The sequence below is a fragment of the Bombina bombina genome, chromosome 7 (genome assembly GCF_027579735.1).
Source record: "Bombina bombina isolate aBomBom1 chromosome 7, aBomBom1.pri, whole genome shotgun sequence".
Taxonomy (NCBI): domain Eukaryota; kingdom Metazoa; phylum Chordata; class Amphibia; order Anura; family Bombinatoridae; genus Bombina; species Bombina bombina.
The window spans coordinates 277,249,502-277,393,680 of NC_069505.1; the positions used below are offsets into that span (position 1 = coordinate 277,249,502).

A 144,179-nucleotide genomic window follows, 5' to 3' on the forward strand; every position below is an offset into this window, starting at 1 on the left:
GGGGCATGCCCCGCAAAGGTTCCTGTTCAGGGCTGGTAAGGTAAAAGAGCTTTGAACTTTATTAATTTAGAATAGGGTAGGGCATTTTTTATTTTGGGGGTCTTTGTTATTTTATTAGGGGGCTTAGAGTAGGTGTAATTAGTTTAAAATTGTTGTAATATTTTTATTATGTTTGTAGATATTTTTTTATTTTTTGTAACTTAGTTCTTTTTTATTTTTTGTACTTTAGTTAGTTTATTTCATTGTAGTTATTTGTAGATATTGTATTTAATTAATGTATTGATAGTGTAGTGTTAGGTTTAATTGTAGGTAATTATAGGTATTTAATTAATTTAATGATAGTATAGTGTTAGGTTTAATTGTAACTTAGGTTAGGATTTATTTTACAGGTAATTTTGTAATTATTTTAACTAGGTAGCTATTAAATAGTTCTTAACTATTTAATAGCTATTCTACATGGTTAAAATAATTACAAAGTTGCCTGTAAAATAAATATTAATCATAAAATAGCTACAATGTAATTATAATTTATATTGTAGCTATATTAGGATTTATTTTACAGGTAAGTATCTTTAAATAGGAATAATTTATTTAATAAGAGTTAATTTATTTAGTTAGATTAAAATTATATTTAGTGTTAGTATTAGGGTTAGATTTAGCTTTAGGGCTTAATAACTTTATTATAGTAGCGGTGCGGTCCGCTCGGCAGATTAGGGGTTAATAAGTGTAGGCAGGTGGAGGAAACGTTGAGGGGGGCAGATTAGGGGTTAATAAATATAATATAGGGGTCGGCGGTGTTAGGGGCAGCAGATTAGGGGTACATAGCTATAATGTAGGTGGCGGCGCTTTGTGGTCGGCAGATTAGGGGGTTAATTATTGTAGCTAGCTGGCGGCGACGTTGTGGGGGGCAGATTAGGGGTTAATAAATATAATACAGGGGTCGGCGGTGTTAGGGGCAGCAGATTAGGGGTACATAAGTATAACGTAGGTGGCGGTCGGCAGATTAGGGGTTAAAAAAATTAATCGAGTGGCGGCGATGTGGGGGGACCTCGGTTTAGGGGTACATAGGTAGTTTATGGGTGTTAGTGTACTTTAGAGTACAGTAGTTAAGAGCTTTATGAACCAGCTTTAGCCCAGAAAGCTCTTAACTACTGACTTTTTTCTGCGGCTGGAGTTTTGTCGTTAGAATTCTAACGCTCACTTCAGACACGACTCTAAATACCGGAGTTAGAAAAATCCCATTGAAAAGATAGGATACGCAATTGACGTAAGGGGATCTGCGGTATGGAAAAGTCGCGGCTGAAAAGTGAGCATTAGACCCTTTTTTGAGTGACTCCAAATACCGGAGTTAGCCTAAAACCAGCGTTAGGAGCCTCTAACGCTGGTTTTCACGGCTACCGCCAAACTCCAAATCTAGGCCACAGATTTTGATGGCAGATAAGAACCATAGGTCCAGCGAATCTGCCCAAAATGTCCTAAAAGTGTAAGCTTATTTAGTTTGTAGGATAGCCATGTGGTAATCCCAAGCATTCCTGAAGTCCACAAAGTGTTTGTTTTTACCACCTCTATCTCTCTTTGATTACTAATTACCTTTTAACTTTATCCTAAAGGTTTTACTTTTTTTATTTTCATTACATTTCTCTGTGAAAAGAAAGGGTCAATGTACTCAGGCAAGCAGATAATAGTTCATTGTAGAGTCAACGCAGCCAATAAAATGGCCTGTCAAATAGTGTGGTCTCTCTCCCACCCCCAATTGCAGGCCCAGACTGAGCCAACATATAGGGCATTTGCCAGGTGGGCCAAGTCTTGTTGTCTTAGCCTCACCCATTTGCCAGCATTATTATTTCTAGATCTCATTGCTTGCTGTATCTGTGAACCAGACCTTTCAAAGCTGGTTCCGCCCCACTAAGGGGTCTGTTTTTTTTTTAGTAGCTGTGACTACACAGGCTAATGAGCAATAAGCAGTTATTCTTGATTTAAATGTGAACTTCAATAGCTTCTGTTTTTTATTATTTGTATCCAATTACAACCGTCTTTGTTTTGAAGGTATTTGTCATGACTGGATATTATAAATAGTTTTCCATGCCTTAAAGGGACAGTAGACATCTTGAGATTTTTAATAGAAAATATGTAGTTATGTACAGTAAATCAACATTGAAATTAACTTTCATTGTTTATTTTTCATGTAATTTAGCTCTGAAAATTGTAGATTTTTGAATTTTAAGAACTTGAAATGCTCCCTTCTGCCTTCTCGAGACTAACCCTGTTACGTATCTGTCGCTAATTGGCTTTAACTTATAACAACTTTTAAACAATTAACTTTATACTAACATTATAACCTTGGCTAGTCTTGTTGTCTGCAAAATCAAGCCCATATTGGCTCCTCCAAATAAGGCAAGTGGTGGGGTGGAGATTGGCTAATGAAAAACAATTGCAGAAAACAAGATGTTAATTTGTTTTAAAAATGTTTAGATTTGGCTATGTTACAAATATATTTACTGTTCCTTTAAAATATGAAGTCATTTAAATGATCAGAAATAACATAAATACAAGCAAAAGTGTTCAAAAGTATAATTTACATCTTAATTGCCACCATCATATATTTTCAGATACACTGTCCTACTTACTAAGAATCAATAATTAATGTGTTTTTTTTTGGGATACAAACATTGAGTCTCCAGAGAAATTTGCAGAACCTAAATAAAGTATGATGCTGTAGGGAACTAGATCAAGGCAGAGAGGAAAACTTCTTAAAACAACCCCCGGCCAATTTTGTTTTTAAAGTTTCGTCCTACAACAAAGGGGCAGGTGAGTTAGAAGGACAGTACACAGCTTGAGATTTTTAAATAAAATGTTTAGTTATACATAATGAAACAACTTTGCATTATATTTTTATTAATTAGTTTGCCTCATTTTCAAATACTTTAACTCTCAGAACATAAAAATCTCCCTGCTGACTTCTCAAGGCTAACCCTACAACATATCTTTCATTAACTGGCTTTAACGGATAACAACAATTTAAAAACAATGTACTTTATACTAACTTTATGACAGGGGCTTGGCTTGTTGTCTGCAGACTAAAGTCTGTAATAAACCTTCATTATTTATTTTGCCCACTTTTCATATAATTTAGCTTTGAAAAATTTCAGAACTTGAAATGCTCCTTTCTGCCTTTGTGAGACTAACCCTATTAATAAATACAAAACAATTAACTTTATACTATCATTAGAACCTTGGCTAGCCCTGTTGCAAACTCAAGCCCGGATTGGCTCCTTTCAATAAGGCAAATAGTGAGTAGAGTTTGACTGTTGAAAATAATTGCAGTTAAAAATATGTTAATCTGTTTTAAAAATCTTAAGATTTGGCTGACATGTAATTCTATAGCAACACAACAGAAATGTCTTGTAATTACAAGATGTTTACTGTCCCTTTAATATTACGACATTGGTGTCAAAAAGCTAACGGCTAGATTTAGAGTTCTGCGGCCAAAGGGGTGCGTTAGCTACGCTGGCTTTTTTTCTCCCGCACCTTTTAAATACCGCTGGTATGTAGAGTTCACAGAAGGGCTGAGTTAGGCTCCAAAAAGGGAGCGTAGAGCATATTTACCGCCACTGTAACTCTAAATTCCAGCGGTGCTTACGGACGCGGCCAGCTTCAAAAACGTGCTCGTGCACGATTCCCCCATAGGAAACAATGGGGCTGTTTGAGCTGAAAAAAAACCTAACACCTGCAAAAAAGCAGCGTTCAGCTCCTAACGCAGCTACATTGTTTCCTATGGGGAAACACTTCCTAAGTCTGCATCTAACACTCTAACATGTACCCCGAGTCTAAACACCCCTAACCTTACACTTATTAACCCCTAATCTGCCGCCCCCGCTATCGCTGACCCCTGCATATTATTATTAACCCCTAATCTGCCGCTCCGTACACCCCCGCCAGCTACATTATCCCTATGTACCCCTAATCTGCTGCCCCTAACACCGCCGACCCCTATATTATATTTATTAACCCCTAATCTGCCGCCCCCAATGTCGCCTCCACCTACCTACACTTATTAACCCCTAATCTGCCGACCGGATCTCGCCGCTACTATAATAAATGTATTAACCCCTAATCCGCCTCACTCCCGCCTCAATAACCCTATAATAAATAGTATTAACCCCTAATCTGCCCTCCCTAACATCGCCGACACCTAACTTCAAGTATTAACCCCTAATCTGCCGACCGGAGCTCACCGCTACTCTAATAAATTTTTTAACCCCTAAAGCTAATTCTAACCCTAACACCCCCCTAAGTTAAATATAATTTTATTCTAACGAAATAAATTAACTCTTATTAAATAAATTATTCCTATTTAAATCTAAATACTTACCTGTAAAATAAACCCTAATATAGCTACAATATAAATTATAATTATATTATAGCTATTTTAGGATTAATATTTATTTTACAGGCAACTTTGTATTTATTTTAACCAGGTACAATAGCTATTAAATAGTTAATAACTATTTAATAGTTACCTAGTTAAAATAATTACAAATTACCTGTAAAATAAATCCTAACCTAAGTTACAATTAAACCTAACACTACACTATCAATAAATAAATTAAACTACCTACAATTATCTACAATTAAACCTAACACTACACTATCAATAAATTAATTAAATACAATACCTACAAATAAATACATTTAAATAAACTAACTAAAGTACAAAAAATATAAAAGAACTAAGTTACAAAAAATAAAAAAATATTTGCAAACATTAGAAAAATATTACAACAATTTTAAACTAATTACACCTACTCTAAGCCCCCTAATAAAATAACAAAAAAAAAAAAAAGCAAAAATGCCCTACCCTATTCTAAATTAAAAAAGTTCAAAGCTCTTTTACCTTACCAGCCCTGAAAAGGGCCATTTGCGGGGCATGCCCCAAATAATTCAGCTCTTTTGCCTGTAAATAAAAACATACAATACCCCCCCCAACATTACAACCCACCACCCACATACCCCTAATCTAACCCAAACCCCCCTTAAATAAACCTTACACTAAGCCCCTGAAGATCTTCCTACCTTATATTCACCATGCCAGGTTCACCGTTCCGTCCACCGAAGTCTTGATCCAAGCATCCGAAATCTTGATCCAACCCCAAGCGGGGGCTGAAGAGTGACGTCCATCCTCCGGCTGAAGTCTTGATCCAAGCGGGCAGAAGAGGACATCCGGGCCGGCAAACATCTTCATCCAAGCCGCATCTTCTATGTTCTTCAATCCGATGACGACCGGCTGATCTTCAAGACCTCCAGCGCGGATCCATCCATCTTCACCGACGACTTCCCGATGAATGACGGTTCCTTTAAGGGACGTCATCCAAGATGGCGTCCCTCGAATTCCGATCCAGGTAAGTTTGGGACAAATCATTTTAAAGGTAAAGTTGGCATCTAGCTAGAATGTTCATCTGTACCTAGGTATGTTCTTCATTAAATGATACTAAGAGAACAATGTACATTTGATAATAGAAGTTAATTGGAAAGTTTTTTTATGTTGCATACTCTATCTGAATTAGGCAATTTTAGTTTTGACTGTTTAGTCCTTTAAAGTAAAAAATATAGAAATCCATCCATAAATGAAGTTATTGAAAAGGGCTGTTCTCTACCAGTTTTGATCAACATTTCAAGCAATAGCATTCATAGGACCCTATTTATGAATCTGTGTAATCAGCTCTCAGGCTGTTTTAGGGCAGACTCACTCTGATCCAGTTTGCAACCAAAAGTTAGAAAGCAACGGTCTTACTACCACTAATTATTAACATGTCCTGGTGTCCACAACCCAGACTCATTTGTTGTGTTTGACTGAGAAGCAGTGGCAGTTCTATGGGGTCCTATATTAGACCTCAAATAAGTTCCTGCTAGTGCTGAAGGGGCAGGGTTTAAAAAGTGATTGCAGCTGATGTTGCTTTGGATAAATTGAAGATGTGAGGACAGGTTATCTATACCCTAACGCTATGTAAATTTTATAGTCTCCAGCTTCCCTCCCTTTATCAACTGGTTTTGTAATGGCTGCTTTGTTTCCCTAATCAGATAGCTAGTGTTTTTCAAGGACAAACATCCTCAACCGCTTGAGCCCAGCACAAAGTAATTAAAGGGGTATGAAAGTGCTCCTTTAGCAGAAAATAATATATTCAATCAAAGTAAACATACACACAGGTTGTAATAAAAAACCTTTTTCTTGCTAAATGAGCACTCACATTCTCAGTGTAACCATTGCCCACAGATAGATAAAAGGGCTACCACTACAGAACTTATGTTCCATTGTCACATGATTAGATGTCTCCTAGTAACACTTCAAAGAAAAAAACTGCTACCTTCCTGCAGAGATCCTAGCCTCCTTCTCTTGTGGGGTTGTGACAGGAAGAAATGGACCTAGCACAAATACATTTACAAAAAAAGAAATAAAAGATAAAAATAATTTTAAAATTATAAATAATACATGAATTCTACGAAGTATAAGCTACGGCTTAAAGGGACAGTCTAGTCGAAAAATAAACTTTAATGATTCAGATGTCATGTAATTTTAAACGGCTTTCTAATCTACTTTTATCATCAAATTTGCTTTGTTCTCTTGGTATTCTTAGTTTAAAGCTAAACCCAGGTAGGCTAATATGCTAATTTCTTAGCCCTTGAAGGCTGCCTCTTATCTGAATGCATTTTGATAGTTTTCACAACAAGAGAGCGTTAGTTCATGTGTTTCATATAGATAACATTGTGCTCAGGCACATAGCGTTACCTAGGAGTCAGCATTGATTGCAAGTCTGTCAAAAGATCTGAAATAAGGGGGCAGTCTGCAGAGGCTTAGATACAAGGTAATAACAGAGGTAATATGGGTAATAAAGGGATTATCTATATTTTTAAACAATTAAAATTCTGGTGTAGATTGTCCCTTTAATGCTTTTATTGCAACAAACAGACTTTTTAAATATCTCTTTAATTTGATTGTCCCCTGCACAAAGTAACTCATACATCTGTCCCTAGCACAATGTCACTTATCTAGCTTTCCCTTGTTTAAGGTGACCTACCTTTCTGCACCAAGTGAAGATGACTTTTCTATTTTGTGACAAAAAAATACCCAGCATGCAGCAATGTTCTTGCTAAACTTGAGACAATACAAGACAAGATATAACCTAAGTCAAACATTTTATTGAAGCATCGTTTCATACAACAATTTGTCACAAAATGTAAATTGTACAGACAAATAAAACCCGTATGTTTAATAATATTTCAATTCACTCTGAAAATATTTATGATATATTAAAATTTGTTTTAATCCCACATTTGGGTGAAGATGTTTTGTTTTTTAATTCAATTTTTAAAAACAGAAAAACATTTAACAATATACGTGTTTAGTGACAGCTATTATTCACTGAGGATTTCCAGCACACAGCTCTTTGTTAATGCTTTTTTTGCTCATGTTGGGGTTGATCACAATCCTATAGAAATGTTTATCAAATGATTTTTCTATAAAATTTTTGTAGATACATGGGGGCCAATTTACGATCGCGTTGATTGACACCCCCTGCTAGCGGCCAATCTGCAGGGGGCAGCATTGCACAAGTAGTTCACTAGAACTGCTTGTGCAATGTTAAATGCCGACAGCAAATCGGCCCCATAGAGTCGATCACAATGCTTTAAATCATTTGATACATTGGTGATCTCTAAATGTTCATTAAAGGGACAGTGTACGCCAACATTTTCTCCTCTTTAATGTTTTCCCAATTATTCATTTTACCTACTGGAGTGTATTAAGGGACAGATTACGAGTGGGGCTCTATTTTGCGCAAGCGATATCAGGTTTATTGCGGCTGTTTGCGTCTGTCAGAAGAAGCATTCATATTACAAAGTTGAAAAAGCGTGTGAGCGCAATGATGATTTACACGAGAATAACTACTGCAACCTCAGAACTTTGGTTAACTGTTACGCGAGACACAAAAAAGTGTTACAAAACACATAAAAAATACATTGAAAATACAGTTACACTCATAATAACACTATATGATAAAAAATATTTAAACAAATATTGCACAAAAAGATATGAGGACTGTTAAGAGCCTTTACATAGAGATATACACATATACATATCTAAATATATATATATATATATATATATATATATATATATATACTGTATATATGTTTATGTGTGTATATATGTATTTCTATGTATATTTATGTATTTACAGACATATATATATACATATAAACACATGTGTATACATATATAGACACACACACATATATATATATGCATTTGAGCCCTTTGGAGTCAAGTAGATGAAAACATTTTAAAGCATATTTATGTAATATTTATTAATAATAAAGTGTTTAACTGTGTATTTACTGTAAATATTTCACATTACAATGTTGTGCACATAGCATAGTATGTTCTATGTATTTTTAAATGATATTCCTATATATATCTGTATATATCTATACCTATTTATATAGTCATCTATATGTATAGGCATAGATATATATTTTTCCAAAAAAATCTGATATATGTAAAAATATGTATTTATGAATAAATAGAACATATTCTGCTATTTGAAGAATATTGGAATGTGAAATATTCATATTTTCTTGTCAGGTTAGCGCACTTGAAAAAATGTGATCAAGTTTGTGCGCGAGTAGTGTTTTTTTTCTCCACTTTTCTTGCTCGATTGGGAAATACGTTAACTCAGTCATGATATTCTAACTTTAGCTTTTAAAAAATACATGTGATACCCGACGCGTGCAAAAAACTTACTTGTATCGCAGTTAACACATGAGCAGGAGCAATATATAGCGATTCACTCATAATTTAGCCCTAAATTGTTTACAAGTAGCTCCTTTATCTTTATTTTCTCATTTGAGATAGCTAATTTAACCTATTGTATCCTCACCTATACTGAACATTTCTGAACTGTCACAGAGAGATGCTACAATGTTAATTTTCCATTTCTCTCTCTAAGTACTGGCATTTGAGTAAACAGTAATAAAGAAGATAAGGAGAACTTTTAGACAGATAAGATAATGAGGTATTCTCTCCCTGCAAGATCAGCCCATACCCATTGTATTGAGTTGTGGTTTCAGTTAACAGAAACAGCTATTTCATATACAACAAAATACATAGAGGAACAATTTCCCATACATTTTAAGATCTGTAGCTAGTCTAACAAGTAATTGTAAACACATTATGGAGAAACCAATTTTATAATACACTGTCCCTTTAATAATGCATAAGCAACGGACGCTAGTGCAAAACAAAGAACTGCAGCGACAGGCTGTGTAATGAACAATTAAAGGAACCTAAATTTTTTCTTTCATGATTTAGAAAAAGCATACCATTTTAAACAACTTTCTAATTTACTTTTATTATCTAATTTGCTTCATTCTATTGATATACTCAGTAGCTGCTGATTGGTTGCTGCACATAGATGCCTCGTGTGATTGGCTCACCCATGTGCATTGCTATTTCTTTAACAAAGGATATTTAAAGAATGAAGCAAATTAGATAATAGAAGTACATTGGAATGTTGTTTAAAATTGTATTCTCTATCTGAATAATGAAAGAAAGTTTTTGGGTTTAGTGTTCCTTTAATTTATTTTGGCATTACCAAGATTTTTGAGATGGCTGCAAGAGAGAAAATGTCTTTTCATCAGAAGAGAATATTATTAGTGTAAAATAACTACGGCCTTCCTTCATGGGAGCCCATCATATTTTATGGGCAATGTGTGTGTGTGTATATATATATATATATATATATATATATATATATATATATATATATACTGTATATATGAATTATTTATGCAGTTGTGCTTATTCACTAAACTTAGTGATTCAGTACTGTGGTATAACATGGGAACTGGACAGGGGTCAAGTCGAGCGGGAATGCAATGGGAACGGAGTTCCTGCACTATTTTTGCAGGAGGAACTAAGTTCCCTCTGGACAGAGAACAAAAAACACTTCAGTAAAAACTGCTGCTGCGAGGAGCTAGAGCACAGTCTGGCTAGAGGGATAGTGAGATCCTCTAGTAATGGGCAGTAACACTTCCTACAATACACCAAATGTAAGACTGTCAGGGGTCATGCTGTGTGATCACCCTGCTCTTTGTAGAACACATGGTGCTTACATTTCTGTGTGGCTTGCTCTAAGGTTATTTAGCTCCCCTCAGCAAAAATAGGACTATTGTACATTAAATGGGTGAGACTTTGTGACAGAGGAGGATTATCAGGCCCAAAGGCAACCATTCAACCCTTCATTGGATTTGATTTGCTTTCATTAACCAAAGTGTATAGATTATATACATATAAATACAGTGTGTGTGTATATATATAAAATAATATTAATTTTGAGGGGGGATGGAAGTCTTGGTGAGTTCCCACACTTTTTTTTGTAGGACTTGACCCCTGGAACTGGAAAGAGTTATTTCTTATTTCAAGCATGCTATACATTTTTAGTAAAATTAGGGCAATGTTATAGTCCTGTTCTGAAAATTTCTATGACGTTAGAATGTCTGTAGAATGTTGAACAGAACACATAAGGAAACATTTATAATATTTAAAACAGCAACCAGATTTCTTGTCTCCTGGGAAGGGTAAGGATAAATACATTGATTTTTCCAGGGATGTAAGATAAGCACAGTGTGACGTAATCTAATCTTATCAAAACTCTCATCACATATATTTTGTAAATTTGATTAAAGGTTTCATGAAAACTTTATTATCAAATCCAGGAACATTTTCTTTTTAATCTAATCTAAGGAGCTAAATATAGACCATTATTTTTAGATTTTTATTGTGTTGCATGTATAGACTTTATCATTTTTCTTTTTAAATCTTTGTTATCTTAGAGATGCCACTTTTAGATATTGAGATGGCTGCACAATCTATAGAAACTCACAAACATAGGGCACTTCAACATTGTATTTAAACAACATATATAAATGTACAAATAGTATACACAACATACTCAAATAAATATCTACATATGCTAGTATTCCAGTAATATGTTAATAAGGAATTCAGCTAACAATATTGACCCCCTGATTGAAGTTCAGAGAAAGATCTTCGGGTCTTTTATTCCAGAATGTCTGTAATAATTAGGTAGGTGTCCTCTGAAACTATTGGAGACATCCCCCAAAGACTCAGGTATTAGCAATAATATAACAATAAAATATTGTGAGTATGGTTACTTCTTCAGACCAAAGCTTTACATTACATTGGAAGCATTTTTTTGTATCTGTTAAATCTTTAAAGATGAAATACAAGGGATGGGACACAAGTCCTATCATCATTGATGGATATATTGATCCTACTGATTGGATTGGATTTTGCTGCAACTGACACATAAGAGTTGACCTTTATCCAGAACATACGACTTTCCGCTGAGCGACTGCTCACAGCCCATACAGGTGAAATGCTTGAAGTGCCAGGACTGGCCATCCACATGCAGGTAGTCTTCTGAGAATATTATCTGTAGAACCAAAACAGACATCTGTTTAATACATAGCACTGTGAGATATGGTAATGCTACCAGTGACTACTACGCAAGATCTCCAACAGAAGCTCACCAACTACAAAGTGGCAAGTGATTTAACATTAAGGGATAAGAAAGTCAAAATTAAACTTGTATGATTTAGATAATGTAATTTTAAGACACTTTTAAATTCTCTTATTTTTCAAATGTGCTTCGTTCTCTTGGTATCTCTTGTTGAAAATGAATACGAACATATATCCTACACTAGTGGGAGCTAGCTGCTGATTGGTGCCTGCACACATTTGTTTTTTGTTTTTGGCTAACTAGATGTGTTCAACTAGCTGCCAGCAGTGCAATGCTGTTCCTTCAGCAAAGGCTTACAAGAGAATGAAGCAAATTTGATAAAAGAAGTGAATTGGAAAGTTGTTTAAAATGGTATGCTCTATCCGAATCATGAAAGAAAAAATTGGGGTTTTCTGTTCCTTTAAAGGGACACGAAACCTATATTTTTTTTGTTCCATGATTCGGATATAGCATGCAATTTTAAGCAACTTTCTAATTTACTCCATTATACATTTTTCTTTGTTCTATTGCTATCTTTATTTGAAAAAGCAGGAATGTAAGCATAGGAGCCGGCCTATTTTTGGTTCAGTACCTTGGATAGCGCTTGCTTATTGGTGGCTAAATGTAGCTACCAATTAGCAAGTGCTACCCAGGTGCTGCACCAAAGATGAGCCGACACCTATGCTTACATTACTGCTTTTTCAAATAAAGATAGCAAGAAAACAAAGAAAAATTTATAATAGGGGTAAATTTGAAAGTTGCTTTTAATTGCATGCTCTATCTGAATCATGAAAGACAATTTTGTGTTTTGTGTCCCTTTAAACTCATATAAGAGCATAGGATCATAATCGGATGAAACGTTATCATATTCTTGGTACAGTAAATAACATGCATTTGGTGACTCGTTTGCTAAACAAATGCCAGATATGGCGGATGGTAGCATTATTTGGATCTTTTAGTGATTTGGGGGTATTATGAGTAGTTAATAGGCAGATGGCAGTTATTCAAAGAGATCCTTTTACTATACATCGTCAATATGGTTGGCGATGTTTGGTGTTGTCTAAGCCAGCATCGAGACCAATGGTGTGTATAGTAAATGCCTGTCGCCGATGTGGCTATGTCGGGAGCTTGGAATATTCCGACAAGCTCGCTCTACATAGCAGCGAATACCTTTGAATATTTTGCAGCCTCATAGCACTTTTGATCATCAAGGCCTTAGTCTGAACTTCAAATGAGAAGTAGATGTTTTTCTAACAAATTTCAAAGTTATGTATATTTCCACTCCTTTGGTATCATGTGACAGCCATCAGCCAATCACAAATGCATATAAGTATATTCTGTGAATTCTTGCACATGCTCGGTAAGAGCCGGTGAATAAAAATGTGTAAATATAAAAAGACTGTGCACATTTTGCTAATGGAAGTAAATTGGAAAGTTGTTTAAATTGCTGCTCTGTCTGAATCATGAAAGTTTATTTCTATTGTAGAAAGGAATCATTATCTTTGTTAATATAAGTATAAGTAAATGCAAACTTGAATTGTCACATATGATTTGACTGTTATGTTTTCCTTTTTAACCTTTTTAACCATATATTTATGTATTAGCATGGAAGAAAGCTTTGAATGCCATAGAATGTTTAAAAAAATTAAAAGACCCACCTCATCACAGCCTGCACATCGTGCCTTCTCACTTTCACAGTAATGTCTTCCACACCAAAGGTGATTGTTTTTCCAGAAGTAGATTAGATTAACCAGTGGTTCCCTACATTGGCAACACACAAAACAGGAAGGATGCCATTGCTGCTCATAACCTGCACGCTCTGCATACACCGCAGGGGCGTCACTTGGCATGCGTTGCTGGCACATGTCACACACCTGGCAGAGAAGAAAGGACAGTTACAGCATGGCAGGACTTTTGCATCCACATGACAGAGAATGATGTATCAAACATAAACTACTATCATCAATCTCTTGATCCCACTTCATACACCAGAACGCCACTTCTCTCACCTAACTGAGCTCTCAAAGTTAATCTTCATGTCATTACATATAATCTGTTAGACACTGAGTTCCTATTAATATACCCCTACACATGTCTACTTTAGAGATTCAGGCTTAGCCTCACTTTTTTAATGCTTCTATTGTTAGACCTATGGTGTTGCTTCTATACTCACATATTCAGTCTTTTCAGCAGCTTCCTCTTCCATCCCATTTGATGATTTAATATTGCTGCCATCTTTTTCCAGCTGTTGTTGTTTCATACTACAAGGCAAAGCCACCTCGGCCACCCCCAGGACTTGTTCTTTGTATTGTTTTACAAATCCTTCCATGACCAAACGTTCCTGCTCTGAAAGGCCTTGGCACTGTTCTGGATCCTGGTCATATGCAGGTAGCTGCTTCACCAACTGCCTTCGTCGATAATGTGCCCCCTCTGTACCAGCAATAGGTTGCATCTTCTTGGGGATTAGCTCCATGTAGCGCTTGGCCTGTGAGAAAATGCACTCCACATTAAAGTATTGTATACGGTTGCATAGACATTTAACATAAACAGGTGCACAAAACAGAGGGTAAGAAAATGCACCTATTATTTATCAAATTATAATATGAAGCCCAAAAAGTTTAACCAGCTTAGTAGACTTGCATAAAAAAGGTCCTAAATCTAAGGGGCCTATTTATCAAGCTCTGTGTTTATAAAGATCGCTGCTCCATAACCTGTTCGCCTGCTCTGAGGTGGCGGACAGACATCGCCGGAAATCAACCAGATCCAATACGATTGTGTTAATTAACACTTACTGCTAGCGGCCGATAGGCCTCGAATCTGCAGGGGGTGGTATTGCACCAGCAGTTCACAAGAACTGCTGGTGCAATGATAAATGCAGAGAGCGTATGCTGTTGGCATTTATCGATGTGCAGCGGACATGATCTGCAATATCGGATCATGTCCGCACGCACGTTCTTAAATAGGCCCCCAAGTACCTTATGCACAGTCACTCACCCTAATTTTAATTTGGCTTGTCTATTTATATTTTACTAAAAGTACTGTTTAACAGAAAGAGTACTAGGGAAACAAAGTAAGCTTTCAGTATAAACTTTAGAGCCACAAATAGCTAGACATACACACTGAAATAACTAATATATTTTGAGAGTAAAACAGGTAAACTAGCTTTCTGTGATGACAAAATACTTATGTCTACCATTGCTATAAAAACCAATGCTTTTCCATCTTGTTTTCTTAATTTATCCCAGAATCTAAAACCTATGTAGAGCTTTGTCTTATGGTTTGTATTTGTAAGGTTGTGGATTTATATCCCCTACCTAAAACTTAATATAGACAATCATTTACTGTTTCCAACATTTTGCACGGAAAAAAAAGTAGAGCGACCATTATATTGACCGCCACATGGATTGGAATATATGGAATAGCTTGCTCATCTATACATGGGGCAGTTTTTGAAGGATCAGCCCAAGGCAAACTGTTAATTGTTTTAGCAAAAGGTATGGAGGTGAGTGAAGTAGGTTAGTTCTTGATATACAAGCTCTTTTGTGTACATGTTAGTGTATGTAAGCTATATTTACCAGTTTCTGGTTGAGTCCAGGAGGGGCCCACTCATAAGTAACAGTGAGAAATGTTGGGTCCTTGCGGGAAGTAATAGGATTAGTAATTATCATACGATTTCTTTTATAGACCCTCAACCCTTCACTGCCTTTAACTCGTGCGGTCAGTGCAGAAAATCTCGGGGCTGAAAGCAGCTGTCCAATACGGGTGTCTTCTTCTGCATCACATGGCAACATGTGATCTTCTCGGGGGCAGCGACAGCAACCACAGGTCTTCCTGTAACCATAGGGTGTGTGATAAGTTTTACAGTTCACTTGGTTAAAATTGGTTTAATATCACATTTCTGAACTAGAAATAGTTTTACAACTGGTGAAGTTTATAAAGAAATATTTTTTCAAAGACATAGAAATAACTAATTAACATATTTAACCCCTTAATGACAACTGACGTACCAGGTATGTCATGCATTAACAACCAGTTAATGCAATCGCTTCCAGCAGCTCTCAGGGTATTGCAGTGATGCCTCCATATGGAGGCATCCTGCAATACCTTTTTAGAAGACTCCGATGCAGAGAGAGCCACTCTGTGGCCCTCTTTGCACCGGTAGCGATGGTGCCAGTTCGTTGGTGGGTGGGAGCATAACAGGGAGGCGGGTGGGCGGCCCATCGCTACCCGGCATCCGGTTCCTGTAAGTGCAATGTGCACGCCGGGTGCCGGGAGCGTGCGGGGGCGCGCATGTGCGGGGGCGCGCATGATTAGCTGGCCACTGACACCAATGAGGAGGGAAGAGGGGGGAAAAAACATTTAAAAAAAATAAATATATAAGGATCTGGGAGGGGGAGGGGGTTGGGTATTGTGGGGGGCTGCTACACTACAGAAAACATTAATAATTGCAAAAAGAAAAAAAACACTTTTGTTTTTGGGGCAAATTGGGTACTGGCAGACAGCTGCCAGTACCCAAGATGGCGGCAATTAGGTAGGGGAGAGGGTTAGAGAGCTGGGGGGGGGGATCATGGAGGTTGGGGCTAAGGCAGGGGTCCATCACAGCTAAAACATTTTATTTTTTTTTATTAAAAAAAAGAAAAACTCCTTTTATTTAGTACTGGCAGACTTTCTACCAGTACTTAAGATGGCGGGGACAATTGTGGGGTGGGGGAGGGAAGAGAACTGTTTGGGAGGGATCAGGGGGTGGGATGTGTCAGGTGGGAGGCTGATCTCTACCCTAAAGCTAAAATTAACCCTGCAAGCTCCCTACAACCTACCTAATTAACCCCTTCACTGCTGGGCATAATTTACGTGTGGTGCGCAGCAGCATTTAGCGGCCTTCTAATTACCAAAAAGCAATGCCAAAGCCATATATGTCTGCTATTTCTGAACAAAGGGGATCCCAAAGAAGCTTTTACAACAATTTGTGTCATAATAGCACAAGCTGTTTGTAAATACTTTCAGTGAGAAACCTAAAATTGTGAAAAATGATTTTTTTTTTAATTGTTTGCTCGCATTTGGCGGTGAAATAGTGGCATAAAATATATCAAAATGGGCCTAGATCAATACTTGGGGTTGTCTACTACACTACCCTAAAGCTAAAATCAACCATGCAAGCTCCCTACAACCTACGTAATTAACCCCTTAACTGCTGGGCATAATTTACGTGTGGTGCACAGCAGCATTTAGCGGCCTTCTACTTACCAAAAAGCAACCCCAAAGCCATATAAGTCTGCTATTTCTGAACAAAGGGGATCCCAAAGAAGCATTTACAACCATTTGTGCCTTAATTGCAGAAGCTGTTTGTAAATAATTTCAGTGGGAAACCTAAAGTTTGTGACAAAATTTGTGAAAAAGTGAACTTTTTTTTTTATTTGATGACATTTGGCGGTGAAATGGTGGCATGAAATGGGCCTAGATCAATACTTTGGGTTGTCTTCTAAAAAAAAATATATACATGTCAAGGGATATTCAGGTATTCCTGACAGATATCAGGGTTCCAATGTAACTAGCGCTAATTTTGAAAAAAAGTTGTTTGGAAATAGCAAAGTGCTACTTGTATTTATGGCCCTATAACTTGCAAAAAAGTAAAGAACATGTAAACATTGGGTATTTCTAAACTCAGGACAAAATTTAGAAACTATTTAGCATAGGTGTTTTTTGGTGATTGTAGATGTGTAACAGATTTTGGGGGTCAAAGTTAGAAAAAGTGTGTTTTTTTCAATTTTTTCCTCATATTTTATATTTTTTTTATAGGAAATTATAAGATATGATGAAAATAATGGTATCCTTAGAAAGTCCATTTAATGGCGAGAAAAACGATATATAATTTGTGTGGGTACAGTAAATGAGTAAGAGGGAAATTACAGCTAAACACAAACACTGCAGAAATGTAAAAATAGCCATTGTCATTAAGGGTAAGAAAATTGAAAAATGGTCCGGTCATTAAGGGGTTAATAAACTTAAAATATAAAAAAAACAAAGTACGTAATCTAGGCTGGAATTAATTTACTTACCTCTACTAGGTCTAATTTAGACTACCCATGTGGTATGCGGCTTACAGAAGCACTGCAGGGCCAGGGGATTGATCAAAAGTCTGGGAACCCGCACCTTGTAATATATATCCCTATAAGCTATTCTGGACCGTAACCTGCCCTTGTATCTACATATTTGTGTAAATTAGGGTGACCAGATCTGAGGGGGGAAATAAAGGACACTTCATCAACAACATGCAAAGTACTCAAAATGAAAATTATTAGACAAGGTTTTGGTTGTAGCATTTCAAACCATTTATTTTAAATTCAATATTGAATAAAAATAATACCTGCCACTATGATCAATGTTATTAGCAACTTTCCATGCAACATTGCTGACAACATACAGATAACAAATATATACCAGGCATAACTGCCAGTCGTCACTGATGATTTTTAAGATTTGTTTAGGCAGAAGACTCCATCTATGTGCCAGATTACGAGTAGCGTGCTAACATTTACACACGAGAGATATCGGGTTTATCGAGCTTGTTTGCGCATGTTTTCTACAAGTTGAAAGTAAATGTGTTCGCTTAAGCACAATGGAATTTAATGTGCGTCGGGATAACACGACTTCAGAGCCCTGGTCAATTCTTACGCCTGAATAAAAAGAGTCATCCTAACACATCTGGTAATATAAATATAATATTTAGAGCAGATATCAGTGCACAATTAAGTACATTAGTAGGTATTAACCAAAACTCAGAGTAATCTATTTTCTGTTCAATTCTCTCTATGGGGGATATTTATCAAAGGTCTGGCGGACCTGATCCGAAAGTGCGGATCAGGTCCGCCAGACCTCACTGAATGTGGAGAGCAATACGCTCTCCGTATTTAGCATTCCACCAGCAGCTCTTGTGAGCTGCTGGTGCAGCGCCACCCCCTGCAGACTCGCGGCCAGAAGGGGGGTGTCAATCAACCCGATCGTACTTGATCGGGTTGAATTGCGGCGATATCTGTCCGCCTGCTCAGAGCAGGCGGACAGGGTTATGAAGCGGCTGTCTCTCATGCTCCATCCGGAGCTTGATAAATGGGCATCTATATCTCTACTGTTTAGTCCTGTTTCTGCCTTTCAACTCTCTCTCTAATGTTCAACTTATCTTTGATGTTCAATTACTCTCTCCCTGCAGATCAACTCTGTCCCTGTTGCTCAACTCTCTTTGCCCACCCTCACTCGCAATCGGACACGATCAAAAAGGGCTCCCGCCTCCTTTTATACACGTTCGCCACTGCAGCATGCAAGGAGCAGATATTGCCTTCCATAGTGCTGCGATGGACATAAAAATAATTAACAGTCATGATAAAAAAAAATGGGGCATTTCACCAAAAGCTTTTAGGGACTAAGGGACAGTGTCCCCTATTTATCAAGGTCTGGTGGACATGATCCGACAGTGCGGATCAGGTCCGCCAGACCTCGCTGAATACGGCGAGCAATACGCTCGCCGTATTCAGCATTGCACCAGCAGCTTACAAGAGCTGCTGGTGCAACGCTGCCCCTACAGACTCACGGCCAATGGGCCACCAGCAGGGGGGTGTCAATCAACCCGATCATACTCGATCGGGTTGATTTCCGGGATGTCTGTCCGCCTGCTCAGAGCAGGCGGACAGGTTATGGAGCAGCGGTCTTTGTGACCACTGCTTCATAACTGCTGTTTCTGACAAGCCTGCAGGCTCTCCAGAAACACGGGGCATCAAGCTCCTTTCGGAGCTTGATAAATATGCCCCAGTGTGTTAAAAAATGGGATGATCCTGTTAAAAATAGGACATCTGGTCCCCCTAGTGTGTGAATATGTAAGAGTGGACTGTATTATAGAGGACATTTTGTTTTTCATACTATACTTCAGTGTGGAACTCATTCTATGCCCTGAGAGGTGAACAGTTATCAGATAGAGACTGCTCCATTGTACATAAAAGAGGTGTGACAAGTTGCGGTTAGTTTTTTCCTTGAGTTAGATTAGCACATTATTTTTCTTGAATCTAGGCTATTGTGTATACCTAATCATTTACCCAATGCTACAGAGGTACAGTGGTGCAGTCAGGATCACTGTAATATACATTTTCCCTAACTATTTTAACATTGAGAATGGATCATTTCAACAGGCCAGAATCATTAGCACAAGTTATCTGGGTTATGATGTTGGTTTTGCAGCTTCCGAGCCCTTGCAGTACAGGCTTGCTTGACCATTGCTTCCTAACCGATGACGGGCCAGAGTTAAAACATCCCAGACTGACCAATCTCGGAGGAACAACATGCCCTGCTCTTGCGCAATTGGTTGCATAAAAGCAGCGGATGGTGCGTGGCTGGATTGTACAAGCAATTTCTTGAACAATCAAAACTTAAAGCAGCAGAAGCACAGGTGGACAGTTTTCCTGCCTGGGAACCTTGTCTGTCTGCATGTTCATAAATATGGGCCACTGAGTGACTATCCAACACATTCCACCCAAAACAGGCAAATATATATTTTTTTTTAACAGGCTGAATATTAAAATGTTTGGAATATTGGGGTCGTCCCCATGCAAGGCATAGATGGGAATAGTATAATTCCCACAAAAGCAATTAAAAACCTTGTGATAAATGGATTGTAGGGTTTTCGAATAGCCTGGAATGGATTTGAATTTGATAACTCAACAAGAAGCCATGCATTGCACTTCATGGCAGAATTCTGATTATCTTTAATGGATGTTTAATTTTTTAAGCTCCCTACCTAGCAATGTGAAAATACAAATCATAACCTTTCCAAACGCTTGCTATTTACACCAGCCTCTTTATCCCCTTGGTATCTGCCAGCAAATGATTCCATGCAAGCACAAAAGGATTGTCTGTTTGTCCAAAGCATTCACTATGTTCCAAATAATCCTGCCCAGGTCACAGAACTTCTGTCAGTGAAGGTCAAACTTAAAACCAAGTCCAGAGAAAGGTGGTGATGTTCTGACTATGAGTTTAAAACTTTATGCTTTTAATTAATGAATTTACACACTCCAGTTAATCGTGTCTCAGTTATTTTTCGCTTGTTGTTCATTAGGATCTGCTTTTGTAAGTTTATAGTTTCCATTGTGGCCGTGCTTTGCAGAGCATATCGTAACCCTTCCATGACAGCTGGCTAAGTACAGATTAAAAGCAGGCTGGGTAACAAGTCAATATGTTTCACTGAATTGAAGAATTACTTATGTGCTGGATATGGGCCATAAATTGCTCCATTAACAGGCTGTACGATTGATACATGAAATGTCTTAGTTGTACAGATTCATTTGAGATGTATTTATATCTGGCCTGGATATGACTTTATGCTAGCATTGCTATACAGCTTATTATCATTAATAATTCACAAAGATCCAGTTTTACAGCAAAGGCTTGTTCAACGAACATCTCATATTTTAATGCATTTTTTTTTATAGTTCCTGTTGCTGTCAATTTCATTTTTGGTCTTTTCTTTACATCTTGGTTTGGGGTTTTATAATTATCTAAAAACTGGATTTTTTTTTTATGTTTGGTCCCTGTGCACAAGGAAATATTTTCTGTTTGTAGGTGATTTTATGTTCTTGTTTGATATTCATTAATATCATATAAAATGTGTCAGTTTGTTCAAATAATTTACCTCCAGGAGTGTGTATGAAAACCTGCACATTCCCCTTTACACCTTATGCAGGAAGAACCTCTTTCTTCTGGCTGCTGTCCAATAGACATCTGGAAAAAGAGAATATACATCAGTCTTTGTCTGTGCTGGTTGCTGTTGCATAAGTGTGAGCAATATCTCTCTGGGTTCCAACCACATAGAAACGGGGCTCCCCTTTGTTTATGCAACATATAAGCTCATAAGCAGACAGGGAGACAGAAAGACAGACAGACAGACAGACGAACGAAGGAACAGGCAGTGAGATAGGCTCCAACCACAAATACAGGGATTCCCTTGTTTATGCAATATACAAAGTCACAGGCAGACAGGTAGATAGAGAAAGAACCAGAGAGATAGGCTTTAACCCCATAGATACAGAGATTCTCTTGTTTATGCAATATACAAAGTCATAGCAAGACAGGTAGAAAGAAAGACAGTCAGAGAAATAGGCTGCAACCGCAAAGATACAGGGATTCCCTTGTTTATGCAATATGCAAGCTCATAGGCAGACAGAGAGAAAGGCACCAACCACATAGAAACAGGGATTCCCTTGTTTATCCAATATACAAGCTCAATAGGGATACAAGAAGACAGCTAGATAGATTAGATGTTCTTTCTACTAGTTAAATAGTGTAACCATGTAAAGATCCCATAGTTTTATTAAACTTCAGCTGTAAAGCTCTACAGAAGAGCTTTATTTATCAATGCCAGTAATGTTACCACAATCATTTCTATTGTAAAGAAGAGATGCTCTCAGCAGTTGACAGCTTCACTCATGTAGACATCCCAGTCACTCAGACAGAGATTCCATATATTAGAAGGCAGTATCACCTAAGAAGATCCCACTCACTGGAACATAGCCTTACTCACCCAGAGACCCAACTTATTGGAAGGCAGCCTCCAGGGCCATCACTAGAAATGTTGGGGCCCCTTTCTAAACCATTGATAGGGATCCTACCCCCCTCACTCAGCCTTCTCCAGACTCGTCTGACACTATGTTTTAGCCCTTCTTTGCCCAGCCCCCTAATGCCAGTGAAGCCAGCCACCCCCCTGATTCCGGCACTGGCAGCCTCACTCAAGCAGAGATCCCACACAGTGGAAGGCAGCCTCACTGCTGCTAATATCCCACTCACTAGAAGGCAGTCTTACTCCTGCTGAGATCCCACTCACTGGAAGGCAGTCTCACTCCTGCTGAAATCCCACTCACTGGAAGGCAGCCTCACTTCTTAACCAGTGAACCCACTGATTTAAATACAACTTCACTCACACAGAGCTAATTTACCTAACCCATAAAGATTTATATGTCTTTATTTTATCATGTTTTATTTTTTATATATTGATTATATAACATATATCTGTCTACAGTGTATACAGGTTTTTTGTTATCTTTATATAACAATTGAGACTGGTTACTTTTAAGAGAAACGAGTCGTCGGGTTACACTTGTATTATGAGTTGAAAGTAAACAGTTTGCACTCTTGCGCTAACCTGATAAGTGCAAAAAGCCAAAGTTAGAATTTTGTGTACGCGTACAAACCCGATCGCATATTCTTATGTGCGCTAACCCGACATGAAAATATGAATATTTAACATTCCAATGTTCTTCACATACAAGAATATGTTCTATTTATTATAAAATACATATTTCTACAGTATTTTGGTATAATATACATCTATATATATATATATATATATATATATATATATACACATATAATATATACAGTATATATATATATATAGGAGTATCTATTTATAAATGCTTATGACATATTCTGCTATGTGCAGAACATTGCAATGTAAAATATTTATAGTAAAAACATAGTTAAAACCTTTATTAAAAATTAATATTGCATAAATATGCTTTAACATGTTTTCATCTACTTAACTGCAAAATACTCCAATACACTTTTATACCGTATGTGTGTATGTATATATATATATATATATTAGATGAGACAAACTAGAAGCACTATATAATCCACTTAATAAAAGTAAAATCAAGGGAATCAGTATAATAGTAGTACTAATAGACACATATAAGTTATACCAATCTTACTCAAAAATGTCCTTTTTGTCCGTATCTAATTCTGTGTCCAGTATGGGGTTAATATAACGATATACCCTTTAGCGTAGTACACTTAAATCCAGCAGCCTTTAAAAGTGCAGCTCACAGGGGGTTGACCGTTTGTTCTACAGCCAGGCAGAAGTATCCAATGTAGCGAGATCTGGAGTGCAAAAGAAAAGGCTTGGGATAGTGTGAGATCCGATAACAATTTTATTTGACACGCATACATAAAACTACTCACAAGAGTTCCAATAAATTGGGCATAGAACAGATAATCGTGACAGGTAAGGATGAAGGGGATTCCAGCGTTCCTGCTGCAGCTCACTCTGTGAACAAGTCAGCGTGTGACGTCACCACCCGATCTCTACCGCCGCGATATCAGGAACACACCTCCTCTTGGATCTGTCAGTCAGGGTTCATGCATTCAGCTCCTCTTGTGAGTAGTTTTATGTATGCGTGTCAAATAAAATTGTTATCGGATCTCACACTATCCCAAGCCTTTTCTTTTGTGCTCCAGATCTCGCTACACTGGATATATATATATATATATATATATATATATATATATATATATATATATATATATATATATATATATATATATATATATTGTGTGTGTGTATATATATATATATATATATATATATATATATACAGTCGTATGCAAAATTTAGGCACCCCTGACAATTTCCATGTTTTTTATTTATAAATAATTGGGTGTTTGGATCAGCAATTTCATTTTAATCTATCAAATAACTTAAGGACACAGTAACATTTCAGTAGTAAAAAATATATATTGTGAGATGGAGCGCTTAGGGAAAGCCTCTGCCGCTCTGATACACGGGTGTACTAGTCCACCCTAAATTTAGGAGATGTATAGATAAAAATGTGTAGAGAGCACCAAAGAGGCTGTATACTATAAAACAGAAATTTAATACAGCAGTATAAAATACCTATAGATCCCTGGTTAGGGGATCAAATACAATATAGATAAAACAATAAAATGCACAATTTAAATAAAAAGTCCAAAATACATAAAAAGTTCTCTAAAAAAGAATGGGCTCAGTCTAAGCTCTGTAAGGTGCACCTTATGAGAAAAAAAGGACCAATTGAGACTCCGCTCAAAAAAGTTTGTAATGAGTCGAGTGCAGTATTCCAAAAAATGATGTGTTCCAGATGGTGATAGTGATGGATTAGAGTCGAATGGGTGCTCAAATGTATATAAAGTGTAAAAAAAATGTAGAAAAAAATATATATGAGTGGTGAAAAACGTAAAAAAAAACCAGTAAACCCCCCCCCCAAAATGTATCAAAGATACTGTAAAAAACTCCAAAAGATAAAAATGTGATAAAAATTTGATAAATAAGTGAAAAAAAGAGTTATTATAAGTGTTATTCGTAGATAGTAATTCCTCTGTGAGGTGGTGAATTCCTAGGTGATGAGTCGTGTTTTCCTGCTACTAACCTGTAAAGCATATAGCAAAATAGTGCAATACAGCTAAAAACAAAGAACAAAATATTATTAATATTTCAGTAGTGAAATGAGGTTTATTGGATTAACAGAAAAGGTGCAATATGCATCAAAACGAAATTAGACAGGTGCATAAATTTGGGCACCCCGACAGAATATTGCATCAATATTTAGTAGAGCCTCCTTTAGCAGAAATAACAGCCTCTAGACAGTTCCTATAGACTGCAATGAGTGTCTGGATTCTGGATAAAGGTATTTTGGACCATTCCTCCTTGCAAAACATATCCAGTTCAGTTAAGTTTGATGGTTGCCGAGCATAGACAGTCCGTTTCAAATCAATTCACAGTATTTTCAATGATATTCAGGTCTGGGGACTGGGATGATCATTCCAGAACATTGTACTTGTTCCTCTGCATAAATGTCAGAATAGATTTTGAGCAGTGTTTTGGGTCGTTGTCTTGTTGAAATATCCAGCTCCGGCGTAACTTCAACTTTCTGACTGATTCCTCAACATTATTCTTAAGTATCTGCTGATATTGAATGGAATCCATGCAACCCTCAACTTTAACAAGATTCCCAGTACCGGCACTGGCCACACAGCCCCACTGCATGATGGAACATCCACCAAATTTTATTGTGGCTAGCAAGTGTTTGTCTTGGAACGCTGTGTTCTTTTGCCGCCATGCATAACGCCCCTTGTTATGACCAAATAACTCAATATTTGTTTCATCAGTCCACAGCACCTTCTTCCAAAATGAAGCTGGCTTGTCCAAATGTGCGTTTGCATACCTCAAGCGACTCTGTTTGAGGTGTGTGTGCATAAAAGGCTTCTTCTGCATCACTCTCCCATACGCTGAATTGTTGAACGATGCACAGTGACACCATCTGCAGCAAGATGATGTTGGTCTGTGGGCTGTTTTTGACCATTCTCACCATTCTTTGCCTCTCCAATATTTTACTTCTGGCCTTAACAAGAACTGTGCCTGTGGTCTTCCATTTCCTCACTATGTTCCTCACAGTGGACACTGACAGCTTAAATCTCTGCTATAGCTTTTTGTAGCCTTCCCCTAAACCATAATGTTGAACAATCTTTGTTTTCAGGTCATTTGAGAGTTGTTTTGTGGCCCCCATATTGCCACTCTTCAGAGGAGAGTCAAAGAGAACAACAACTTGCAATTGGCCACCTTAAATACCTTTTCTCATGATTGGATGCACCTGTCTATGAAGTTCAAGGCTTAATGGGCTCACCAAACCAATTGTGAGTTCCAATTAATCAGTGCTAAGTAGTTACAGGTATTCAAATCAACAAAATGACAAGGGTGCCCAAATTTATGCACCTGTCTAATTTCGTTTTGATGCATATTGCACATTTTCTGTTAATCCAATAAACCTCATTTGTGTGTGTATATAGTATTTATGTGTTTATATGTCTTTAAATAAGTATATTTACATACAAATACATATGTACACATATATAGACACATATATATACATACATAAACATCTTTAGATATGTATCTGTCTGTATCTCCCTTTGCCTGCCTTTTTTTTCTAACACCTGATACCTCATATTTTTGAGCCCTTATAACTTTTGTGTGCAATATTTTTTTCCAAATATTTTTATTAGATGGTGTTATTATGAGTGTAATTGTACTTTGTAATGTATTATTGATGTGTTTTGTGACACTTTATTGTTTTGCAAAGCAGCTAACCAGAGCTCTGAGGTCACGCTAACCTGACGCACGTTAACTTGAATTGCACGCAAGCAATTGCGTTCACTTCTAACTCGTAATATGAGCTCTAACCCTACACGTGCAAATAGGCACAATAAACTCAATATCAATCCCGCAAAAGTTAGCGCTCCACTCGTTATCTGACCCATAATATATTATTCTTTGCAAAGTTCTGTACACTTAAATCACAAAGAACACTATTTATAGGGCTGTATGTGCCCCCCCCCAAGTCTTCAAAATCCTTATGTCGATCCTGCTGCAAATGTGATTAATTCCTCTATGACAGAAAATTAAAGGGACATTAAAATTAATAAAATGAATTTTAAATATCCATAATGTATATCAGCAACTAAGAAGTGGGTTGCTAAAGATCTGCATACAAAATAATACAGATTTCAAACTATCAATGTAATGTTTTTATTTATTTTAATTTTTGCAGTCAAGAGACATACCCCTTGATCAGTCTTTTGAGTGCTTGTTCATCTTATCTCTGTGCTGTGTCCAATTAGCAACAGATATAAATATGCTTCCGCTCTGATCAAGCTGTTATTGTATATCATGTAGTAGGACCAGGATTCTGAAGTCTACAGGACGCACTCCAGAAATACCACATTGCAGGGAAATTACAGGAAAAGCAGGCAAGTTAAAGGGATAGTAAAGTCCAAATTAAAACTTTCATGATTCAGATAGGGCATGTCATTTTAAACAACTTTCTAATTTACTTTTATTATCAAATTTGCTTTGTTCCATTGTTATTCTTAGTTGAAAGCTAAACCTAAATAAGCTCATATGCTAATTTCTAAGCCCTTGAAGGCCGCCTTTGCATTTGACCGTTTTTCACAGCTAGAGGGTGTTAGTTCATGTGTTTCATATAGATAACATTGAGTTCACATGAAGTTATTTAAGAGTCAGCACTAATTGCCTGAAATGCAAGTCTGTCAAAAGATCTGAGAAAAGGAGGCAGTCAGCAGAAGCTTAGATATAAGGTTATTACAGAGGTAAAAAGTATATTTCTATAACAGTGTTGGTTATGCAAAACTAGGCTATGGTAAATAAAGGCATTATCTATCTTTTTAAACAGTAACATTTTTGGTATTTACTATCCCTTTAAATAACAGATATATACTGCAATTTTTATTTGGCAATGTTTAGATTAGGGAACATCAAAGTGCCAAAAGAAAAAGTCATCTCCATAGTAACAAAAAGCACTAATGGAAATTTGCTGAACATATTTGGTGAGCAAGAAAATGAAGGATAGATAGATGTAGTCACCAATCTGCAGCTAGCTCCCAGTAGAGCACTGCTGACCCTGAGCCTACCTATGTTTACTTCTCAACAAAGGATACCAAGAGTACAAAGTAAACTTGATAATGAAGTAAAAAGAAAAGTCTCTTAAATTTGCAATCTTATCAAATCTTAAAAAGTTTTATTTTTAACTTTCATGTCCCTTTAAACATTGCCATTTCGCAATTGCAGGTGTTAGGTTGTTTTTCTAAAAAAATTATCCATTGATCTCTATGGGGGAATATGTGCACGAGCACGCCAAGTCAGAACTTGGTTTGTGTGCGGTATGCGACAAAAGAAGGTTTTATGGTGACTTGTAATGACGGCGCTATGGAAATTGCAGTACAGCCACATTTTTAGCTGTATTAACGCAATGGCTATACCGCACAACTTGTAATCTTGCTCAATGTGCAGTAAAAAGAATATTAAAGGGACTTTCCAGTCAGAATTTAAATGCACATAGATGAATTGTAACTTTGAATAGAGACATAGAGGCCCATTTATCAAGCTCCGTGTGGAACTTGAAGGGCCGTGTTTCTGGCGAGTCTTCAGACTCGCCAAAAACAGCAGTTATGAAGCAGCGGTCACAAAGAATCGCCAAAATTCAACCAGATCGAGTACGATCGGGTTGATTGACACCCCCTCTGCTGGTGGCCCATTGGCTGCGAGTCTGCAGGGGGCGGCGTTGCACCAGCAGCTCTTGTGAGCTGCTGGTGCAATGCTGAATACGGAGAGCGTATTGCTCTCCACATTCAGCGACGTCTTGCGGACCTGATCCGCACTGTCGGATCAGGTCTGCAAGACCTTTGTTAAATTGGCCTCATAGGGGCATATTTATCAAGCTCCGTATAGAGCTTGATGCCCCTTGTCTAAAGACCGCTGCTCCATAACTTGTCCGCCTGCTCTGAGGCTGCAGACAGAGATAAACCCGATCAAATACAATCGGGTTGATTGACACCCCTTGCTAGCGGCCGATTGCAGGGGGCGGCATTGCACCAGCAGTTCACAAGAACTGCTGGTGCAATGAGAAATGCCGCCAGCGTATTCTGTCAGCATTTATCGATGTGCGGCAGACATGATACGCTACTTCGTATCATGTCCGCACGCACATTGATAAATATGCCCCATATTTGCAATATACATGTATTGGCAAAACGCTTCTAGTAAAAGTTATCATTGTTTTAGTATAAACATTTTTCTCCGCACGTGCATGTGAAGCATAGCTAGATATATTCTCAGTGCACCAGCATTTTAAATACTGCAGCTGCTCAGAACGCCAGTGGGACTTGTATCATGTCAGCGGTTAACAAACCGAGTCTTTACCATATGGTATAAGCACCTTAGGCTCTCTGAGCAAGTGCTGTTTTTAAAATGCTGGTGCACGGTGCATACTTAAATACACATTTAAAATAGCTATAGCTTTTATTAGAAGCATGTATGTTGCAAAAATGCTTCTATTCAAAACTAAAATGCATCCATGTGGATTCGAATTTTGGCTGAAATGTCCCTTTAATTTGTTTTAAAATGTTAGGACTTGGATGACATGTTATTCTATGACAACAGAACAGAAATGTCTTAAAATTACACAGTGTTTACAGCCCCTTTAATAAACAGACTGAAAACCATCAACAAGCAGAACCAATTACAAAATCAGGGTATTTTTATGCTCATCACTGTGTATATGAAACTAAGATTCTAGGCATGTACATTTTGTATGCTAATCCACCTCCCCTGTCTATCACAGGGGCCTTAGTGCTATTGTCAGATTGTATTGAGTAGAGCGGAAGGTATTCCAGCCCCAGGGGAGTTAAAAAAAAGTCCAGGTTGCTGGACGGTCACATTGTTTAGGGCTCAGGCTCTCCCAGAGCTTAGATTGCACAGCTGGGACATTTTCTGTCACACTCATTCCTTAAGCCTGTCACCTCTGTCACAGCAGACAGAAATAATCCTGGCAGATTCCCTCAGTCCTCACAAGCTCTCCACCAGCCCAGAGAAATAGGACATGACGTATTTCCCCTCTCTGCCCATTATATTAGCGCATTCCTCTCTTATCATACAGCTCAAACCTTATCTGCCAAACGAGGGGGAGAAAAACAGCTTTGCACAGCCTGAGCCAGAGGAAAAACAAATATATTTGAAGGTATCAGTTACTAGATGCATAGCAGCACATAACAAATGCATAGCATTAGCAATAAAATGTGGGGTCCCTGCAAATTGTAAAGCCCATATTCACTTTTTTTAAAACTCATTTTACAAACTTAAATCAATACAAAAATTGTAAAACACTCAAATTCTATATTTTCTTAAAAGAACACGGAAATAATACAGACTGTTTAGGGGTCGATTTATCAAACACTTCGGCAGGCTTTGCCTGCCTACAGCTGCAGGTGGCAGTCCATATTTAACAATAAACTTTTGCCACCTCTTAAGTGGCGAATTTAAATCTCCCTGGTCTCGTCCGACCTGGGAGATTGACAGCTCCTGCCCGCACATAATTGGCTGTGAGCGGGCAGGGGGGTGGCATTGCACAAGAATGCAAAATTGTGTTCTTGTGCAATGCTGTATTCCGGTAGCAGAATTCTGCCTGCCAGAGGTGAGCTGTGGCAGACAGGGGCGCGTATGTGCGCCCCTGTCTGCTGCAGCTTGATAAATCGACCCCTAAATGTATCACTTTCAGTCTAGCTGCATTAGCAATTTTTTTTGTTTGTTAAATACAAATGCCATTTGCTGCTGCACACAATAATGTGATAGTAAAGTGCTCTTCTGCACTAGAATAATTCTCTGCTCATTCTTCTATGTGTTTAAGCCCCAAAAACGGGTTTAACACAAGTTAAAAGCCTGCTCACATCTGCTCCTGATCTAAATGCAGCTGGGGATTGACGACTTCACATATCAGCCAATTTTGATTGGCTCAACAGTTGTGTCAAAATCACGAGTCCGGAATGAACTTTACCTCTTTGCATTGGTTAAACACATAGGACCAGATTATAAATATAGATTATATTTGTTTTCGCTCACGTGCTAACACTGCTAAAAGTAAACTTTTAACGTGGGCAGGTTAGTGTGCGTATTACAGGTTGCAAGTAAAAAGATAGCGCTCAAGCGAAAACCCAATGCTTGGTAACTTCTGGATTTGGATATTATGACTGTGTTAACGTTTTTTCCCAAAGACTTCAATTGAGGGTTCTCTCTCTCTCTCTCTCTAATTCATGTTCAAATGTTCTTCATATAGAAGAAAATGTTTTTGTTTCTCTCTCTCTCTATTTCATGTTCAAATGTTCTTCATATAGAAGAAAATGTTTTTGTCTCTCTCTCTCTCTCTCTCTCTCTCTCTCTCTCTCTCTCTCTCTCTCTCTCTTTCATGTTCAAATGTTCTTCATATAGAAGAAAATGTTTTTGTTTCTCTCTCTCTCTCTCTCTCTCTCTATTTCATGTTCAAATGTTCTTCATATAGAAGAAAATGTTTTTGTTTCTCTCTCTCTCTATTTCATGTTCAAATGTTCTTCATATAGAAGAAAATGTTTTTGTTTCTCTCTCTCTCTATTTCATGTTCAAATGTTCTTCATATAGAAGAAAATGTTTTTGTTTCTCTCTCTCTCTATTTCATGTTCAAATGTTCTTCATATAGAAGAAAATGTTTTTGTTTCTCTCTCTCTCTCTCTCTCTCTCTCTCTCTCTCTCTCTCTATTTCATGTTCAAATGTTCTTCATATAGAAGAAAATGTTTTTGTTTCTCTCTCTCTCTCTCTCTCTATTTCATGTTCAAATGTTCTTCATATAGAAGAAAATGTTTTTGTTTCTCTCTCTCTCTCTCTCTCTATTTCATGTTCAAATGTTCTTCATATAGAAGAAAATGTTTTTGTTTCTCTCTCTCTCTCTCTCTCTATTTCATGTTCAAATGTTCTTCATATAGAAGAAAATGTTTTTGTTTCTCTCTCTCTCTATTTCATGTTCAAATGTTCTTCATATAGAAGAAAATGTTTTTGTTTCTCTCTCTCTCTATTTCATGTTCAAATGTTCTTCATATAGAAGAAAATGTTTTTGTTTCTCTCTCTCTCTCTATTTCATGTTCAAATGTTCTTCATATAGAAGAAAATGTTTTTGTTTCTCTCTCTCTCTCTCTCTCTCTCTCTCTCTCTATTTCATGTTCAAATGTTCTTCATATAGAAGAAAATGTTTTTGTTTCTCTCTCTCTCTCTCTCTCTCTCTCTCTCTCTCTCTCTCTTTCATGTTCAAATGTTCTTCATATAGAAGAAAATGTTTTTGTTTCTCTCTCTCTCTCTCTCTCTCTCTCTATTTCATGTTCAAATGTTCTTCATATAGAAGAAAATGTTTTTGTTTCTCTCTCTCTCTCTCTCTCTCTCTCTCTATTTCATGTTCAAATGTTCTTCATATAGAAGAAAATGTTTTTGTTTCTCTCTCTATTTCATGTTCAAATGTTCTTCATATAGAAGAAAATGTTTTTTTTTCTCTCTCTCTATTTCATGGTCAAATGTTCTTCATATAGAAGAAAATGTTTTTGTCTCTCTCTCTCTCTCTCTCTCTCTCTATTAACCCCTATCCTGCGGATCCCGGACCTCGCCGCAACTAAATAAATAGTTTAACCCCTAAACCGCCGCTCCCGGACCCTGCCGCAACCTATATTAAACTTATTAACCCCTAATCTGCCCCCCTACACCGTCGCCACCTATAATAAATTTATTAACCCCTAATCTGCCCCCCCACACCGTCGCCACCTATAATAAATTTATTAACCCCTACACCGCCGCCACTGTAATAAAATTAGTAACCCCTAAACCTAAGTCTAACACTAACCCTAACACCCCCTAACTTAAATATTAATTAAATAATTCTAAATAATATTTCTCTTATTAACTAAATTAATCCTATTTAAAACTAAATACTTACCTTTAAAATAAACCCTAATATAGCTACAATATAATTAATAATTACATTGTAGCTATTTTAGGATTTATATTTATTTTACAGGTAACTTTGTATTTATTTTAGCTAGTTAGAATAGTTATTAAATAGTTATTAACTATTTTTTTTTTTTGAAACAATTTTTATTGAGATTATTGGCAAAAGTAACAACTTAAATAATGTTCATTCACAATGACAGATGATTTACATAGTACATGAATCAGAGAATACAAGAGTAAACGATACAGGTAGTGGGAGGTAGGATCTATTTGTGTACTGAAATTGGAAGTCGTAGGAGAGGCTAATTGTGAGTTATGAATTTTCTGGGCACTTCTCTATAGGTCGTCGTATAGCTCCCTCTAAGGATATGTGAATGAACTTCGCTGAAAGAAATCTCCTTTTATAATAAGGGATAATTTTAGTATGAAATAAAATGAAAAATAAAGCATAAAGGGTAAACAGCGGGCAAGAGCCGCTTTAATATTAATGGGAGGGGAGGGGAAAGTGGGGGCGTGTCCAGAGTTATGTTGATGTGACGTGATCTGGTGAATATGTGGAAATAATTTACAGCCCAGGCCTGAAGGTTGATTATGAAAGTCTATAAACAAGCTCCTATCGTAGGTTTCGAGACTCAAAGAGAATCTCGAATAAGAGTTAGAGAGGGGATACAGCTAAAATGGCCTGGGAAGAGATAACACGATGGGACTGCTGGATTAAGGGAGAGCTATGGACTATACTGAGGAGTAGGCAGTTCTACGTTATATGGTAAAGTAAGGGGGTAGTAGTGCATAGAGTTACATCACTGAGAGTTTCATTATGTAGTGGGAAACAAATATCGGCTGATAGAATTAGCTGTAGAGGGGCCAATATATGTGGGATAAAAGTATCTCCTCACACTTTAGAAGGGAAAAGAATGTTAACCTAGACCTGCTAGGTATGTAACCATATATATGAGGGACTGTTACATCAATGATAGCTATTAGTAATCTCTTTCTATACTTAAGTCTGGTATTAGCGTGAGCTATTGATAGATAGGAAGTTAGTTTAGTAAGGATAATGTTATAGGGTCACTAGTACTATTACACTTATAGAAATGATAAGGGAGAAAGAGCAACGCCATGGTGTATAGGGTGGCAGAGCTGGTTACAATAGGTGAGTCTAATGCACTTCCAAAGTATCAAAGTTTGAACACAAACATAACTGGGGCCAATATAACCAACAGTGAGACATTATGAATGTAAAGAGAATAGCAGGAGGGTCAAATGGCGATGTGAAGTTGTCGCGTAGCTTGATCTTTATGTAAACAGTAGACATATGATTATGGAAACAATAACAAACAGTAAAACAGCCTAACAAAAGCTCATGTCCAAGTAGTAATTAATTTAGACAGACAGGCAGTCATATTGGTAACAGGTACTGAGGGATATTGTCTGCTACAGCTGTTAAACTAGGTATATGTGATCTTGATAGAGTTAAGATCAGTAGGATATAGAAAATAACCAATGTTCCTGTGTTTGTGGGTGTAAAGCATTTTCAATAAATGTATGTACTCCCAGACAATTATTATCTTGGCTACAACAAAACATGCAGTCATGACTTAATATTCGTGTATAACAGTAATAGTATCAGAATCAGGTATCAAGCCTTATTAATACATCTTACCCGCTGACTGAGTTGATGGGAGAAATATGTCAATGTTATATTTTACATGAAAGAACTATTTGGTCCTCAACTAGTTAACCCTCGCCTTTCCCCCTACACAATAAGCCTTTGGCACATATAAATATATAGCAAATAATATCAGGCATTAAGCAACTCAGCTAACATAGGCCTAGATTTAGAGTTCGGCGGTAGCCGTGAAAACCAGCGTTAGAGGCCTGATCGGAACAGCCAATAGAATGCGAGCTCAATCTGATTGGCTGATTGGATCAGCCAATCGGATTGAACTTGATTCTGATTGGCTGATTCCATCAGCCAATCAGAATATTCCTACCTTAATTCCGATTGGCTGATAGAATCCTATCAGCCAATCGGAATTCAAGGGACGCCATCTTGGATGACGTCCCTTAAAGGAACCGTCATTCGTCGGGAGACAACGGAAGAAGAGGATGGATCCGCGTCGCCTGCTTCAAGATGGACCCGCTCCGCACCGGATGCAAGAAGATCGAAGATGCCGCTTGGAGAAGATGTTTGCCGGTCCGGATGTCCTCTTCTTGCCGGATAGGAGGAAGACTTTGGAGCCTCTTCTGGACCTCTTCAGCCACCGGATGATGGATCGCCAACCCCCGCTTGGGTTGGATGAAGATGTTGGAGCCAGGACGGATCGGTGATACCTGGATGGTGAAGACAAGGTAAGAAGATCTTCAGGGGCTTAGTGTTAGGTTTATTTAAGGGGGGTTTGGGTTAGATTAGGGGTATGTGGGTGGTGGGTTGTAATGTTGGGGGGGGTATTGTATGTGTTTTTTTTACAGGCAAAAGAGCTGAAATTCTTGGGGCATGCCCCGCAAAGGGCCCTGTTCAGGGCTGGTAAGGTAAAAGAGCTTTTAACTTTTTTAATTTAGAATAGGGTAGGGCATTTTTTTATTTTGGGGGTCTTTGTTATTTTATTAGGGGGCTTAGAGTAGGTGTAATTAGTTTAAAATTGTTGTAATAATTTTCTGATGTTTGTAAATATTTTTTTATTTTTTGTAACTTAGTTCTTTTTTATTTTTTGTACTTTAGCTAGTTTATTTAATTGTATTTATTTGTAGGAATTGTGTTTAATTAATTTATTGATAGTGTAGTGTTAGGTTAATTGTAGGTAATTGTAGGTAGTTTATTTAATTAATTTATTGATAGGGTAGTGTTAGGTTTAATTATATCTTAGGTTAGGATTTATTTTACAGGTAAATTTGTTATTATTTTAACTAGGTAACTATTAAATAGCTATTGTACCTGGTTAAAATAATTACAAAGTTGCCTGTAAAATAAATATTAATCCTAAAATAGCTATAATATAATTATAATTTATATTGTAGCTATATTAGGATTTATTTTACAGGTAAGTATTTAGCTTTAAATAGGAATAAGTTATTTAATAAGAGTTAATTAATTTCGTTAGATGTAAATTATATTTAAGTTAGGGGGGTGTTAGTGTTAGGGTTAGACTTATCTTTAGGGGTTAATCCATTTATTATAGTAGCGATGAGCTCCGGTCGTCAGATTAGGGGTTAATAATTGAAGTTAGGTGTCGGCGATGTTAGGGAGGGCAGATTAGGGGTTAATACTATTTATGATAGGGTTAGTGAGGCGGGTTAGGGGTTAATAACTTTATTATAGTAGCGGTGCGGTCCGCTCGGCAGATTAGGGGTTAATAAGTGTAGGCAGGTGTCGGCGACGTTGTGGGGGGCAGATTAGGGGTTAATAAATATAATATAGGGGTCGGCGATGTTAGGGCAGCAGATTAGGGGTACATAGGGATAACGTAGGTTGCGGCGGTTTACGGAGCGGCAGATTAGGGGTTAAAAAAAATATGCAGGGGTCAGCAATAGCGGGAGCGGCAGATTAGGGGTTAATAAGTGTAAGGTTAGGGGTGTTTAGACTCGGGGTACATGTTAGAGTGTTAGGTGCAGATGTAGGAAGTGTTTCCCCATAGGAAACAATGGGGCTGCGTTAGGAGCTGAACGCTGCTTTTTTGCAGGTGTTAGGTTTTTTTTCAGCTCAAACAGCCCCATTGTTTCCTATGGGGATATCGTGCACGAGCACGTTTTTTAGGCTGGCCGCGTCCGTAAGCAACTCTGGTATCGAGAGTTGCATTTGCGGTAAAAATGCTCTACGCTCCTTTTTTGGAGCCTAACGCAGCATTTGTTTGAACTCTCGATACCAGAGTTAAATTTATGGTGCGGCCAGAAAAAAGCCCGCGGAGCGTTAACAGCCCTTCTACCGCCAAACTCCAAATCTAGGCCATAGATAGCATAAGATATATGAAAGCTCATCACAAAAATTTAGGAAAAGCAAATCCTATGCACACTAGTGGAAACTTAAGCATCACAGTGTCGTCCTCTTCGTAGCAAACCCTAGGAACATTTTAAACTTTAAGTAAAGGTAACCGTGTAACAAAACATAATAAGGGGCAAAGTACTATATGTATGGCTGAAGCATAAGTCGCATCGGGTGGTAATAAGAATAGCGTCTGAACTGACCGCTGATACAAGTGCTTGCCTGGAAGCGCTACTAGCCGACTCCTCTCCTGGAACAGATTGGAGGCTGGTATTGATAAGGATCAGGCGCACGACTAGACACAGTGAGCTGGGCGGTCAAGAGACTTTTTAGCCAGAGTTCAGTGACCAGTACTTGTAGTGAGCTCAGGTGCGATCTAAACAGCGCACGCTGTCGGGCAGAGTTAAAAGAAGGGAGCTTGCCTTGTTCCTTATGAAGCCATCCGCCTCCGGTGTCATCTGGCCAGCTTAAGTAAATGCCAGAGAGTGCTGAAAAGTCTCGGTGGTGGCAGACATGATCATTTCTGGCCAGGGCTTTCTCCTCTGCCACGCCATCAGAAGAGAGCGATCTACTCTCCTCCCCTCCCCCAAGGCCGGCCGCATCCTCCGGGTCAGGTAGAGGAGATCCAAGAGGCGGGTTAGGTAGTTGTGTCAGGTCAAAAGTAGCGGTACTGTTCGTGGGTTGTGCAAAGTTTTCAGTAACCTCCTCTGGCTCCGCCATGTTTGAAGTGGGTATATCCACGTGGCCATAACGTAGGATAGAATGTAGGCTACGAAATTGGCATGCCATCTTTGTCTCAAGGGCTATGAAGAGGGCCCTTACTGTAGTATCAAAGTACTCCATGGTTGTTGTATATGGCATTTCCACAGTTGTGGTAGATAGCATGTCTAATGGTGGCAGTATGATCTCTGTATGTTTGTTTGCCTGGAGAGGAGCTTAAGAGTCGTCAATGGCAATGTAAGACAAGTAGCAAACGGCTGGCTCTGGAACTCCCAGAAATAAGATATAGGTGTCCTTCGATGCAGGAAAATGAGCTTGGTAAACTGCGATAGGTGTCAGTCTTGGATGGCATGAAATAAATAAGATTTTTCCATAAATTGCAGCTCTAAAGTAGAGAGCTCTTATTAAAGCGGCCATCTTAGATGCTGGTCCGGACACGCCCCCCGTTATTAACTATTTAATAACTACTTAGCTAAAAGAAATACAAAATTACCTGTAAAATAAATCCTAAACCAATCAGATTGAGCTCGCATTCTATTGGCTGTTCCGATCAGCCAATAGAATGCGAGCTCAATCTGATTGGCTGATTGGATCAGCCAATCGGATTGAACTTCAATCTGATTGGCTGATTCAATCAGCCAATCAGATTTTTCCTACCTTAATTCCGATTGGCTGATAGAATCCTATCAGCCAATCGGAATTGAAGGGACGCCATCTTGGATGACGTCCCTTAAAGGAACCTTCATTCGTCGTTAGTCCGTTGGGGAAGAAGGAACTTCCGCGTTGGCGGGATGAAGATGGATCCGGAAGAAAGAAGATTGAAGATGCTGCTTGGAAGATGACATCACCCTGTTGGAAGACCTCTTCAGCGCCGCCTGGATGATGACTTCATCGGATGGAAGACTTCTCCAGCGCCCCTTGGATGATGACTTCTGCCGCTCCGGATCTCCTCTTCGGTTCCATCGGTGGTCGGCTGGCTGAAGACGACTCAAGGTAGGATGATCATCAGGGGGGTAGTGTTAGGTTTATTTAAGGGGGGTTTGGGTTAGATTAGGGGTATGTGGGTGGTGGGTTTTAATGTTGGTGGGTGGTTGTATTTTTATTTTACAGGCAAAAGATCTGTTTTCTTTGGGGCATGCCCTGCAAAAGGCCCTTTTAAGGGCTGGTAAGGTAAAAGAGCTGGTAACTTTTTAATTTAGAATAGGGTAGGGCATTTTTTTATTTTGGGGGGCTTTGTTATTTTATTAAGGGGCTTAGATTAGGTGTAAGTAGCTTAAAATTGTTGTAATAATTTTTTAAATGTTTGTAACTTATTTTTTTTATTTTTTGTAACTTAGCTTTTTTATTTTTTGTACTTTAGTTAGTTTATTTAATTGAATTTAATTGTAGTTATTTGTAGGTAATTTATTTAATTAATTTAATGATAGTGTAGTGTTAGGTTTAAATGTAACTTAGGTTAGGATTTATTTTACAGGTAATTTTGTATTTCTTTTAGCTAGGTAGTTATTAAATAATTAATAACTATTTAATAACTATTCTAACTAGCTAAAATAAATACAAAGTTACCTGTAAAATAAATATAAATCCTAAAATAGCTACAATATAATTATTATTTATATTGTAGCTATATTAGGGTTTATTTTAAAGGTAAGTATTTAGTTTAAAATAGGATTAATTTAGTTAATAAGAGAAATATTATTTAGATTTATTTAATTAATATTTAAGTTATGGGGGTGTTAGGGTTAGTGTTAGACTTAGGTTTAGGGGTTAATAATTTTATTACAGTGGCGGCGGTGTAGGGGGGCAGGATAGGGGTTAATAAATTTATTATAGGTGGCGACGGTGTAGGGGGGGCAGATTAGGGGTTAATAATTTTATTACAGTGGCGGTGGTGTAGGGCGCGCAGGATAGGGGTTAATACATTTATTATAGGTGGCGACGGTGTAGGGGGGGCAGATTAGGGGTTAATAAGTTTAATATAGGTTGCGGCGGGGTCCGGGAGCGGCGGTTTAGGGGTTAAACTATTTATTTAGTTGCGGCGAGGTCCGGGATCCGTAGGATAGGGGTTAATAACTTTATTATAGGTGGCGACGGTATGGGGGGGCAGGATAGGGGTTAATAGGTATAATGTAGGTGGCGACGGGGTCCGGGAGCGGCGGTTTAGGGGCTAACATATTTATTAGAGTGGTGGCGGGGTCCGGGAGCGGCGGTTTAGGGGTTAATAAGTTTATTAGAGTGGCGGTGGGCTCCGGGAGCGGCGGTTTAGGGGGCAATACATTTATTTAGTTGCGGCGGTGTAGGGGGGACAGATTAGGGGTGTTTAGACTCGGGGTACATGTTAGGGTGTTAGGTGTAGACATCTCCCATACGAATCAATGGGATGTCGGGCAGCAGCAAATATGAACTTTCGCTATGGTCAGACTCCCATTGATCCCTATGGGATCCGCCGCCTCCAGGGCGGTGGGTTGAAAACCAGGTACGCTGGGCCAGAAAAGTGCCGAGCGTACCTGCTAGTTTTTTGATAACTAGCAAAAGTAGTCAGATAGTGCCGCACATCTGGAGTGTTATAAGAATCGATCTGTGTCGGACTGAGTCCGGCGGATCGAAGCTTACGTCACTAAATTCTACTTTTGTCGGTATCTAGGGCTTGATAACTAAGGCGAATCAGCCTCGCCACAAATACGCTGTGGAATTCCAGCGTATTTGAAGTTGACGGCTCGATAACTAGGGGCCTATGAGTGTAACTATACTTTCTAATGTATTTTTGATGGTTTTGTGGCACTTTTTTGTTTTTATGAAAGAGTTAACCAAAGCTCTGAGGTTGTGCTAACCTGATGCACTTAAACTCCAATTGCACTCAAGTGATTGCGTTTACTTTCAACTTGTAATACGAGTGAGAGATCAGACGCCAGCAAACAGCTGAAATAAACCCCTAATCAGTTGTAGTGTAACTGTTAAAGTGCCATTATGTGGCCCATAATGATTATGGCTAGTCTTGCTTACTCTAGTAAGAACTCCTGATTGGCTCATCCACATAGGGCAAATAGTGGTGAAGTTTGGCTATTGAAAACCAACTGCAGCAAACAAGATGTTATATTGTTTTTAAATTGTCTAAACTTGACATGCTATTCTGTGAAGACAACAGACATATCTTGTAATAATTACAAGGTGTTCAGACTCCCATCTGCTAGCCTTCAGAGTATTGTGCTTTCTCTTTCCTTGACTTTCTTTCCTTCCTTTTTAGGTTATCCTTGATCTATCCATCCATTTGAGTTTTCTCAATTTCCCAATGGAAATTGTGTAAAGAAAGAGCTTTTGTATGCAGCTCTAGATTATATTGTATTTTATATTTATTTACTGATGTCTTTGAATGATTCAGATGTTGTCATGAATTATACAGTACTTATGTAAATAAAATGTAAATAAGAGAAAAGAATATGTTACTAAGGGCTGAATAGCATTAACATGTGTGTGATGTGTGTAGTGAGTAATACCATTTGCTTTTGTTGAGTGACAGAGGTTGTGACTCTCTCACACACATAATAGCAGCAGAAGCCTTCAGCTCAATATAAATACTTTACAAATAAACAATAGCTTAAAAGATAAAAGTAAAGACTATCTCTGCTTCCTCAGTTTCTATAAGCTTTCAGAGTTGCCTTATGCCACACTATTTTTATTTAAAGCTGTCTTATCCAACACTAACCTCATTTAAAGTGGTCTTATCCCACTCTACTTTCATCTAGATCTCCGTTATTTAACACTTCTAGCCTCATTTAAAGAGGTCTTATCCCACTCTACTCTCATCTAGAGCTCCGTTATTTAACACTACTAGCCTCATTTAAAGTGGTCTTATCCACTCTAATCTCGTTTAGAGTTTTCTTAGCAAACAGTAGCCTAATTTAAAGTGGTCTTCTCTTATTCTAGCTGCATTCAGAGCTATCTTATCCAACTGTAGCCTGGATTAAAGTGGTCTTCTCCTACTCTAGCTGCATTCAGAGCTATCTTATCCAACCGTAGCCTGGATTAAAGTGGTCTTCTCCCACTCTAGCTGCATTCAGAGCTGTCTTATCCAACAGTAGCCTGGATTAAAGTGGACTTCTCCTACTCTAGCTGCATTCAGAGCTGTCTTATCCAACACTAGCCTAATTTAAAGTGGTCTTGTCCATCCTTTATAGATACCTTATCCCACACAAGCCTCGTCCAGAGCTGCATTATCCTACTCTAGCATCCTTTAGATATGCCTTATACCACTCCACCTTATTCAGAATTGGCTTATCCAACTCTAGCTTCATTCAGAGGTGCCTTGTCCCATTCTATCTTTATCTATCTTTATTCAGATACACCTTATCCAACTCTAGCCTCATTTAGAGCTGTTTTAACTGAAACTTATTTTGTTAAGACCTGAAGTCTGACAATGGTCTCAAGTCTTCTTCAGATCTCAATACCACATTTAAGCCTCTTGCAGAGTAGGCCCCTCAGACATTTAATTTGTCCTGTGCTGTTTTACCCAATTCAAAGCATAGTAAGATCTTACACTCTCTCTTACTCTAAGCGCTATCCTCCTTTAGAGTGAACTCCACAAATAATAGTGTTGTTTAGATCTCATTTCATACACTATACGGAGTCAGAGCTCCCTCACACTATAACCCATTTCAGAACCCCCCAATTTTTTTTTCTCTCTTACTTCTCAAATAAATTGTCTTTCATTTCATCCCATATTTTTATGGGGTTGTGTAGAATTTGTTTGCTAATGAAAATCCATTTATTTGATACACCCTATGGGAAATATTTTCAGGGCAGCAAATGAGCAGCTGAACAGAAGCTTAAACTTAAATAAAGTTAAATTAGGAGCTAGTGTTACTGCTACAAGTATCAGGATTGGTCAAGAAGAAAAATGAAGCTTACATACTTATAAGCTGATACTGGAATCAATCAATAGTATGAATTTGGATTTTTTAAAAGGCTTTCCTGACGTTAGAGTAATAGTTTTAACTAGGGATGGGCGAATGTGTTTATATTCGAATTTGAATGTTAGAACGAATGTTATTGTAGAAATTCTATTTACATAATAGAATGTTATTTACAGTTTTCAAATGTCACATTCGAATTCGAATGTCACATTCGAATTCGAATATTACATTTATAAAACACAATTGTAGACTAGAAACACTATTTCAAATTTGAATGTCACATTCAAATCGTATATCACATTCGAATCGAATATCACATTCAAATTTGAATATTACATTTATAAAACACAGTATTAGACTAGAAATACTATTTCGAATTCGAATGTCACATTCAAATCAAATATCACATTCCAATTCGAATATTATATTTAAAACACAGTATTAGACTAGAAATACTATTTCAAATTCGAATGTGACATTCGAATGTAGCATTCGAATTCGAATATTACATTGATTAAACACAGTTGTAGACAAGAAATACTATTTCGAATTTGAATGTCACATTCGAATTTGAATATTACATTTCGAAATTGAATGAATAGATAGCTAAACATTCTATTATTCGAACAAATATTTTTTGAATTTTATTGAGAAATTCGAAAAACGAAAATTCGAAAATAGAATGTTATATAAACATTCTAAATTCGATTCGAACAAACTAATGTATCAAAATTCGTTTTAAATTTCGAATTTTTAGAAACATTCGCCCATCCCTAGTTTTAACCTCACAAAATTTTCATTCATTTTTTTGTTTTTGTTAATTGGGCTGTTTGTTTATCATTTTAAGACAAATCAGATCAGACCTGTGTGAGACTGCCATATAATAGTCAATATAGACAAATAGTCAATCAGTAAGACCCCCAGAATGGCAGTACAATATACCCTAGTATAAAGCAGGGACACTGTCTCAAATCAAACTAGTTAAAGAGTATCACTGCGGAGTGTCCCCTGTTTATAACATTATAGCTAGCTATAATTGTACGTGGAACAGATTTCACACACACAAAGGCTATCTGTATGACTAACCACAGCACTTCTATTATCAAATATGGGACACTGTTCCAGAGAATTTATGCTACCATCATGCAATATATCAGGACATAAAGCTCAATCAATAATAAGAGGCTAGTTATAATAGTTTGTGGAACATATTTCACACTCACATACAGGCAGCTCACATCAGGTAACGGTCGCCTGATGTGCATTTCACCATAGCTTTTTCAAAGGCGAACAGGATTCAGGTAAGTCCTACCCTAATAAAAAGTATAGTGACCATTTAGTGTGTGGATGTGAGACACCCCCCCATGACAACCTTTCCGATAGTCAATGGACCAGATTGGCCTGCCCGTTCATGTGACCGGGTCATATGTAAATGACGATGGTAACGTCAGGCTCAAGTAATGCCCATCACTTGTTATTGGATGCAAAGCGTGGGTGTTTTTCAAAGAAATAAACAGATCAAAGACAAGGAATAAGCGTAAATATCATATACCTAAAAGAACACAATAATCACCTTGGTAGTGTACAAATAAGATTAGTAACAATCAGAGATAAATAATGGTCAGGAAACAAGATATTTTCAGAAAACACAATTTAACAAAACCACATTTTTTGGTCAGAAAATGTTAAACAGAATATATAGATGCTGATCGGCAATTTAGTAACATCTAGGTCGACAATATGAAAAAAAATATAATACATTCACAATTCTATGTGGTGTATATAAGACAAGGGTCAAACGCTAGCTGTAGTTTGTAGAGAGTTACTCCGAACTGGAGTAACATTGTTAAATTTGGCAACAAATTTATACAACACTGGTATACCGAAATGCTGTATGATATTACTAGCATCAGTAATTACAGTTGTTACTGAACATTTAAAGTAATCACTGACATTATATAGTGAGTAATAAAGCTGACCAATAATTATGGGTTGATAGCGATGTCCTTTTCCCCTACCCCCACCATTGATCAATTCTCTCTAATAAAGGATCTAAATTTATTTTGTCGAAAACTTACTCTTAAAAAGATGTATTGTAAACATGATGGCACTGAATGTGTTGATCTACAAACACTAGATATTCTTACTGAACTATTGGAAGAGAGTAATAGTGGGGTTACATCATACACTAGTAAGAATCTAGATAAAGAAGTCTAAATTTATGCCACCACCTAAGTATCCCCTAATTGAGGCATTTCTGAAGGTGGTCACGAGTGAACTTTTGACTCTGGAAGAAACAACTATTAACAACCTTACAAAGGAAGAGAGATGTGCACTAACTGAGATGCAAAAATGGGAGGATGTGGTGATTAAGCCAGCTGACAAGGGTGGGAATATTTTAACCTGGGACAAAGATATGTACTGTACATCAAAGAGGCGATGAGGCAACTCGATGATAAAAACTGTTACAAGATGTTATTGTCGAACCCTACCACAGACTTTATGACAAAATATGATATTCTTATCAATAAAGCAAAATTTGAAGGGTGTATCACAGAGAAAGAGTACACCTTCCTTACTGTCACGCATCCCAAAACGTCCACCTTCTATTTACACCCTAAGATCCACAAAAACAAAGATAAACCACCAGGTCGGCCAATTGTTTCACGTATAGATAGCCTTTGCGAACCAGCCAGCCAGTTTTTGGATTTGAGCCTTAGACATATTATACTTACTTTACCTTCTTACGTAAGGGATACTATGGATGTTTTAAGTAAATTAAATGTTATCATAATTGAAGAGGACACTCTTTTAATTACTTGTGATGTTGAGTCACTATATACATCCATTAGACACGATAAAGGCTGTAAAGCAGTTAAATATTTCTTGAACATGGAGGCCAAAGAAAAACAAGACAGAAATATATTCATTGTGAAACTTCTCAAATTTGTCCTTGAGCAGAATTTTTTTGTGTCAATGACAGAATTTTTCTGCAAATGCAGGGGAAGGCTATGGGGTCATCGTGCTCCTCCACCTATGCCAATATCTACTTAGGCTGGTGGGAATGTGAGATTGTGTTTGGGGACCCTTTGATTAAATATACAGAAAATGTGATTCTGTAGCTACAATACATAGATGATCTTTTGATGCTATGGAAAGGGAGTGAACAACTCTTTAAGTAATTGACTTTGAAAACTAACTTACTCTGTTAGTTTGAAAGAGGTTGATTTTTTGGATATTAAAATAAAAAGAGACAGGACTGGGTGCCTTAAGACTGACCTATTTAGAAAACCTACAGCGACAAATTTGATTTTAGAATTTAATAGATACCAGTCGGGAATTCTTACGACTGAGAAGGAACTGCTCTGACCTACATACTTTCTATTTGCGATCCAAAGAGTTAAAACTAAGACTTAAAAGTAGAGGCTATGGGCCCCTAGTTATCAATGTCTGTCAGACCTGATCCGACAGTGAGGATCAGGTCCGACAGACATCGCTGAATACGGCGAGCAATACGCAACACCCCCCCCCCATGCAGACTCGCGGCCAATGGGCCGCCAGCAGGGGAGTGTCAATCAACCCAATCGTACTCGATCGGGTTGATTTCCGGCGATGTGTGTCCGCCTGCTCAGAGCAGGTGGACAGGTTATGGAGCAGCGGTCTTTGTGACCGCTGCTTCATAACTGGTGTTTCTGGCGAGCCTGCAGGCTCACCAGAAACACAGGGCATCAAGCTCCATACGGAGCTTGATACATATGCCCCTATACCTGCAAAGTTTTTAAAAAAGCCTTTCACCTGGCTCTACATAGAAACATAGAAATCTTACTGATACCAAAAAACAGAAGGAAAGTGACAAGAAAGTGAGATTCGTCACAACTTACAATGAGAAACAAAGAAATCACAACTATCCTCAAACATTGTGACATACTTAAGACAGATGAGGATTTGAAAGAGATGGTGGGGGAATGAATAGCAGTTAGGTGGAAAAGGGCACCTACTATCAGTAATAAGCTTGTGAGGAGCCATTTTGTGCGAAAACAGAAAAAGACACTAATATCTGGTACACATAGCTGTGGATCTTGTTCCTTTTGCAAATAAATGTTTAATCGAAAAGAAATACAAATCTGTCCTAGGGGCACTAAAAAAACTGACTGACTTTGCAAATTGTAGATCATGGAATGTTGTTTACTGCCTACAATGTGAGTGTCACAAATTTTATGTGGGGACCACTACTAGAGAGGTACGTACCCGGCTAGGTGAACACATTAATAATATTAGAAACAGCATTGAAGACAACAAAAGAGGCAAAAATCTAACATCAGTGGCTAGGCATTTTTTTATACTTTATAATGTGAAACCAGAACTCAGGCTATCTGTCTTACAAGTAATTAAGACAGGTATAAGAGGGGGTAACATTGAACAAACATTACTGCAATCAGAGAGCTGGTGGATTTTCTGGCTAAACTCTATGACACCCATGGGCATGAATGAAAATGCAGGATATGGGTCCTTCTTATAGAGCTGTTCATTTGTCTTAGCCTATTCGCTATCTACCCATAATTATTGGTCAGCTTTATTACTCACTATATGCTGTCAGTGATTGCTTTAAATGTTCAGTAACAACTGTAATCACCGATGCTATTAATATCATACAGCATTTCGGTTTACCGGTGTTGTATAAATTTGTTGCCAAGTCTAACAATGTTACATGTATCTCTCCAGTTCGGAGTAACTCTCTACAAACTACATCTAGCTTTTGACCTTGTCTTATATAGACCACATAGAATTGCGAATGTATTATATTTTTTTAATATTGTATACCTAGATGTTGCTAAATTGCCGCTCAGTATCTATATACTGTATTCGGTTTAACATTTTCTGACCAAAAAATTGGTGTTTTCTGAATATATGTTGTTTCCTGACTATTATTTATCTCTGATTGTTACTGATCTTAGTTGTACACTACCAAGGTGATCATTGATTGCGCTCTTTGAGGTATATGATATTTACGCTTATTCCTTGTATTTGATCTGCTTATTTCTTTTCTTTACGTTACTATCGTCATGTACATATGACCCGGTCACATGACCGGGCGGACCAATCTGGTCCATTGACTATAGGATAGGTTGTCATTGGGATGTGTCTCACATCCTCACACTGATTGGTGGCTATACTCTTTTTTTAGGGTAGGACTTACCTGAATCCTGTTCGCCTTTGAAACAGCTACGGCGAAATGTGCATCAGTGGACCGTTACCTGATGTGAACTGAATATGTGAAATATGTTCCACATACAATTATAGTTAGCTATAATGTTATGAACAGGGGAACCGCCGCAGTGATACTCTTTAACTAGTTTGATTTGGGACAGTCTCCCTGCTTTTGTTCTGGGGGTCTTACTGATTAACTATTTGTCTATATCGATCTGTGCCGTTTTTAATATTGTATATGCATCTTTGTTAAGTTTATTTCCGTGTGTTACCAATTTTTTTTTATAATTTAATAAAAGTTTAAATTTTATATACTTCTTTACCTACCCCTTCATAATAATTGACTCACAAGTAAGTCCTTCTATTGGTGCTTCCTTTTCTTTCTTTTGAATTAATATTGTTGTCCGGCACTGAGCACCCTCCACAATTCTCTTTTTTGTGGACCCAATATAGGTATCCTGTACTACACACAACTATCTCATATCACAGACTATAGTCTCCATAAGAGATATCTCTATAGACTAAGCCCTCAAAAAGTGTTTTCCCACAGAACTAACAACGTACAAAGCTGCCTCCACTGGAACTGGTCCTTGTTAGTGATACTATCATTAGCACTGCTTTCCTGCTCTGATATCCTTTAGGGGTATCCAAACCTATATATATATGGAGGGCAGTGGCATCACCAGTATTTAATTATTTGGTGGTGTCTTCACAGAGGCAGACCAATGTAATGTGGGAGGGATTGTGACATTATGGGTAGGACTGGGCATTCCATGACTAGGGAAGTCCATGAATAGGGTGTGTGAGAGCTAGGGTTATCCTGTTTAGACAGGTGGTGGGAAAACCGAGTGGCAATCACAGTTGAATGGCATATGGCAGACCAATCATTATACTGGGAGGGGCAGTGTTCCCCATGGCAATGCCACTGAAGAAGGGCGGTCACTAATGATGAGATTGTCCAGAGGCCAAATTAAGATATACTCACATATATATAAAAAAGAATGAATAAAAATACATTTTTAATTAAAAATTACTTAATAGATTAGTTATTATTACTAATTTTAAACTGTATATACTACTTAAATTTGATACAAATGTATGTGTATATTATTTTATATGAGTATTAATGTTGCCACACACAGAAAAAACGAAAACAAAACAAAAAACCCTTGGTGGGCAGGGTTTGCGCAGGCCTGTTTTAGAGAATTGTTTTTTGCAAGTATAATAATACAGAGAAATCTGATTTACTTCCACTGCTCAAGTTCTTGAGATGTGATTCTTAATCCAGTAAACCTATATAGTAGCATTGGAATTATAAACAGTGTGCACTATGCAAGTCTTATTTTTATTTTAGGCGCACTTGGATCATCTTTGTATATTACACTGGGAGATATTGTTTTGGGTATTGCGATCTGAATAAAATTGTTTAGGAGGATTTTGTACACTTGGATTCATAATTTATCACATTGGGATTAGCCTGTCACTAGAATTTACTGAGATTACTTTTTGTTATTTTTTTTTGTTATATGTTTCTGTATTATATACGGACACATCCACTATGATTTGGTTTCAGATTTACATCATGACATGGTGCATATGATTTGTTTAACCTATTTTGAGGTATTAATTTTAATAGATGCTGATATATTTAGATTTGTAATTTATAAATTGTCTCTTGTTCTTATTGAGTATATGTTCCAATAAATGCTTATTTTAACATTTTAATATCCCAAACACACCATAATCATATTTGTGGCTTCTTATACATTTCTTTCAGTTTATGTTTTGTGTCTTATACTCTAAATAAATAGAGTGTAAGCTCTTTGGGGGTAATAATGTGGTATATTTACTGCTTTAGTTATTAACATAAACAAAGTACAGGTGGCCCTCGTTTTACAACGGTTCCATTTACACTGTTTCAGAATAATAACCTTTTTTTCAGTCATGTGACTGCTATTGAAAAGCATTGAGAAGCAGTGCATTTATTAAAATAGCCAGTAAGTTTAGCTGTCCGTTTGTGTTGCAGCAAAGCCAAGCAAGCTGAAATTAATCAGTTTAACTAGACCTGAGCTATCGAGCTGATTTCAAAGGAACAAGATCTTCCTGTCTATATAACAGTCCAGATTGGAATATATAGAAAGAACTGTTTGCAGAAAAATGCAAGTGAAGTCTGTGTTGTGTGATTATTTTATTAGGTTTATAATGCTGTTTAGCAAATGTTTTTGTTCATTTAACTTACTTTAATTATATATTCTGTGTTGTGTGATTATTTTATTAGGTTTATTATGCTGTTTAGCATTTAAAATCTTCATTTCAAAGCTTTAAAAATAATGTATTAGGTGTTACTTATGACAATTTTGAGAGGGGCCTGGAACCTATCTCCCTCACTTCCCATTGACTTACATTATAAACTGGGTTTCAATTTACAACAGTTTCGAATTACAACCATTCCTTCTGGAACCTAACCCCAGCGTAATCTGAGAGCTACCTGTAATGTGATCATTAATATTTACCTAAGATGGAAGAGGAGAAAGATCTGTGAAGCTAAGAGCTTGGTGAAGTACTAATTATTAATAAACTTTATGGCATGTGCATTATTAAGTGTCAGAGTGAAGTGAGCACTTTCCTTACACATCCCACAATTAAGTTTTTATTCCAGCGCCATGTGGGTGTGAGAGACCTCTCTTTGTAGCATTTCAGCAGACTCTTTCTGCATATTTCTGGCATGTGTGAGCTTGCCTGTATATAAGGTGTAGCCAAGTAAAGAGTGGTCTCTACACTAATCAAAATCTCTTTCAGCACGTACATAGATGTGAGGCCCAAACCACAGTCTTATTCCCAGAACAGTTAATAACTTTGCTTAGTGAAATAACATTACTAGATTCACATTTCCCAGCAGCTTAAAGGGACATTAAACCCAAAAAAATGATTTCATGATTCAGATAGAAAATACAATTTTAAACAACATTCCAATTTATTTCTATTATCTAATTTTCTTCATTCTTTAGATATCTTTGGTTAAAGAAATAGCAATGCACATGGGTGAGCCAATCACATGAGGCATATATGTGTAGCCACCAATCAGACGCTACTGAGCCTATCTAGATATGCTTTTCAGGAAAGAATATCAAGAGAATGAAGCAAATTAGATAATAGAAGTAAATTAGAAAGTTGTTTAAAATGGTATTCTCCATCTGAATCATGAAAGAAAAATGTTGGGTTTAATGTCCCTTTAAAGGGACATAAAGCTGCAATACAAAAACTCTACTGATAGGTATAGACAAGCAATTGTACAATAAGAACATTCTCTATGTGTTTAACCCCAGCAAAGACACTAAGGGGCATATTTATCAATATTTATCAATGTGCGAGCGGATAAGAAGTAGCGTATCATGTCCGCCGCACATCGATAAACATCGATAAATGCCGACAGCATACGCTGTCGGCATTTATCACTGAACCAACAGTTCTTGTGAACTGCTAGTGCAATGCCGCCCCCTGCAGATTCATGGCCAATCAGACGCTAGCAGGGGGTGTCAATCAACCCGATCGTATTTGATCAGGTTGATTTCTGTCCGCCGCCTCAGAGCAGGTGGACAAGATATGGAGCAGCGGTCTTTAGACTGAAGGCTCGCCAGAAACAAGGGGCATCAAGCTCCATACAGAGCTTAATAAATATGCCCCTAAAACTACTTGAAAATGTTTATTGTTTAAAATGATAGATAATCCTTTTATTACCCATTCCCTAGTTTTGCACAACCAACACTGTTATATTAAAGGGACATGAAACCCAAATTTTTATTTCATGATTCAGATAGAGAACACAATTTTAAACAACTTTCCAATGTTCTTCTATTATTTGATTTGCTTCCTTCTCTTGTTATCCTTTGCTGAAAGGTTTACCTTGTCAAGCTCAGGATTAGCAAAGAACCTAAGTTCTAGCTGCTGATTGGTGGCTGCATATATATACCTATTGTCATTGGCTCACCCATGTGTTCAGTCCGCAAGCAGTAGTGCATTGCTACTCATTCAACAAAGCATACCAAGAGAACAAAGAAAAATTGATAATAGGAGTAAATTAGAATTTGGCTTAAATTGCATGCTCTATCTGAATCCTGAAAGAAAAGAATTGGTTTTAATATCCCTTTAATATACTTTTGCCTCTGTGATTACCTTGTATCTAAGCCTCTGTAGACTGTCCCTTATCTCAGTGCTTTTTGTAAACTTACATTTCAGCCAATAAGTGCTGACACATTTCATAACTCCAAGGAAGTGAGCACCATGTTATCTATATGGCACACGTGAACTAGCACTATCTAGCTGTTTATAGCTAATAAAATAAAATAAATGAGAGGTGGCATTTTTAGAATTCAGCCTATTAGCCTACTTAGGTTTAGCCTTCAACAAAAATACCAAGAGAACAAAGCAAATTTGATGATAAAAGTAAAAAGGAAGTTACATTTTGACTTACTTTTACTTTAAAGAGGCAGAAAAGACAAAATTAAACTTATTTGTATTGGATACAACATACAATTTTAAACAACTTTCCAATTTACTTATATAGGTACAAATCCCCAGCTGAAATGCCAAAATCCAAACTTATTCTAAAATCCAATCTTTTTCATTCATATTTTTTAAAAAAAAGATAAAAAATTACAAATTTCCCTGCCTGTAATTCACAATCTTCTCTGCCTGTGTTGTTGCTTTTGTGTGATGTAAAATGCAAATACTAGTTTATATTTATTTAATGGAAAAAAAACCTTTGAAATCTCCTGACTTCATCTGTCTTATCTCCTTTGATGTGTCCAGTTAGGGACAGCACTGATTGAGCCATTATTTTATAGAATGTTGCAGGGTCAATATTTAAAATTCTGCAGGATGCACTACAGCATTTCTTGGGGCAGAGGAACCCCATAACCCCCCCCCCCCCCACACACACACACACACACAACTTTCTGTTCTTATTTAAAAGGGAATTCAGTTTTGTGTTTAACGTCCCTTTACATTTTTAGGAAAAATTACTAAAAATCAAATGGAACTTTACATAAAGGGCATTATGCACATACGTTAGATTCTTGACTGATAGTTTAACGATCTGCAAATGCTTCTACAGCTCATTAAGCATAGCATTGTGATGTTTAGTGGAACGAAACTGTATAAATATTATTCAAGTTTTTACTAAAACCAACATTCCAGAAAGCAGACAGCGGACGCAACTCCCTAAATGCCCTTTCTAGTCTATCCGGCTTTACCAGCTTAATGTTATTCTATGTAGCGTGGAGATTTTTGTGAATCAAGTTGTTGGAATAACAAAAGGCTTTACAAACATATTCAAAAGCTAGAAGCCACTGCCAGCCCATAAATTTAGGAGCCATGTATGTGTGTGTATGTAATACATAGATAGATAGATGATAGATAGATAGATAGATAGATAGATAGATAGATAGATAGATAGATATACACACACATATATGTTAGTGTGTATACATACAGTATATGTCTGTAAATATATACATAGTAGTGCCCAAAAGATTTAGGTAGGTGTGAAAAAATGCTGTAAAGTAAGAATGCTTTCAAAAATAGAAATGTTGATACTTTATTTTTATCACTTAACAAAATGCAGTGAGTGAACAGAAGAAAAATCTAAATCAAATCAATATTTGGTGTGACCACCCTTTGCCTTCAAAACAGCATCACTGTTGGACAACATCTGGAAACCCCTGTCTGCCTTGAAATTTCTACCTGAGAGAGGCCTTGTTGATACAGTGCCAGTGCAGTGTAATACATTGCAATATTATAAAATGGTCTGTTATTTGTAATTTGTTATTTGTTCCAAAGAACACAATACATTGGTTTAATAAAAATTTGTGCAACAAACACTAAAAATATTTAAGATTAGCTATTTTGTGCTTAATATTGGCTTACATTTTAGCCATGGGTTGCCCATTAAATAGGTCCTTGGGGGAACACTGTCACTGACATATCTGAGGACATCAGGAAGCAATATCACTTAACAGATACAAATGTTAACTGGTCAATCAATTAAAGTTAAAATAATTGTTTAGTCTCAAAGATTCCTTTCAGATTATTCCAAACCTTTGGTTTGGCTGAATCTCATTCATGTGGGCTTTCATTTCTGCCAAATATTGTATTCAGATTTGTTACCATTATTTTCAATGGGAAAAGCAAATATATGCAACTAATTTTAACAACAATCTTACATAGAATTCGAAAAATTAAAAGAACGTATCTTTCAATGCCAACAGAATAAAAAACTTGCTAACTTAATAACTAGGTCACTTAGGCACAGAAGTCACAAAATTGCATTTACCAATAGCTCTAGCCAAAAAGATTGAAAATGTCTGCACCTCCTCTATTCCCCCACCTTCCTATGCACTTTTTTCAGTGCCAAATGACACAACCAAATGAACAAATCAATCTTAATCTGCTCCGTCCAATAGTTTTTGACTACTCGCCCACTCTGCATAAATTTGGATAGATTTTTATTTTTCCAAAACGGAATGTACATCTCTAATAATAAACACTTTTTCAATTACAAAAATTACCAAACAAACACATGTGCCCACTATACCCATAATGTCCATGTTCAATCAATTAAAAACACATACACACATATATCTACGATCACAACAGGTTAATTGCTCACATTCCCTATTAGCATCACTACACGCTATTAAAGAGGGCCCTTCAACCTGTGATGTAATCATTAAATTCAATTAATCTACATTTAGTTTGTTATTAATGTTGCACATTTGATGTTTGGATTACAAAATCATAAGACTAACACAGTAGATAAAAATACTGTGTTGCATTCAGGAGGTTACAATTCAGAGCTTGAGGGGTATTAATAACAAAATCACTAGATATGGTACCCCCTTATGTCCTGATTGTCTGGGAGCTGCAATGGTTGTGGCTCAAGAGCACAACTTTACCTATGTGTTTTACTCATTTCGGGGTTCAGTAATCAATGTCCATTTAATCAATAGTATAACATTACTGAATTATTTTCCGTACAAAATCTACTGAAATGTCCTACCACTTATACACTATTCTACTGTATGTATGACCACAAGGCACATGCACAGTGACTGTAAGATTATAATAAAGAATACTTTTGTGAAGCAGACTGCCTGATGTTTGGCTGCCAAGCTACATGAGTGAAGATTTGGATTTTGCCCTGAAGCACTATAGGGAGCAGACACAAGGAAATGAACAGGAGTGCAAGAAACATACATAGTACTGCCACAGGTTTAAATTACAAAGTGCTGTAAATGTGACCCACTGTAAGTCATAATGATGTAAGAATGAAGACTGTCTGCATTATTCTCAAGCCATTACTATCACATAAAAATGAGAAACAGGTCTTATTCAATTCTGTCCTTCTGAATAAGAAATTAGTGTAGTCCCCTGTTCTCTAAGATGGCTTATTAAAACCATACACAACATTATTATAGAGTCTGTTTAGTTAAAGGAACATTCCAGACAAAATTTAAATGTATATAGATGAATGACATATTTGAATAGAAAGATATTTGCAATATACAAGTATTGGTAAAAATGCTTCTAGTAAAAGGTATCACTGTTTTAGTGTTAGCATTTTTCTCTGTACGTGCATGTGAAGCATAGCTAGATATTCTCAGTGCGCCAGCATTTTAAATACCGCAGCTGCTCAGAGTGCAAGCGGGGCTTGTATCATGTCAGCAATTAACAAATTGAGTCATTACAAGATGGAACAAGCACCTTAGACTCTCGGAGTAAGTGCTGTGTTTAAAATACTGGTGCACGGTGCATACTTAAATACACTTTTGAAACAACTATAACTTGTATTAGAAACATTTTTGTTACAGAAAATGCTTCTATTCCAAACTGAAATGTATCCATGCGGATTCCAATTTTGGCTGGAATGTCCCTTTAAAAAAGTTAGACAAAGTTTATTAAAGGAACATAAAAGCTCTAATGTGTTAGAGAATTTTATTACTACACTTTGCTTATATGTAACGGTTTAAACTCTGCAAAAGGTTAAACACATAGTTAAATTTGGTTCCAGAGCAGCAATGAACTACTGGGAACTATCTTAACACATCTGTTTGAGCCAAAGACATGATGTGTGTAACTGACAAACATTAGCTAGCTCCCAGAAGCGCATTTCAGCCCTGAACTTACCTAGGTATGTTTTCTACAAAGGATACTAAGAGAATAAAATAAATTTGATAATATAAGTAAAATGAAAAGTTTCTTAAAATTAAAATGCTTTGTCTGAACAAAGAAAGTTTACTTTTCCCACAGATGTCCCTATAACATTTTTGTTTTATCAACTAAACAACCTGATCCTTCTGAAAGATGCTGCATCGTATATAGTGCAATTCAGGACACAGCAACTGCATTGGCTGCACTAGTGTCAAATTAAGGAATAAATATATTTCAGCAGCTTATGTACTGCCAACGTAAGGGTTTTGTTACAATTATTTGCTTGTATATGTGTCACAAAGTTAGTTGTAAATAAATTATTCACTAGTCCTGCAAATTACATTTTCCTCCAGCAATTTAATCTGAACAACAACCCGTTTAGTTCCCTTATTGTGCTTGTCTAAAATATTAATATCAAATAACAGCACAAATGAAATATTTAGACTGTCCAGTATTATCAAGATATTAAAACATGATTGTATAAACAGTGAAACAAATAAAAAAACTATTAAACCCCTTATAAAAAGGGAAAGCACCAATTTCACATTTATTTGCCCTATATTTAGAAATTAAAAATACATTAAGTTCCTCTTGTTTTAGTATGGAGTCCCTAGACTGCCACTTTGTGATTTTTTAACTGTGCATTGATTAAACATAAATATTGCACATGATTAAAGGGACAGTCAAGTCAAAATTAAACTTTCATGATTCAGATAGAGCATGTGATTTTAAACAACTTTTCAATTTACTTTTATCATCAAATTTGCTTTGTTCCTTTGGTATTCTGTGTTGAAAGCTAAACTTAGATAGACTCATGTGAAAATTTCCAAGCACTTGAATGATGTTTCTTATTTCAGTGCATTGTGACAATTTTTTCCAGTTATACTGTACTATTTCATGTGTGTCATATAGATAACATTGTGTTGATGAGCAGTACAATACATGTTCTGCCCTGCACACCCTGCAGCATGTGTAACTCATAAGTGTCCAGGAAAACATGGTGGCAACCCTAGGCCTAGATTTAGAGTTTGGCGTTAGCCGTGAAAACCAGCGTTAGAGGCTCCTAACGCTGGTTTTAGGCTACCTCCGGTATTTGGAGTCATTAAAAAAAGGGTCTAACGCTCACTTTTCAGCCGCGACTTTTCCATACCGCAGATCCCCTTACGTAAATTGCGTATCCTATCTTTTCAATGGGATTTTTCTAACTCCGGTATTTAGAGTTGTGTCTGAAGTGAGCGTTAGACATCTAACGACAAAACTCCAGCCGCAGGAAAAAAGTCAGTAGTTAAGAGCTTTCTGGGCTAACGCCGGTTCATAAAGCTCTTAACTACTGTACTCTAAAGTACACTAACACCCATAAACTACCTATGTACCCCTAAACCGAGGCCCCCCCCACATCGCCGCCACTCGATTAAATTTTTTTAACCCCTAATCTGCCGACCGCCACCTACGTTATCCTTATGTACCCCTAATCTGCTGCCCCTAACACCGCCGACCCCTATATTATATTTATTAACCCCTAATCTGCCCCCCACAACGTCGCCGCCAGCTACCTACACTTATTAACCCCTAATCTGCCGACCGCAAAGCGCCGCCACCTACGTTATCCTTATGTACCCCTAATCTGCTGCCCCTAACACCGCCGACCCCTATATTATATTTATTAACCCCTAATCTGCCCCCCTCAACGTCGCCTCCACCTGCCTACACTTATTAACCCCTAATCTGCCGAGCGGACCGCACCGCTACTATAATAAAGTTATTAACCCCTAATCCGCCTCACTAACCCTATAATAAATAATATTAACCCCTAATCTGCCCTCCCTAACATCGCCGACACCTAACTTCAATTATTAACCCTTAATCTGCCGACCGGAGCTCACCGCTATTCTAATAAATGTATTAACCCCTAAAGCTAAGTCTAACCCTAACACTAACACCCTCCTAAATTAAATATAATTTTAATCTAACGAAATTAATTAACTCTTATTAAATAAATTATTCCTATTTAAAGCTAAATACTAACCTGTAAAATAAATCCTAATATAACTACAATATAAATAATAATTATATTGTAGCTATTTTAGGATTAATATTTATTTTACAGGCAACTTTGTAATTATTTTAACCAGGTACAATAGCTATTAAATAGTTAAGAACTATTTAATAGCTACCTAGTTAAAATAATTACAAAATTACCTGTAAAATAAATCCTAACCTAAGTTACAATTAAACCTAACACTATACTATCATTAAATTAATTAAATAAAATACCTATAATTACCTACAATTAAACCTAACACTACACTATCAATACATTAATTAAATACAATATCTACAAATAACTACAATGAAATAAACTAACTAAAGTACAAAAAATAAAAAAGAACTAAGTTACAAAAAATAAAAAAATATTTACAAACATAAGAAAAATATTACAACAATTTTAAACTAATTACACCTACACTAAGCCCCCTAATAAAATAACAAAGACCCCCAAAATAAAAAATGCCCTACCCTATTCTAAATTACTAAAGTTCAAAGCTCTTTTACCTTACCAGCCCTGAACAGGGCCCTTTGCGGGGCATGCCCCAAGAAGTTCAGCTCTTTTGCCTGTAAAATAAAACATACAATAACCCCCCCCAACATTACAACCCACCACCCACATACCCCTAATCTAACCCAAACCCCCCTTAAATAAACCTAACACTAAGCCCCTGAAGATCATCCTACCTTGTCTTCACCTCACCAGGTATCACCGATCCGTCCTGGCTCCAAAATCTTCATCCAACCCAAGCGGGGGCTGGCGATCCATCATCCGGTGGCTGAAGAGGTCCAGAAGAGGCTCCAAAGTCTTCATCCTATCCGGGAAGAAGAGGCGATCCGGACCGGCAACCATCTTGATCCAAGCGGCATCTTCTATCTTCATCCGATGACGACCGGCTCCATCCTGAAGACCTCCACCGCGGACCCATCTTCTTCCGGCGACGTCCAACTGAAGATTGACGGTTCCTTTAAGGGACGTCATCCAAGATGGCGTCCCTCGAATTCCGATTGGCTGATAGGATTCTATCAGCCAATCGGAATTAAGGTAGGAATATTCTGATTGGCTGATGGAATCAGCCAATCAGAATCAAGATCAATCCGATTGGCTGATCCAATCAGCCAATCAGATTGAGCTCGCATTCTATTGGCTGATCGGAACAGGGGCTTAGTGTTAGGTTTATTTTGGGGGTCTTTGTTATTTTATTAGGGGGCTTAGAGTAGGTGTAATTAGTTTAAAATTGTTGTAATATTTTTCTTATGTTTGTAAATATTTTTTTATTTTTTGTAACTTAGTTCTTTTTTATTTTTTGTACTTTAGTTAGTTTATTTCATTGTAGTTATTTGTAGGAATTGTATTTAATTTATTTATTGATAGTGTAGTGTTAGGTTTAATTGTAACTTAGGTTAGGATTTATTTTACAGGTAATTTTGTAATTATTTTAACTAGGTAACTATTAAATAGTTCATAACTATTTAATAGCTATTGTACCTGGTTAAAATAATTACAAAGTTGCCTGTAAAATAAATATTAATCCTAAAATAGCTATAATATAATTATAATTTATATTGTAGCTATATTAGGATTTATTTTACAGGTAAGTATTTAGCTTTAAATAGGAATAATTTATTTAATAAGAGATAATTAATTTTGTTAGATGTAAATTATATTTAACTTAGGGGGGTGTTAGTGTTAGGGTTAGACTTAGCTTTAGGGGTTAATACATTTATTAGAATAGCGGTGAGCTCCAGTCGGCAGATTAGGGGTTAATAATTGAAGTTAGGTGTCGGCGATGTTAGGAAGGGCAGATTAGGGGTTAATACTATTTATTATAGGGTTAGTGAGGCGGATTAGGGGTTAATAACTTTATTATAGTAGCGCTCAGGTCCGGTCGCAGATTAGGGGTTAATAAGTGTAGGCAGGTGGAGGCGACGTTGTGGGGGGCAGATTAGGGGTTAATAAATATAATATAGGGGTCGGCGGTGTTAGGGGCAGCAGATTAGGGGTACATAAGGATAATGTAAGTAGCGACGGTTTACGGAGCGGCAGATTAGGGGTTAAAAATAATATGCATAGCGGGGGCGGCAGATTAGGGGTTAATAAGTGTAAGGCTAGGGGTGTTTAGACTCGGGGTACATGTTAGGGTGTTAGGTGCAGACGTAGGAAGTGTTTCCCCATAGCAAACAATGGGGCTGCGTTAGGTTTTTTTTCAGCTCAAACAGCCCCATTGTTTTCTATGGGGGAATCGTGCACGAGCACGTTTTTGAGGCTGGCCGCGTCCGTAAGCAACTCTGGTATCGAGAGTTGAAGCTGCGTTAAATATGCTCTACGCTCCTTTTTTGGAGCCTAACGCAGCCTTTATGTGGACTCTCAATACCAGAGTTATTTTTATGGTGCGGCCAGAAAAAAGCCGGCGTTAGCTTTTCGGGTCGTTACCGACAAAACTCCAAATCTAGCCGCTAGTCTCCATAGACCAAAGAAACAGAAACTTCTGTTTTGTTCAAAAGCCTGCAAATTGCCCACACCAGATATAAACTACACAGTAACAGCATAGAGCAATGGACAAACTCCCAGTGAGCCATAATTGGCATGAAAGAAGGGAGATAAGGTAAACATGTTTGTTAGGGTTTTCAAGAAGTTTGCAAATCATTAGTAAAGAGACAGTTTTAATTGCTTTTAAAACATGTATATTGAGGGGTAGATTTATCAAAGGCTAGACAAACTCTGTATGTTCTTCACCTGTAACTCCGGATTATTAACTAAATTATTCCTATTTAAAATGAAATACCTATAAAATAAAAAAGATAGCTACAATATAATTAATAATTACATTGTAGCAATTTAAGGGTTTATATTTATTTTACAGGCAACTTTGTATTTATTTTAACTAGGTACAATAGCTATTAAATAGTTAATAACTATTTAATAGCTACCTAGTTAAAATAATTACAAAATTACCTGTAAAATAAATCCTAACCTAAGTTACAAATACACCTAACACTACACTATCAATAAATTAATTAAATAAATTAACTACAATGATCTAAAATAAAATACAATTAAATAAACTAAACTATAGTACAAAAACAAACAAACACTAAATTACAAAAAATAAAAAAATATTACAAGAAGTTTAAACTAATTACACCTAATCTAAGCCCCCTAATAAAATAAAAAAGCCCCCCAAAATAATAAAATTTTCTACCCTAAACTAAATTACAAATAGCCCTTAAAAGGGCCTTTTGCGGGGCATTGCCCCAAAGTAATCAGCTCCATGATCAGCCAATAGAATTGACCTCACATTCTATTGGCTGATCCAATCAGCCAATCGGATTGGACTTCAATCCGATTGGCTGATTAAATCAACCAATCTGATTTTTCCTACCTTAATTACGATTGGCTGATAGAATCCTATCAGCCAATCGGAATTCGAGGGACGCCATCTTGGATGACGTCATTTAACGGAATATTCATTCGTCGTTAGTCCATTGGCCTAGAAGGATGTTCCGCGCCAGCGTTCTTCAAGATGGAGCCGTTCCTCGTCGGATGGATGAAGATAGACGATGCCGCTTGGATGAAGACGTCTGCCGGTCTGGATGTCCTCTTCTGCCCGTTTAGGATGAAGACTTCTTCCGGTCTGGATGTCCTCTTCTGGCCCATCGGATGAAGACTTTTGCCCGGCTGGGTGAAAACGGCTCAAGGTAGGGTGATCTTCAATTGGGTAGTGTTAGTTTTTTTAAGGGGGGGATCGGGTGGGTTTCAGAGTAGGGGTGTGTGGGTGGTGGGTTGTAAAGTTGGGGGGGGGTATTGTATTTTTTTTTTACAGGTAAAAGAGGGGGCTTAGATTAGGTGTAATTAGTTTAAGCTTCTTGTAATATTTTTTTATTTTTTGTAATTTAGTGTTTTTTTTGTACTATAGTTTAGTTTATTTAATTGTATTTTATTTTAGATCATTGTAGTTATTTAATTAATTTATTGATAGTGTAGTGTTAGGTGTATTTGTAACTTAGGTTAGGATTTATTTTACAGGTAATTTTGTAATTATTTTAACTAGGTAGCTATTAAATAGTTATTAACTATTTAAAGGAACAGTCTAGGCCAAAATACACTTTCATGATTCAGATAGAGCATGTAATTTTAAACAATTTTCCAATTTACTTTTATCACCAATTTTGCTTTGTTTTCTTGGTATTCTTAGTTGAAAGCTTAATCTAGGAGGTTCATATGCTAATTTCTTAGACCTTGAAGCCCACCTCTTTCAGATTGCATTTTAAAAGTTTTTCACCACTAGAGGGTGTTAGTTCACGTATTTCCTATAGATAACACTGTGCTCGTGCACGAGAAGTTATCTGGGAGCAGGCACTGATTGGCTAGACTGCAAGTCTGTCAAAAGAACTGAAAAAAGGGGAAGTTTGCAGAGGCTTAGATACAAGATAATTACAGAGGTTAAAAGTATATTATTATAACTGTGTTGGTTATGCAAAACTGGGAAATGGGTAATAAAGGGATTATCTATCTTTTAAAACAATACAAATTCTGGTGTAGACTGTCCCTAGCTATTGTACCTAGTTAAAATAAATACAAAGTTGCCTGTAAAATAAATATAAACCCTAAAATAGCTACAATAGCTACAGGGTTTATATTTTAGGGTTTACATCTTAGGGTTTATTTTATAGGTACGTATTTAGCTTTAAATAGGAATAATTTAGTTAATAATATTAATATTATTTAGATTTATTTAAATAATAATTAAGTTAGGGGGTGTTAGGGTTAGACTTAGGTTTAGGGGGTAATACATTTAATGTAGGTGGCGGCGGTGTAGGGGGATCAGATTAGAGGTTAATATATTTAATGTAGGTTGCGGCGGTGTAGGGGGGTCAGATTAGGGGTTAACAAATTTAATGTAGGTGGCGGCGGGGTCCAGGAGCGGCGGTTTAGGGGTTAAACACTTTATTTAGGTACGGCGGGGTCCAGGAGCGGCAGTTTAGGGGTTAATACATATAATGTAGGTGGCGGTGGTCTCCGGAAGCGGCGGTTTAGGGGTTAGTACTAGGACAGGTCTATTGCGGTGTGGGCTATGGCGGTTTAGGGGTTAATAATTAGGCTTATTGTGTTGTGGGGGGTTGTCGGTCTAGGGGTTAATACATTTATTGCTAGGACTGAGAGGGGAGATTGCGGATATAGGGGTATACGTGTCAGGCTATTTTTGGGAGGCAGGTTAGACAGTTACGGGGGTTTTAGTTAGTTTTTTTAGGCGCAGGCAGTTTCTAAAGTGCCGTAAGTCACTGGCAACTCCAGAAATTTGTAGTTACGCTCATTTCTGGACATCGCTAGTTTATCCGACTTACGGCACTTTAGCAACTGCCGGCGGGGTATATGTAATACCCCGATGTGCGAGGTGAAACTATGGGCGGCGCGGGTTCCCTTGCTTGCGCCAAAAACTACGCCGTATATCGGATTGCGCCCTTTATGTTTATATTTATGGCTCTGCTCAGAAGGGCTAGACACAAGGAGAGATCTGTGTATGAGAGGTAGAAGTTGTAGCTCTGCATCTGGAATCAATTGTGATACCATAATATTTGGGGGCAGAGCGAGTCTGCTCTGTGTTTTTAAGATTTCCTGAACACCAATTCATAGAGCTGAATAAAGTAGAACCAGATTATTTATTCTCACCTGAGTTCAGTGCCAGGACTGACTCATTTCATATTCACACCCTGAATAGCTCTGCATCTGGAAGAATTGAGTTATTTAATTTATGAAGTGTAAATCTCACAAAACTAACCAGGATGAAAACTAATTATGAGTCGGGTTTCTAATTTCATTACAGAATTTTTTTTTTAAAAACAAAATTATTTTTTCTCTCACTACATTTCACTCACGGCACATTGTTGTGCTATGTTTGAGCAGGTTATTGCTGAATACAGAAGTATGCTACTTCTGGGGACATTAAACACTAAATAAATGCTAGATAGAAAGATGCATTCAAAGAAAAGATTAGTCTGAGAATAACCTGTAGATGTATTTTTAAAGTTTTATTAGCTGTTTAATAGTGACAAAATAGGTGTAAAGTTTTAGGGTTAGATTACAAGTGGAGTGCTAAATTATCGAGCTATTGCAAACAGGCAAATTTGCTTGTTTGCGGGAGCATGCTAATTAACCAGCCATTACAAGTGACTGGTTATTGCTACTGCGAGCTCTGGTTAATTTTCTAAAAGTGTCCCAAATACTCTCAAAATAGAGGGCATTAAAGTTTTTTATTACAAAAGTACCAATTTTTTTATTTAAAAAAAAAAATCGTACTAGGCAGTTTTGGGGCTTTAAATTTGGTGGGAGTGGTGTGTTAGAAAAAAAAATGCCTTTACATTGCTGTCTATGGAAACTGTCACCTAGATTACGAGTTTTGCGTTAGAGGCTGTGCGGTGCTAACGTGCAGTTTTTTCTCACCTTACCTGTAGTGCTAGTATTATGAGTTTTCAGAAACCCGTTGTTAAAAGACAAGAAGTGAGCGTTGAGCAAAATTTAGCTCATTACCGCACTCTAATACCAGCGCTGCTTAAGTCAGCGGTGAGCTGGTCGTACGTGCTCGTGCACGATTTCCCCATAGGAGTCAACGGGGAGAGCCGGCTGAAATAAAGTCTAACACCTGCCAAAAAGCAGCCCCATTGATTCCTATGGGGAAATAAAAGTTATGTCTACACCTAACACCCTAACATGAACCCCGAGTCTAAACACCCCTAATCTTACACTTATTAACCCCTAATATGCCGCCCCCGACATCGCCGACACCTGCATTATATTATCAACCCCTAATCTGCCGCTCCGGACACCGCCGCCACCTACATTATACTTATGAACCCTTAATCTGCTGCCCCCAACATCGCCGCCACTTACATTATATTTAATAATCCCTAATCTGCCACCCCAATGTCGCCGCCACCTATCTAAACTTATTAACCCCTAATCTGCCGCCCCCAACGTCGCCGCCACTATAATAAACACATTAACCCCTAAACCGCCTCACTCTCGCCTCGCAAACATTAGTTAAATATTATTAACCCCTAATCTGCCTAACATTGACGCCACCTACCTACACTTATAAACCCCTAATCTGCCGCCCCCAATGTCGCCACTATATTAAAGTTATTAACCCCTAAACCTAAGTCTAACCCTAAACCTAACACCCACTAACTTAATTAAAATTTAAATAAATCTAAATAAATATTACTATCATTAACTAAATTATTCCTATTTAAAACTACTTACCTGTAAAATAAAACCTAAGCTAGCTACAATATAACTAATAGTTACATTGTAGCTAGCTTAGGGTTTATTTTTATTTTACAGGCAAGTTTGTATTTATTTTAACTAGGTAGAATAATTATTGAATAGTTATTAACTATTTAATAACTACCTAGCTATAATATATACAAAAGTACCTGTAAAATAAAACCTAACCTAAGTTACACTAACACCTAACACTACACTACAATTAAATACATTAACTAAATTAAATACAATTACCTAAATTAAATTAGCTAAAGTACAACCCCCCCCCCCCCCACTAAATTACAGAAAATAATAAACAAATTACAGAAATTTAAACTAATTACACCTAATCTAATAGCCCTATTAAAATAAAAAAGCCCCCCTAAACTACCAATAGCCCTTAAAAGGGTCTAAAAAAACCTAAGCTCCCCATTGCCCTGAAAAGGGCATTTGGATGGGCATTGCCCTTAAAAGGGCAGTTAGCTCTTTTGCCACCCAAATCCTAATCTAAAAAATAAAACCCACCCAATACACCCTTAAAAAACCCTAACCTAACCCTTAAAAAAACATTAACCCCCTGAAGATCGACTTACCGGGAGAAGTCTTCATCCAAGCTGGGCCGAAGTCCTCAATGAAGCCGGGAGAAGTCTTCATCCAAGCCGGGCGAAGTGGCCCTCCAGACGGGCAGAATTCTTCATCCAAGCCAGGCAGAAGTGGTCCTCCAGACGGGTAGAAGTCTTCATCCAGACGGCATCTTCTATCTTCATCCATCCGGCGCGGAGCGGCTCCATCTTCAAGACATCCGACGCGGAGCATCCTCTTCTTCCAACGACTAAAACAGAATGAAGGTACCATCCAAGATGGCGTCCCTTAGATTCCGATTGGCTGATAGAATTCTCTCAGCCAATCAGAATTAAGGTAGAAAAAATCCTATTGGCTGATCCAATCAGCCAATAGTATTGAGCTTGCATTCTACCTAGTTAAAAAAAATACAAACTGTCCTGTAAAATAAAAATAAACCCTAAACTAGCTACAATGTAACTATTAGTTATATTGTAGCAAGCTTAGGGTTTATTTTACAGGTAAGTATTTAGTTTTAAATAGGAATAATTTAGTTAATTATAGTAATATTTATTTAGATTTATTTAAATTATATTTAAGTTAGTGGGTGTTAGGTTTAGGGTTAGACTTAGGTTTAGGGGTTAATAACTTTAATATAGTGGCGGCGACGTTGGGGGTGGCAGATTAGGGGTTAATAAATGTAGGTAGGTGGCGTTGATGTTAGGGACGGCAGATTAGGGGTTAATAATATTTAACTAATGTTTGCGAGGCAGGAATGCGGCGGTTTAGGGGTTAATATGTTTATTATAGTGGCAGCGACTTTGGGGGGGCAGATTAGGTGTTAATAAGTGTAGGTAGGTGGCGGCGACATTGGGTGCGGCAGATTAGGGGTTAATAAATATAATGTCGGTGGCGGCGATGTTGGGGGCAGCAGATTAAGGGTTCATAAGTATAATGTAGGTGGCGGCGGTGTCCAGAGCGGCAGATTAGGGGTTAAAATTTTTATTATAGTGTTTGCGATGTGGGAGGGCCTCGGTTTAGGGGTTAATAGATAGTTTATGGGTGTTAGTGTACTTTTTAGCACTTTAGTTATGAGTTTTATGTTACGGCGTTGTACCATAAAACTCATAACTACTGACTTTTAAATGCGTTAGTACTCTTGACGGGGTAGGGTGTACCGCTCACTTTTTGGCTTGCCAGGACAGACTCATAATACCGGCGCTATGGAAGTCCCATAGAAAAAAGACTTTACGAAGTTTATGTAAATCGTTTTGCAGAAAGGCTTAAACCTTCAAGACTCGTAATACCAGCGGGCGTAAAAAAGCAGCATTAGGACCTCTTAACGCTGCTTTTTCAGCCTAACGCAAACTAATAAACTAGCCATGTGTGTTCTCATAGGGATATATTTATGTAAGTGCGAGCGGACGTGATACGACAGCATATGCTCTTAGCATTTATCATTTCTTGTGAACTGCTGGTGCAATACCGCCTCCTGCAGATTTGCGGCCAATCAGCGGCTAGCAGGAGGTGTCAATCAACCCGATCGTATTTGATCTGGTTGATTTCTGTCCGCCACCTCAGAGCAGGTGGACAAGTTATGGAGCAGTGGTCTTTATACCAAAAACAAGGGGATAAACAAAGGGATTCATCTACATATATATTTTAAAATGCTGCCCATAGCTGTGCTACTTATCCCCTTCACTGCGCGAGGTTCTGATGCTGTCTGTGGAGCATATGGAAGTGCACTCTTGTGAGTGCAATGCTTCCTCGCAATGCGAATGTGATCTTGCGTTTGCATTGTGATTTACTTGTTATAAAGTGGAGCACTAATAATGCTTGCACACAAGCAATTTTTAGCGTTCCACTTGTAATCTAGCCCTTAGTGTCCATAAAATAATGGGAGCAGCCATGTTGTAACTTAGGTTACCTTTTCTGCTGTAGCCATTTAGAGACAGTTATAAATAAGTCACTAGAGTGTGCAGCCAATGGCTGTGTGGAATATAACAGTGTTCTGCACTTCCATTTCTAACAGGAACTGAAAAGCTCCTGAATACAGAATGGAATTACAGGAAAAGGGGGCAAACTAAATAATGAAAGTATAGTGCAGAGTTTTATTTAATTAAATGATTTATCATGTTCTAAATTATCTAAAGCCACTTTTTATCCTGAAAACAGGGTGTCTTGCTAAAGGGGCATATACTGCATTTTCATTTGAAAAGTGCATCATAAAATTAGTTTTTTTAAACATCATACAAAACGCATAATTTAATCATTCATGCAAAAATAAGCAGGGAAAAATTGTATTGTTAAGGTAGACCAAAAATCGTAACGAAATTGTTCACCAAACATCGTATTTTATGAAGAATGTAAAATTTGTATGTAAATTACACAAGAATAAATTGTATTAAATATGCACAGCATAAATCATAATTTAACCCCTTAATGACCACAGCACTTTTCCATTTTCTGTCCGTTTGGGACCAAGGCTATTTTTACATTTTTGAGGTGTTTGTGTTTAGCTGTAATTTTCCTCTTACTCATTTACTGTACCCACACATATTATATACCGTTTTTCTCGCCATTAAATGGACTTTCTAAAGATACCATTATTTTCATCATATCTTATAATTTACTATAAAAAAATTATAAAATATGAGGAAAAAATGAAAAAAACACACACTTTTTCTAACTTTGACCCCCAAAATCTGTTACACATCTACAACCACCAAAAAACACCCATGCTAAATAGTTTCTAAATTTTGTCCTGATTTTAGAAATACCCAATGTTTACATGTTCTTTGCTTTTTTTGTAAACTATAGGGCCATAAATACAAGTAGCACTTTGCTATTTCCAAACCATTTCTTTTCAAAATTAGCGATAGTTACATTAGAACACTGATATCTTTCAGGAATATCTGAATAGCCATTGACATGTGTATATTTTTTTTAGTAGACAACCCAAAGTATTGATCTAGGCCCATTTTGGTATATTTCATGCCACCATTTCACCGCCAAATGCAATCAAATACAAAAAATCGTTCACTTTTCACAAATTTTTTCACAAACTTTTGGTTTCTAACTTAAATTATTTACAAACAGCTTGTGCAATTATGGCATAAATGGTTGTAAATTCTTCTCTGGGATCCCCTTTGTTCAGAAATAGCAGACATATATGACTTTGGCGTTGCTTTTTGGTAATTAGAAGGCCGCTAAATGCCACTGCGCACCACACGTGTATTATGCCCAGCAGTAAAGGGGTTAATTAGGGAGCATGTAGGGAGCTTTTTGGGGTAGTTTTAGCTTTAGTGTAGTGTAGTAGACAACCCCAAGTATTGATCTAGGCCAATTTTGGTATATTTCATGCCACCATTTCACCGCCAAATGCGATCAAATAAAAAAAAACGTAAATTTTTTCTCAATTTTAGGTTTCTCACTGAAATTATTTACAAACAGCTTGTGCAATTATGGCACAAATGGTTGTAAATGCTTCTCTGGGATCCCCTTTGTTCAGAAATAGCAGACATATATGGCTTTGGCATTGCATCACACGTGTATTATGGCTAGCAGTGAAGGGGTTAATTATGTAGCTTGTAGGGAGCTTGCAGGGTTAATTTTAGCTTTAGTGTAGAGCTCAGCCTCCCACCTGAAACATCAGACCCCCTGATCCCTCCCAAACAGCTCTCTTCCCTCCCTCTCTTCCCTCCCCCACCCCACAATTGTCCCCGCCATCTTAAGTACTGGCAGAAACTCTGCCAGTACTAAAATAAAAGGTATTTGGCCCTTTTTAAAAAAAAAAAAAAAAAAGCATATTTACATATGCTGATGTGTAGGATCCCCCCTTAGACCCCAACCTCACTGATCCCCCACCAAACAGCTCTCTAACCCTTCCCCTCTGCCTTAATGGGCGCCATCTTGGGTACTGGCAGCTGTCTGCCAGTACCCAGTTTTGTAAAAAATGTGCCTTTTTTTTTTAAAAATGCCCTTTTCTGTAGTGTAGCTTTCCCCCCCCCACCAAGACCAACCCCCAACGCCTTCCAGGTCCCTTAGATTACATTTTTAATATTTACATTTTATTAGTTTTTTTAACTTTTAACTTTTTTTTTCTGTAGTGTAGCGGTTCCCACCCGCTCCCGCCCCGTGCACGCGCCCGCCCGCCACCCCCCGTGCACGCACGCGCTCCCGTGCGTGCCCCTGTAGGTCCCGCCCCCGATCCCGCCCCTGTACACTCCACACAGAGCATCGATGGCCGCCCACCCGCCTCCCACGTAAGCTCACACCCACCAACGATACCGGCCATCGATGTCCGGTGCAGAGAGGGCCACAGAGTGGCTCTCTCTGCATCGGATGGCCAAGGGGGGTTATTGCAGGATGCCTCCATATCGAGGCATCACTGCAATAACCGGAAAGCAGCTGGAAGCGAGCAGAATCGCTTCCAGCTGCTTTCCAGACCAAGGACGTACGCCACACGTCCTCGGTCATTAACTGTATTTTTTTTGAGGACGTGTGGCGTACGTCCTTGGTCGTTTTAGGGGTTAAGTACACTGGTGGTGCAGCAAAAGCAAGCAATTCATACTTATAAATACAACATACAAAGAGTAATTGTTTTTTTTTGTACAATTAGTTGAATATGGGTGTACATGAAATTGTATCTCTAATCCCAACATAATTCTGTAAAGATATTACATATATTACATAACTACATATGTTATCTTGCCAACTAAAAGGTGTCAAGCTTTTCTCAAAACACTGAAAATACTTATAACCTGTCACGGATACGGGGCTGCAAGGGTTAAACTCCTACCCCTCTTATCACCTACCCCCTCTTGATTCTCAGTGGTTTTAGGCTCCTCAGAGCAACTGCAATCCACCAGGCCCTTTGTTCTCCTTGTTTTGTGTGTGGGATCTCATCTTGTAGGAGCTGATCCATGACCGCCACATTCCCCTTTGGCCGGGACCCCTGGGACTACTGGTCGGCCGAATCATCTCAGATTACCGGTGTCCTTTGACCCAGGTCGCTCCAGTGGCCCTTTGTCCCAGAGTTCCGCTCTTTTGGGGTTTGGTTCCCCTTAGGGTTGGTGAGAGGTGGGGTTATTGCCGGAGGAGGGCTTCATTGGGAACTGGGGGTTCCAGATCCCCCTACAACCTCCCTTGCCTTCCATTTTCCTATGTCTAACTCCGGTCCCCAGGCACAGATCACGTCACTTTTTGCAATGTAGCTTCTGGGGACCAAGGGCTTTCCAACAACACCCTAGAAGTGCCGCCGCTCCCCATGGATCACCCCGAAATCATCAACCACATACCACTGGACACTATGGAACAATGGACTCTAGTGTCTGGAGAGGCGGGAATGGCAGGAAAATTGTGGGACGGCCAGGGCTCTTATCAAGATGAGTTTTAGGTATAAAAGATGTGTGTTTTTTCCAATAAAATGTTTTTCTTTGTTCACCTAAATGCTGGTATGTCTACTTATTTGGGTGGGCTCTTGCTATAATCAATTCTCCGCTACATAGCGGCTGGTTCCAGGGGTTGGAAGGACCCGTTGGCGGAGCTACCCAGTCTGGGTAGCCGGAGATCTGTCACATAACCCAAATAGACAAACACGTGAATACTTGTAAGATGCTATAAGCAGAAAGCAGCGTAATGTGATTTTTATAGGCTGCAGGATTACATTTTTAAAGTGTGCCCCCTGCTAATTGCTAACTTCGCTCCATGGAGTGATAAGTGTCCCTTTCCAGCGAGGTCTATTACTTTCAACAGGAGACATCTCGCCACTCGCAGGGACTGCCCCCTTTTTTATGATAATTCCACCAGGGCAGCCCCTGCAAGAAAGACCAAGTCTAAATTTACAAGGTTTAAATCATTAGGCCCTAAGTCTTAGCCAGCCACTCACAATTTTACAATATGTTGTAATACGTTACCAGCGATCTTACCATCATCTGACTGGCTCACACATTATAACCATTTGCTAAACAAATGTCTGGGATCTGGCTTAGACTAAGTTGTACTACAGGAATGCAATTAATGTATATAACCACATGCCATTATACTGTATTACATCAATCACTGTTAAATACAGATATGTTTGCAGCATTGCATTTTTACTGTTCTCTGAACATGTTGTTACAGCCACTGGCAATCAATAGGTTAAGGTTACCAGATCAAGCAGATAACTAGTATTTTTAGCCCAGAGTGTTGCAATTAGCTTTATAAAGAAGGTTTCCCACATGAATTGTGATGCATTCCCCCCATATTTACCAGTAACTACTGTTCCCTTATGTCTCATAACATTATGCTCTGCACTAATATAATCTCAGTATTTACACTGTGCTATAACATACCCAAGCTCTTGTTAGTACATGCCCACAAACTGATGGCAGACTTCCAGTTACACACAGTGATTGGTCGGCCCTGGGGTGAAATGAGAGCACAGGGTGCGGTTACCTGGCTAAGATCACTTTCCTTCCTAGTCCCAGAAGAGCGAACAGAAATTCAAGTCTGCCCAATTAGAAGAGAGAGGAAAATACAGCTGGAGAATTGTTATAGGAGGATACGTCTCACACATAAAGGAGCACAGTATCCATAACCATGAATAAAACACGCAGGGACATTACTATATCATGCATTGTAGGCTATAGCGTGTGATAATCATATAACATATTACATACAGTGAGGAGCAGGTAGTGAGACATTATATGCAGACAGTATACTATGTGCTATAGTGTGTGATAATCATATAACATATTACATACAGTGAGGAGCAGGTAGTGAGACATTATATGCAGACAGTATACTATGTGCTATAGCGTGTGATAATCATATAACATATTACATACTGTGAGGAGCAGGTAGTGAGACATTATATGCAGACAGTATACTATGTGCTATAGTGTGTGATAATCATATAACATATTACATACGGTGAGTAGCAGGTAGTGAGACATTATATGCAGACAGTATACTATGTGCTATAGCATGTGATAATCATATAACATATTACGTACGGTGAGGAGCAGGTAGTGAGACATTATATGCAGACAGTATACTATGTGCTATAGCGTGTGATAATCATATAACATACTACATACGGTGAGGAGCAGGTAGTGAGACATTATATGCAGACAGTATACTATGTGCTATAGCGTGTGATAATCATATAACATACTACATACAGTGAGGAGCAGGTAGTGAGACATTATATGCAGACAGTATACTATGTTCTATAGCGTGTGATAATCATATAACAAACTACATACAGTGAGGAGCAGGTAGTGAGACATTATATGCAGAGAGTATACTATGTGCTATAGCGTGTGATAATCATATAAAATACTACATACAATGAGGAGCAGGCAGTGAGACATTATATGCAGACAGTATACTATGTGCTATAGTGTGTGATAATCATATAACATATTACATAAGGTGAGGAGTAGGTAGTGAGACATTATATGCAGACAGTATACTATGTGCTATAGCATGTAATAATCATATAACATATTACATACGGTGAGTAGCAGGTAGTGAGACATTATATGCAGACAGTATACTATGTGCTATAGCATGTGATAATCATATAACATATTACATACAGTGAGGAGCAGGTAGTGAGAGATTATATGCAGACAGTATACTGTGTGCTATAGTGTGTGATAATCATATAACATACTACATAGGGTGAGGAGCAGGTAGTGAGACATTATATGCAGACAGTATACTATGTGCTATAGTGTGTGATAATCATATAACATATTACATACGGTGAGGAGCAGGTAGTGAGACATTATATGCAGACAGTATACTATGTGCTATAGTGTGTGATAATCATATAACATATTACATACAGTGAGGAGCAGGTAGTGAGAGATTATATGCAGACAGTATACTATGTGCTATAGCGTGTGATAATCATATAACATATTACATACAATGAGGAGCAGGTAGTGAGACATTATATGCAGACAGCATACTATGTGCTATAGCGTTTGATAATCATATAACATATTACATACAGTGAGGAGCAGGTAGTGAGACAATATATGCAGACAGTATACTATGTGCTATAGCGTGTGATAATCATATAACATACTACATACGGTGAGGAGCAGGTAGTGAGACATTATATGCAGACAGTATACTATGTGCTATATTGTGTGATAATCATATAACATATTACATAAGGTGAGATGCAGGTAGTGAGACATTATATGAAGACAGTATACTATGTGCTATAGCGTGTGATAATCATATAACATATTACATACGGTGAGGACCAGGTAGTGAGACATTATATGCAGACAGTATACTATGTGCTATAGCGTGTGATAATCATATATCATACTACATACAATGAGGAGCAGGTAGTGAGACATTATAAGCATACAGTATACTATGTGCTATAGTGTGTGATAATCATATAACATATTACATAGAGTGAGGAGCAGGTAGTGAGACATTATATGCAGACAGTATACTATGTGCTATAGCATGTAATAATCACATAACATATTACATACGGTGAGGAGCAGGTAGTGAGATATTATATGCAGACAGTATACTATGTGCTATAGGGTGTGATAATCATATAACATACTACATACAATGAGGAGCAGGTAGTGAGACATTATATGCAGACAGTATACTGTGTGCTATAGCGTGTGATATTCATATAACAAACTACATACGGTGAGGAGCAGGTAGTGAGACAATATATGCAGACAGTATACTATGTGCTATAGCATGTAATAATCATATAACATATTACATACTGTGAGTAGCAGGTAGTGAGACATTATATGCAGACAGTATACTATGTGCTATAGTGTGTAATAATCATATAACATATTACATACAGTGAGGAGCCGGTAGTGAGACATTAAATGCAGGCAGTATACTATGTGCTATAGCATGTGATAATCATATTACATATTACATACGGTGAGGAGTAGGTAGTGAGACATTATATGCAGACAGTATACTATGTGCTATAGCGTGTGATAATCATATAACATATTACATAAGGTGAGATGCAGGTAGTGAGACATTATATGCAGACAGTATACTGTGTGCTATAGTGTGTGATAATCATATAACATATTACATACGGTGAGGAGTAGGTAGTGAGACATTATATGCAGACAGTATACTATGTGCTATAGCATGTGATAATTATATAACATATTACATACGGTGGGGAGCAGGTAGTGAGACATTATATGCAGACAGTATACTATGTGCTATAGCATGTGATAATTATATAACATATTACATACGGTGAGGAGCAGGTAGTGAGGCATTATATGCAGACAGTATACTATGTGCTATAGCGTGTGATAATCATATAACATACTACATACAATGAGGAGCAGGTAGTGAGACATAAGCAAACAGTATACTATGTGCTATAGTGTGTGATAATCATATATTACATACGGTGAGGAGCAGGTAGTGAGACATTATATGCAGACAGTATACTATGTGCTATAGCATGTGATAATTATATAACATATTACATACGGTGAGGAGCAGGTAGTGAGGCATTATATGCAGACAGTATACTATGTGCTATAGCGTGTGATAATCATATAACATATTATATACAGTGAGGAGCAGGTAGTGAGACATTATATGCAGACAGTAAACTATGTGCTATAGTGTGTGATAATCATATAACATATTACATACAGTGAGGAGCAGGTAGTGAGACATTGTATGCAGACAGTATACTATGTGCTATAGCGTGTGATAATCATAACATATTACATACGGTGAGGAGCAGATAGTAAGGCATTATATGCAGACAGTATAATATGTGCTATAGCATGTGATAATCATATAACATATTACATATGGTAAGGAGCAGGTAGTGAGACATTATATGCAGACAGTATAATATGTGCTATAGCATGCGATAATCATATAACATATTACATACGGTGAGTAGCAGGTAGTGAGACATTATATGCAGACAGTATACTATGTGCTATAGCGTGTGATAATCATATAACATATTACATACGGTGAGGAGCAGGTAGTGAGGCATTATATGCAGACAGTATACTATGTGCTATAGCGTGTGATAATCATATAACATATTATATACAGTGAGGAGCAGGTAGTGAGACATTATATGCAGACAGTAAACTATGTGCTATAGTGTGTGATAATCATATAACATATTACATACAGTGAGGAGCAGGTAGTGAGACATTGTATGCAGACAGTATACTATGTGCTATAGCGTGTGATAATCATAACATATTACATACGGTGAGGAGCAGATAGTGAGGCATTATATGCAGACAGTATACTATGTGCTATAGCATGTAATAATCATATAACATATTACATACGGTGAGGAGCAGGTAGTGAGACATTATATGCAGACAGTATACTATGTGCTATAGCGTGTGATAATCATATAACATATTACATACGGTGAGGAGCAGGTAGTGAGACATTATATGCAGACAGTATACTATGTGCTATAGCGTGTGATAATCATATAACATATTACATACGGTGAGGAGCAGGTAGTGAGACATTATATGCAGACAGTATACTATGTGCTATAGGGTGTGATAATCATATAACATATTACATACGGTGAGGAGCAGGTAGTGAGATATTATATGCAGACAGTATACTATGTGCTATAGCGTTTGATAATCATATAACATATTACATACAGTGAGGAGCAGGTAGTGAGACATTATATGCAGACAGTATACTATGGGCTATAGCATGTGATAATCATATAACATATTACATACAGTGAGGAGCAGGTAGTGAGACATTATATGCAGACAGTATACTATGTGCTATAGTGTGTAATAATCATACAACATATTACATATAGTGAGGAGCCGGTAGTGAGACATTAAATGCAGACAGTATACTATGTGCTATAGCGTGTGATAATTATATAACATATTACATACAGTGAGGAGCAGGTAGTGATACATTATATGCAGACAGTATACTATGTGCTATAGCATGTGATAATCATATTGTATTACATACAGTGAGGAGCACGTAGTGAGACATTATATGCAGACAGTATACTATGTGCTATAGCGTGTGATAATCATATAACATATTACATAAGGTGAGGAGCAGGTAGTGAGAGATTATATGCAGACAGTATACTATGTGCTATAGCGTGTCATAATCATATAACATACTACATACAATGAGGAGCAGGTAGTGAGACATAAGCAAACAGTATACTATGTGCTATAGCGTGTGATAATCATATAACATATTACATACGGTAAGGAGCAGGTAGTGAGACATTATATGCAGACAGTATAATATGTGCTATAGCATGTGATAATCATATAACATATTACATACGGTGAGTAGCAGGTAGTGAGACATTATATGCAGACAGTATACTATGTGCTATAGCGTGTGATAATCATATAACATATTACATACCGTGAGGAGCAGGTAGTGAGACATTATATGCAGACAGTATACTATGTGCTATAGCGTGTGATAATCATATAACATATTACATACGGTGAGGAGCAGGTAGTGAGGCATTATATGCCGACAGTATACTATGTGTTATAGCGTGTGATAATCATGTAACATATTACATACGGTGAGGAGCAGGTAGTGAGACATTATATGCAGACAGTATACTATGCTATAGCGTGTGATAATCATATAACATATTACATACAGTGAGGAGCAGGTAGTGAGACATTATATGCAGACAGTAAACTATGTGCTATAGTGTGTGATAATCATATAACATATTACATACAGTGAGGAGCAGGTAGTGAGGCATTATATGCAGACAGTATACTATGTGCTATAGCGTGTGATAATCATATAACATATTACATACGGTGAGGAGCAGGTAGTGAGATATTATATGCAGACAGTATACTATGTGCTATAGCGTTTGATAATCATATAACATATTACATACAGTGAGGAGCAGGTAGTGATACATTATATGCAGACAGTATACTATGTGCTATAGCATGTGATAATCATATAACATATTACATACGGTGAGGAGCAGGTAGTGAGACATTATATGCAGACAGTATACTATGTGCTATAGCGTGTGATAATCATATAACATTTACATACAGTGAGGAGCAGGTAGTGAGACATTATATGCAGACAGTATACTATGTGCTATAGCGTGTGATAATCATATAACATATTACATGCAGTGAGGAGCAGGTAGTGATACATTATATGCAGACAGTATACTATGTGCTATAGCGTGTGATAATCATATAACATATTACATGCAGTGAGGAGCAGGGAGTGAGACATTATATGAAGACAGTATACTATGTGCTATAGTGTGTGATAATCATATAACATATTACATACGGTAAGGAGCAGGTAGTGAGACATTATATGCAGACAGTATATTATGTGCTATAGTGTGTGATAATCATATAACATATTACATACGGTGAGGAGCAGGTAGTGAGACATTATATGCAGACAGTATACTATGTGCTATAGCGTGTGATAATCATATAACATAATACATACGGTGAGGAGCAGGTAGTGAGACATTATATGCAGACAGTATACTATGTGCTATAGCGTGTAATATTCATATAACATATTACATACGGTGAGGAGCAGGTAGTGAGACATTATATGCAGACAGTATACTATGTGCTATAGTGTGTGATAATCATATAACATATTACATAAGGTCAGGGGGAGGTAGTGGGACATTATATGCAGACAGTATACTATGTGCTATAGTGTGTGATAATCATATAACATATTACATATGGTGAGTAGCAGGTAGTGAGAGATTATATGCAGACAGTATACTATGTGCTATAGCGTGTGATAATCATATAACATACTACATACGGTGAGCAGCAGGTAGTGAGACATTATATGCAGACAGTATACTATGTGCTATAGCGTGTGATAATCATATAACATATTACATAAGGTGAGGAGCAGGTAGTGAGAGATTATATACAGACAGTATACTATGTGCTATAGTGTGTGATAATCATATAACATATTACATAAGGTGAGGAGCAGGTAGTAAGAGATTATATGCAGACAGTATGCTATGTGCTATAGCGTGTGATAATCATATAACATATTACATACAGTGAGGAGCAGGTAGTGAGACATTATATGCAGACAGTATACTATGTGCTATAGCTTGTGATAATCATATAACATATTACATAAGGTGAGGAGCAGGTAGTAAGAGATTATATGCAGACAGTATGCTATGTGCTATAGCGTGTGATAATCATATAACATATTACATAAGGTGAGATGCAGGTAGTGAGACATTATATGCAGACAGTATACTGTGTGCTATAGTGTGTGATAATCATATAACATACTACATACGGTGAGGAGCAGGTAGTGAGACATTATATGCAGACAGTATACTATGTGCTATAGGGTGTGATAATCATATAACATATTACATACAGTGAGGAGCAGGTAGTGAGACATTATATGCAGACAGTATACTATGTGCTATAGCGTTTGATAATCATATAACATATTACATACAGTGAGGAGCAGGTAGTGAGACATTATATGCAGACAGTATACTATGTGCTATAGCGTGTGATAATCATATAACATATTACATACAGTGAGGAGCAGGTAGTGAGACATTATATGCAGACAGTATACTATTTGCTATAGTGTGTGATAATCACATAACATATTACATACGGTGAGGAGCAGGTAGTGAGAGATTATATGCAGACAGTATACTATTTGCTATAGTTTGTGATAATCATATAACATATTACATAAGATGCGGAGCAGGTATTATAAACAGATGGTTAGTGTAGAGTAGCAATCCGATACTGAAATGCTACAAACAGAAAATACAGTAAAAAGATGACACCAAAAGTGACATTAAATTGATGGCAACTTAAGATAATGAGGAATTATGATGATTAGGTGCAATCATACACAGCTAGATATGAGATTACAGTGGTATAATATAAAAACCTACAGTTATTTGTTATCTGTGTAGTAGCCTCACACTACAGGTAAATGACAATTTTTTGTGCATTGACCTTTAAAAAACAACATAGACACATCTGACAGCACAGGACCCCTGCTTAGTTCAGAGTCATCCCAAATAAAACCAACACAATGACTCCCCCCTAGAACAGTGACTATTCTCCAGAGTAATTTCCATCAGGGCACTGACCTGCAATAATCTTCCCTCTAACCTTCTGACCATCTGACCACATCAGAGACAGATCACCTGAATACTTTGACAGTTAAAGGGACAGTCAAGTCCAAGAAAAACTTTCATGTTTCAGATAGGGCATGTAATTTTAAACAACTTTCCAGTTTACTTTTATCACCAATTTTGCTTTGTTCTCTTGGTATTCTTAGTAAAAAGCTAAACCTAGGAAGGCTCATATGATAATTTCTAAGTTCTTGAAGGCCGCCTCTTATCACATGCTTTTGTATTTGCTTTTCACAACAGGGGAGTGCTAATTCATGTAAGCCATATAGATAACATTGTGATCACACCTGTGGCTTGTGGCAGACACTGCACTAATAGGCTAAAATGCAAGTCAATAGATAATAAATAAAAAGTCATGTGATCAGGGGGCTGTCAGAAGATACTTAGATACAAGATAATCACAGAGGTAAAAAGTATGTTAATATAATCTGTGTTGGTTATGCAAAACTGGGGAATGGGTAATAAAGGGATTATCTATCTTTTTAAACAATAAAAAAATCTGGTGTTGACTGTCCCTTTAAAGCTTTCTGTACATCTGCAACAAGGTAAGAGTCACCTCATAGGGCACTGACCTGCAATAAATCTAAGATGCTGACCATCTGACCAGATTACAGACAGATCACCGGAACATGTTGACAGTTAAAGCTTTCTGTACATTTGCAACAAGGTTAGAGTCACTACATAGGACACTGACCTGCAATAAATCTAAGCTGCTGACCATCTGACCAGATCAGAGACAGATCACCTGAATACTATGACAGTTAAAGCTTTCTGTACATTTGCTACAAGGTAAGAGTCACCTCATAGGGCACTGATCTGCAATAATTCTAAGCTGCTGACCATCTGACCAGATCAGAGACAGATCACCTGAACATGTTGACAGTTAAAGCTTTCTGTACATTTGCTACAAGGTAAGAGTCACCTCATAGGGCACTGACCTGCAATAATTCTAAGCTGCTGACCATCTGACCAGATCAGAGACAGATCACCTGAACATGTTGACAGTTAAAGCTTTCTTTACATTTGCAATAAGGTAAGAGTCACCTCATAGGGTACTGACTACCTGCCCAGCTCAGAGACATAACCTCCAGGGCACTGACTATTTGCAAAGCATAGACCCAAATCATCTGCACAGTGTAGAGAATGTCCCACCAGGGATCTCACCTTGAGAACTCCAGCGCTGAGCTCCATCCCTGTGACTGTGAGCACAATCCTACCCTGAGTTCCTACTGCACAACAGGCTGATTCATAGGACTTTAACTGAGAGCTCAAACTGTCTGAGAGCCCCAGCCAACCAATCCCAGTCTGGAGGGGATCTATATAGCCTATTGAATTCTGGGCTGTGTGTATTAATCTGGGAACACCCAGACCGTGTGAGCTCAAACAGCCCAGGAATGCCTGATTCATTCTGTCTGATCCACAAACCGGACCCTGTGGCTGCAGCTTTCTGGACCACTCACAAATTTTCCTTTAAAGGAATTAATAGTAAAACTATCCGACTGTCCCTCTGGAATTATTGCCCTGGATTACCTGTGTGGTGAAGACAGACAACTGGAACAGAACTTAAAGCCATGTTGTGGCATTACTGGCATACCAATGATGACAAAGCATTGCAATGTGTAATAATATAATGTCTCAGCATGTGATACTGTGGAGAGAGTGTGCCTGTAGCTGATATACCTGACATACACCTCTGTATAGTGCATATGTGTATTATAAAGGTGAGATGTGATCTGTATAACATGCTTCTGCTATTGGGGAAAGAGCCTGCAAGAGTTAACAAACCTAATTAATATTTCTAAATATGGTACAGGTGACTAATACATTGTATGTGTGTATTTGATACATTTGCTTTTTTGTGTGTTTTTGGCAATTTGCTACACCTAGGATGCAGCTCTCTATTTTGTATCTTTTTTTGTGGTTTATGTGAGAGATGGTTTATACAGTGTGTCTGTATAAAGTGCCTGTGGTAGTGGCGCATATGGTACTGGCTATAGATGGTTCTGTATAATGTGCAATGTAAGTGGTACAGGTGATACAATGTGTATTTGGTGCAGGTAACTGTATAGTAGGGTATTTATAATGAATGTGTCTGTAAGTAGTACAGGGGAATATATGCACAGATAGTACTGATATTAGAGTGTTTTGTATAATGTGTCTGTAAGTGGTACAGGGGACAATATGCACAGATAGTACTGATATTAGAGTGTTCTGTATAATGTGTCTGTAAGTGGTACAGGGGAATATATGCACAGATAGTACTGATATTAGAGTGTTCTGTATAATGTGTCTGTAAGAGGTACAGGGGACAATATGCACAGATAGTACTGATATTAGAGTGTTCTGTATAATGTGTCTGTAAGAGGTACAGGGGACAATATGCACAGATAGTACTGATATTAGAGTGTTCTGTATAATGTGTCTGTAAGAGGTACAGGGGACAATATGCACAGATAGTACTGATATTAGAGTGTTCTGTATAATGTGTCTGTAAGTGGTACAGGGGACAATATGCACAGATAGTACTGATACTAGAGTGTTCTGTATAATGTGTCTGTAAGTGGTACAGGGGACAATATGCACAGATAGTACTGATATTAGAGTGTTCTGTATAATGTGTCTGTAAGTAGTACAGGGGACAATATGCACAGATAGTACTGATATTAGAGTGTTCTGTATAATGTGTCTGTAAGAGGTACAGGGGACAATATGCACAGATAGTACTGATATTAGAGTGTTCTGTATAATGTGTCTGTAAGTGGTACAGGGGACAATATGCACAGATAGTACTGATATTAGAGTGTTCTGTATAATGTGTCTGTGAGTGGTACAGGGGACAATATGCACAGATAGTACTGATATTAGAGTGTTCTGTATAATGTGTCTGTAAGTGGTACAGGGGACAATATGCACAGATAGTACTGATATTAGAGTGTTCTGTATAATGTGTCTGTAAGTGGTACAGAGGACAATATGCACAGATAGTACTGATATTAGAGTGTTCTGTATAATGTGTCTGTAAGTGGTAAAGGTGACAATGGTCTGTGCATTACAATATTTCTGTAGCTGGTATATTGGCTAATATTTGTAATTTGTCTATATCTTCATCTAAATAAAGCTCTATCTAAGGTATCTGGGGGTCTGTGTAATGTATTTGTATTAAGTACAGGTGGCAAAGGGGTCAGTATAATGTATGTGTATTTGGTACAGGTGGCAGAGGGATCTGTGTAATGTATGTGTATCTGGTACAGGTAGCAGAGGGATCTGTGTAATGTATGTGTATCTGGTACAGGTGGCAGAGGAGTCTGTATAATGTATGTGTATCTGGCACAGGTGGCAAAGGGGTCTGTATAATGTATGTGTATCTGGTACAGGTGGCAGAGGGGTCTGTATAATGTATGTGTATCTGGTACAGGTGGCAGAGGGGTCTGTATAATGTATCTGTATCTGGTATAGGTGGCAGAGGGGTCCGTATAATGTATTTGTATCTGGTACAGGTGACAGAGGGGTATATACAATAAATCTGTATCTGGTACAGGTGGCAAAGGGGTCTGTTTAATGTATCTGTATCTGGTACAGGTGGCAGAGGGATCTGTATAATGTATCTGTATCTGGTATAGGGGGCAGAGGGGTCTGTAAAATGTATGTGTATCTGGTACAAGTGGGGCAGAGGAGTCTGTATAATGTTTCTGTATCTGTTACAGGTGGCAGAGGGGTATGTACAATAAATCTGTACTTGGTACAGGTGGCAGAGGGATCTGTATAATGTATCTGTATCTGGTACAGGTAGCAAATGGGTCTGTATGATGTATGTGTATCTGGTACAGGTGGTAGAGGGGTCTGTATAATGTATGCGTATCTGGTACAGGTGGGGCAGAGGGGTCTGTATAATGTATGTGTATCTGGTACAGGTGGGGCAGAGGGGTCTGTATAATGTATGTGTATCTGTTACAGGTGGAAAAGGGGTCTGTATAATGAATCTGTATCTGGTACAGGTGGCAGATGGGTCTGTATAATGTATGTGTATCTGGTACAGGTGGCAGAGGGGTCTGTATAATGTATGTGTATCTTGTACAGGTGGCAGAGGGGTCTGTATAATGTATCTGTATCTGGTACAGGGGGCAAAGGGGTCTGTATAAAGTATCTGTACATGGTACAGGTGGCAGAGGGGTCTGTATAATGTATCTGTATCTGGTACAGGTAGCAAATGGGTCTGTATGATGTATGTGTATCTGGTACAGGTGGCAGAGGGGTCTGTATAATGTATGCGTATCTGGTACAGGTGGGGCAGAGGGGTCTGTATAATGTATGTGTATCTGGTACAGGTGGGGCAGAGGGGTCTGTATAATGTATGTGTATCTGGTACAGGTGGCAGAGGGGTCTGTATAGTGTATGTGTATCTGGTACAGGTGGCAGAGGGGTCTGTATAATGAATCTGTATCTGGTACAGGTGGCAGATGGGTCTGTATAATGTATGTGTATCTGGTACAGGTGGCAGAGGGGTCTGTATAGTGTATGTGTATCTGGTACAGGTGGCAGAGGGGTCTGTATAATGTATGTTTATCTGGTACAGGTGGCAGATGGGTCTGTATAATGTATCTGTATCTGGTACAGGTGGCAGAGGGGCCTGTATAATGTATGTGTATCTGGTACAGGTAGCAGAGGGATCTGTATAATGTATGTGTATCTGGTACAGGTAGCAGAGGGGTCTGTACAATATATGTGTATCTGGTACAGGTGGCAGAGGAGTCTGTATAATGTATGTGTATCTGGTACAGGAGGCACAGGGATCTGTATAATGTATCTGTATCTGGTACAGGTGGCAGAAGGGTCTGTGTAATGTATCTGTATCTGGTACAGGTGGCAGAGGGGTCTGTGTAATGTATCTGTATCTGGTACAGGTGGCAGAGGGGTCTGTATAATGTATGTGTATCTGGTACAGGTGGCAGAGGGGTCTGTATAATGTATGTGTATCTGGTACAGGTGGGGCAGAGGAGTCTGTATAATGTATGTGTATCTGGTACAGGTGGCAGATGGGTCTGTATAATGTATGTGTATCTGGTACAGGTGGCAGAGGATTCTGTATAATGTATGTGTATCTGGTACAGGTGGCAGAGGGATCTGTGTAATGTATCTGTATCTGGTACAGGTGGCAGAGGAGTCTGTATAATGTATGTGTATCTGGTACAGGTGGCAGAGGGATCTGTGTAATGTATCTGTATCTGGTACAGGTGGCAGAGGAGTCTGTATAATGTATGTGTATCTGGTACAGGTGGCAGAGGGGTCAGTATAATGTATCTGTATCTGGTACAGGTGGCAGAAGGGTCTGTGTAATTTATCTGTATCTGGTACAGGTGGCAGAGGGGTCTGTGTAATGTATCTGTATCTGGTACAGGTGGCAGAGGGGTCTGTATAATGTATGTGTATCTGGTACAGGTGGCAGAAGGGTCTGTATAATGTATGTGTATCTGGTACAGGTGGGGCAGAGGAGTCTGTATAATGTATGTGTATCTGGTACAGGTCGCAGATGGGTCTGTATAATGTATGTGTATCTGGTACAGGTGGCAGAGGAGTCTGTATAATGTATGTGTATCTGGTACAGGTGGCAGATGGGTCTGTATAATGTATGTGTATCTGGTACAGGTGGCAGAGGAGTCTGTATAATGTATGTGTATCTGGTACAGGTGGCAGAGGGATCTGTGTAATGTATCTGTATCTGGTACAGGTGGCAGAGGGGTCTGTATAATGTATGTGTATCTGGTACAGGTGGCAGAGGGATCTGTGTAATGTATCTGTATCTGGTACAGGTGGCAGAGGGATCTGTGTAATGTATCTGTATCTGGTACAGGTGGCAGAGGAGTCTGTATAATGTATGTGTATCTGGTACAGGTGGGGCAGAGGGGTCTGTGTAATGTATGTGTATCTGGTACAGGTGGCAGATGGGTCTGTATAATGTATCTGTATCTGGTACAGGTGGCAGAGGAGTCTGTATAATGTATCTGTATCTTGCACAGGTGGCTGAGGAGTCTGTATAATGTATCTTTATCTGGTACAGGTGGCAGAGGGGTCTGTATAATGTATGTGTATCTGATAAAGGGGGCAGAGGGGTCTGCATAATGTATGTGTATCTGGTACAGGTGGCAGAGGGGTCTGTATAATGTATCTGTATCTGGTACAGGTGGCAGAGGGGTCTGTATAATGTATGTTTATCTGGTACAGGTGGCAGAGGGGTCTGTATAATGTATGTGTATCTGGTACAGGTGGCAGAGGAGTCTGTATAATGTATCTGTATCTGGCACAGGTGGCAGAGCGGTCTGTATAATGTATGTGTATCTGGTACAGGTGGCAGAGGGGTCTGTATAATGTACAGTATGTGTATCTGTTACAGGTGGCAGTGCGGTCTGTATAATGTATGTGTATCTGGCACAGGTGGCAGAGGGGTCTGTTTAATGTATCTGTACTGGTACAGGTGGTAGAGTGGTCTGTATAATGTATCTGTATCTGGTACAGGTGGCAGAGGGATCTGTATAATGTATCTGTATCTGGTACAGGTGGCAGAGGGGTCTGTACAATATATGTGTATCTGGTACAGGTGGCAGAGGGATCTGTATAATGTATCTGTATCTGGTACAGGTGGCAGAGGGGTCTGTACAATATATGTGTATCTGGTACAGGTGGCAGAGGAGTCTGTATAATGTATCTGCATCTGGTACAGGTGGCAGAGGGGTCTGTATAATGTATGTGTATCTGGCACAGGTGGCAGAGGAGTCTGTTTAATGTATCTGTATCTGGTACAGGTGGTAGAGTGGTCTGTATAATGTATCTGTATCTGGTAGAGGTGGCAGAGGGGTCTGTACAATATATGTGTATCTGGTACAGGTGGCAGAGGAGTCTGTATAATGTATCTGCATCTGGTACAGGTGGCAGAGGGATCTGTATAATGTATGTGAATCTGGTACAGGTGGCAGATGTGTCTGTATAATGTATGTGTATCTGGTACAGGTGGCAGAGGGGTCTGTATAATGTATGTGTATCTGGCACAGGTGGCAGAGGAGTCTGTTTAATGTATCTGTATCTGGTACAGGTGGTAGAGTGGTCTGTATAATGTATCTGTATCTGGTAGAGGTGGCAGAGGGGTCTGTACAATATATGTGTATCTGGTACAGGTGGCAGAGGAGTCTGTATAATGTATCTGCATCTGGTACAGGTGGCAGAGGGATCTGTATAATGTATGTGAATCTGGTACAGGTGGCAGATGTGTCTGTATAATGTATGTGTATCTGGTACAGGTGGCAGAGGGGTCTGTATAATGTATCTGTATCTGGTACAGGTGGCAGAGGAGTCTGTATAAGGCATCTGTTTCTGGTACAGGTGGCAGAGGAGTCTGTATAATGTATCTGTATCTGGTACAGGTGGCAGAGGGGACTGTATAATTTATTTGTATCTGGTACAGGTGGCAGAGGGGTCTGTATAATGTATGTGTATCTGGTACAGGGGGCAGAGGAGTCTGTATAATATATGTCTATCTGGTACAGGTGGCAGAGGGGTCTGTATAATGTATGTGTATCTGGTACAGGTGGCAGAGGGATCTGTATAATGTATGTGTATCTGGTACAGGTGGCAGAGTTGTCTGTATAATGTATCTGTATCTGGTACAGGTGGCAGAGGGGTCTTTATAATGTATCTGTATCTGGTACAGGTGGCAGAGTGGTCTGTATAATGTATCTGTATCTGGTACAGGTGGCAGAGGGATCTGTATAATGTATGTGCATCTGGTACAGGTGGCAGAGGGGTCTGTATAATGTATGTGTATCTGGTACAGGTGGCAGAGGGGTCTGTATAATGTATGTGTATCTGGTACAGGTGGCAGAGGGGTCTGTATAATGTATCTGTATCTGGTACAGGTGGCAGAGGGGTCTGTATAATGTATGTGTATCTGGTACAGGTGGGGCAGAGGGGTCTGTATAATGTATGTGTATCTGGTACAGGTGGCAGAGGAGTCTGTATAATGTATCTGCATCTGGTACAGGTGGCAGAGGGATCTGTATAATGTATGTGAATCTGGTACAGGTGGCAGATGTGTCTGTATAATGTATGTGTATCTGGTACAGGTGGCAGAGGGGTCTGTATAATGTATGTGTATCTGGTAAAGGTGGCAGAGGGGTCTGTATATTGTATGTGTATTCTTGTAAAGGTGGCAGAGGGGTCTGTATAATGTATCTGTATCTGGTACAGGTGGCAGAGGAGTCTGTATAAGGCATCTGTATCTGGTACAGGTGGCAGAGGAGTCTGTATAATGTATCTGTATCTGGTACAGGTGGCAGAGGGGACTGTATAATTTATTTGTATCTGGTACAGGTGACAGAGGGGTCTGTATAATGTATGTGTATCTGGTACAGGGGGCAGAGGAGTCTGTATAATATATGTCTATCTGGTACAGGTGGCAGAGGGGTCTGTATAATGTATGTGTATCTGATACAGGGGGCAGAGGGGTCTGTATAATGTATGTGTATCTGGTACAGGTGGTAGAGGAGTCTGTATAATGTATCTGTATCTGGTACAGGGGGCAGAGGGGTCTGTATAATGTATCTGTATCTGGTACAGGTGGCAGAGGGGTCTGTATAATGTATCTGTATCTGGTACAGGTGGCAGAGGGATCTGTATAATGTATGTGTATCTGGTACAGGTGGCAGAGTGGTCTGTATAATGTATCTGTATCTGGTACAGGTGGCAGAGGGGTCTTTATAATGTATCTGTATCTGGTACAGGTGGCAGAGTGGTCTGTATAATGTATCTGTATCTGGTACAGGTGGCAGAGGGGTCTGTTTAATGTATCTGTACTGGTACAGGTGGTAGAGTGGTCTGTATAATGTATCTGTATCTGGTACAGGTGGCAGAGGGATCTGTATAATGTATCTGTATCTGGTACAGGTGGCAGAGGGGTCTGTACAATATATGTGTATCTGGTACAGGTGGCAGAGGGATCTGTATAATGTATCTGTATCTGGTACAGGTGGCAGAGGGGTCTGTACAATATATGTGTATCTGGTACAGGTGGCAGAGGAGTCTGTATAATGTATCTGCATCTGGTACAGGTGGCAGAGGGATCTGTATAATGTATGTGAATCTGGTACAGGTGGCAGATGTGTCTGTATAATGTATGTGTATCTGGTACAGGTGGCAGAGGGGTCTGTATAATGTATGTGTATCTGGCACAGGTGGCAGAGGAGTTTGTTTAATGTATCTGTATCTGGTACAGGTGGTAGAGTGGTCTGTATAATGTATCTGTATCTGGTAGAGGTGGCAGAGGGGTCTGTACAATATATGTGTATCTGGTACAGGTGGCAGAGGAGTCTGTATAATGTATCTGCATCTGGTACAGGTGGCAGAGGGATCTGTATAATGTATGTGAATCTGGTACAGGTGGCAGATGTGTCTGTATAATGTATGTGTATCTGGTACAGGTGGCAGAGGGGTCTGTATAATGTATGTGTATCTGGTAAAGGTGGCAGAGGGGTCTGTATATTGTATGTGTATTCTTGTAAAGGTGGCAGAGGGGTCTGTATAATGTATCTGTATCTGGTACAGGTGGCAGAGGAGTCTGTATAAGGCATCTGTTTCTGGTACAGGTGGCAGAGGAGTCTGTATAATGTATCTGTATCTGGTACAGGTGGCAGAGGGGACTGTATAATTTATTTGTATCTGGTACAGGTGGCAGAGGGGTCTGTATAATGTATGTGTATCTGGTACAGGGGGCAGAGGAGTCTGTATAATATATGTCTATCTGGTACAGGTGGCAGAGGGGTCTGTATAATGTATGTGTATCTGGTACAGGTGGCAGAGGGATCTGTATAATGTATGTGTATCTGGTACAGGTGGCAGAGTTGTCTGTATAATGTATCTGTATCTGGTACAGGTGGCAGAGGGGTCTTTATAATGTATCTGTATCTGGTACAGGTGGCAGAGTGGTCTGTATAATGTATCTGTATCTGGTACAGGTGGCAGAGGGATCTGTATAATGTATGTGCATCTGGTACAGGTGGCAGAGGGGTCTGTATAATGTATGTGTATCTGGTACAGGTGGCAGAGGGGTCTGTATAATGTATGTGTATCTGGTACAGGTGGCAGAGGGGTCTGTATAATGTATCTGTATCTGGTACAGGTGGCAGAGGGGTCTGTATAATGTATGTGTATCTGGTACAGGTGGGGCAGAGGGGTCTGTATAATGTATGTGTATCTGGTACAGGTGGCAGAGGAGTCTGTATAATGTATCTGCATCTGGTACAGGTGGCAGAGGGATCTGTATAATGTATGTGAATCTGGTACAGGTGGCAGATGTGTCTGTATAATGTATGTGTATCTGGTACAGGTGGCAGAGGGGTCTGTATAATGTATGTGTATCTGGTAAAGGTGGCAGAGGGGTCTGTATATTGTATGTGTATTCTTGTAAAGGTGGCAGAGGGGTCTGTATAATGTATCTGTATCTGGTACAGGTGGCAGAGGAGTCTGTATAAGGCATCTGTATCTGGTACAGGTGGCAGAGGAGTCTGTATAATGTATCTGTATCTGGTACAGGTGGCAGAGGGGACTGTATAATTTATTTGTATCTGGTACAGGTGACAGAGGGGTCTGTATAATGTATGTGTATCTGGTACAGGGGGCAGAGGAGTCTGTATAATATATGTCTATCTGGTACAGGTGGCAGAGGGGTCTGTATAATGTATGTGTATCTGATACAGGGGGCAGAGGGGTCTGTATAATGTATGTGTATCTGGTACAGGTGGTAGAGGAGTCTGTATAATGTATCTGTATCTGGTACAGGGGGCAGAGGGGTCTGTATAATGTATCTGTATCTGGTACAGGTGGCAGAGGGGTCTGTATAATGTATCTGTATCTGGTACAGGTGGCAGAGGGATCTGTATAATGTATGTGTATCTGGTACAGGTGGCAGAGTGGTCTGTATAATGTATCTGTATCTGGTACAGGTGGCAGAGGGGTCTTTATAATGTATCTGTATCTGGTACAGGTGGCAGAGTGGTCTGTATAATGTATCTGTATCTGGTACAGGTGGCAGAGGGATCTGTATAATGTATGTGTATCTGGTACTTGTGGCAGAGGGGTCTGTATAATGTATGTGTATCTGGTACAGGTGGCAGAGGGGTCTGTATAATGTATGTGTATCTGGTACAGGTGGCAGAGGGGTCTGTATAATGTATCTGTATCTGGTACAGGTGGCAGAGGGGTCTGTATAATGTATGTGTATCTGGTACAGGTGGCAGAGGGGTCTGTATAATGTATCTGCATCTGGTACAGGTGGCAGAGGGATCTGTATAATGTATCTGTATCTGGTACAAGTGGGGCAGAGGATTCTGTATAATGTTTCTGTATCTGTTACAGGTGGCAGAGGGATCTGTATAATGTATGTGTATCTGGTACAGGTGGCAGAGGGGTCTGTATAATGTATGTGTATCTGGTAAAGGTGGCAGAGGGGTATGTATATTGTATGTGTATTCTTGTAAAGGTGGCAGAGGGATCTGTATAATGTATCTGTATCTGGTACAAGTGGGGCAGAGGAGTCTGTATAATGTTTCTGTATCTGTTACAGGTGGCAGAGGGATCTGTATAATGTATGTGTATCTGGTACAGGTGGCAGAGGGGTCTGTATAATGTATGTGTATCTGGTAAAGGTGGCAGAGGGGTATGTATATTGTATGTGTATTCTTGTAAAGGTGGCAGAGGGATCTGTATAATGTATCTGTATCTGGTACAGGTGGCAGAGGAGTCTGTATAATGTTTCTGTATCTGGTACAGGTGGCAGATGTGTCTGTATAATGTATGTGTATCTGGTACAGGTGGCAGAGGGGTCTGTATAATGTATGTGTATCTGGTAAAGGTGGCAGAGGGGTCTGTATAATGTATGTGTATCTGGTACAGGTGGCAGAGTGGTCTGTATATTGTATCTGTATCTGGTACAGGTGGCAGAGGGGTCTGTATAATGTATGTGTATCTGGTACAGGTGGGGCAGAGGGGTCTGTATAATGTATGTGTATCTGGTACAGGTGGCAGAGGAGTCTGTATAATGTATCTGCATCTGGTACAGGTGGCAGAGGGATCTGTATAATGTATGTGAATCTGGTACAGGTGGCAGATGTGTCTGTATAATGTATGTGTATCTGGTACAGGTGGCAGAGGGGTCTGTATAATGTATGTGTATCTGGTAAAGGTGGCAGAGGGGTCTGTATATTGTATGTGTATTCTTGTAAAGGTGGCAGAGGGGTCTGTATAATGTATCTGTATCTGGTACAGGTGGCAGAGGAGTCTGTATAAGGCATCTGTATCTGGTACAGGTGGCAGAGGAGTCTGTATAATGTATCTGTATCTGGTACAGGTGGCAGAGGGGACTGTATAATTTATTTGTATCTGGTACAGGTGACAGAGGGGTCTGTATAATGTATGTGTATCTGGTACAGGGGGCAGAGGAGTCTGTATAATATATGTCTATCTGGTACAGGTGGCAGAGGGGTCTGTATAATGTATGTGTATCTGATACAGGGGTCAGAGGGGTCTGTATAATGTATGTGTATCTGGTACAGGTGGTAGAGGAGTCTGTATAATGTATCTGTATCTGGTACAGGGGGCAGAGGGGTCTGTATAATGTATCTGTATCTGGTACAGGTGGCAGAGGGGTCTGTATAATGTATCTGTATCTGGTACAGGTGGCAGAGGGATCTGTATAATGTATGTGTATCTGGTACAGGTAGCAGAGTGGTCTGTATAATGTATCTGTATCTGGTACAGGTGGCAGAGGGGTCTTTATAATGTATCTGTATCTGGTACAGGTGGCAGAGTGGTCTGTATAATGTATCTGTATCTGGTACAGGTGGCAGAGGGATCTGTATAATGTATGTGTATCTGGTACAGGTGGCAGAGGGGTCTGTATAATGTCTGTGTATCTGGTACAGGTGGCAGAGGGGTCTGTATAATGTATGTGTATCTGGTACAGGTGGCAGAGGGGTCTGTATAATGTATCTGTATCTGGTACAGGTGGCAGAGGGGTCTGTATAATGTATGTGTATCTGGTACAGGTGGCAGAGGGGTCTGTATAATGTATCTGCATCTGGTACAGGTGGCAGAGGGATCTGTATAATGTATCTGTATCTGGTACAAGTGGGGCAGAGGAGTCTGTATAATGTTTCTGTATCTGTTACAGGTGGCAGAGGGATCTGTATAATGTATGTGTATCTGGTACAGGTGGCAGAGGGGTCGGTATAATGTATGTGTATCTGGTAAAGGTGGCAGAGGGGTATGTATATTGTATGTGTATTCTTGTAAAGGTGGCAGAGGGATCTGTATAATGTATCTGTATCTGGTACAGGTGGCAGAGGAGTCTGTATAATGTTTCTGTATCTGGTACAGGTGGCAGATGTGTCTGTATAATGTATGTGTATCTGGTACAGGTGGCAGAGGGGTCTGTATAATGTATGTGTATCTGGTAAAGGTGGCAGAGGGGTCTGTATAATGTATGTGTATCTGGTACAGGTGGCAGAGTGGTCTGTATGTTGTATGTGTATTCTTGTAAAGGTGGCAGAGGGGTCTGTATAATGTATTTGTGTCTGGTACAGGTAGCAGAGGGGTCTGTATAATGTATCTGTATCTGGTACAGGTGGCAGACGGGTCTGTATAATGTATCTGTATCTGGCACAGGTGGCAGATGGGTCTGCATAATGTATGTGTATCTGGTACATGTGGCAGAGGAGTCTTTATAATGTATGTGTATCTGGTACAGGTGGCAGAGGATTCTGTATAATGTATCTGTATCTGGTACAGGTGGCAGAGGGATCTGTATAATGTATGTGTATCTGGTAAAGGTGGGGCAGAGGAGTCTGTATAATGTATGTGTATCTGGTACAGGTGGCAGAGAAGTCTGTATAATGTATCTGTATCTGGTAGAGGTGGCAGAGGGGTCTGTATAATGTATGTGTATCTGGTAAAGGTGGGGCAGAGGAGTCTGTATAATGTATGTGTATCTGGTACAGGTGGCAGAGAAGTCTGTATAATGTATCTGTATCTGGTACAGGTGGCAGAGAAGTCTGTATAATGTATGTGTATCTGGTAAAGGGGGCATAGGGGTCAGTATAATGTATGTGTATCTGGATAAGGTGGCAAAGGAGTCTGTTTAATGTATGTGTATCTGGTACAGGTGGCAGAGAAGTCTGTATAATGTATCTGTATCTGGTACAGGTGGCAGAGAAGTCTGTATAATGTATCTGTATCTGGTACAGGTGGCAGAGAAGTCTGTATAATGTATGTGTATCTGGTAAAGGGGGCATAGGGGTCAGTATAATGTATGTGTATCTGGATAAGGTGGCAAAGGAGTCTGTTTAATGTATGTGTATCTGGTACAGGTGGCAGAGAAGTCTGTATAATGTATCTGTATCTGGTACAGGTGGCAGATGAGTCTGTATAATGTATGTGTATATGGTACAGGTGGCAGAGAAGTCTGTATAATGTATCTGTATCTGGTACAGGTGGCAGAGGGGTCTGTTTAATGTATGTGTATCTGGTACAGTTGGCAGAGGGATCTGTAAAATGTATGTGTATCTGGTACAGGGGCAGAGGGATCTGTAAAATGTATGTGTATCTGGTACAGGTGGCAGAAGATTCTGTATAATATATGTGTATGTGGTACAGGTGGCAAAGGGGTCTGTATAATGTATCTGTATCTGATACAAGTGACAGAGGGGACTGTATCATGCATCTGGAACAGGTGTAATGGGGCAGATGGCTTCCTGTATAATGGTGTCTTCAATTGACACAGGTGAAATAATTTCATGTGAGTGGTCTGTATGTGGTACAGGTGAGATAGTGTCCTGTGTAATGTGTCTGTATGTGGCACATGTGGGATAGTGTCCTGTGTAATGTGTCTGTATGTGGCACAGGTGAGATAATATCCTGTGTAATGTGTCTGTATGTGGCACAGGAGAGATAATATCCTGTGCAATGTGTCTGTATGTGGCACAGGTGATATAATACCCTGTATAATGTTTCTGTATGTGGCACAGGTGAGATAATATCCTGTGTAATGCATCTGTATGTGGCACACATGAGAGAGTGTCCTGTGTAATATGTCTGTATGTGGCACAGGTGAGATAATGTCCTGTGTAATGTGTCTATGTGGCACATGTGAGATAATAACCTGTGTAATATGTCTGTATGTGGCACAGGTTAGATAGTGTCCTATGTACTGTGTCTGTATGTGGCAGAGGCGAGATTGTGTCCTGTTTAATGTGTCTGTATGTGGCAGAGGTGAGATTGTGTCCTGTGTAATGTGTCTGCATGTGGCACATGTGAGATAATATCCTGTGTAATATGTCTGTATGTAGCATAGGTGAGATAGTGTCCTGTGTAATGTGTCTGTATGTGGCACAGGGAAGATAAAATCCTGTGTAATGTGGCACAGGTGAGATAATATCCTGTGTATCGTGTCTTTATGTGGCACAGGTGAGATAATATACTATGTAATGTGTCAGTATGTGGCACATGTGAGATAATATCCTGTGTAATGTGTCTTTATGTGGCACAAGTGAGATAGTGTCCTGTGTAATGTGTCTGTATGTGGCACAGGGAATATAATGTCCTGTGTACTGTGTCTGTATTTGGCCCAGGGGATATAATGTTCAGTGTAATGTGTCTGTATGTGGCAGAGGTGAGATCATTTCTTGTATAATGTTTCTGCATGTGGCACATGTCAGATAATATCCTGCTTAATGTGTCTTTATGTGGTACATGTGATATAATGTCCTGTGTAATGTGTCTGTATGTGTGTGTATAAGGCACAGGTATGATAGATTCCATAGCAATGTATCTGTATGTAGCACAGGAGATAGTGTATATGTAATATTTCTGCATGTGCCACATCTGAGACAGTGACCTGTGCAATGGAACTGTATTTAACAAAAGTGACTTTGACTTGTGTATCGTGTCTACATATGGTATAGTTGTCTTACTATTTGAGATAGTGGATAAGTAAAGAACATTTCATCTGATGAGTCTGTAGTTTCCATTTGTCAGATGCAATCTCCCACTGTGCTATGGAGCTACAAGAAGAGTTTGAAATCAACTGCTGCATTACTGGTTTATATAGATGTATAAATAACCCAGTCCCCAGCACTGCAGTGGTAATGCTTGGGTATTTTATATCACACAGCAGGAATATGCCAACGAAGAGTTAAACCTCACAGTGAGCACTTTGTTCAGACCGATGTCGGCTTTTTCTCACCACATTACCTCCACCTGTTCTCCTGTTACAACCACGGAACTAGAAATTATTCAATAAAACTTCCTAGTCCAATTTGGAGTCCACAGATAGAAGAAAAAGTGGAAGACAACATACAGTATTTGTCTGAGAATGAGTAGAGGAAACAACCAGTAGCCTAAATTTACTAATAAGTCATATAATTTTCCAGTGACCATATGTATCCTACTACCGGATATCACCCTCCCACATTATTCAGATATGAAAGTTTCCTTTTTTAAGAGTTTAAAGAACTGCCATTAGATAATAAACAGGACAACACAATGGGTTAGATTCACTAAGAGCTCTCTTTTGTGTCTCTACTTCCTAGTTTATTCTATAGAATCCATTTACTAAAGAATGGAGAGTTCTGTGAGCTTAAAGGAACATTATACACTATATTTTACTTTGCATAAATGTTTTGTAGATGATCCATTTACATAGCCTCTCTGGGAGAGTCTTTGTAACAAAGTATACTTTTGCTTATTTTTAATAACATTCTGCTGATTTTCAGACTGCTAACCAAGCCCCAAAGTATCAGATGTAGACTGAAGACTACAGATTCCTGCTTGCTCTTGTTTGTATAATCTGTCCCTTTAAGTGAGTAGATTTGACAGGATAAAATAGTAACTGGAAAGAGTAATGCACCCAGAGAGCCTGGAGCGGTTCGAAAAAGATCAATTTGAGCTACTTTTATATACTGGGTTAGACAGGTGATGTATTTTCAGTCTGACAATGTGCTACGTTCATACATCTAGATTACAAATTTTGCACTATAGAGGGTGCGAAACGAATGCAACAAAAGTTGCATTATTTCACCCTCCATAGCGCTACCAAAACGAGTTTTTGAAAAGCCTCCTTGTGGGTGCGATATGGTTGCGATGAGCTCTATATCGCACAAAATCCAAGCGTTGCTTTAATGTACTCGTGCACGCTTTACCCATAGACATCAATGGCCCGTGTTAGAAAAAACCTAACACCTGTGATCGCGGAATGAAAAATCTCCATAACGCAACCCCATTGATGTCTATGGGGGAAAAAAAAAGTATTGTTTAAACCTAACACCCTAACATAAACCCCACGTCACTCAAAACACTCCTAACCTGATGCCCTCGACATCTCTGACACCTAAATAAAGTTATTAACCCCTAATCTATCGCTCCCAACATCACCGCCACGGAAATACATTTATTTACACCTATTCGGCCGCTCCCCGACATCGCTGCACTAAATAAAGTTATTAACCCCTAAACCTCTGGCCTCCCACATCACTGCCACTAAATAAACCTATTAACCCCTAAACCGCCAACCCCAACATATTAACAACCCAAATTAAAATATTTTAACCCCTAAACGTAACCCTAACCCTAAACCTAACACCCCCTAACTTTAATATAATTAAAATAGACCTAAATTAAAGTTACAATTATTAACTAAATAATACCTATATAAAACTAAATACAAACTTACCTGTGAAATAAAAATGAAACCTAAGCTAGCTACAATATAACTAATAGTTATATTGTAGCTAGCTTAGGTTTTTATTTCACAGGAAAGTTTGTATTTATTTTAACTAGGTAGACTAGTTAGTAAATAGTTATTAACTATTTACTAACTACCTAGTTAAAATAAATACAAACTTACCTGTGAAATAAAAGTAAAACCTAAGCTGCCTTACACTAAAACCTAACATTACAAAAAAAAAACTAACATTACAAAAATAAAGAACTACCATTTCAAAAAATAAAAAACACTAAAATTCCAAAAAATAAAAAAACTACCATTACAAAAAATAATAAACTAAATTATCAAAAACAATAAAAATTATTCCTATTCTAATACCCTGTTTAAAAAAAAAAACACCCCGAAATAAAATACCCTAATCTATAATAGACTACCAAGGGCCTTTAAAAGGGCCTTTTGTAGGTCCTTGCCCTAAAGAAATCAGCTCTTTTTCTTAAAAAAGAAAAACAAACACCCCCTAACAGTATACAACCCCCCATCCCCCAAACCCACAAAATAAAAATAAAGTTAAACCTACTCTACCCATTGCCCTGAAAAGGGCATTTGTATGGGCATTGACCTTAAAAGGGCATTCAGCTCTTTTGCAGCCCAAAATGGCTGTTCTATAAAAAAAACACCCCAAAAAGAAAAAAAAAAACATTACACAAAATATCAAACGAATTATAAAAAATAATAAAAATTATTCCTATTCTAATGCCCCGTTTTAAAAAATAACCACCCAAAATAAAAGAACCCTAATCTATAATAAACTACCAATAGACCTTAAAAGGGCCTTTTGTAGGGCATTGCCCTAAAGAAATCAGCTCTTTAGCTACCAAATAAAAACCTAACTAAAAAAACCTAATCTACCCATTTCCCTGAAAAAAGCATTTGTATGGGCATTGCCCTTAAAAGGGCATTCAGCTCTTTTAAGACAAGCCCAAACCCTAATCTAAAAAAAAACCCACCCAAAAAACCTTAAAAAAAACCTAACACTAAATCAGCCTGTTCAAATTAGCCAATATGATTTAAGCAGCTCTCATTCCTATTGGCTGATTTAATTTTTTCAGCCAATAGGAATGCAATGGTACCCTCAGTATAAAAGGGGGTACCTTGCATTTGAATCCTCAGTGTGTGGCGGACGATCGCATGAAGAGGACCTCCACATCAGATCGATGGACCTCAGCCTGGACCTCAGCGTTGGACCTTCGCCTGGACCTCCGTGCATCGTCCACTTCGCCTCCGCAGGGATGAAGAAGATGCCGGTCCCTCGATGGATGAAGATGGAGCCACCAGGGTAAAGATGGAGCCGCCTGGATGAAGATCGTTCAAGCCGGACTTCTGCAACTGTGAGTACCTAAAGAGGGGTTAGTGTTAGGTTTTTTAAAGTTTTAGAAGATAACAGAGGGCGCCACATAGTGCAGATCATACAGGTAGGTGTAGTATATGAATATAGCCAATTAGCTTCTCACGTGGTGTGATGCACATTAGTGCAATACAGGCAGACCGGATCCCAAGGTCGTCCGGTAGACTCCCAGGCAGATCTGGATCGGGTGGTATCCTTATCCCAGCGGGGGAAATACAGGGGTTGAAGAGTGTATCACACTTGAATAATCAGGCTGTCCAAGTCCCACCAGGGGGAATCCAGGGACTGAGGAGTGTATCTCACTAGATATAGCAGGCTACAGATGATAAAAGTAGCCAGTCTTTAGTTAGATGTAGATACATTGGGATGGCAATAAAGTATCCAATCCAGAGAAGATAATCAAGTGTAGCAGCAAAAGTGACAATAAAATATTTTTAATAAAACAAGATAAAAAGCAACGTGTTTCTCCGTGTCACAACACGGTTTCATCAGGCTATACAAACAATAAAATAGCTGCTACACTTATATCTGTTCATATCCAATCACATCCAGAGCCTGACCTCCCACCCACAAGTAACACAGCTGATTTTAGTGTAATTGATTGAAAGCATCCAGTGCTTGGTTGTCAAGAGAGTAACACAGCTGATTTTAGTGTAATTGATTGAAAGCATCCAGTGCTTGGTTGTCAAGAGAGGTCTATAAGATTCAAGAATCCATGCATCCTGCAATCTAACAAATGAGTAAATCACACACATATATATATATATATGAGAAGTATCTCTGTGGTCAAAGAAGCGTTCAGTCTAACTGTCCAAAAACTACAAATATAATAATAATCATCAGAACTCTCGATACATAATATTAGCCAATCCTTTATTAGGGGTATTAGGATTGGCTAATATTATGTATCGAGAGTTCTGATGATTATTATTATATTTGTAGTTTTTGGACAGTTAGACTGAACGCTTCTTTGACCACAGAGATACTTCTTATATATATATATATATGTATATATATGTATATATATATATATATATATATATATATATATTAGAAAAAGAGATTAGATAGAGAAGTTAGGGCGCAAATAATATATCAGATTAAAACTATAAAGTATACCTGAAGGTCTAAAAATATACAATGGAAATAAAATATTGAATTTAAATTAAATACTAAAAAAAGATAGTGGATAAATATAGTATTAATAAATACAATTAATATGACAATACCACTGAATAGAAAAAATGCAATAATGTGCTGATTTCCCTGTTAAGGATTCAGCAGATTTGAGCAAATGGACACAAATATAGAGATATATATGAATCCTATACCGTTTGATTATTGGGCATGACACTTAATGAGTGTACACCATATAGGCATTCAACAGTATGGTATAGATAAATAAAGGTCTTAATAAACTTCTTGTACAAACTTTAGACAGAGATGTGTCTTATCAAAAGTGAAAACAATTAAAACAATTAACAAAAGATAACAATACATATAGAAATTAATAAAATTAAGAATAAATAAACATAATAGTGATAATGGTGGAGACTGCCCTGATCCCGGAATGCAGGTCCCCCTAGGGGTGTCTACTTACACACCTTTACCTCAATCAGTATGAGGTAAGTGCCGCGTAGTATCAGTAGAAAACTCCCTTTAATCTCCAGCTGTCCAGAAAATAGGTTAACGACTTGCAGGACTTTAATCAAGATACTTGTCTTTGTTGGAGTATTATTTTCCCCTCCAGATGGCCATGAGCATGAAAGACAAATAAAGATAATAATAGTGCAACCCCGTATGTAAAGTGTAACAATTTACTTTATTAAATACAGTGCACTCACATTTAAAAACCTCAAAAGTGTATGAGGTATTTATAAGCAATACAGAATCAAAATCTAGCTGTTCCAGCCAGCAGAGTTTAGCGAGTGATGTTCTCAGATAGTTGATTCACAGCTATCGTGAGCTAAAGTCCAAAACAAATAAATAACAGTCCTGGTTATCCTATTAACACTTGTTGTTCTGTCCTTACGCGTTTCAAAGGCATTCACACATTGCAGCCTTCTTCGTCAGAGACAAGTATCTTGATTAAAGTCCTGCAAGTCGTTACCCTATTTTCTGGACAGCTGGAGATTAAAGGGAGTTTTCTACTGATACTACGCGGCACTTACCTCATACTGATTGAGGTAAAGGAGTGTAAGTAGACACCCCTAGGGGGACCTGCATTCCGGGATCAGGGCAGTCTCCACCATTATCACTATTATGTTTATTTATTCTTAATTTTATTAATTTCTATATGTATTGTTATCTTTTGTTAATTGTTTTAATTGTTTTCACTTTTGATAAGACACATCTCTGTCTAAAGTTTGTACAAGAAGTTTATTAAGACCTTTATTTATCTATACCATACTGTTGAATGCCTATATGGTGTACACTCATTAAGTGTCATGCCCAATAATCAAACGGTATAGGATTCATATATATCTCTATATTTGTGTCCATTTACACAAATCAGCACATTATTGCATTTTTTCTATTCAGTGGTATTGTCATATTAATTGTATTTATTAACACTATATTTATCCACTACCTTTTTTTAGTATTTAATTTAAATTCAATATTTTATTTCCATTGTATATTTTTAGACCTTCAGGTATACTTTATAGTTTTAATCTAATATATTATTTGCGCCCTAACTTCTCTATCTAATCTCTTTTTCTAATATTCTTTCTTACCTAGGTTTGAGGGTGTAGGGACTCTCTTTCCTTGGTAGATAGATTGGGGCAGCAATTAATTTTTCTACACTATTGCTACTATTTTTATCCCTTAGCTGAGGTTTCTTTTTTGCACCAGATGCACACTTCTCTTTTTTCCTTATATATATATATGTGTGTGTGTGTGATTTACTCATTTGTTAGATTGCAGGATGCATGGATTCTTGAATCTTATAGACCTCTCTTGACAACCAAGCACTGTTGCTTTTAATGAACCACACTAAAATCAGCTGTGTTACTCTCTTGACAACCAAGCACTGGATGCTTTCAATCTATTACACTAAAATCAGCTGTGTTACTCTCTTGACAACCAAGCACTGGATGCTTTCAATCTATTACACTAAAATCAGCTGTGCTACTTGTGGGTGGGAGGTCTGGCTCTGGATGTGATTGGATATGAACAGATATAAGTGTAGCAGCTATTTTATTGTTTGTATAGCCTGATGAAACCGTGCTGTGACACGGAGAAACGCGTTGCTTTTTATCTTGTTTTATTAAAAACTTTTTATTGTCACTTTTGCTGCTACACTTGATTATCTTCTCTGGATTGGATACCTTATTGCCATCCCAGTGTATCTACATCTAACTAAAGACTGGCTACTTTTATCATCTGTAGCCTGCTATATCTAGTGAGATACACTCCTCAGTCCCTGGATTCCCCCTGGTGGGACTTGGACAGCCTGATTATTCAAGTGTGATACACTCTTCAACCCCTGTATTTCCCCCGCTGGGATAAGGATACCACCCGATCCAGATTTGCCTGGGAGTCTACCGGACGACCTTTGGATCCGGTCTGCCTGTATTGCACTAACGTGCATCACACCACGTGAGAAGCTAATTGGCTATATTCATATACTGCACCTACCTGTATGATCTGCACTATGTGGCGCCCTCTATGTGTTGTCTTCTAGATCTACATTTGTTGGTGTCATGGCGCGACACACCAGAGGAACAGCCTGAAGCTTTTGGACTTTTTTTCTCACCCGAACTCTCGGAAACGATTATAAACTATCTCTCTTGAATAAGTATATCACTGGGAATTGTCAATTGTTAAGTTTTTATTTTTTAATTGTATTAGACTATACAATATTGATGTTACTATTATCTACATATGTGTTATATTACTCTCATGATCTGAACATTCTTTGAGAGATCATCACTGCTTCTAGATATATTTTAGATAGATTATATATATATTATATCTTACATTATCTATTTAGATTATCTTAATATATTTGATTGGCGCCTCTTATCTATACCGGTCAGGCACGCTCTACTGCCAGCCGTGTATTTGGTTTTATCTTTTTAAAGTTTTTTTTTTTTTAGATTAGGATTTCGGCTTGTCTTAAAAGAGCTGAATGCCCCTTTAAGGCCAAGAAAAAGAGCTGAATGCCCCTTTAAGGCCAAGAAAAAGAGCTGAATGCCCTTTTCAGGGCAATGGGTAGATTAGGTTTTTTTTAGAGTTAGGGTTTTATTTTGGGGGGTTGGTTGGGTGGTGGGTTTTACTGTTGGGGGTCTATGTATTTTTTTTTTACAGGGAAAAGAGCAGATTTCTTTAGGGCAATGCCCTACAAAAGGCCTTTTTAAGGGCTATTGGTAGTTTATTGTAGGCTAGGGTTTTTTTTTTATTTTGGGGGGGGCTTTTTTATTTTGATAGGACTAATAGATTAGGTGTAATTATTTTTATTTTGAATAGTTTCGTTAGTTATTTTTTGCAATTCAGTATTTTTTTTATTTTTTATAACTGTAGATTACATTTTTTTTAGTGTTAGGTTTTTTTAATGAGTAATTTAATTTATTTAAAGGGACACTGAACCCAAATGTTTTCTTTCGTGATTCAGATAGAGCATGCAATTTTAAGCAACTTTCTAATTTACTCCTATTATCAAATTTTCTTCATTCTCTTGGTATCTTTATTTGAAATGCAAGAATGTAAGTTTAGATGTTTGGTGAACAACCTGGGTTGTTCTTGCTGATTGCTGGATATATTTACCCCCCAATGAACAAGTGCTTTCCAGGGTTCTGAACCAAACAAATAGCTTAGATGCCTTCTTTTTCAAATAAACATAGCAAGAGAACAAAGAAAAGTTGATAATAGGAGTAAATTAGAAAGTTGCTTAAAATTGCATGCTCTATCTGAATCATGAAAGAAAAGAATTTGGGTTCAGTGTCCCTTTAATTGATAGTTATTTTAATTTTAGTCTTATAGTAATGTTAGTTTCATTTATAGTTTAATTGCACAGGCAAGTTTTAATTTATTTTAAGATAGGGATCTTGTAATTTTAATTTAAAGTTAAGGGGTTGTTAGGTTTAGGGGTTAATAGTCAAATTTAGTTTTTGGCGATGTGGGGGACTTTCGGTTTAGGGGTTAATAGGTTTATTTAGTGGTAGTGATGTGGGAGGCCAGAGGTTTATTGGTTAATAACTTTATTTAGTGGCGGCGATGTCGAGGAGTGGCGGAATAGGGGTTAATATCTTTATTATAGTGGGGGCGATGTTGGGGTGTGGGGGAATAGAGGTTAATAACTTTAGTATAGTGGCGACGATGTCGGGGAGCGGCGGAATAGGGGTTAATAAATTTTATTAGTGGCGGCGATGTCGGGAGTGGCAGATTAGGGGTTAATAACTTTAAAATAGTGTTTGCGATGCGGGAGGGCCTTGGTTTAGGGGTTAATAGGTAGTTTATGGGTGTAAGTGTACTTTGTAACAGTTTAGTTATGAGTTTTGTGAAACAATTTTGTTGTGTAAAATTCATAATAACTACTCTCAGATTGCGAAACGGATCGTGTCGGTATAGGCTGGAACGCAAGCTTTTTAGCCTCACCCCAAAACTTGTAATGGTAGCGCTATGAAAATCCCATGCAAAAACGTATTTTTTTTTAGAGCGGGATCGACATTGCGTTATAGGCTAAAAGGCTTGTGGTACAGCAATACCGACACAACTCTTAATAGCTGCGTTACTGTTTCTATACGGAAATGGCCATTTGTTCGTAATCTAGGTGATAGAGAGGTCTCATTGTAAAACCAAGATCATGTTCGAACAAAGCAATAGTCAAGTCAAAATTAAACTTTCATGATTCGGATAGAGTAGTAATTTTAAGCAACTTTCTAATATACTCCTTCTATCAATTTCTCTTTATTCTCTTGGTATCTTTATTTGAAAAAGCAATAATATAAGCTTAGGAGCTGGCCCATTTTTGGTTTAGCAGCTGGGTAGCGCTTGCTGATTTGTGGCTAAATGTAATCCACCAATCAGCGCTACCCAGGGGGCTGAACCAAAATGGGCTGGCTCCTAAGCTTTTTCAAATAAAGATACCAAGAGAACAAAGAAAAATTGATAAAAGGAGTAAATTAGAAAGTTGCTTAAAAATGCTGCTCTATCTGAATCAGGAAAGTTTAATTTTGACTGGACTATCCCTTTAATTGAGCTTCACTCAAAGAATATCGTTAGTAGATGTTCCTGCACATAACATCTATAATTGAGTCAAAATAAATAAAACAATTGTAATTCACACAGAATATACAATTCTAACCATCTTTCCATTTTACTTCTATTGTTAAATTGGCTTTGTTCTTTTGGTGTCTTTTGTTGAAGGTTAAATCTATGACAGCAGTGTTTACAACTATGTATAAAGACACATGCACGCTCCTGAGCTCACCTATTGTTCACGTTTAACAAAAAATATCACGAGAACTAAGCAAAATTGATACTAAAAGTACATAGAAAAGTTGTTTAAAATGTCATGCTCTATCCAAGCCATTCAAGTTTCCTTTTGACTTTACCGTCCCTTTAAATGACAATAAATAAAATCTTGCACATGAAATAAGAACTTATCTCTATGTTGCTAAAACAATTACAATAACAACAAGGTCAGAATAGAAACACACATGCAAGATGTTAAAGGGACAGTAAATTAAACTTTCATTATTCAGATAGAGCCTGCAATTTTCATTTTCAATTTACTTCTGCTATTTAATTTGGTTAATTCTCTAGTACATAGCTAGGTAGGTTTAGGTATAGTGCATTGCTGCTTCTTTAACAAAATATACTAAGAGAAGGAAGCAAATATTTTATAATTAAAGTAAATTAGAATGTTGTTTAAAAGTGTATGTTTTATCTGAGGCATGAAAGAAAAAATGTGGGTTTCAACTTTGGGGCTTGGTTCGGAGTCTGAAAATCAGCGCAATGTTATGTAAAAATAAGCAAAACTAACACCTAGATTTAGAGTTTGGCGTTAGCCGTCAAAAGCAGCGTTAAGGGGTCCTAACGCTGCTTTTGGCCGCCCGCTGGTATTTAGAGTCAGTCAGGAATGGGTCTAATGCTCACTTCCTCACCGTGACTCCAGGCTACCGCAGATCCCCTTATGCCAATTGCGTATCCTATCTTTTCAATGGGATCTGCCTAACGCCGGTATTTGGAGTCTTGGGAGAAGTGAGGGGTAGAGCCTCTACCGACAAGACTCCAACCGCAAAAAAAAGTCAGTAGTTAAGAGCTTTATGGGCTAACGCCGGAACATAAAGCTCTTAACTACTGTGCTCTAAAGTACACTAACACCCATAGACTACCTATGTACCCCTAAACCGAGGCCCCCTCACATCACCTCCACTATAATAACATTTTTTAACCCCTAATCTGCCGACCGGACACTGCCGCCACCTACATTATACCTATGAACCCCTAATCTGCTGCCCCTAACTTCGCTGACCCCTATTATATTTATTAACCCCTAATCTGCCCCCCCCCAACGTCGCCGCTGTAGTGTTTGTAAATCCAGGTGGTTTAGAAATATATCTGACACAGAGTCCATTTATACAGCAACTAACTACACACTTTATTTCCTGGTTCCTCACTTCAACAACACTGTCCCCGCCCCTGCTTCTTTGCAACAATTATATACATTTACAAGTCAGAGCACAAACTAGGAAGAGAGCATTATATATTATAATATCACAACAAACACCATATCTCTCCCTTACTTTAGATTAGAAACATAACAAATAAACTAAACATAAATATAACTATATATATACTATGCTTAATATCTAGAAATAAGACCAACTATATTTCACATAAAAGAATTGCATGATGACATAATACATTACATGAAAACACATTATTTTTCATAGTTTTTAAGGTATTCAGGAGGTCTTCTATTTTCTCTGAGAGGGTATTTTCGATTAGTATCTAAGGACTGATCATATGCTAAGTTTTCTTCCCCCTCACTGCTCTCTGAGTTATTCATATTATCATCATGTTCTTGAAATAATTTGGGTATATCAGAATCATCATCTTCTGCATCAGATACTTCAGTGTCCTGTTCTTTGTGTAGTTTCTTGAAGAAAGAAGAGTTCCGAGTAATTGTATGTCCATTTCTTACTGCAGTGATCATTGATCCTTGAATTCTTGTAACTGTATATGGGATGACATCATATAAAGTATCCAACTTGTGTCGTCTATCTTGCCTACACAGGACTCTGTCTCCAACAGCAAAAGGAGCAGATTTGGTATGATAATATTTATCCGCATAAGCTTTCATCTTGGCTTTGGCATGACTGTCTTTTTGTATTAAGTCCTTGTTGAGTGTCTCTGTTAGCGAATCATTTATATCCGGAATTTTGATCCGAAGTTTGCGATTGAATAACAGCTCTGCAGGTGATCTGCCAGTAGTACAATGGGGAGTTGATCGATAGTCTCTCAGAAAAGAGTATAAATTTTGTTTCCATGGTCTACCTTGCGCTGTAGTTGCCCTTAGAAATTTCCCCATAGAACGCATGAATCTTTCAGCTTCTGCATTAGCTTGTGGCCACAAAGGAGTAATGCGCCTATGTTTAAATCCAAGATATGAAGCAAATTTATTAAACTGAGTACTGTTAAATGGGGGACCGTTATCTGTTTTAACAATTTTAGGAATTCCCAATAAAGAGAAAACTTTGTCTAAAACCGGAATAACAGTGACTGAAGATGTTGAGCTGATAACTTCTACTACCGGGTATCTTGAATATTCGTCTATAATCACCATCAAATAATCTCTAGTAGGTAATGGACCATAAAAATCTATACTCACATTACACCATGGTGCTTCAGGCAATGCAGACATTTTTAAAGGTTCTTTGTGAGCTCCTGGAGTTGTGGCTTGACACACAATACAATTTCTCACCAACTTTTCTGCTTGTTGATCTATTGATGGAAACCACACTTTTTCTCGCAATAAACTTTTCATTTTAACTATTCCTTGGTGACCTTCATGTGCTAAGGATAATACTTGCTGTTGTAAACATGTCGGAATGACTAGTCGATTACCTCGCAAGATAATACTGTTGTCATTATTCACTGAGAGTTCTTTGCTAAATCTTGCAAATGACTTCAACTCTTTTCCATGTATTTTGTCAGAATCAGCTGTGTACCATTTTCCATTCCGAACTAATACAGCGAGTTTTTGCAGTATAGGATCAGCTAATGTTGCTTGTTGTATTTCTTCTAAACTCAATGCTTTAGGTATAGCATGATTAGTAACAAAATTGATATATTCCTCTGCATCCATGGAACTTGGTGAACTTGTGAATGAATCTGTTGATATAGGATGTCGAGACATATAGTCTGCTGGGTTCTCTTTTCCAGATTTGTAAACCACAGTAAAATTATATGGTTGTAGTCTTAAACCCCATCTTTCTATTCTAGCGGGCGGTTTGGATTTTGGATTATTCCAGATCAACTGTAAAGGCTTGTGATCTGTGATCAGTGTGAATGGACAACCATATAAATATAAATGAAAGTATTCACAACTCCAAACTATTGCCAGAGCTTCACGTTCTGTTTGAGAATAACGTTTTTCCACATCATTTAAAGAACGGCTACCATAAGCAATTATATAATGCTTGCCTTTGTCTCTCTGCGCCAGAATAGCACCTAAACCAACAGGGCTAGCATCTACTAAAAGAATAGTTTGCCGTTGAGGGTTAAAATAGGACATTGTCTTGTCACTGGTCAAACTCTGTTTCAGTTGTTGAAAAGCTTGTTGTTCAGTTTCAGTCCAACGCCATGGCACACTTTTCTTTGTTAACTCTCTTAAAGGTGTGGCAATAGTAGAGAAATTAGGGATAAATCGAGAACAGTAGTTCACCATCCCTAGGAAACTTCTGACTTCACTGGCGTCTATTGGAGGATTTGCATTCTGAATTGCTTCCACTTTCTTTGGGTCTGCTGATATGCCTTCAGCTGAAAAAACAAATCCATAAAAGTCCTTTCTCATGAAGTCGCTCAAAAACTGCTGTGAGATTTTTATCATGGTCCTCTTGAGTAGCTCCAAACACAATGATATCATCGCTGAAGTTTTTAACTCCTGGAATTCCAGATAATGTTTGCTGTATTGCATTTTGAAATACTTCAGCAGCAGAAGAAACACCAAAACTTAGGCGCTTGTATCTCCACAATCCTGTGTGTGTTGAGAATGTAGTTATATATCTACTTGTTGGATCCAATTCCAGTTGATGATAGCCTGATTTTAAATCAAGTTTGGAGAAAACTTTTGCCTGGTTGAGATCATGAATTATATCATCTAATGTTGGGGTAACGTGGCGCTCCCTGATAATGGCAGTGTTGGCTTGCCTCATGTCTATGCAAATTCTTACACTATTTGGGTCTTTGGGTTTTGGCATTGATACTATTGGGGAGACCCATGGAGTTGGCCCCTGCACTCTTTCGATGATTCCTTGTGTTTCAAGGTTCCTGAGTTCAGCATCAACCTTGTGCCTTAGATGAAATGGAATTCTTCTATGTGGTTGTATTACAGGTTTTATATGTGGATTAATATGCAGCTGTACTTGAAAATCTTTCAATTTACCAATGCCATTAAACAAATGGGAATACTGCTGTACTAACCGATCTGCTACAGATCCTGTGTCCTTTCTAGGTGAAATTGCATTCATAAGCTTTATAAGTCCCAAACTGGATGAAGTTTCAAAACTCAGAAGAGAAGAATTTTGACCCTTTACAACATAAAACATAGTTGCTGTTTTGTTGTGTTTAAATGCACATGTGGCTGTAAATTTACCAATGACATTAAGGGGTTTAGTTGATCCATATGCATATATATTTATTTTACTCTGTAATAACTGTGGTTGTGGTTTTAACATGTGAAATGTTTGTTCACCCACTAAATTGACAGCAGATCCTGAATCAATCAATGCAGTGATTTTAGTGTCATTAATGAGTACATCAACTTGTGGCTGAGTTAGGTTACACATGTTGTTTACTACAAATACATATTTGTCATCATTGTTTGAATATTGTCCTTTTTGATCAGGAGATCTGACTAGATTTACTTTCCACTGTTCTGATGTATGTGGCTCAGTATGTGATTGAGGTATTTGATACAGTTTTGTTCTGCATTGCTTTGCAAAGTGATTCAATTTCCCACATGCCCTGCATTGCTTATTCCTTGCAGGACAAGTCCCATTATGTGGATAGAAACCCCCACAGTTCCTGCATAACACACATGAGATCTGTTTCTTTTTTGTGGGCTGTACTGTTGAACTGTCTTTTTGAACTCTATTTGTAATAAACTGATCTTCAGTAGATCTATTTTCTATGCTTGCAGCTTGCCTGTCAGCAATTTCTAATGTTCTGCCATAATCAAGCAAATCTTTTAAAGATAGTTCAGATTGTCTCAGTGCATATTTCCTAAGTTTTGAAGAAGTGCAGCTTTGTATTATCTGTGCTTTAATCTCATTTTCAACATTAGAAAACTCACAATTCTTTGCTAGTAAACGTAACCTGGTTTGAAATGCATCTAAAGGTTCATCACCCTGTTGTGTTGCCTGTCTGAATGTGTATATTTCATACTGAGTGTTCTTTTTAGGGAGAAAATATGTTGTCAGTTTATCTTTAACATCATTGTATGAGTCAGTGGTTGCAGACAAGGTATCATAAATGTCATACACTTTTTCTCCAGCTAAATGAAGCAGTAAAGCCTTTTTTCTGTTTGCATCAGTAACATCCAAAGCAATAAGATAATTTTCAAATCTCTGAATCCATTTTAGCCATCTTGGGCCTACTGAGCTTAGTTCTGCATCAGAATCAAACACAGGGAAGTTGTATTCATTACATGCAGCCATTCTTGTGTGTGTATTGCAGCAGGTTACTCACTGTTTGCTGAGACAAAGCAATAGGGTTCAAACATAATCCTCGTCGCCAAAATGTAGTGTTTGTAAATCCAGGTGGTTTAGAAATATATCTGACACAGAGTCCATTTATACAGCAACTAACTACACACTTTATTTCCTGGTTCCTCACTTCAACAACACTGTCCCCGCCCCTGCTTCTTTGCAACAATTATATACATTTACAAGTCAGAGCACAAACTAGGAAGAGAGCATTATATATTATAATATCACAACAAACACCATAGCCGCTACCTAACTACACTTATTAACCCCTAATCTGCCAACCGGACCTCGCCGCCACTATAATAAATGTATTAACCCCTAAACCGCCACACTCCCACCTCGCAAACACTAGAATCAATTTTATTAACCCCTAATCTAATATTTAATAGCTACCTAGTTAAAATAACTACAAAATTACCTGTAAAATAAATCCTAACCTAAGTTACAAATACACCTAACACTACACTATCATTAAATTAATTAAATAAATTACATACAATTAGCTAAATTAAAATACAATAAAATAAACTATTCTATAATACAAAAAACAAACACTAAATTACAAAAAATAAAAAAGAATTACAAGAAGTTTAAACTAATTACACCTAATCTAAGCCCCCTAATAAAATAAAAAATCCCCCCAAAATAAAAAAATGCCCTACCCTATTCTAAACTACCAAAGTAATCAGCTCTTTTACCTGAAAATAAAAATACAATACCCCCCCAACATTACAACCCACCACCCACATACCCCTACTCTAACCCACCCAAACCCCCCTTAAAAAAACCTATCGCTAACCCCCTGAAGATCATCCTAACTTGAGTCATCTTCACCCAGCCGAGCCGAATTCTTCATCCAAGGTGCGCAGAGGAGGTCCTTCATCCGGTAGAAGTCTTCATCCAAGCGGGGCATCAGCCAATCAGATTTTTCTACCTTAATTCCGATTGGCTGATAGAATTCTATCAGCCAATCGGAATTGAAGGGACGCCATCTTGGATGATTCGTCAGGAAGTCATCGGTTGAAGAGGATGGCTCCGCGTCGGCTCCTTTGAAGATGGCTCCGCTCCACTCCGGATGGATGAAGATTGCAGACGCCGCCTGGATGAACACTTCTACCGGATGGAGGACCTCTTCTTATCCCGCTTGGATGAAGACTTCTACCGGATGAAGGACCTCCTCTGCGCACCTTGGATGAAGAATTCGGCTTGGCTGGGTGAAGACGACTCAAGGTAGAATGATCTTCAGGGGGTTAGCGATAGGTTTTTTTAAGGGGGGGTTTGGGTGAGTTAGAGTAGGGGTATGTGGGTGGTGGGTTGTAATGTTGGGGGGGTATTGTATTTTTATTTTCAGGTAAAAGAGCTGATTACTTTGGGGCAATGCCCCGCAAAAAGCTCTTTTAAGGGCTGGTAATAGAGCTGATTACTTTGGTAGTTGAGAATAGGGTAGGGCATTTTTTTATTTTGGGGGGGATTTTTTATTTTATTAGGGGGCTTAGATTAGGTGTAATTAGTTTAAACATCTTGTAATTCTTTTTTATTTTTTGTAATTTAGTGTTTGGTTTTTTTGTATTATAGAATAGTTTATTTTATTGTATTTTAATTTAGCTAATTGTATGTCATTTATTTAATTAATTTAATGATAGTGTAGTGTTAGGTGTATTTGTAACTTAGGTTAGGATTTATTTTACAGGTAATTTTGTAGTTATTTTAACTAGGTAGCTATTAAATAGTTATTAAGTATTTAATAGCTATTGTACCTAGTTAAAATAAATACAAAGTTGCCTGTAAAATAATTATAAATCCTAAAATAGCAACAATGTAATTATTAGTTATATTGTAGCTATATTAGGGTTTATTTGATAGGTAAGTATTTAGTTTTAAATAGGATTAATTTATTTAATGATAGTAATTTTAGTTTGTTTTATTTAAATTATATTTAACTTAGGGGGTGTTAGGGTTAGAGTTAGGTTTAGGGGTTAATAACTTTATTATAGTAGCGGCGACATTGCGGGCGGAAGATTAGGGGTTAATAATTGTAGGTAGGGGGCGGCAATGTTAGGGAGGGCAGATTAGGGGTTAATACTATTTATTATAGTGTTTGCGAGGCAGGAGTGTGGCGGTTTAGGGGTTAATACATTTATTATAGTGGCGGCAAGGTCCGGTCGGCAGATTAGGGGTTAATAAGTGTAGGTAAGGTAGCGGTGACATTGGGGGTGCAGATTAGGGGTTAATAAATATAATATAGGGGTTGGCGGTGTTAGGGGCAGCATATTAGGGGTTCATAGGGATAATGTAGGTTGCGGCGGTGTCCGGAGCGGCAGATTAGGGGTTAATAATATAATGCAGGTGTCAGCGATAGCGGGGGCGGCAGATTAGGGGTTAATAAATGTAAGGTTAGGGGTGTTTTGACTCGGGGTTCATGTTAGGGTGTTAGGTGTAGACTTAGAAAGTGTTTCTCCATAGGAAACAATGGGGCTGGGTTAGGAGCTGAACGCTGCTTTTTTTCAGCCCAAACTGCCCCATTGTTTCCTATGGGGATATCATGCACGAGCACGTTTTTCCAGCTTACCGATACCGTAAGCAACGCTGGTATTGAGGGTTGAAGTGGAGCTAAATTAGGCTCAACACACCCTTTTCTGAGCCTAACGCAGCCCCTCAGACAACTCAAAATACCAGCGTTGTTTGAAGGGTGCGCTGGGAAAAAAGCAACGTTAGCTACACGGGTTTGTACCGACAAAACTCTAAATCTAGGCGTAAACATTTAAAAAAAACGAACAAACCTGTATAGGCTATATAAAGGGATTATCTACAAAACATTTATGCAAAGATAAATCTAGTGTATAATGTCCCTTTAAAGGGACATGAAACCCCCGCCGCCTGCAAGAGGACCTTCTCCGCCGGACTTCAGGAACGGTGAGTATCTATTTGGGGCTATTTTTTTTAGATTAGGGATTTTATTGGGCGGTTAAGGAGCTGAATGCCATTTTAAGGGCAGTAAAAGAGCTGAATGCCCTTTTAAGGGCAAGGCCCATACAAATGCCCCTTTAGGGGCAATGGGTAGTTTAGGATTTTTTAGTGTTAGTTTTTTTTATTTTCGGGGGTTTGGTGGGTGGGGGGTTTACTGTTAGAGGGGGACGTAGTATTTGTTTTAATGCAAAAGAGCTGTTTAACTTAGGGCAATGCCCTACAAAAAGCTTTTACGGGCTATTAGTAGTTAAGTATTAAATCAGGGGGTGTTTTTATTTTGGGGGACTTTTTTATTATTATAGGGATTATGTATAATTTTTTTATTTTTGATAATTTGGTTTATTATATTCTGTAATTTTAGACTTTTTAATTTTGTGTAATTTTAGATTATTTTAATTTAATCTCTTATTTTATGTAATTTGGGATTCATTTAGGGGATGTTTGGTTAGGGGGCTTAGTAATTTAAATAGTTTAATTGCGTTGTGGGGGTTTGGCGGTTAAGGGGTAATAGATTAATTAGGTTAATTGCGATGTGGGTTAAAGCCGGTTTAGGGTTAATAGATTTATTAGGTTAATTGCGATGTGGGTTAATGGCGATTTAGGGGTTAATAGATTTATTAGGTTAATTGCGATGGAGGTTAATGGTGGATTAGGGGTTAATAGTTTAATTAGGTTAATTGTGATGTGGGTGAATGGCGGATTAGGGGTTAATACTTTTACTAGGTTTATTGCGATGTGGGTTAATGGCGGATTAGGGGTTAATATATTTTATTAGTTATTGCGGTTGACAGGCAGATAGATATTGAGCATGCGTTAGGTGTTAATATTTTGAGGCAGTTACAGGAGTTACGGTGCTCACATTTTTAGCTTAAGGCTTGCTGTGCCTGCCTATGTGTGGCGAGGTGAAAATGGAGTAAAATATAGTCCTTGCGCTGAATATGTGATACCAATGTGCGATGCGGTTCTATGTTAGCTTATGGGAGTGTGACGGATACCCCGGCTACCCCGACTGGGTAGCTCCGCCAAGAGGGGTCTTGCTTCCTCTCTGCCGACTGCAGCTGTGTAGCTGGCAAGTGACTACAGCCTGTAGCCCACCCTGATACCAGGACCGCACCTCAGGGTCCCACCCTGTGGCAGACTCCGGCTACCCCGGCTAGGTAGCTCTGTCAGAGGGTCCTTCCTCTACCTGGAACCTGCTGATATGTAGTGGAGAAAGTATAGAGAGTATAGCAGGAGCCCACCCAAATAACTAGACATACTAGCATTCAGGTGAAACAAGAACAACCTTTATTGAGAAACACGCACATATTTTATACACACAACTCATCTTGATAAGACACTGGACAATCCCATAATTTTCCCGCTATTCCTGCCCCTTCAGACAGGCTGGCGCCTCCATAGCAGCCACAGTCCCACAGAATCCCAGTACCCAAGGGTGGTGGTTTCAGGGTGATCCCGGTGGAGAGGCGGCACTTCCCCAGAGCTCTCGGTCCCCAGATGCCACAGTCCAAAAAGCGATGTGATTCGTTACTGGGTACCGGAGATACAGTCTGTTGAAGTTATGGGGGTAGGGGTGTCCAAAACCCCCAGTTCCCAAAGGAGCTCCCCTCCGGTAATTCCTCTACCTCTTGTCCACCCTAGGGGCTACCAATCCCCAAAAGAGCGGCACTCTGGGGCAAAGGGCCCCTGGCGTCGCCTGCTTTTGTGGGTGTCGCCGCATATATAATCTTGCCCAGTAACTTTTGTGATAGCCTAAAAATCTGTTGCCAGTTGTATACCTTATTTCTCACATTGAATGCTTCCTGCCAATAATACACTCAGAATATAGTGTTTTTTCTCCTTGCTTCCAGTAACACACACAAAAGATGTTTAACGCGTCCTTTCCACTAGTAGCATAGAGAGAGCCATGATGTAACCTAATTTACACCGGGATACTAACAAAGCAGCAATTTAAAGGGACATTTTAATACAAAATAACATACACATTCATTAGAGCATGTCATTTTGCATAATTGACCCATGTTAACTACCCCCCCTCCCTTTGCTTGGGAAACTATAAAAGCCTGTGCTACCCTTGTTGTATCTCAGTGTGGTTTGATTGAAAGCATGCATTGTGAGGCATTAGGTTGGGACCCGGGGAGGAAGAAAACCTTGCCATGCTCCTGGGCTTAAACTATTTGGCTAAATGCAGTAACTAACTCTGGTTTTAATGGTTTGCTGTGTGCTTGCAAGAGAGTGCCAGGCCTTCTGTGCCTTGTATATCTATATATAATATCTATCTATCTATCTATCTATCTATCTATCTATCTAATTAAAAACAAAAGAGCAGTATTTCAATCAAATAGAAATATACATCAATCCTTGAACGTGAAGCTAAACAATTGGGGGCGGGTTCATCAGGGCGATTTTATATGTCGTACGATCAGTTAATTGTGTGTATATATATATATATATATATATATATATATGTGTGTGTGTGTAGTTAAGAATTAATAGATCATATTCTGCTATGGGAAGAACATTGGAATGTGAAATATTTATATTTTCATGTTGAGTTAGCACACTTGAGAATATGCAATCGGGTTTGAGCGCGAGTGGGGTGTTTTAGTTTTCCCCTCACTTTTCTTGCTCCATTGACTTCGATGGGGAAATATGTTAATGTGGTTGCAATATTCTAACTTCGACTTTTGCTCGTGTTGGGTTAGCACTCATGCAAAAACCTTTTTCCTTTCAACTTGTAATACGCATGCTACTCATTGAGTTTCGAGGTCTCAAGTGCTAAAATGACATGCTCCAATAAGTGAGACTGAGCATGTGATTTGTTTTGCTATAATAGCCCTGAGTTTATGTTTTTGCCTGTTTGACTCCTAGCTCAAATGTCCATAGATACCCCCTCCCTTAACTTTTTTTGCAGGCCAATCTGGTACTAATATATCTCTCTCCCTCAGCTGAATTTAAAGTATATTTGCCACAGTCTTTAAAGAAAATTCACAGACCAATATACTTCAGCTGCCCAGCAGCCCTCTGCAACAGGTAGCCTCTGGAAGACAATTCCACAAAGTTCACCCCCTTACAAAAGTCTAGCTCTCCTGCCACCTTTGATTTCCTTTCTGGCACAATTGAGATCCTGTGCAGTAAATCAATCATTGTTGCAGAAATCTACCGCCCACCTAGCTCCCCTGTGCATTCCATTTCTGACATAGCACATTTCCTTAGTGAAACCCTAGCTCAAAACCCAAAAAGTTAAATTTTGGTTTTTGGGCACTTTAATATTGATTGGCTGAATCCAAAAAATAACAGTTGTCGCTCGCTGTTTAAATCTTTGCAGCTAACGCAATTAATCTCCTCCCCAACTCGCATAAACATCAAAAGCCATAATCACACCCTGCTCGACTGGTTTCTCTCCACTTCTCCCAACCGAATCCAGGAGGCAGGTGTTCTCCCTAACAATTTCAGTGACCACTGCTTAGTGTACTGCATGCGCAAAATAAAGGCAACTAAATCCTCTCCCAAGGTTAAAATCACCAGGTCCTTCAAAAAATTTAATCTTCAATCATTTCTAAATGACATCAAGAACCTCTCCTGGCACAGATTAAACCTAATCCCAGATCTAGATTCTGCAGTTGAATTCTGTCAGTCTGAACTCCCACAAGTTTGGAATTTACATGCCCCGCTGCATAAGGTGAGAGTAAAAGGAGCACACTTGAATTGGATCACAGCTGACCTCATTCAAATGTACCAGTTTCGGGATTCATTGTGGTCAAAGTTCAAGCATACTGGCTCTATGAACGATCACTGTGTATATAGACAATGGCAAAATATATGTACTAAACAAACAAAAATGGCCAAGGCCCAATATTTCTGTGAAAATTTGAACAATAACATATCTAACCCTAGAAAGTTCTGGAAACTCATAAATAACTTACAACATCCACCAATCCACTCCCAACCCTCCACTGTCAATGTGGATAACCAAACCCTGCAACTCCCCTTAGAAGTAGCAAATGCCTTTAACAATTATTTTGTCTGATGCTCCATCACCCTGATTGACAAACTAATAAATGGCACGCATCCTGAAACTACAAATGTGGATCAGGCCCCACTAAAACAGCAAAGACCCAATATAGAGAAGTTCAATTTTAGACCTGTACCCATCAATGTCATTAAGAATCACCTTAATAATCTAAAAATGAAAAACCAATCTGGACCTGATCAAATCCCAGCAATGCTGTTGAAGCTCAGTGCACCAGCCATTGCTAAACCTGTCACAACCCTAATTAACGAATCCTTGATGTTGGATACATACCCAACCTTTGGAAAACTGCTAGAGTAGTGCCTGTTCATAAAAGTGGGGAGTTAACCTTGGTTTCTAACTATCGCCCCATATATCATTGCTCCCAGTATTGTCAAAAATCTTAGAAAAATGCGTCCATACGCAATTATGCGAGTATTGCCAACATTCTAACTATCTGACCCCTGATCAATCAGGTTTTCGCCCGAATCACTCCACTACAACTGCCCTCCTAAAAGTTTGCAACGACATCCAAACTGGCATGGAACAAGGAGACATAACTGGGGCTATTTTCCTTGATTTTGCAAAGGCCTTTGACACAGTAGACCATGACATACTACTGCTCAAACTAAAAAACTTTGGTATTGCTGATCGTCCGTTAACCTGGTTTCGATCATATGTATCAGATCGATCACAATATGTCTCCATTTCTGACAGTGATTCCCCTTCCCCTCCCAGTCACGTGTGGTGTTCCCCAAGGTTCCATTCTCGGCCTCCTACTATTCACATTATTTATAAATGATCTGCCTAATGTCTGCAAATCCTCAACTGTACACATGTATGCAGATGACATGGTAATATATGCAAACAATTCCGATCTGCCGCAGCTTGAAGCAGTTCTCCAAGACCAGTTCACAGAGGTAGAAAAGTGGATCTCAAAAAACAAACTCTTCCTAAACAATGACAAAACTGTCACAATGTTCTTTGGAACAGGACCTAAATTACACAAATTACAAAATTCCCATCTACGCATCAAAGCAAAATCCAATTGCACACTGACTGCAGTCCACTCTTTCAAATACTTGGGTATGTTGCTAGATCCTAATCTATCTTTTGGCTTCCACATAGAAAAACTTGCATCTAAACTTTATCCAAAACTAGGTGCCCTGTACAAAAACAAATCCTGCCTCAGCCTTACAGTAAAGGAAAAGATTGTACAGCAAATGCTGATGCCTATCATTGATTATGGGGACGTAGTATAAGCACCTGCACCGCAAACTCACCTTAATAAACTTAATACATTGTATAACTCGTTCTGCCGCTTTGTGCTACAATGTAACTACAGGACCCACCATTGTGACATGCTAAAAGAACTAAACTGGCTGACGCTGGAATCCAGACGCACCCTCTATCTTTCCTGCCTTGTGTTTAAGAGCCTTTCTGGGAAGCTCCCACCCTACCTGAGCAAAATGCTCTCCCCGGCTATTCCCACCTCCTATAACCTCTGATCCAGTACCAGCACATTATTTAGCTTGCCTCAATACAAAAAGAAAGCAGCTCAATCCTCCTTTTCCTACAGAGCACCACAACTATGGAACGACCTCCCGCACACTTTCAAACCTTCCCCAAGCCTAATATCCTTTAAGAGATCCCTCTCTACATATCTCAATACAGAATGCACCTGTCATGGTTGATTATATATTTCCTACCTGTTCTATGTTAAATGTTTGCATATATTGTGTATTATTATTGTTTTTGAATTTTATTGTACCATATTGTATCAATGCAATGTTTTGTGGACCCAGGACATAACTTGAAAACGAGAGAAATCTCAATGTATCCTTCCTGGTAAAATATTTTATAAATAAATAACATACTCATATTGTTTCAGATATACGGTAACAGTGGGTGATACACTCAGCGCCTACCCCAAAGTGACCCTAGCTTTGGGTATTGACTCCTAGTAGTCAATAAAAATAATAGAAATATAGAATAAAAAATCCAAAGCGCCTGAAAGGCTGGGTCTAGAGCTAATAAGAACAGATAAACAAATATATATAAAAAAAATAACAATTTAATAATACAAGCATGGATCCATGTTACAAACAAAGAACATATTAAAATAATTAAACTAAAAACAAAGGTTTCTGGTAGCGCCTCAGTGGACCGATCCCCCTTCTATGGGATCGTTGATCCTCTGTCACCTTGCTACAGGTGAGGGTCGCCTCGTTAGGGGCTATAACAAAAAATCTCTGTGTGTTCCTTGGTATAGCAGTAACGATCAACCCAGAGACTAATTAGAAAATGTTATGTGTTGTGGTGATGCACAAAAGATAAGAGAAAAAGAATGCTAAACCTCGCTAAAGGTAGTGAAAAAGATGCTAAACCTAGTTAGCAGTAAGAGATATATAAGAAGAAATACGAAGAAATTTTCGTGTGTGTCCCACACACACAATTGGTGTTACCTAATACTCTAAGTTGAAATGGTGATACGTGTAAGTGGTGTGACAATCAGTGAATCACGTGAAAAAATTGTACAATCAATGCAAATCAATGCAAATCAATCAAACAGATGAATAAGGTCAATAGCAAAAAACAAATGAATAAGGTCAAAGGCAAAAAACAAAAAAACAAAAACAAATACAGTCCTTTAGAAAGTAATGTTCAATCCAACCATCCTAACGTGAGAAGAAGGGGTGAAAAAACAGTGGCCACTGTAATAAAAAGTTTGTTGTGTTCCTGATAAATTTCTGTTAAATCCTGTGAAATAGTGGCAGCCTGAAATAATACCAGGTAGTGGTGATGTAAAAATATTTTCGTCAAGGGCCCGACCCGACCCGAAAAGTACCTAAAAATAGAAGAGTCTTGAAAAAGGTCTAGTACAGACCGAAACGCGTCGACTGGTGAGTCTTGCTCCTTCTTATTATTTTGGGACTTTACGCTCTGCACTATTGTGTGTTTGTTTTCTATTTTTAGGTACTTTTCGGGTCGGTCGGGCCCTTGACGAAAATATTTTTACATCACCACTACCTGGTATTATTTCAGGCTGCCACTATTTCACAGGATTTAACAGAAATTTATCAGGAACACAACAAACTTTTTATTACAGTGGCCACTGTTTTTTCACCCCTTCTTTTCACGTTAGGATGGTTGGATTGAACATTACTTTCTAAAGGACTGTATTTGTTTTTGTTTTTTGCCTTTGACCTTATTCATTTGTTTTTTGCTATTGACCTTATTCATCTGTTTGATTGATTTGCATTGATTTGCATTGATTGTAAAATTTTTTCACGTGATTCACTGATTGTCACACCACTTACACGTATCACCATTTCAACTTAGAGTATTAGGTAACACCAATTGTGTGTGTGGGACACACACGAAAATTTCTTCGTATTTCTTCTTATATATCTCTTACTGCTAACTAGGTTTAGCATCTTTTTCACTACCTTTAGCGAGGTTTAGCATTCTTTTTCTCTTATCTTTTGTGCATCACCACAACACATCACATTTTCTAATTAGTCTCTGGGTTGATCGTTACTGCTATACCAAGGAACACACAGAGATTTTTTGTTATAGCCCCCTAACGAGGCGACCCTCACCTGTAGCAAGGTGACAGAGGATCAACGATCCATAGAAGGGGGATCGGTCCACTGAGGCGCTACCAGAAACCTTTGTTTTTAGTTTAATTATTTTAATATGTTCTTTGTTTGTAACATGGATCCATGCTTGTATTATTAAATTGTTATTTTTTATATATATATTTGTTTATCTGTTCTTATTAGCTCTATTGTTTCAGATATACACTATATGGCCAAATTTATGTGGACACTTGACCATTACACTAATATTAGCTTGTTGGACATCCCATTTCAAAACCATGGGAAATAAAAATTTGGAGTTGCCCCCCCCCCCCCACACACACCACACACTTTGTTGATATAACAGCTTGCATCTGAGAAGACTTTCCACATGATTTTGTACCCATATCAGCCAAAAGAGCATTTATGAGGTCTGGCGCTGATGTTGGATTAGAAGGTCTGGCTTGCAATCTGCTTTCCAATTCATCACAAAGGTGTTCTATGGGGTTAAGGTTAGGGCTCTGTACAGGTCATTCAAGTTTCTTCACACCAAACTCGTCAAACCATATGTACATGAACTTTGCTTTGTGCAAAGGGGCATAGTCTTACTAGAACAGGAAAGGCGCTTCACCACAACTGTTGCTCAAAGTTAGAAGCATCCAATTTGTTTAAAATGTCTTTATAGTTGACCTTTAACTAAGACTAAGGTGCCTAGTTCATACCCTGAAGAACACTCCCAGACTATTATTCCTCCATACATTTTCCCTCCTCTTGCTATGATTAGGGATGCAGTCCCTACAGTATGAAGTCGATTTTATTTTTTGGAGCAGAATTGTAACTAGCACAGCAGGGTGTATTTTAAGTCCAATTATCAGTAAACATTAGAACAAAGTAGGGTTTCTCATTAATTATCACAATACTTTTGTTCTGAGATTAAATATTACATTTTCAAGTATAAAGGATAGGTTTTACCCAGTGTTGTTTGATGTGTTGATGTGGGCATATAACTGACAGTGGCTTCAAGGATCTCAGTTGAGGTCTGATGTGAACATATCTCTGACAGGGGTTGCAGAAGCCACTGCTCTGATATTGGTATATAATTGACAGGGTCTACAAAGTCATGGGTCTAAAGATCTGAGATGTGAACAAATAACTGACAGAGTCTGCAGGTTCCATGGGTCTGATCTGGGCTCTGGTGATTGTATATAACTGTCACGGGCTGCAGGGTCAAGGGTCTAACATGAGATCGGATGGAAGCATATAGCTGACAAGAGCTACAAGATCAGGGGTCTGATCTCGAGGTGTAATATAGGCATATAACGTGCAGGGCTGCAGGGTTAGGGGGTCCTGATCTGAGGACTGGTTGGGCATATCCAAGCAAATAAACCTTAATCATAGAGGGCCATGATTACGGCTTATAGATGAAATGCGTCAGTCCTAGTCTTTGGAGGGCTATGGTTATGGCCTAATTGCTGAAACGTGTCAGCTTAGAAATTCAGTGACACTATGTTTTCATCTCCTTTGCTTTTTATATGGATTTCTAATAAAAGTGAACTTTTACCTAAAGGCTGTGCTACCAATCTTTGTTTTGTAAATGTTCTCTGGTAAGAAGGGCAAGCACCCGCTCTAGCTACTATCTACAGAGATGCAGCATTGTGAGTGGCTTGCATGATCATGTGAGGGTATCAGACACTTGGTGATAGTTCCAACTGGAGGAATGCCGACGGAGTTACTACCATACCGGTGTACAGTTTATTGGTTGGCTGTTTGGACCTTGTGACATCCTAGCATCCAAGAGTGGATTCAGTTGGAGGAACGCTGAAGGTTTGTCTGTTTGGATTGCAGTTTGCTATTAAGAAACTTAAACGCCCTGTACATTTTTTTTATTTATAGACCAGCAAAGGCGAACTATTAATTTGAGTGAGTATGTGGTTTTATACTACTTCATAAATGTATTAAATTGCTTGTGGGTTTTCCTCTGGCTGGCTAATAGGTGAATTAAACTGTGTGTATTGATCTGTAGATTACATTCTTTTTATATACATCACAACATAGCTGATAATTTAAATTTGACTGTGGAATATTCTCTGTTTATTGGGGACAGAATTAACCCTTTGTGGGACTTTTTGCTTAACTGCAAGCATTAAAGGGATATGGAACCCAAACATTGTCTTTCATGATTCAGACAAAGCATGCGATTTTCAACAACTTTCTAATTTACTTCCTATTATCAAGTTTTCTTCATTCTCTTGTTTTTTTGCATGTGCATTAGAGGGCAGCACCATTTAGTGCTTCAGATGCCTACCTAGGTATCTCTTCAACACAGAAGATAATGGGAACGAAGCAAATTTGATATTAGAAGTAAATTGGAAACATTTTGTTTTTAATAGTATGCTTTGTCTAAATCACAAAATAATTTCTTTTGGAGTTTCATATCCCTTTAATGTCCGATAATGACCCCACCTATCACTTTCCCATAAGCCCCTGCTCGTCATACAGTATTTGTGTAAGAAAAGCAGCCAACCCCTATGTACCTATTGGTGCCCCCTGTGTTCTCTTTACCTGTGTTCTTATTAAACATATTCTCCCATGCCTGTCTCTGAATACTGCCCTCCATACCCTGCTTGTAAATTACTGTGCCAGTGTGTTATACTGTATCCCCTTTGCCTGGCTATGAGCCATTGTTCACCCATTCCCTATGTCTGGCTCTTTTTTATAAAAAAAACAGTCCATTTTGAAATCCGATGGAGAAGATCTAGAGGCTTCTTGGTTTTGCCTTTTGCTTATTGCAGAGCATTGTTGAACCAAAAGAATTTTGAAGAACTGGTGCCAAGCTAGACAGTAGTGGGACACATGGTTATGTTTTTGTAAATCTGTTTGATCAAGGAAAATGAGAGACGAGGAGCCAGCTGCTGCGTACAATATTTACACTAAGACCTTTAACTTTATTTACATTGTAGAGAAAAACTCATCATCTGTTTGTTTCTGCATCATAAGTTTGCAAATTATTGCTGGGACCTTTGAATCACATCAAAATATGTTGGTATGATATATACACATGGTTTTACTTAATGATTTAATTCACACACATACTTAGAGTAGGTGTGTACCATATTGCCGCTTTAGAAAGGGACACATATGAAAAGTACATATGTCAGGGGCTCTTTAAAGACATTTTTTGTATAAGAACCCTGACATATGTATTTTTCATATGTGTCCCTTTATAAAGCGGCAATATGGTCACCCTAACTTGAAAGGGACTTTAAATTAATTTTATTTTTATATAGAAAGCTAATACTAGCATATTACCCACCATACTGATGAACATTCACATATAAAGTAAGAGCTAGATTACAGTGGGGCATAATTTATAGCAAATAGAGTATTATCCTTAACGCCACCACCTTGCGCTAAGAATGGATCACAATCTGGTTTTTTTACTAGTGAAGGAGGAAAAAAAGGTTTACCAGAGCATTTTAACGGTGGCCAACATATATTTTAGCATGCCCTAAATGTTACCGGGTACAACATTATCGCATTACAAGTTGTAGGTTAAGGCCTCTAGTTATCAAAGTCTGGCGGACCTGATCGATAGTGACAGATCAGGGTCCGCCAGACCTCACTGTATACGGCGAGCAATACCGCTCGCCATATTCTGCATTGCACCCAGCAGCTCACAAGAGCTGCTGGTGCAACGCCGCCCCCTGCAGACTCGCGGCCAATGGGCCGCCAGCAGGGGGGTGTCAATCAACCCGATCATACTCGATCGGGTTGATTTCCGGGTGATGTCTGTCCGCCTGCTCAGAGCACGCGGACAGGTTATGGAGCAGCAGTCTTTGTACTGCTGCTTCATAACTGCTGTTTCTGGCGAACCTGCAGGTTCGCCAGAAACACCGGGGCATCAAGCTCCATTCGGAGCTTGATAGATAGGCCCCTAAGTGTTGAGCTTGTGCACATATTAAAATGGGGCTGGAAAAATTTAGCACTTTTTATGTAGAGTGTTAAAGGGATATTAAACCAAAGGTTTAGATTGCAACTGTGAGCGCTAAATTATTGTGCTCCCGTAAACGGCCAAATTTGCTCGTTTTTCGGAGCGAGATAATTAACCAGGCATTACAAGGGACTGTTATTGCTACTCTGGTTAATTTTATAAATCTGCCCCTAAAATATTGTCTAGTCAAGTTTTTTTCCAAAAACTAAAGATGACAATAGCTTTATTTTTTTTTAAAAAATTACTGCACTAGGCAGTATTTTGGGGTTTAAAAACACCACTGATGAAAAGTGCCTTTACATTGCGGTCTATGGGAACTGTGTTCCCCTGTAAACATACTGTATATGTATATGCTTATATACATATAAATGTATATGTTAATATATGTATATACAAATATTACTAGCACATAAATATGTATGTATATCAGCATATACATATATATTTGATTGCTGCCATCGCTGCACAAATAATCCCCTTCGCTGTCTCTGACGGCATCAGAACGAGGCTCCCATATGAGCCTATAGAAGCATGCTCTCATGAGCGCAATGCTTCCCAGTAATGCAACGCTAGGTCGCGTTTGCAGTGCTGACAACTTGTAATACCAGCACACATTTCGTGCGCTGAATATTACAAAGTGGATCTCTAATATCACTTTCATGAAAGCGATATATAGCACTCCACTTGTTAATCTAGCCAAAAGTGTTCCTTTCATGATTCAGATAGAGAATGTCATTTTAAACAACGTTTCATTTTACTTTAATTATCCAGTAGCTTCATTCCTCTTGGGTCCTTTGATAAAAAGCAAACCTAGGTACAGCTCAGGACATATATGCTTGCCTTTAGTGCATATAAACAGTTTGTTGTATCTTTAAGAGATCCCTGCAATACTATTGTAAAAACAATACAGTGCCCCATCTGCTGTGTTGGGGCACCCTAGCAGCAATATCAGTCAAGTGCAAGTTCAGAAAATGTATACCCCAAAATAGAGACAGCTTCTGTAATGCATATATAAACAGCATTGTCTTGTTAAGAGATACCTGCAATACTATTGTAAAAATATACGTACACCTAGAAGAAACAGCATTCAAGTGTAAGTTCAGCAGGGCTAATGTATGCCCCCAAATGGAGACAGCCTCTGTAATCGCAAATAGAAACAGCTGTTGTAGCTGTAATGTTTTTATAGTTTAAAAAAGAAAGTTTATAGTTGTCTGTGATAACAAGGAGCCCAGTGACAGTATAAAGAAAAATGTTGTATATGAGAAACCCCCTCCCTTATTGCCATCAGTCTCTGGCAGCAGTATCATGGTCCAAACCGGGTCATTTTTAGGGAGGGGGGGGGGGGGGGGCGAGGCGAACTGGCAGCTGCCTGGGGTGCAAGGGTGAACTGTTCCTCTGGCACACACACTATTTTTTCAGCAAGGGCAAAGTTGGGTTTTGGGGTGTGCATGTGCACAGCTTTCTTAGGCTGGACCTGGCCTGAGAAGTGATAATGTTTACTTAGAGGCAGGGTAATTTAATGTTATGTCCCACGCTGCTTAACTTGAGGACTATGTGATTCCCCTTGAAACACATACGGAGGCAGTGAGTGCAGAGTCAGCTAGAAGCATCACAGCCTTTAAAAAAAAAAAAAATTAGGGTGCATATGCACCTTTACTGACTTTGTAATTTCCAACTCTATCAAATATCTAAGTATTACGAGGCTAGCTCTTATTTATAAAACCCTGAAACAAGCAGTCTTGGTTAGGACGTATAACCTGATGTGCAAAACACATATTTTACATTCTTATGTTCTTCACATAGAAAAAAAAAAATATCACTTTTTAATATTAACCCCTTAACGACCAAAGACGTGAAGGGTACGTCCTTCAAAAACCGGTCGTTAATGACCAAGGACGTACCCTGCACGTCCTCAGGGGTTTCAAGCGGTGGAAGCAATCATGATCACTCCCAGCCACTTTCAGGGTATTGCAGTGATGTCTCTATATTGAGGCATCCTGCAATACCATTTTTTTAGCCTCTGATGCAGATAGAGCCAGTCAGTGGCCCTCCTCTGCATCGGCCAGCGATGGTTGATGATCGTTGGAGGGGTGGGAGCCGTAGCATGCAGTGTTAATTTTGTCTACACTAGACCTAAAATGAGAATAAAACCTAAATAAATTCTGATGACTTAAATAAGACTAAAACTAAAATGGCATTTTAGTCAAAAGTCTATGACTAAAACTAAATCAAAATTAGTTGTCAAAATGAACACTTTATGCAACATAAATCCATATCTAATTACTGCACTTTTATAAAAAAAACAAAAAAAAACAAAGCAAGGCTATCCTCCTTTGTTTATTTACGAAACTTGGATTTATTTAATTATTAAGATTAATAAAAACGTTATATACCACAACAGTTTACATCTGTTTAAATCTGTATTGCATGTTCAAACCTTAATACCATAAATAAAAACAGGTTAATAAACCTTTACTCCAGGAGTATATAATGAGTTTGGAAGTTCTAGAGCAGTGTTAATTTTCATTGCGAAAAATTTTTAGGACTCTGTGAACAATCAATGGATTCTTCCTACAGAAATAAGCCATAACCCACAAAGTATGGGGTTGTTTATGCTGTGCCTGTGCTAGCTGCAGAGAAACTTTTTGTTGTGTTGAGTTAACTTGATTCTTTGTTTTCATTATTAACAGAGAACTGTAAAAGTTTTTAATTGGGTAATTTGTGCAATACAGCCAATACAGTTTACAGTTTATTTTTTATATTTTAAAGTTGCACTTTCTGTTTGTTTATGAAACTTGTTTTTATTTTAAGTTTAATAAAGACGTTATATATCACAACGGCTAAATCTGTGTCTGTATTGCATGTTTAAACCTTAACACCATAAATAATAACAGGTGTTATGTTTACTCCTGGAGTATGTAATGCGCTTGGAAATTATAGAGAAATGCTTAGATAATACGTTACACTTTAACTAAACCCCTTAGATTTTAGTTGACTAAAATCTACTGAAGATTTAGTCGACTAAAACTAAACTAAAACTAAAACAATTCAGATGACTAAAATACGACTAAAACTAAAATGTCAATTTAGTCAAAAGACTAAAACTAAGACTAAATTGAAATTTGCTGTCAAAATTAACATTGGTAGCAGGGAGGCGGGTGGAGGTTGTTGGAGGGACTTTCGGATCCTGACCCTGCAGTACGTGCGAGTGAGCCAGAGTGTGAGGGGGGTGGCAGGAGAGTGTGCGTGTGCAAGAGACACATTAATAGCAAATGTATGGGAAGGAGTGCAAGGGAGGGGGATCAATGTCGGGGAAAGGGTTTTGGGAGGGGGAGGAGGGCAGCTACACTTAGGGTTGCCACCTCAGCCATGTTTTCCTGGACACTTATGAGTTACACATGCTGCAGGGTGTGCAGGGAGGAACATGTATTGTGTTTCTGGATAGCACTATTCACATTCCTCCCTGCAAACCCTGCAGCATGTGTAACTAAAAGTGTTCTGTATTTTAAAGGAAGGGTGGCAAACCCTAGCTACACTACAAAAAATTGGGGTTTGAAATAAAAATAAAAAAAAAACCCTATTTTTTTTTAGCAAACTGGGTACTGGCAGACAGCTGCCAGTAACCCAAGATGGCGGCAAATAGGTAGAGGGTGGAGGGTAGAGAGAGCTGTTTGTGGGGGATCAAGAAAGTTGGGGGGATAAGGGGGGATTCCAACACTGCATTATATATAACACAAATAAATATATATATATATAAAAGCCTTTTTATTTTAGTACTGGGCAAACTTTCTGCCAAGTACTTAATGCATTGACAATTGTGAGGTGGGGGAGGGAAGTGCGCTGTTTGAAGGGGGTCAGGGAGGGATCCGGGGGATGTGTCAGGTGGGAGGCTGAGCTACAATAACCTGTGTAGTTTACCGGCTATGTGTTTACACCATTTTATGTGCTAAAATCGTACCTCATCACGGATTGAGGGTTTTACATGTGAGTGCATATCTTACCACTATTGTTCTTAATAAATTTATTGCATAAACAGTATCACGCTATGTACTCTTTTCTTTCTCCAACTATATCTACCTGAGAAACTGAGGACCAGAGAACACATGCTGAAGTACCATACTCCGGAGAGACACTTAGGCTCCAGCTACAATACTCTGGAAGTTTCCACAAGACAAGGACCATACACAAGTTCGCAGGGAAGGACCCCAAAACATCCTATTCCCAAGACTACAGTCCTGAGGCTCTCCAACTCGCTAACCTAAGAAGGGATGGCCTATACTCCTTACATGATCATTCATTACCTCATATGATTGAGGTAATTTCCGGTAAGGAGACATCCACTCATTTACTATATTATCAATTTGGCTCCTGCACCTACGTGGAACTTACTTAAGAATATTTCTGAACAAACTCTTATATTTGCTATTGACTCCTTACACTAATTTTGTACTTATATTTGTATTTAGTTGCGCTGAATTACCACGATTTGCTCTCTTTTTTCCTTTATTACCTACTGTGCTAGGGGTACACACAATCATTGGTTCATGCTGCACAATACTACTAGTTACTGCTAACTTGATATCTACATATATAGATCTCTATCCATTGTATATACACCCTCTGAACCCGGATATTAACCTTGGGACAAGATCCAATTGAGTGCAGGTCACATCCTTTGCTGTTAATATATATATATATATATATATATATATATATATACATGCACACATATATATACTGTATATATATATATATATATATATATATATATATATATATATTTATATATATATATAAAAAAACATTAAACTTACGGTCATGAATTCTCATTCCAGTTTAGAAGTTCAATAATGTAGGTACAAGAACTTTGAAATGCACTTTACGTGAATGAGTTTGCACTTAGTGTACATGGAGGTCCATTTTGCTTTTCAAATCATGCCAAAATGTAAACGCTTCTTTAACAGAAATATAGAGTTAAATATTGCAAAAAAAACAATACTTATGAAAGTTCAGAAGCAAATATCGGTTTAGCAGTGGTGTGGAAGGAAACGGATTACAATAGGTTCCTATGAGCCTTAAATGAATCAATACCATGTAACTTAAATAGACCTCTACAATGTTTCCTTGTGGCAATTTCAGAGTGTTTTGAACATGGACAATATAATAAAATGTTACCAAATAGCCATGAAATAATTGTCAAGATGTCCATAATGCCCTTTCATGGACTTATCAAGTGCCTAGAGGGGGTGTAATTCGAAAAGACAAAACAGGCAAAAATCTGCTTTTCTGGCCTTCTGTTCTCTGGTTGTGTGGGGACCCCATTACAGTGTCAGAGCCTGAGAGCCAAAAGCATCTTCGTAAAGAAGGCTTCAAGAACTGACCCTGAGAGAGTCAAAAGCATCTTTGTAAAGATGGCATCGACAGCTTGCCTGAGAGAGTCACAAGCGTGGTGTAAAGACAGCATCAAGAGCTGGCCTGAGAGAGTCAAACTGTCTTTGTAAAGACAGTGGGGGGAGCTGACAGGAGGGATTAATTACCCATCTGGAGGGCGTGTTGGTTGTCTCTGGTAACAGAGAAGAGTGTACGGAACATGTAGCAGGACAGGTTTGGATCCCAAGTCGGGGCACCCTGTTACCCTATTTCTGTTACAATAATTATATTGCAAAGTTTTTTTTACTTCACATAATTAAACAATTTTTATTATATCTAGGTAGTTTGCTGTTACTTTAAATATGATATCTCTTTGCCAAGTGTTACACACAAAGTTATATGCAAACATAGTGCAATACTAAAATGTTCTAACACACAAGAGTATTTTGGATTTGCACTTGCATACAATAAAGTCTAAACAAACAACCCACAAAAAAATCATGCCATTATAGAGCACATTGATCCATCATTAACAGTCTTTTCAAAAGAGGATGTATCCTAAAGATTTTATTGGCTCCTAATTTAGCAACAATGATTTGAACTAAACATTTAATCTCTCAAATCTGCTTTAGACCATTGATATTTTTGGCCTGTCTGAGATGCTATTACAAGAATTTATTGAGGGCAGTCGAAATGAAAATTTTCGGCATAACTATGGAATGTTATGTTTGGCCAAAAAATCACATTCCAATAAAATTTCCTCATTTCCACCGTAGTTATAAAGCATAGCGGTATGAGTATCCTTGTTTAAAGGTCCTCACAATCTGGATCTCTTGCACACACAAAGGGAACAATAATTATTAGAGAATATAAGGGTCTTATCTAGTATCTGATAATTTAAAGGGATATGGGAATCAAAACTGAAGTTACACAACGGTAAACGGCATTCCAACCATCATTTTTAAATAACTTTGCTTACATATATTTGTTTTTCTAGAATATCTGAATCTAAATTGTTACCTTTTATGCTAGTGAAATTACAGCATCAAGAAAAGGAGAGATGTAGACACTGGCATAGTGTGTGGTTAAAAAGCCCAAGGTTTAATGAAGATACATACAACAGTATTTATTTTAAGTAAAGTTTTTATTTATTTATTTACTTTTTTGCTATTCAGAACAATAAAGCCAATCAGAAGCCGTGTTGCCCACCCCCATTAGGTTGAAAAGAAATGTGTCCATGCAACTGTCAAAGTACCTGTTTTCAGGGAGACCCCTGATTTAATCATTACTGGTGAGATTTACAGTAGCACAAGGGGCTGCATTAAAGGGACATGGAACCCAACATTTTTCTTCCCCGATTCAGATAGAGCATACACTTTTAAGCAACTTTTGAATTTAGTTCTATTATCTAGCAATGTGTTTATATAACTCCCAGTAGTGCATTGCTGCTCCTTCACTAAAGGATACCAAGTTAATGAAGCAACACTGATAGTAGAATTAAATTGTAAAGTTGTTTAATAATGAATGCTCTATCTGAATAATGAAACAAGGCAACCGCTCACGGCATTGGTCAATGTTTGGAGCCAGATTTCTTCTTGTGAAAGTGCAACACACTAAGATCTGTGCAAATCCAAAAGATATTAGTGTGTTGTACTTTCACAAGCAGAAAAGAGCCAAGGCTGGATTAGCCTACCAGGAGATTTCCCTGTGGACTGCAGTAGGTGGGGCTGGAAAGCTACAATTTAAAGAAGTGATTAATGGATACAATTGGGTTGTAGAGTACATATATAACAACAATCTGGTACTTTTTAAATACAAACTAATATAATTTAATTCTCTAAACAATATTGGAGGAGTATCCCAGTAATCCCTGTCAAGGATACTGGGCTGCAGGTACTGAACCCTTGCCCCCCCCCCCCCCCCATAGACTTCACCCCAGCTGTTTCTCAGTGGTTTTGGGCTCTCAGAGCAGCCACAATCTCTGGAAGCTTTTGTTTGGTGTATGACCAGGAAAACCCTCCTAGGCTGGCCGGGCTTCTGGAACTCCCGGTCGGCCGCCTCACAACGGACACCCGCCTAACTCCTCTCAGGCTGGCCGGGCTCCTGGAACTCCCGGTCGGCAACAGGACACCAGGACACCCGCTAACTTTACCCCTGGTCGCTCCAGCAGCCCTTTGCTCCAGAGCTCCACTCTTTTGGGGATTGGTAGCCCCTAGGGAGGACAAGAGCTGTGGCAATTATCAGAGGGGAGCTCCTTTGGGAACTGGGGGTTTTGGACACCCCTAACCCCATAACTTCAACGGACTGCAACTCCGGTCCCCAGTAATTAATCATGTTGATTTTTGGACTGTGGCATCTGGGGACTAAAATGACACCCTGGAAGTGCCACCGGGATCACCCAAAACCGCCACCCCTAAGTATTGGGATTATGTGAGACTGTAGCCTCTAGTTATCAACGTGTCTACTTACCTGCCTTCGCCGTCCCAATACGCCCGCCTATGCTCGCCTACCATCGCCGCCGTGGACCTGAATAAGCTCGCCAAAGTTATCAAAAAAGCTGTCAAAAAGCCGCGCTCCAAGTACGGGGTGATGAGCAGTGGACTGTGATAGTTATCACTCATTCGATCTCGCTGCTCCTCGGCTTTTTCCCTGCTTTATTGATACCCCTGTCACTAAGCACTCACACTAAACTACACTGTTCTACCCCCTATACCGGCGCCCCCGGAGCCCCCGCAACTAAATAAAGTTATTAACCCCTAAACCGCCGCTCCTAGACCCCGCCGCAACTATAATAAATGTATTAACCCCTAAACCGCCACTCCCGGACCCCGCCGCCACCTACATAATACCTATTAACCCCTATCCTGCCCCCCTATACCACTGCCACCTATAATAAATTAATTAACCCCTATCCTGCCAACCCCGTACCCCGCCGCAACTAAATAAATTGTTTAACCCCAAAACCTCCGCTCCCGGACCCCGCCGCCACCTACATAATACCTATTAACCCCTATCCTGCCCCCCTATACCACTGCCACCTATAATAAATTAATTAACCCCTATCCTGCCGACCCCGTACCCCGCCGCAACTAAATAAATTGTTTAACCCCTAAACCGCCGCTCCCGGACCCCGCCGCAACCTGTATTAAACTTCGTAAACCCTAATCTGCCCCCTACACCGTCGCCAACTATAATACATTTATTAACCCCTATCCTGCCCCCCCCATACCGCCGCAACCTATAATAAAATTATTAACCCCTAAACCTAAGTCTAACCCTAACACCCCCCTAACTTAAATATTAATTAAATAAATCTAAATAAATATCACTCTTATTAAATTAGTTATTCCTATTTAAAACTAAATACTTACCTATAAAATAAACCCTAACATAGCTACAATATTACTAATAATTATATTGTAGCTATTTTAGGATTTATTTTTATTTTACAGGCAAATTTGAATTTATTTTAACTAGGCACAATAGCTATTAAATAGTTATTAACTATTTAATAGCTACCTAGATAAAATAAAGACAAATTTACCTGTAAAATAAAAAGTAATCTAAGTTTCAATTACACCTAACACTACACTATCATTAAATAAATTAAATTAATTAACTACAAATACCTACAATTAAATACAATTAAATAAACTAACTAAAGTACAAAAAATAAAAAATATTACAAGATTTTTAAGCTAATTACACCTAATCTAAGCCCCCCTAATAAAATAACAAAGCCCCCCAAAATAAAAAAATGCCCTACCCTATTCTAAATTACGAAAGTTAACAGCTCTATTACCTTACCAGCCCTTAAATGGGCCTTTTGCGGGGCATGCCCCAAAGTATTCATCTCTTTTGCATGTTAAAAAAATACAACCCCCCCAACATTAAAACCCACCACCCACATACCCCTACTCTAACCCAAACCTCCCTTAAATAAACCTAACACTACCCGCTGAAGATCATCCTACCTTTAGCTGTCTTCAGCCAGCCGACCACCGATGGAACAGAAGAGGACATCCGCAGTCTTCTTCATCCATCCGGAGTGGAGCGGAGCCATCTTCAAAGCAGCCGACTCGGAGCCATCTTCATCCACCGACGCCTACTCACAGAATGAATATTCCTTTAAGTGACGTCATCCAAGATGGCGTCCCTCGAATTCCGATTGGCTGATAGGATTCTATCATCCAATCGCAATTAAGGTAGGAAAAATCTGATTGGCTGATCCAATCAGCCAATCAGATTCAAGTTCAATCCGATTGGCTGATCCAATCAGCCAATCAGATTGAGCTCGCATTCTATTGGCTGTTCCGATCAGCCAATAGAATGCAAGCTCAATCTAATTGGCTGATTGGATCAGCAAATCAGATTTTTCCTACCTTAATTCCGATTGGCTGATAGAATCCTATCAGCCAATCGGAATTCGAGGGACGCCATCTTGGATGACGTCACTTAAAGGAATATTCATTTGGCGAGTAGGCGTCAGTGGATGAAGATGGCTCCGAGTCGGCTGCTTTGAAGATGGCTCCGCTCCACTCCGGATGGATGAAGATTGAAGACGCCGCCTGGATGAAGACTTCTATCGGATGGAAGACCTCTTCAGCGCCCCTTGGATGAAGACTTCTATCGGATGGAAGACCTCTTCAGCGCCCCTTGGATGATGACTTCGGCCGCTGCGGATGTCCTCTTCTGTTCCATCGGTGGTCGGCTGGCTGAAGACCGCTAAAGGTAGGATGATCTTCAGGGGGTAGTGTTAGGTTTATTTAAGGGGGGTTTGGGTTAGAGTAGGGGTATGTGGGTGGTGGGTTTTAATGTTGGGGGGGTTGTATTTTTTTAACATGCAAAAGAACTGAATACTTTGGGGCATGCCCCGCAAAAGGCCCTTTTAAGGGCTGGTAAGGTAATAGAGCTGTTAACTTTCGTAATTTAGAATAGGTTAGGGGATTTTTTTTTATTTGGGGGGGCTTTGTTATTTTATTAGGGGGCTTAGATTAGGTGTAATTAGGTGTAACTTAAAAATCTTGTAATATTTTTTTTTTTTTGTACTTTAGTTAGTTCATTTAATTGTAATTAATTGTAGGTATTTGTAGTTAATTAATTTAATTTATTTAATGATAGTGTAGTGTTCGGTTTAATTGTAACTTAGGTTAGGATTTATCTTACAGGTAATTTTGTATTTCTTTTAACTAATCTACCTAGTTAAAATAAATACAAAGTTACCTGTAAAATAAATATAAATCCTAAGATAGCTACAATGTAATTAATAATTACATTGTAGCTATCTTAGGGTTTATTTTACAGGTAAGTATTTATTTTTAAATAGGAATAATTTAGTTAATGATAGTGTAGTGTTAGGTGTAATTTTAACTTAGGTTAGTTTTTATTTTACATGTACATTTGTCTTTATTTTAACTATGTAGCTATTAAATAGTTAATAACTATTTAATAGCTATTGTGCCTAGTTAAATTAAATTTAAATTTCCCTGTAAAATAAAAATAAATCCTAAAATAGCTACAATATAATTATTAGTTATATTGTAGCTATATTAGGGTTTATTTTATAGGTAAGTATTTAGTTTTAAATAGGATTAATTTAGTTAATAAGAGTAATTTTATTTAGATTTATTAAAATAATATTTAAGTTAGGGGGGTTTTAGGGTTAGGGTTAGACTTAGACTTAGGTTTAGGGGTTAATTAGTTTAATATAGATGGCGGCGGTATAGGAGGGGCAGGATAGGGGTTAATAAATGTATTAAAGGTGGTGACGGTGTAGGGGGGGCAGATTAGGGGTTAATATGTTTAATATAGGTGGCGGCGGGGTCTGGGAGCGGCGGTTTAGGGGTTAAACAATTTATTTAGTTGCGGCGGGGTCCGGGATCCGCAGGATAGGGGTTAATAAATTTATTATAGGTGGCGGCGGTATAGGGGGGCAGGATAGGGTGTAATAGGTATTATGTAGGTGGCGGCGGGGTCCGGGAGCGGCGGTTTAGGGGTTAATCAGTTTATTATAGTTGCGGCAGGGTCCGGGAGCGGCGGTTTAGGGGGTAATACATTTATTTAGTTGGGGCGGTGTGGGGGGGGGCAGATTAGGGGTGTTTAGACTCGGGGTACATGTTAGGGTGTTAGGTGTAGACAGCTCCCATAGGAATCAATGGGATATTGGGCAGCAGCGAACATGAACTTTCGCTATGGTCAGACTCCCATTGTTCCTATGGGATCCGCCACCTCCAGGGCGGCGGATTGAAAACCAGGTACGCTGGGCCGGAAAAGTGCAGAGCGTACCTGCTAGTCATTTGATAACTAGCAAAAGTAGTCAGATTGTGCTGAACTTGCGTTCGGAACATCTGGAGTGACGTAAGAATCGATCTGTGTCAGACTGAGTCCGGCGGATCGAAGCTTACGTCACTATATTCTACTTTTGCCGGGCAGCAGGGCTTGATAACTTAGGCGAATCAGCCTCGCCACAAATACGCTGCGGAATTCCAGCATATTTGAGGTTGACGGCTTGATAACTAGAGGCCTGTGGCTCCTATGGAGGTGCCGGGCTGTCTGGAGGGGTGGGAATGGCGGGAAAATGGTGGGATTGTTTTTTGTGTTATCAAGATGAGATGTGTGTATAAAAGGAGTGTGTGTTCTCAATAAAATCAGTTCTTGTTCACCTGAAGGCTAGTCTGTCTAGTTATTTGGGTGAGCTCCAGCTAAAATCACTTTCCTGGGCTACATAGAAATCACTTTCCTGGGCTACATAGCCACTTGTTCCAGGCTGAGGAAGGACCCGGTCGACGGCGCTACCCAGTCGGGGTAGCGGGGAAGTCTGTCACATTGGTTGGCAGCTGTGGGATGCTTCCGTCTACCTGGAACGTCCAAACCACCAACTGAAGATCTTGCCAGATGGAGCAGTACCAGGGGCTCCGGAAGGAAGAATTGAGAACATTGCTGCAGACTAGAGGGAAAGTCGCCGGCAACAAGACAAAGGCAGTGCTCATAGCCGAACTGATGGAGGATGATTGGGCTAGCGAACAGGCTGGTGGGTCGGACAGCGACCAAAGCGGAGGACAGCCCAGTACAGCCTCCATTCCAGGGACTACAACATCCGACAAACAGCAGCAGGTACAGTGGCAACTGGCTCTCTATGGACCTAACCCCCCCCGAGGAGATCATTACTTGGATAGTGACTGACGCCAACAAGATACATATGTTGGAGCTTCAGAAGTCTATATGGGGGGTCATGCCGGATCCCCTGAACCCCCCTTCCCGGCCCAAGAAACTACCTCACGGGCTTTCTGAACCTTCCAGGATGATGGGAGTGAGGATATCGACCGCTACCTACAGCTGTTCGAGACCCAGTGCCGGATGCATGGGGTCACTAATGCCGATAGGGTTACTATCTTAATTGGGAAACTATCTGGTAGGGCCTTGGAGGCTTTCCAAAACTTCAGGGGACTACAAAGACAACAGGAGCAGCCGTATACTGAGTTTGCCCACCGCTTAGCTAGATCCTTGAACTCCTGGGTTACTGGGTGCCATATCACCACCCTAGACGAAGCTATTCAACTCATCCTCCTGGAGCAGTTCTACAACTGCACCCCAGCAGAGATAAGGGACTGGGTAAAAGACAAGGGACCCAGAACAGCTGACCAAGCCGCCGCCCTGGCTGATCAGTATGTGGATGCCCGGCGCCAGGTGGCCACAGACCCCTGGCCAGCAACCCACTCCGCTCCTGCCCCAGCTTGAACCCCAATGTTCTTTCGGCAGCCACAGACCCGTATGCCCCCTGTTTACCCGGCCGGGAGCAGCCATCCCCGGTGGTGTTATGGGTGTGGACACCCCGGACATGTTATACGGGACTGCCCCGCCAGACAACGAAACCCCCCAGCCCAGCCACCAAGGAACCCTGCCTCAACCTCGTGGGGGTCTCCTCAAGCCCGCACCTATCAGGCCGCTACCCATTGTGCCCATACAGCGAGCTCCGACCCCTATGCTGAGTGGACAGGAGAAGAAGTGGGTGTCTTGCACCATGTCGGCTCAATGGACCAAGACAACCGACAACAACACCGGCAAGTTGTCTGGATCAACGGGCAGGTGGCTCAAGGAATGAGAGATACAGGGGCCACCGTTTCTTTGATCCAACTGCACTGGGCGCACCCTTGCTGTGGGGGTAGCCGGAGGTGAGGTCCTCAGAATTCCTACAGCCTGGGTCCATTTGAACTGGAAAGCTGACTTCCGCAATGTAGAAGTGGGGGTTATGCACCACATCCCTGCCGAGGTCCTGTTGGGAAACGACCTCGGCCACCTTGTGTCTGCCTATGTGGGGGATGCCTCTCCAGATACCTGCCCAGTTACTACCCGCCAGCAGGCCAGATGCCCCGCCACCTAACCAACTCTAGGGACCCAGGTAAGACCTACCAGCCCGACACCTACCTTTCTCCGACTACCCATCCCCACTAACCCCGAACTTACTGACACCCCCTCCTGGGCGACCCCCTCTGACTTCGCCAAAGAAACCTTGAGCGACCCGACCCTAGCCCCTTACCGAGACCGGGTAGGTGCTGATCCCCAGGGCCCCGGAGACGAATGATTCCAGTGGGAAGGAGAGCTCCTGTACTGGATCTCCAAGAGGAGAAAAGGACCAGTGCCCAAACGCCAGCTGGTCGTACCAAAGAAGTTTCGGTCCAACCTACTGAACATAGGGCATGACATCCCCTTAGCCGGCCACTTAGGAAAGCAAAGGACCCACCACCGCTTGACTCAAACCTTCTTCTGGCCAGGCATTACAGCCGATATTAAGGAATACTATAAATCCTGTGAGGTTTGCCAGAAGGTAGGAAAGACAGGTGACCATACGAAAGCCCCCCTCCATCCCCTGCCCATTATTGAGGAACCCTTTAGCCAAGTGGCAGTAGACATTGTGGGGCCATTTGCTCGGCCCAGCCCATCAGGGAAGAAATACATCCTTACAGTGGTGGACTATGCCACCCGATACCCCGAGGCAATCCCCTTGGCCAATATCACGGCGGAGACCATAGCAGATGCGATGCTCCAGATATTCACCAGGGTAGGCTTCCCTCGGGAAGTGGTTTCCGATCAGAGAACACAGTTCACTGCAGAAATCACTCAACAACTATGGGAGTTGTGCGGGATTAAACCCCTGCACAGCGCACCTTACCATCACCAGATGAATGGGCTGTGTGAGAGGTTTAACGGGACCCTAAAGCAACTGCTTTGAACATTCTTGGCCACTCACAAGGACTGGGAGAGATTCCTGCTGCACCTCCTCTTTGCATATTGAGAGGTGCCTCAGGAATCCACCAGTTATTCCCCCTTTGAACTTCTATATGGTCAAAAGGTTAGGGGCCCACTAGATTTGATACAAGCCCACTGGGAGGGAGCCACCGGAGGGGAACAGCACTCTGTTGTGGAGTATGTAATCCAACCGGCTGAAGGACCTGGCTGCCCAGGTAAACGAGAACCTTTAAGCCTCTCAGCATAGGCAGAATCGATGGTACGATCGCAATGCCCATACCTGAACCCTGATTGTGGGACAGAAGGTCCTCGCTCTGAAGCCTGTCAAAACCGACAAGCTACAGGCCTCTTGGCAAGGACCTTACCGGGTTGTGGAAGAACTGAACAACACCACATACCTGGTAGCGAAGTGTTCAGATGAAAGGATCCATCGGACCTTTCATGTGAACATGTTAAAGGCATACATAGAGAGATCTAGAGATATGGCCGCTATCTGTGCACCGGCAGTGGAAGACTCTAAAAGTCTTCCAATGCCGGAGCTTCCCAGACCTACTGACAACCCCCAGGGGGTAGATGACATATCCCTAGACAATAGGTTAGAGCCCGGACAGAAAAGGCAGGTCCGGCGACTCTTGGAACAAAGAAGTGACATGTTCTCTACTGTCCCTGTTACCACCATGGCCATCCACCAGGTGGAGACCCCGGGACAGATACCCCTGCAACAGGCTGCCTACAGGGTCCCAGAGGCCGTCAGGGACAGTATGCACTGGGAGCTCCGGGGAATGTTGGACCTTGGTGTCATTGAACCATCAAACAGTCCCTGGGCCTCCCCGGTAGTGTTAGTACCCAAGAAGGACGGAACTACCCATTTCTGCATTGACTACCATAGACTCAATGACAGAACCACCACTGACGCCTATCCCATGCCCCGAGTAGATGACCTGTTAGATTGAATCACCTGGGGCCACTTCCTGACCACCCTCGACCTATGCAAGGGTTATTGGCAAATCCCCCTCGGCCCTGAGTCCATCCCCAAGTCTGCCTTCATCACTCCCTTTGGCTTATACCAGTTTAAGGTCATGCGGTTTGGAATGAAGAACGCCCCAGCCACTTTCCAAAGAATGGTAGACCGCCTGTTGGATGACCTCCAGGACTATGCCTGTGAATACCTGGTTGACATCGCCATCTATAGCGAGACCTGGGAGGACCATCTGGTCCACCTAGGCGTTGTCTTAGATCGTCTTCGAGCCGCCGGCCTAACCTTGAAGCCAGATAAGTGTACCATTGGGCGCTCAGAAGTTCAGTACTTAGGCCACCAAGTTGACTGCGGTAAGCAGCGACCCGAGCTGGCCAAAGTCAAGGCAGTGGCTAACTGGCCCACCCCCAGGACCAAAACCCAAGTCCTTGCCTTTCTGGGTCATGCAGATAACTACCGGAGGTTTGTCCCTAATTACAGCACTCTCGCCAAACCCCTGACTGACCTGACCCGTAAACGACTTTCCCGACTGGTCCTGTTGTCCCCCGAGTGTGAAAAAGCCTTCCAGAGTCTTAAGTCTGCCTTAATCTCTGCCCCAGTACTGGCCGCTCCTAACCCAGCCAAACATTTTTCTGTCCACACAGATGCCTCCATGTTTGGGTTGGGGGCCATACTAAGCCAGGCGGATGATAAAGGACAGGACCACCCCGTTGCCTACATCAGTCACAAACTGCTACCCCGAGAAGTAGGCTATGCAGCGGTTGAGAAGGAGTGTCTGGCGCTGGTATGGGCTGTGAAGAAGTTGCAGCCCTACCTATATGGGAGACCCTTCACCGTCCTTACTGACCACAACCCCCTAGTATGGCTCAACCGTGTTCCGGGGACAACGGGAGACTGTTGAGGTGGAGCCTAGCCCTGCAGCCATTTAACTTTGACATCCAGTACCGACCAGGAAAGAACAATGGGAATGCTGACGGACTTTCCCGGCGGACTGAAGTAGCATAAACTCCTCGGACATCCCCAGGCTGACCCGTGTGTGGATCTAGCCGGGTCTGCCGAACTGGAGGGGGGAGTTGTCAAGGATACTGGGCTGCAGGGGCTGAACCCTTGCCCCCCCTATAGACTTCACCCCAGCTGTTTCTCAGTGGTTTTGGGCTCCTCAGAGCAACCACAATCTCTGGAAGCTTTTGTTTAGTGTATGACCAGGAAAACCCTCTGTCATGATCCGGTGTACATGCGCTCAGGACACAGACCCTCGGGGCAGTGGTAGGGATTTGAAGACACTGAGTATCCTGGACGTGGATAGATGATATTCTGTGATTCATAGTTGCTTGAAGTTATTGTAGAATAAATGGAGAGTGCAACATTTGTATACAATATATTCTGACTTCACTGTGACTTATAGTTAGTTAATAGAAGTAGTTGCAGGATTCAATGAGAGAAAAATATAGCAATGTGGAATGTTCAGACTTCAGAGTAAACTGGTAGAAGATTGACACTTAGATGCAAACTAAGGTTTGTTGCAGGTTCACAGTACATAATATTATATAAAGCTGTATGTCAGAGTTAAGTACAGCTGCACAGGTATTTAGACAAGCTGAAAGATTAGGCATTGTTTGTGCTTATAAATGCAAACTTGGTTTGTTGCAGGTTCACAGTACATAATATTATAAAGCGCTGTATGTCAGTAATTAGCAGAGCAGCACAGGTGATAAACAGGTTGCAAGTCTTAAGCATTAATTACTGTTTTGTGCATATATTGAAGAATCACATGAAAGCTTTTAACTGAACATAAAGATGCAGAGTTCTGAATAGCAGCAGGATATTTCAGCAATGACAACTTGTAGCAGAGAAATAGTTATAAAGTTCTGAGTAAGATGCTGTTGTAATTAGAGAGTGATGGTAAGCAAAAGCATAGTTGATTTATAATAAAGTTCAGAGATTGTTAAGTAGCTGTGTCCAGGAAACAGAATGGAGATATTTTTGATACTTGCGGTTTGATGATATTTTGCATAGGTAATAGAAAATGCTGTATCTTGGAATAGTTGCTAAGTTCATGCAGGAAACAGTCACAGACCTCTGTTGTTCAGGATCACAACTTCAATGTTAATGCAAGGCACATTAGACCTGAGAAGGCTTAAAAAGAGGCTGAGGTAATCAGGTGCATGAATGATTAATCAGGCAGGCAGGCAAGCTGAATGTGAATACTGCCCAAATGTAGCAGTCAGAGAAGGAAATCTTAAAGGGATAGTGACATTAGGCTGAGATATGTTACAGATCACCCTCCTTAAAGGCGACCTCCGGGCGCCCAACACAATCCAAAAGGAGAGAGAACAAAAATGATATGGAGAACCGGTAGTAGGTATATGGAGGTAGTGAGTCCAATCGGAAATCAAGAAAGGAGGGTTGGAGATCTCTTGAAAAAGTTGAATGACGAAGTAAAGGCCATGTAATTCAGGTATCAAAAGATCTTGAAAATGATAAGAGCAAAACTTGAAGTCAACTTTTTTATAGTCATCGTGAGAATGCATGAACGTAACATACAATGAGGTTCCTACCACAGAATCATCCTGAGGGTAGATAGGTGGATGTTCTTCATGATAGATGACCATGTACATAGCCAATGAAAAGGCAGCCAGTCCTAGAGATATGAATAGGCTTTCCTCAGCTTCAGAAAAAGAGATGCAGTATTCTGGATTGATAACCAGATTAACCACCTTTGGGTCAGAGATTTGAGTATCCTCAGAATTAACCTCTTGACTGAGGATTAGATATACTCCAAAAGAAAAAGCTATAGCCACTTCTAACGCGATAGCAGGGCATTCTTCAAAGTAGGAGATAGGAGTGTAGAGTGCAAGATTTGTCCAGTTCTTGCCATCTTCTAATTCAATATGAAATGTCTCCTTACTGGATTCAGAATCAAAAGTGTCCTCACTAAGAACAGGTATATGAATGCCGACACCAGGGCCAGGTTCAGGAATACCCACATCTGGGCATGGTTCAGGAATATCCTCAGTAGGATCAGGTGAAGGAATGCCCATGCCAGGGCAAGGTTCGGAAGT

At 39.0% G+C, this 144,179-nt stretch overlaps 1 protein-coding gene across 2 annotated transcripts; it reads right to left on the reverse strand.

Moving 5' to 3' along the window:
• Nucleotides 1–10,775: 10,775 nt before the first annotated feature.
• LMCD1 (LIM and cysteine rich domains 1) lies at nt 10,776–81,095 on the reverse strand. 2 transcript variants are annotated; one of them, XM_053720782.1, is made up of 7 exons: nt 81,037–81,095; nt 72,078–72,131; nt 21,247–21,335; nt 15,152–15,407; nt 13,750–14,061; nt 13,235–13,450; nt 10,776–11,510 (listed from the first exon to the last, which is right to left on the reverse strand). In XM_053720782.1, the coding sequence occupies exons 3-7, from the start codon at nt 21,333–21,335 to the stop codon at nt 11,349–11,351; spliced, it is 1,035 nt and encodes a 344-aa protein (XP_053576757.1). In that variant the 5' UTR covers nt 72,078–72,131; nt 81,037–81,095; the 3' UTR covers nt 10,776–11,348. The 2 variants fall into 2 exon arrangements, with proteins under 2 accessions (XP_053576757.1, XP_053576756.1); XM_053720781.1 differs by lacking the exon at nt 72,078–72,131 and having other exon boundaries at nt 81,037–81,072.
• Between the last annotated feature and the right edge of the window lie 63,084 nt (nt 81,096–144,179).

Excerpts from the sequence above, each read along its gene's own strand:
- LMCD1 (XM_053720781.1), bottom strand. The coding sequence starts at position 81,063 with ATGGAGCTCAGCGCTGGAGTTCTCAAG. Across the intron at positions 21,336-81,036 it reads TCAGCGCTGGAGTTCTCAAG|ATGTCTATTGGACAGCAGCC; the intron begins GTGAGATCCCTG and ends CTCTTTTTCCAG. Across the intron at positions 13,451-13,749 it reads CTGCTGAAAAGACTGAATAT|GTGTGTGACATGTGCCAGCA; the intron begins GTGAGTATAGAA and ends CTTCTCTGCCAG.